This window comes from Myotis nattereri (assembly GCF_964212035.1).
Source record: "Myotis nattereri genome assembly, chromosome: 16".
NCBI lineage: Eukaryota > Metazoa > Chordata > Mammalia > Chiroptera > Vespertilionidae > Myotis > Myotis nattereri.
Genome location: NC_138091.1, coordinates 31,262,501 through 31,386,974, shown reverse-complemented (window position 1 = coordinate 31,386,974; position 124,474 = coordinate 31,262,501). Strand labels below are relative to the sequence as shown.

Sequence of the window (124,474 nt, the reverse complement as noted above, 5' to 3'; positions counted from 1 at the left end):
CAGAGACAGCCAGAACAAAGACTGAATAAGAGCTCAAAAAGGATAGGGAGATTCTCCAGGGAAAGGGACCAGCAAATACACACAGTGGCATAGAGACACAGGTCATGCTTGGAGAGTCAAGTCCTGGGACTTTACTGCAGGGTCTTGGCTTTATCCTGTAGAACCAGCATAGGTGTAAAAGGCAGACATACCAAACTGTGTTTGCAGGTGATTTGGGGAGCAGGAGAAACGGTATATGGAACAAAAGGAACATGGAGACCTAGGTCAGTTAGAGCCAGGAAAGGAGAAATGATCATGGCCTAGAAGAAAGCAGCAGAAGATGACAGGTATGAGGATTAGTTTAGAGGTATAGTAAGTGCTTTGCAGAGCAGGGTGAGCTCTCATTAGAGGTAGGTAACAGACTTATTGAGAACGCTTGTATTGAATGCCTACCATGCCAACAAATTTTATTCTGTATGGAGAAATTCTAAGTCTTCTTAAAACCTCCAATCCTTCATTGATATGGTGAATTACACCTTAATTTGGATTTGTGCTTAATTGTAAATGCTTTACCAACTCTTATTGGTTGTATCTACGTATCTAAATGTTTTCTGGCAAAAGCAGAACATACAGCTCCCCGAGTGAGCCCGATGATCAGCAGAGGCGGGAAACACTGCTCTAGGACTTTGCATCTCAGAGCACAGTCTGTGGACCAGAAGCATCGAGCATAACCAGGAAACCTGCTGGAAATATAGTATCTCAGTCCCTCTCCAGACCTGCTGTACTGCAAGCTGCATAACAAGCCTCCAAGAAGATTTACAAGCACGTTTGTGAAGGTGCTAGGAAAAGTGCTTCTCTAAATGATAGGGGTGGGCAGGTCACCTCCAGAAAGTCCCTCATCTTTAATGATAAACCTTCCTGCTAATATTTGAAGATGAAGCAATGAGACTGGAAAATACAAAGCAAACCTAAGCAGCAGCCTGGGCTCAGAAGGCTTGCATTATACCCTCCAGGTGGAAAGCTTCAATAATGCTGTCTAACAGCTTAAGATTCAAATGAGAAACCTCACTAGATACTTCTCTTGCATCACCTAATTTTCAACTGCCTGGTTTGGAATATATTACCATCTTAAAGATTTAAAGAACTCAAGGTTATACAGTTAAGGGAATGGAACTCAGGTTCTACTCCACATTAAATCCAGGATCCACTAATTAATGGATCTGTGGGGATAAGACATTTTATGGGCCAAGAAAAGGGGAAGTTTGTACTGCTCTTAAAATTTTATGACCATACTCTATGACCCCCAAATTCCCACACCTGGAATCTTTTCTTTAAAAAAAAAAAAAATTTAAAAATAACTCTGCATAGGCAGAAGTCTATATATAAGAATATTCACCGAAGTATCATTTGAAACAAAACTCATAGAAATAACTGCTAAATATACTGTAGAATCTAGGGACAAATCATTGCTAGAGAAGGAAGCTGACTTTATGTACTGACTTGGAAAAACTGCTGTGATGCCAAAAATAAAAGCTGTAGACCACCATGTGCGCATGAGGTCTGTGTCCATATAATCATCCCATGAAAAAAACTGGGATCCTACTGAAAATGGATAGTCTTCCTTCTTTTTTTTTTTTTTTTTTTAAATATATTTTATTGATTTTTTTACAGAGAAGGGAGAGGGATAGAGAGAAACACCGATGAAAGAGAAACATCGATCAGCTGCCTCCTGCACACCCCCTACTGGGGATGTGCCTGCAACCAAGGTACATGCCCTTGACTGGAATCGAACCTGGGACCCTTCGGTCCACAGGCCCATGCTCTATCCACTGAGCCAAACCGGTTAGGGCTCTCTTTTTTTTTTTTTTTAATAATATATTTTATTGATTTTTTACAGAGAGGAAGGGAGAGGGATAGAGAGTTAGAAACATCGATCAGCTGCCTCCTGCACACTCCCCACTGGGGATGTGCCCGCAACCAAGGCACATGCCCCTGACCGGAATAGAACCTGGGACCCCTAAGTCCGCAGGCTGACGCTCAATCCACTGAGCCAAACCGGTCAGGGCAATCTTCCTTCTTTTTGAGAAGAGAGTTTTTTTATAATTTCTTTCTCAGTGGTTCTCCAATTTGGCTGCCCATTAGCACCACTTGGGATGCTTTTAAAATCCCAAGATGGCACCCAAATCAATTAAATCAGAATCTCTGAGGGAAAGATGCAGGCACCAACTTTGTTAACTGAGGTGACTCCAATGTGCAGTCAAGTTGGAAAATAACTGTTTTGTAACAACTTGCACACACCCAAAAAAGTGTTAGATTATGGGATATTTGCTTTGTGTCCAACATTGTTCATATAAAAATAAATAACATTTGAGAAGGAAAAGAGGCTATGGGGGAAGAGTGCTCTCAGGAAAAAAATAGTATACAGGAGACATAGCCTACTGTCAGGAAATTAAGTCCCACCCAACAGGTCACATGCAACAGGAAGTGGGGCTGGGGTCTGAACTCAGGTTTTCTTCTTGTCAGTAAATTTAAATATCTGATTCCTTATTAACTAGACAATCCTATTTCAGCAGGGTGTATAGTTATGAGTCCCATAGTATTCTAGCAATTCTCTGATCTCAAGAAAAAGATTAAATGGAAAGGGGGAGACAAGACATAGGATTCTTTTTCTTCCTAACAACCCATAGGTGGCAGTCTCCCATTTTACACAGGCAGGACCCAAGGCCATAAACTCAAATTGGGGGTGTGGTGTGTGTAAGGGGGGTAGTTGTTATACAAGACATAAACTGCCTCTCAAAACACTGGGATACCCACACCACACACACACACACACACACACACACACACACACACACACACACACACACACACATTGGAACTAAAAGTTGAACCAAGGGGTCCAGCAGTTGATCCCACCCCACCACTGGAGATTGAAGAAACTGGCTGTAAGGCATACATACATTACAGCCTGGCTTTGGTCCTGAATCCTAGGAGATCCATACCACATCCCAGACCCTGGCCTGCCATGTCACTGACTTTCCCCAACTTCACATGTTCTGCTCCCAGTCCTAGTTCATACTCAACACAGACCCAGCGGCCTGGGGCCACTATACATACTTCCTGCCTGCTGCTCTGTAGCTCACAGAGGCACCGCTACCACTCACCCACCTAATCCTCCCTGCCCAGCTTGTTCCCAGAGACTGAGGCTCTAAACCCCCAGACCTACCATCTACAGCCCCCCTGCAAACAGGCAGCTGTAGCTACTCTGCTAATTACAGCTTAGGAAACTTTCTATACCATTTCCAAGCCAGACACCCCTGTTGTTGTGCCAGGAGGGACTCCTAGAAAGCATTTAATACCGCTACCCTAGTGGCATGTTGCCCAACCCACAGATGCCTGACGAGGTCCTACCTGGGTCCCCAGTGCCCACCATTCACATGCTGGACTAGAGCTGAGAGACCTTCCCTCTGCTGAGGAGCCAGAAGCCAGTGGCCACTATTCTTTCAGGCAAAGCCCTCCTCTCCACAACTGCCTCTAGGGACAGAAACTGCCTTGGAGTGGAACTGAAGTGCTCCGGGCACTTGAGATAAGAGGTAAGAGGTCCAAGAGGGGGTGAAATGGTTTATTTTTCCCTTGCCACCAGGGGATGGTGGTTACATATGAGCTTCTCCACCAAACACAGAGCCAAGAGCCCCTGGAATAAGCAGCCCATACCACCCAAAGGTGATGTGAGAGCTTAGCTGGGTTTCACTGAAGGCACCTCACAGGGAGCTCCTGGTGACTGAAGCCCCACTTCCCGCCCGTCAAATAAAGTCCCTCACTTCCTTAGCCCTCAGTTCCTAGAGTCCTACACTAGCCAAGCTCACCTCACTCGGACAGACTTCTGTGAATTGGTAAGGTGCCACTTTCCCTGATTTATGTGAACGCAGAGCCCTGGACTTGTGGCGCAGGATGTACCAACCTTTCCTGAATTCTCAGAGCGAGCTGCCCCATGTGCACGCACACGTTTCAGCCTAACAAGGCTCTCTGGTACCTTCCTTCCCAAACAGACTCTTGAGTTGCTCTCTCTGCCCTCTCGCTTTTTTAAACGTGTACCTCTCAAAAACGTAAGTGGCATTTAATAGTGAGGGAGGATCTAAAAGCCTTCACACTCGCAAGTAAACTGAATGAAGGAGGCTGCTTCCCTCCCCCACTCCAGAGGCCCAGGCCTCTCAGGCAGGATTGCACCTCCCACCCACCCCCGCCCCCCACCCCCATCAGGGAAAAGGATGCAGAGCCCCGGCTTAGGGTTGATGGGGAGGAGACTTGGCTAGTTTGAATCTGTTGGAATGAAATAGCTGCCTGCTTATTTTTAGCAGGTCCATTTACCCGTAAATAGATGCACGCTGGCTAGCTGCCCAGTGGTCACACAGAGCTGAGGACAGGCACGTGTGTCACAGCCCCATAAGACCTTAGTGCCCACCTACTCACTCCAGGTTCTGAAAGGATTCCTTCTTTCTCCCAGAGGAACCTGCAGCTTCTCAAAACAGCTTACCTCTGGAGAAGTAATTGCTTCACTCCCAACCCCGAAGACCAGCTGGGGCATTGCAATCTAGGGCCTTCTGCTAAACAAGAAAACAAATCTCTGGGAATGGTACAAAGAGTGTTGGTCCCAGTGAGTCAGCCTATTTGTCTGCAGTTTTTGTGGAAAAAGAGCTGCATGTAATTAATCAATGAGAAAGTCCATCATAAAAATAAGAGCCTAGGTGCCAAGAGTCTCATAAGTCCAGTCTGGGCTTGGGCCTGGTCAGTGAAGTTACATCCACTCTGTGTTCTGAATGAACTTTTACACAGGGGTGGGCAAAGGCAGGCTTACATGGAAAATAATACAATAATAAACAAATAATAATACAAGAATAAGCTCTGTGTTTTACATACAAGTGTAAACCTGCTTTTGTCAACCCCTCTGGTTGAAATTTGAACATTTCTTCCATTATTTCAGGGTTATGTGTTCACCAACAGAAGGAAGCTCAAGACACTCCATCTCCTGAGAACTTCTTGCCAAGGGGGGTAGGCACTTTTCCCCTGGAAGGGGGTCTTCTAAGGACAGGGAATGATCCAGAACCTAAAGCCCAGCACTTGCTGCCATTACACTGGGAGAGTAACACCAGGCTGTGGACCAGGCCAAGGATCCTCCATCCCCCACCCCCCAACCCTAATACCATGCCCCTCACTTGCAACCCTCAAGTTTGCTGGAGAAAGACAAGAGTGCCTTTTGGGTTGCATTAACCCAATTTCTCATCAGGTTGAGGATATGCACATACATTCACATGTGTTTAAGTTTCAGCAAGAAAAAGCTTCTGTCCACCAGAAGCTCACAATCCAGATGGAAGAGCCAGTGTCTCGCTCACACATACACACATATCAGCACCACGCTGAGCCCGGTTTCAGAAACAGGCAAAGAGGACCCAAGGAAGGTTGTCTCAAAGGCCAGAATTCCCTTAGGTTGCAATGGTAGGTTAATGACATCAATTAAGGTTCTAAACCCAATGTATCTTTGGGAGTGAGAGCAGAACAAGTCCTGGGAGGAGAGGCTGAAGAGCTGGCCAGGGGCCAGACGAAGGGAGTCTGACCTTTACTGTCAACGCAATGGGCAGTTGCGACATGGCCAAAGCAGAGCAGGTCACAAGAGGCAAAGGCCTGGATAATCCCCAAGTGGCAACTGAAGTCCAATATTGGCAGCCACTTAGTCACAGGGAGCTACTGAGCACTTGAAATGTGACCAGTGTGACTGAGGAACTGAATTTTAAATTATATTTAGTGACAATTTACTTTAAATAGCTATATATGACTGGTGCTACCTAGTGGACAGCACAGTGCTAGAGGATGTTCCCAGAAGACCTGAAGGAAACACAAGAGCTGCATAAATGCTGAGAAAGCTAGTGCCTACCTTGCTGGGCAATGTTTGGTCCTGCCGCTGAGGGTGGGGAACGATGGCAAGCTGGGTCACTCACCCTCAGCAGCATGGCTGGGGGCCCAGGAATCAGAGTGCTGGAGCCATGCCTCAGTTGTGTTGGTCTCAGCCCAGTCTCGGTGTTCACAGGGTTGTTACCTTCATCCTTAGGGTGCGTGAGTGAGCTGTGATTCATGTTGGCGCCCTAAAGATTCCAAATTAGCTCACAGTGGGGCTGTGAGGTCCTCCTGCCCAGGGCTGTTCCCCACACCCTTCATTGTGATGGCCCCAGAGTAGCCCGGTCAGCCACCCTCCCGGTTCTGGATCACAGAACACTCCACAGCCTGTTCTCCAAAAGTCTGGAGGCTTCACACAACAATGTCCGGATGGGCAGGCCTACTCAATAAAGCCCTTTCCAACCAAAATGGAAACCAGAGCCTGGTACCAAGAATTCCAAGTAAGTAGAGTCAAAAGTGAAAAATCCCATCTCTGAACATAGTCTCCAATTAAGAGCTCTTCCTCCTCCAGTTCAATTAAAAATTAAACTCCCAGTTTGGAAAGGTTGGTTAAAGAGGAAACCACACAAAGGTGAACTACCCAGCCTCTCTCATTCTCTGCTGACCACTCATGGCAGGTCCAGTCTCATTAGGCTTCAAATGATAAAGGGAAAAAAATCGGCACCTCCTACAAAGGTCTTTCCATTACTTCATTTGGGGACTAGGCAAATGGTTTAAGATTTTTTTACTATGGTGATAAAGCAGGTGCCACCAGTGTTCTGGGTACACAGAGTTCCTGCCCATGACCACAGAGCACTACACAAGACTACCCAAAAGGTATGACATTCTGATCAGACAATAAGCTTATCTAAAAGCTAATAAAGATGACATGTGACTTCAAAAGGAATCAGAAAAGATGGTGTGAGGCAAAAACCTTTCATAGCACCATCTCAGGGGACAAAGCAAAGAGGTAGACACTGCTTTTACAAATGGCAAACAGTGCCCTATAACCAACTCAGGGATCACATAAAGGCATAAGGAATTTCTATTCACCAAATATGTAATGGTACCTACAGGGTACAAAGCACAGTGGGACACAGAAATGAGTCAAACAAACACACTACTTTCGAGGCACAAACACCAATGACTTCTCTGGTAGGCCTATTACTGCCACTGACCAACTGACAAGTTTGGTCCAAGAGTCAGGCAAGTGTCCTGGTCAGGGTGGGGAACAAACATGAACCAGGCTGCCAGTTTCTCCAGATTAGGATGTTCTAATAATGCCCTGGGGTGGGAAATGGGAGGGTAGCAGCTCAAATGGAAGGCAAGGGAGATTTGGTTGGCCCATTCAATATGCAGACTTTCATTCAATACCCATTTTCACCACTACCTGCTGCCCAAATCCACATCCCTTCTCATTTAAACTACTCCATAAAATAAAGCCAGATCTACTGGCATGCCAGAAGGGTTATGAGGACCTAGTTATTCTTGCCAACTTTCTAGCAACCCTCCTGTCTCTGGCCACACCTCAACCCAAGCCTACAAAGGGGTTTGTCCTTGTGTATGAACCAGCACATTTTCTCAGCAAGCTACTAGAAGACAGGCTCCACAAAAACAAGGGAGTAAATCAAGAAAAGCTAATAAAGATGACACGTAACTTCAAAAGGAATCAGAAAAGGGAGGGGTAGGCACAGATCCAGGAAGCAACACAAGAGAAAGGGAGAAGGAATTTCCAGGATGAAGGGGAAGCAGAGCCAGGGACAGGGGTACATCCCAGGAGCAATATGGAACGCTAGTACCTGGTATGTTTAAGCAAATGAGAGGAGCTTGACAGCAATGGCTAGGGCTCAGGGAAGAGTCAGAGAACTAATGCGAGAGACACAGAAAACAAAGCTAAACAAAGTAAGTTAGGAGAGGAAAGGGAAGAGGATGGCAAGAAAGGAAACATGGAAAACTAAGAACTTTTCAGCTACTGTATAAGCAGTATTTATATCATAACAATGCATACTACCTCTATACTGAGGATGAAGGAAGAAAAAATGCATAGCAGCACAATTCACCATAGCTAAGGTCTGGAAACAGCCCAAGTGCCCATCAGTAGATGAATGGATTAGAAAACTGTGGTACATCTACACGATGGAATACTATGCTGCTGTAAAAAAGAAGGAACTCTTACCATTTGCAACGGCATGGATGGAACTGGAGAGCATTATGCTAAGTGAAATAAGCCAGTCAATGAAGGAAAAATACCACATGATCTCACTCATTCATGGATAATAGAGACCACTATAAACTTTTGAACAATAATAGATACAGAGGCAGAGCTGCCTCAAACAGATTGTCAAACTGCAGTGGAAAGGCCGGGGAGGGTTGGGGGGCAGGAGGGAGGTGGGTAAGAGATCAACCAAAGGACTTGTATGCATGCATATAAACATAACCAATGGACATAAGACACTGGGGGGTAGGGGAGGCCAGGGGATTATCAAGGGCGGGGGGGGGGGGGGGGGGGAGGACACATATGTAATACCCTTTGTAATACTTTAAGCAATAAAAAAAAAAGAAAAAATGTAGGAATGAGCCAAGTCCTTACCTTTCAGAGTAGAAAAGCAAATCAGATAAATAAAAAGGAAGAAAAGATGGAAAGGAAGGGAGAAGTATACTATATAGAAATACAGCGATAGGGAGGACAGCTAGATGAAAGCAGCTGCCTCTAGAAGAGAACAGGACAGGAGGGAGAGCACTCAGGGCAAATGGCTGTTCTTTCAAACCTGTGAATAGTCAAAAGTCAAAACTTCCTACAAGCAATATTTTCATAGAAAATTAATATATTCTTAAGTATTAAGTAGCAATGGGTGTTCTATTACCATACAGCTTTTATGTTTCTTTAACCATCATAATAAATATGTATGTCATCTCATCTATGTATAAATTTATAATGCTTTACTTCCCATAATAACTGATGCTAATTTTGCTTCAGAGACACCCTCCCCCCCACAACTGCCCTGCTGACAACAGTAATAATCACAAAGAGAATATGCTTATTAATAGACCCTTCGGAGCGAGGCATCTGGTTCCCACACCATTGAGGCCTAGCCAGCATCAGGTAACAGGACCCCGTGGGCCTGCCTAGTCATTTCATAAAGATCTGTATACCCAATGTGAGCCAGGTTCTGCTGAAGATGCTAGAGCCCTCAGGAAGCAAAGGTGGAGGGAGGAGTAGGTAGGGAGTCACATTTCAGATCGCAAGATACTACAAAGATGCAGCAAGCAAATGTAATAAACCTGCAGCCTCTCAACCGCTTCTGAGAACTGAGCCCTAGGCATCCCTTGTACATGATGAATTAACTATACTCCTGGGCATCCAGTACTGTACTAGTTGGGAGAGTTGAGAAACAGTCACTCGGCCATCTTCCGTGTTCTGCGGTTTAGACGAAGAACCAAGGTGGAGAAAAGCTGGATAAAGTGCATGTGGGAGAGGGGAAGCTTTAGACAGAACAGTTAGGGAATGCCCCTCCAAAGAGGTGGCAGCAGAGCTGGAACAGTAAGCGGCAGCCATGCCAAGGTCTGGGAGGACAGGGAAAGGAGAGGGGAAGAAAGTTCCAGGCAGGGAGAACACGTGCCAAAGCCCTAAAGCAGGAACAAGCTTGGCTGACTCAAGAGGCAGCAAGAAAGGGAGGTGAAGATGAGGTTGGAGGGCTGCTGCCAGAGAAACTGCTCCCCAGCCTCACTGGGCAGGCGCAGTGCTGAAGGTCAAGAACCCAGAGGAACAGGTTCTTCCCTCTTCCTCCAGAGAGGGAAACCAACTTGCCCCAACAGCCAAGGGGCTATAGTTTCTAGACTAATGATCAGAGGCTGATTCCAAATCTATGCCAGAAACAAGGTGCCTCTGTGGCTGGTAGCACAGCCGGTGCACACTGTGTAGTAAACAGGTCCACTTTTTACAGCAAATACGTTTGTATGAAGCCCTGGGGTCACACCACTTACTAGCCTGGTGGATGGGAGCAGGGACACACATACACTCACACACACACACACACACACACACACACACACACACACACTCCCAGCCCCACATAAGTCCTTGCCACTTCTTTGAAATACACTTCGCAAAAACAACCTCGCTCTCCAGCCAACATAAACCATAGGCAACAGAAGGGGCCTTATATGGTTTGAAGCTTTCTTAATCAGAAACAGATAGATGGGCTGGAGTTGGCAGCTCCATGTTAGGGAAAAGGAGGAGCCAAAAAAACAGGGCGGGGAAAGAAAGGACAGCAGTGTGGAGCAGAACTCATTTGTCAAACTCCTTTTTCATATCTCATCAGCCTCTTCTAACTGGCTCCCTGTAAGAATTCCTCCTGAGAGACATTTGCTTCCTCTCATGCTCTTATTTTGGTTACACCAGTACTCAAGCTGCCAGCACATCCATAGTTTTACAGAATTTTTTAGTGTCTGTTTGCTGGCCGGCCCTTAAGTTGGGTGACTTCCCATGAAAATAGGTTGATTTCCTTAGAAATTGGCTGCTGGGCAACAAGTGGTGTCATTCCCCTGGACAGCAGTCCTGAGTTCCCCCGCTCACTGGGCTGCCTTGGTCACATGCCTGCCTGGCCCAGGAGGCAGGGTTGGGCCCCAGCCACAGATCCAAAATAGAAAAGGCAGCCCCAGGGATCTCTTAAGCCTACCTCTCCCCCACCACCACCAACACCAACACCCCATAATAGTTTCTAGGGTGGCTCTATTCTCCTTCCTCCAGATTAGAAAGCAGCAGGACTCAGGACCTGCTCTGTACACTGAAGCCACATGCACTTGGCCCTCCTAAAGGATACCAGCTGCCCAAAATAGCACGACAGCACAGGCTTGGCCAGGTGGGCCTCAGCAAAGTCAAAGGACAAAGCAAGGAGGTTTTTCTCAGCACAGCCTTTTCTCACCAGAGACAGAACTCAAGGCACATCAGACTGCAGGCCTCCTTCCAAGGCAGCTCAGGGCAAGTCCCTCCTGCTCCTTTCTCCTTGGAGGGCAGGAAGAAGGGGCAAGAAGATTTACAGAAGTCTGGACTGGCCTTCAGATCTGCTGTCCGGGGCCAAGGTTGGAGGAGAGGGGGGTGGGAATGGCAATGGAGAATGGGGCTGAGGGTTGGGCTTGAACAAATCCTGCTGCCTCCTCCAACAGGACCAAGCTACCGCCAGGTAACAGCCTGTTGAGGGCCAGGGGATGGTCTCCTGACCTCCATGTGAGGTCTGAGAGGCCACATTATTATTAGTCAGAGAATGATGAGTGACTTCAAGATTGTCTTCTCAACCAGAGAACGGAGCTAAACCAAAGTCTTCAGAGCATTTTTCAGGCCTTCAGGCACAGCTACTGTCTACAAGGCTTTCTTAGTCACAGTCATCATTTGTGCAGCTCAAAGGCACCGGATGGTTGCATAATTTTGATAAAACATGGCTTTGGAAAGGAAAAGCATTAAAGAGTAGGATCCTGAACATCGGTTTCCTGACAAATGAAAATGTCCTATAAAATGGGATACAAATATCTCCATCATGGGGCTGAAATGACTCAAAACACCTAACAGTCTGACTCAGCCTGTGGGACAAATAATTGTAATCTTTTAAAAATCCAGTTGTTTTCTGGATGAGACTGGAGGGTTAATGGGGCAGTAAATAAAAAACAGCCTCTAAACATGGAGCTAGAGATACAGAACCCTGATCCAAGTCCAAAGCCAGCCTAGCCCTGCATCCTGGGATCAGAATACCTTCCTCATATACAAAGTAGAAATATGTAACCTAACAGGGTTGAGAAACAATAAGAAGGGAATAGTTCAGAAAAAAAAAACCCTATGATGCCAGGTATACAGTAAGTGCTCAATAAGTGTCTATAATGCATCTTATGCTGTCTGGCTCCAAGAAAAGAGTCTCTCGCATTATATAACAAAGGTCAGTCTATCAGGGTTCAAACTAAGTATGCCCAGGATGAGAGAATGGGGCATCTGGAAATAAAGCCCACTCCCCAGAACTGGCCCCACACCAACACTTCAGGATCCCTACTCTACCGCAGCTCTCCCCACACCTTTTGTAAAAACAAGACTCCTAACACTGACATGGACTGGAGAGATGGAATGAAAATAACATTAGTTTGTAAGGTATCTGCAAACTATTTAGCAAAGGACCCACACTGGGATCCTGCAGGAAGTATTCAGGTGGGTGAAGGACAAATAGGTCAGCTGACATCTGAAGACAGGCCTTAGAGACCCAGCAAAGACCGTTATGATAATAAGCAGGCTCTCAAACCAAAATGGCTTTCCAACGGCTTAGCATTTGGCTCTTTGCTTCATACATTCCCAGGTCCCTCACTACGCTCCTCAAACTGTTTCATAATTGATCACTGCCCTCCAAACTGGCAGATCACAACTTCTCAATGTGCCATGGAGAGAGCTAATAAATAATTTGTCACTAAAGTCGCTTGTTTTGTGGATTATGAAAGATGAAGCCCAAGTATATAATGCTTTAGCTTTTAGAGTTGGACAAAGAACTAAAACCAGTGCTGTCCAATAGAAAGTTCTGGGATGATGAAAATGTTCTAGACCTACATTGTCCAATACTGCAGCCCCTGGCCACATGAGGCTACTGAACACTTGAAATCTGACTAATATCACTAAGAAACTAATTGTTAAATTTTATTTTATGCTTAAATTTAACTATTTACACATGACTAGCTAATACCCTAAAGACAAGGCAGCTCTAGACCCTCTCCCTTAAGGATCAATTTAGATGAAACTAGAAAGGGTGTAAAATATAAATATAAAGATATTTAGCACAGTAGTACCTTAGAGTTAAGAGACCTTAAAATGCACCTAAAACTGGATTGGGTTAGGGTTTTTTTTAAGTCTTTGACTTGTACTATCCACTAAAGCAAGCATCCTAGCCCAAAACCATTCCTCCCCATAAACAACCCTGCAGGCCACTCTATTCTTCCAGGAGTCCCCAGGCACTTCAGTCTAACAAGGTTTCAAGGAACATAATCTGAATGCCTTTGATGTTGACCAATCCTGCCTAGAACCAGGTTTCACCCCTGAAAGCTGTACCAAGCCTTCACCCCTCAAATCCAGGGCTCTTGCCAGCTAAGCCTAGTGGTGAAACAAGCCTTATCAGCCTGCAGCACTGTATACCTTTACTTCCAGAACTCACCTGGGCCCCCCACTTTGTTCCTAAGTGCATGGGCCTCAGTGGCACCTGGTTAAGTGAAGTCAGCCAACCAGTAGTACCAGATGGGGATAGAATGTTTACTATCAACTGTTGCAAACTATCAAACCGAATTGTAGAAACATCCAAATGGCGGGGACCTGGACAAAACAAAGACCATATAGTAGGAAGAAAGAAAAGTTAAGGAATAGGACATCTTGAAGATTGCTTATTGCTAAAAGCCAGTCCTCAGAAGGCCGAATGATAGACACACTCCTTCACTCTAACAATCTGCTTAGAAAGCAACAGAAAGATTAGGAGTAACGCCCATGGATTTGACTATGCCTTGGTTCTTCTCACAAAGCCCTCTAAGGGCCTAGCTTAAGTCCAAACCCACACTATCAGTTTCTCTACACCTCAATTTGTATTTCAATTGACCACTGAAACAATACCTCCAGCTTCACCCACCTCACTTGTATTCAGAGGTATGACGATGAAAGGAATAGGGAGGTGTTTGCTCACAACTCGCCCAGAACAGTAGCTATCAAGGAAAAGGCATCCTCTAAATTTTAGTTCCCACATCTCCAGCCAGACTCTGTCCAACTCAAAACACTGTCATTGACCATGTTTTCCACTATCTAGGTTTAAAATTAGGTACCAAGGCCAGCAGGTTTGCTCAATGGAATGTCACATATGATGGATACTTAACTGTTAAATGATCATAAAAGTGAAACCTGAGTGAGGTATGAACAGAAAGGGATGTGGAAGAAGCAGAACTTGCCCTAGGAAGCAAAGATTAGGATTAAAATGCATCCCATATAGACAAGCAACTCAAACAGTATGACATGGTTTAAATGGTGAAGCAGCCTGAACTTCAAGTAGGGGAAAGACAGGTAGTTTAATCTAATTGCTTTGCCTATGCACTCTACCCAGCTTGAAAAGCCTCCACTCACACCTTAAATGGGACAAGAGGTGATAGGATTCAGCACCTCCCAGAGCAGAGGAATACTCCTCAGAATGGCAAGCTGAAGGTATTAACTTGTATGCAAAACTGTCGACTTCCCCACAGTAGCGCAACAGACCAAGCTGCAGAGAAACCATTCCATTCTAGACTCACAGGGAAGATTAGGAAGGAGTTGCCTGGGGAGAGTGGGCTGGAAGGCACCAGCTCACCAGACACAAGGGGTGCCCACTCCTCAAAGCCCTGAAATGAGCACTCAATCAAGTCATATTTGTTGCAGGCTAGAGCCAGGAGGCTGGCAGGCAATGTGGGGAAACCAATTTGTTTTCCTTTTCCTTCCAACCAAGTTTCCAGGCCAGAAGCCGGGGGACGGTACTTTTAATAAAATTCAAATCACTCAAGTGATTCAAGAGAAAATGTCAGTCTCAGAGATTCTTTTTAAAAAAATATATATTTTATTGATTTTTTTACAGAGAGGAAGGGAGAGGGATAGAGAGTTAGAAACATCAATGAGAGAGAAACATCGATCAGCTGCCTCTTGCACACCCCCCACCTGGGATGTGCCCACAGCCAAGGTACATGCCCTTGACTGGAATTGAACCTGGGACCCTTCAGTCCGCAGGCTGACGCTCCATCCACTGAGCCAAACCGGTCAGGGCTCAGAGATTCTTTAAGAGGGAATAAAAACAAGGCCTGAGAACCCATCATGCACAGTGCAGGGTTTCACAAATATTTCAACTTGTCTTTAGGGTGAGGAAACACTGTAAAGGCCAAAACTAGCCTTCACCCAAAAAACGATGGATAGGGCACAGGTCCCAAGCCCACCAATAATTTGGGTTACCAGGTAGAACAAAACAAATTGCTTTAAAATATTGATGCTCAGCAACCTTACACTGGGGACACATCCACTTGGCACCTGAGCAGGCCACTTACAACAGACTCTCTCACTGGCACCCTGCAGTGTCCACGTGTCAATGTATTTCCTAGATACAGCTGGGAGGAGGAACTGATAGTCACAAGACTCCAGCAAGACACAAATCCATTAGACGTGCCTCACTCACATGCTTGAATGGGATCAGTTACCTGAAAATTCTAGGCCATCATCTAACAATACTCATGACAATAGAGCCCATTTAATTCAGGTTGGCACTGAAGCTTCAGTGATTTGCATACCTGTAGGATCCAGAGGCCCTCAACGGGCCAAGTGACAGCTTAATCTACAAATACACACAGGAATCACTACCCAGAACCCACAAAACTAGTTAAGAGGTGAAAGAGGAAAGATTCAACACAAGTCAGAAAGTTCCCAAAGCATAACCTCACGTGCTTCCAGTGCTGAGAAAGTCTTAAGTAAGCAGGTAACCCACTTGAAAGCCAAGAAAAGAGGAATCTGATATATGGCCATACATGCATGCTGCCCTTCTCTTCGTTTCAAAGATGCTCTGTACCTTTAAGAGCAAAGAAGATGGGGTGGTGCTTATTAAAGTCCAAGTTTTGCTTTCTAAATACTTTTTTAATTTTGGAAGCATTTAGTTACCAGAGCACGCTAAGGTTACTGTTTGCCAGAATTAATGGCTTATTGTGAACAATGTTACTTCATCAGTAATTGCGACAAAGATTGGGGGGAGGGGGTAACAGCAAACCAATGAACAGATAGGACTGCACCGTATCCAGCAGCCCAGATTTCCCTGCAGTCGATAAATTTAAACACCAAGCAGCCTGAACTTCGAGTAGAGGAAAGACAGTGAGTGTCATCTAATTGCTTTGCCCATGCACTCTACCCGGCTTGAGAGGCCACCACTCACACCTGGAATGAAGTGCACCGGGTTTGTGTTAGCGGCGGCCAACCTGGGCATCACCGCTGGACAGGAAAATCGCCAAAGGCCCAGGGCTTACTCGCAGTCCGGGGTCGGGGGATCGGTGCCGCACCGCCCACCACCAACAGCTCAGCTCCCTTCATCCCCGTGCCTCCCTGCGGGGGGGGGGGGGGGGGGGAATGGAAGGAAGTGTACCCTAGAGCACAAAAGAGCTGAACAGGAGAAAGGTCGCACCGAGAGGTTTAAGACAAGGGCCTCTCCAAGCACATTGAGACCGGGATCCGCGAAACTCGCTCGGTCCCTCCAAACCGCGGGCGGGAAGGTTGCGGGGTGCCAGCGGACACGTGACGTATGCGCCGCGGGGCAAGAAGTCGGCCGGCACACCAGGCAGGACCCGGCGGCCTCCGGCCCTCCGGACACCCTTTAAGGTGTTGCAAATGCTAATCCTCTAGAGGGACACCAAGCTTTGGACTTCAGGACCCTAACTCTGTTCTAACGGTCCCTCCGCCCAAAACAGGGATCCAATCACCACCGGTCGACCCTAGCCCATCCTCCCGGTTCAGCAAACAGAACCCCTTCCCCGGCTCCCCACACTCAGCTCCCAGCGGCTGGAGTACCTGCTCAGGGTGGCCAACGCCGGGCCTGGGAGGAGAGCAACCCAGAACCAAGCAAAAGGGCCCAGAAGTTGGATGAGGTTCCTGAAGTGACCAATGCAACTCCAACCCCTCAGGAGGGCGAAAGGGGTGCCCGCGGGCCTTGGGGCACCTCTTCGCCCTTGCGAGCACCTGGCCCTGCCCACAGCCCGCTCTGCCACCGCCTCTCCCGGCGCAGACTGGGTACACACGACCTTTGAAAAGTAAACGCGTGTGAGTTAGGCGACCTTGGGTGGGACGCGCTCTGTCTCCCAGGAAAGTGTGCGCGTTCGGGGAAAGTTAAGCCGCAGAGCGGTGGCCCGGGCATCGCGTCCTCACCCCCGCCCCCGAGGATAGGGACGCGCGTGGGGGGCACCGCGCGGCTACAGAGCGCCGCCCCAACCACGCACACGCGATCTGTCAGCAGGAGCCGACGGGCAGACAACCCAGACCGGGGAGATGAGGGGGCGCACAGGCGACAGGAGGTAAAGAAGGGCCTGCTTGACAGCAGGCTGCGGGCCGGAGCCTCTCCGTCCGCACTCAGGGTCCGGGGCCTCCGGCAAGCAGGGCACCTGGACGCGCATCGCACTCCGCACCTGCACCCCAGGTTCCCCATCACCCCGACGGCGTCGTCCTCCCGCCCCGGTGGGTGGTCCCCGGAACAGCCGCCCTCATCGGCTCCAACTTACCAGCTCCTCGGCCACCGTCGGGATACAGAGCCCTCGCCCGCCGCCGCCCCCCGACCCCCGCCTCAGCCCTGAGGCCCGGCCCCACAGAGCTGCGCTCCGGCCGCTCCCCCACGTGCTCGCCCAGGCCGTTGGAACACAGAGACATTAAATACTGAGGACGCGCAGCGACGTGCCCGCGGCGCAACGCAAGGCCCCGCCCCCCGCCCTCCAGTCCCAGCTCTGGCCCCGCTCACCTGCGCGTGCGCGCCGCGGGCCACTCCGGCCTGCGCCTCTCCCAGCTGCGCCAGAGGGGGCGCGGTCTGGAATGCTCCGCCAACATCCCGCGGCCGCCACCCGCTGCCGGGACTTGCTCGAGCTCTCGCGAGATTATCTGTAATCGCGGCTGGGCTCGGGAAGCGGGCCCGGCTGTAACCTTAGGAACCCCGAGAGGCTTCGAAGCTCTGCTTCGAAATCCCAGAGCGGATTCTCCTGAAAGGAACACTCAATGGCCTCTGAGCAGTCTGGAGAGGTCAGTTAGACCATCTACTTGCCTGCCTCGGCACCGAGAGCCCCCCTTGGAAACAGTGAGGGGCTGAGCTCCCCGTGCTTCCCAGTAGCCATCATTCCCTTGTAATACATCATCAGGTGAACATTAATAATTGCTCAATTGCGTAAAGGGAGTACCTGGTACCACTGTAATGCAACTTTCTTGCCCATTTTCAAAACTTGATAACGTCGAAGTGAGGCAAACACTTTCCTCTCAGTGGGTTTGGGTTTTGGAATACTTTCTGCCAAGAAATAGTCACCGGGAGTCACCAACTCCTCCAGGAAACTTGAAGAGATAAATTGCCCCTGACAAATCCACAGGGTGGGGTTCTGCTGGCCAGGCCTGCTCTTAGTCCTAAGAATAGGGACTTTAAGTGAACATTTATTGAATAAAATATAAAAATAAAAGAGATCATGCTAAAAAAGAACCACTGCCGAAACCGGTTTGGCTCAGTGGATAGAGCGTCGGCCTGCGGACTGAAAGGTCCCAGGTTCGATTCCGGTCAAGGGCATGTACCTGGGTTGCGGGCACTTCCCCAGTGGCGGATGTGCAGGAGGCAGCTGATCGATGTTTCTCTCTCATCGATGTTTCTAACTCTCTGTCTCTCTCCTCTCTGTAAAAAATCAATAAAATATATTTTTTTAAAAAGAGAGAGAGAGAGAGAGAGAGAGAGAGAGAAAGAACCACTACTTGGGAGAAATGCTTAATCTTCACTCGTGATTAAATGCAAATTTAAAAGACAATGAGATATCATTTATTGCGTTTTAAGTATAAATTCTTAAGTATATATAAGTATATATCCCAAGTGTAGGGTGTAATTAGTGCCATAAAGGAAACAAATAGGAAACTGAAATAGAAAAATAGCAAGAGGAAACCTATTTTAGGTCCTGTGTTTTGAAATGGCCTTTGGTGAAATTTAAACCTACTGGATGAGAAGAAGCTGGCCTTGCAAATTGTACATGGGAATAAAGGGTTGGGGAGTGTGTTTCAGCAGAGGCAACAACACAGGCAAAAGCAGGAAACAACTTCTGGTAAACTGACATCAGTGTGAATGATATATAGTCAGGTGGGAAGAGTGCTGGGAAAGGGGGTTGGGGAGATGGAGGAGGGTTTGGGGGGATGGCAAGGGAACTGAGCCATCTTATAAACCGTTTATCCCAAAACCCATCTTAGTAAAGCTTGGATTTTACCCTATTCTGCTCAGTCCCAAAGCCAAGCATGCTTCTACCTCAGGGCCTTTGCATTTGCTATTCCCTCCAATGAGAATATTCTGCAGAGCTCACTCCCTCACCTCTTTCAAGTCCTTTGCTCAAAGATCACCTGCACAGACTCCGTGAAACCTTCTTCCCTCAACTCCCTATTTAAAATTGGAAACACACACACAAGTTCCTGTCCTTCGCATCTTCTTTATTTTTTCTTTATAGCACTTAGCTCTATCTACATACTGTATACTTCATTTATTTCATGACAGTAGGCATTATTGAGGGCATGGCACACACAGGGCACTCAGTAAAAAATATATTTAGTGAATAAATGGGAAGACATTCAAGAAGGCTTAGTAAAGACTGGCACAATATAATTTCTGTTTTTAAAAGGGATCTGTCGCTACTGTGGAAAGAAGGAACTAGAGGAAGACCAGTGTAACAAGCAGGGGGAACAGTTGGGAAGCTGCTGCAGTGGTCCGGGTAAGAAATGATGCTGGCCTGAGCTAAGAGTCATGGCAGTGGGCATGAAGAGACTGCTTTGGATTCAAAATATAGTTTGGAAATAGTAGCAGCAAGACTCGCTCGTGTTGTTGGAGGTAAGGAAAAGGGAACAATGCTTCCTCTGGCTTGAGTTACTGTGTGAAATGGGAAGCAGTTTATTGAGATGGGCGAGACCGTGGCAGGGAATCATTAGTTTCATTTGGGACCCATTAAAATTGGTACTGTTTTGTGACATCCAAGTGCAAGTAGTAATTAAGTTGGATGTGCAAGACGAGCTCAGAGAAGTGGTCTGGATGGGAAGTATAAATATGTATTGAAAATCATGTAAAAAGTGGATTTTTTTTTAAAGCCAATGTCCTGATGGTGGTGGAGGTAAGAAATGTCTAAAGAAGAAACTGAGAAGAAGATGTCTATTTGTGAGGGGGCAGGGGGAGAGGCAGGTAAAGTCCTAGAAGACTTGGTAGGAAAAAATGGGGAGAGAGAGGTAGAAGAAAGAGGGAGATGAGGCAAGAATATGATTATGAGAAGGAGGGACAGAAAACGGGACAAATGAGATCAATATGTCAGTCATATCTTATGTATGAGGAGATGGGCAAAGCCTGCCAGGATAAATGGAATGAGGGGACAGCGGAGATGTGGAATACTAGGTAAAGTACAAGACACAGATCAGATCAGCCGGTATGGCTCAGTGGTTGAACATCCACCCATGAACCAGGAGGTCACAGTTCAATTCCCGGTCAGGGCACATGCCCAGGTTGTGGGCTCTATCCCCAGTAGGGGCGTGCAGGAGGCAGCCAATTGATGATTCTCTCTCATCATTGATGTTTCTATCTTTCCCTCTCTTCCTCTCTCTGAAATCAATAACAACATGTTTTTTTAAAGTTTAAAACAACTGATCCTTTAAAAAAAAATAAGACACAACTCAAAGGGGAAAAGGTGAGAACACAGAGTTAACTGTATTCACAATTATTCAAAGGTCTAGCTGAGGAGGTGGTCACAAAGTCAGGGCAGTTCAGAGGTCACAGGGGGACCTTAGTATAAGATTAGAAGGTGGAGGAATGAGAAGGAAAGTGAGAATGGAAGGTAAGCCTAAGAACTTGGCCTTGACGAAAGTAAAATTACATTATTAGACTTAAACTGTAACATCAGCTAAAAGTGGGTAAAGGTCTACTTAAGGCAGGGATTTTAACCTAGGATGCATAAAACAGTAGTGCCCATCTAAGGGAGAAGGTACCCAATTCTATCTAATCAAGTAAGTGCCCTCTCTGATGAGTGGAAATGATCACATCAGAACCTGACACTATTATTCCTCTAAATCCTATAACTCACAGCGTCATTCTGACTCTTTACCTGCCAAGCAACTTTCTGATAATTCTCTCCAAAAAGAGAGGCTGTGATTGACCTATGGAAGGCACTGGTCCACCTGACAGGTTGATTTTTATGTAACTGGCCTTTCTGTTTTCTACATCTTGAACATCTTGTGAATGTTTTTCATTTGAGTGAACTTTCAGTTCTAAGACTCAAACATGAGGAAATCTCTGAACCTGTCAGGAAGCTGAGGGAGGGTTTGATATAGGATCCTGAAGGAATTTCATGGAAACATCATCTTGGGCGGCTCTTTAAAAAAGTTGTCTTCTCTTGGCAGCCCCTTCAACTTCAGGGGTACATACTTGAGAAATGTCCTATCTTTCCTACCAGAAGCATCTATAGAAAGAACTTTTCTTTAGTGATGACAGACATGAACTGCCTTTACTCCTTCTGCTTACCTGAATAAACAAATGAAACGAAACCCTTCTCTCTCTACCCCCCTCTCTGTTCCCTAAACTGAAGAGGCATTTGGTTCTGGCCCAGGAACATGGGTGTCTGCAGGGAAGAATAAATGATCTACTCATAGAAAAGTCAATGGAAAGAGTTGGGGAATAACAACACTAATGGGTAATACTTGATAAGCAGTTAATGCCCAGCACTGTGCAAAGTACTTCATCCTAATCCTTCACCAACCTCAAAAACTAGATACCCTTGTTATGCTGTATTCCTATTTTATAGTGCTTAGTTACACAGCAGTAGAGGCAAGAGTTTAGCCCAAGAAATCATGGATTAACCAACTTACCATTTTGCTGCTGGAGGCAGACCTAGAGATCCAGGAAGCAGTGTTATATAGGAACATGTATGCTATAGACTGAATTGTGTCTCTATAAAAAAAAAAAAAAGATGTGTTGATCCCCCATACCTGAGAACATGACCTTATTTAAACACAGGGTTGTTGCAGATGTAATTAGTGCAGTTGATGTCATACTGGAGTAGACTAGCCCCCTATACAATATGACTGATGTCCTCATAAGAAGATGGCCATGGGAATACAAGGAAACACAGAGAACACCACATGATGGCCAAGGATTGGCATTATGTATATATAAGGGGTCCAGTGCATGAATTTGTGCACCTTGAAAGGAACTGTGGGGGTACGAGAGGCCAGGGGATTGTCAAGGGCCGGGAAAAAAAAGGACACATATGTAATACCCTTTGTAATACTTTAAGCAATAAAAAATAAATAAATAAATAAAAATTATAAACAGAATAAAATATCATAAAAAAAAAGAAAGGAACTGTGGGCCACGAGGCTGCGGTGGGCCACGAGGGGGGGTGGGCGTCTTGGCCCATCCTCTGCACACCCACCCGGCCCCTCCCGCCTCGGCCCCTGGTCCCTTCTGTCAGCCCCGCTCCAGCCCATACGCCCACAGCACCGGCCCTGCGCTCACACCCACTGACGTTGCGGAGTGATTGGGCCAGCACCAGCAGTGGGTGCCAGCGGCGGCTGCTGCCCTGATCACCCCTCAGGAGCAGGGGGAGGTGGAGAAGCCCTCAGGGGCGATCAGGTCCAGCAGCTGCTGCTTGCACCCACTGACTGCGCCGAACCGTCAGGGCCAGTGCTAGGCACCGGCAGCGGTTTGAACAGGGCCAGTGCTGGCAGCAAGTGTGAGTGCTGGGTGGGAACACGGTGCACGGGAGCAAAGAATTTTCAGTAACCACCAGAGGCTCTCCCCGATGACAGTGACCGGCGCCTCCCCTTGGTCTGGCACCCCCGCTCACCTGCTCCACCATCCCACTACAGCCAACACCCACCATGTCCTGTGCTCTGCCACCTGCTGCCAACGCCCGCCATGTTCTGTGTGCGTGTCCCCCGGTGGTCAGCACATATCATAGCAACTGGTTGTTTGGTGGTTGGTTGTTCCACTGTTCTGTCTATTTGCATATTAGGGTTTTATATATATAGATATGCCAAGAAACACCAAAGATTGCCAGCAAACCACCAAAAGCCAGGAAGAGGCAAGGAAGGATTCCCCTCAGGTCTCAGAGGAGCAGGGCCCTGCTGACATCTTGTGCTAATTTGTTATAGCAGCCCTAAGAAACTGATACAGAACCCTTCTCTCTTGAACCCATAGAAGCCAGGTGGTAAACAGAAATGAAAAGTCATTCAGCAGGTGATCAAAGGGGACTGTCCCCTTCCTGCCCTCTGGACCCAAGATGTCATGGCTCCACCAGGCAGAGGCCCTATGGCTTTGGTGAAGGGCCTCAAATAGGCACTCCCCAGGCTCTGGCACCATCACCACCATATATTTCTTGGGAATTTTCAAGCTATATAGTATATTTAAGATCTGAATTCCAGTTCTGCTCAGTGGGTGCTTGTGGGGGTATGGCTGCCATTTCCCAGAGCCCCCTCCACTCTTCCCAGCTTCTTCCAATGGCAGTTCAGTTTGGAAGTGGAGCCTAAGAAAGTCTGCAAACTACTTCAGGCCGGGTGACTGAAATTCTACCCAAAACCAGTGTAGATCCTTCAACTATAGCCAAGCTCATGCATGTAGAGAAACAATGAAATAATCAGAGATTGTTACCTTCCTCATTTTGTTCTGTGGGAGATATCTCCTGGTCCAACAGTTGGGAAACTCCCAGGAGGCCACTTGACCATGCTGGATGCTTGGCTATGGATGATTGAATTGTTTGGACTCTATAAGAAAACTGCAGTGAGCCCTCTCTGGCAGGATTTATAATTTGCTGTGCAGTGTTTATCTTGTTAGTTTGCATATGTTTCAGTGCATCATTGTAGGCGAGGTGGCCTGAAACAGCAAGATCTAGAAGTCTCAGATTACTGCAAGGAGATAGTAACTTCCCTGGGGATGGGGCTCAGATACTGCACTCAAATTTTCCATTTTCCCCAACCTCTACACATCCCTGCCGTCTCTCTGGAACCATTTTCTTGTTCTATCCATTGTAAAACATGGCACATTTCTTAGTGCTCTCTTTCTTCTTATGATGAGGCACTCCAGTTTCCCACAGGCCTGCCACTGCTCATAGTGGTATTGGGCAAATTGGGCAAGAGGCAGATAGCATTCTGTGCCCGGCTTCATGGTGAGCAGAGTGCAGTAGCACAGTCTAGATTTCAGTCCCTCCTTGCCCTTGGGCTGGATGTCCTTGAACAAGACATGACCTGCACAACCCTCCATGACATTCCTGCAATTCAGAGTTTGTCCTAACAGAGCTGGTGCTGCTATGGCACAATCAGCCACCCAGGCCTCTGGGGGTTTTGTGCACCACGCTGCACTGGCTTCATTCATTTAATTGCTGCCAAAGCCTAGAGTCTTGCCTTGCTTGGCACAGGTACTTAAAAAAACACTTGTAACCTCAAGTCACTTTACCTAGCCTCTCCGTTTCCCTGTCTGTAAAATGAAGATAGTAATAGGACCTATTCATGGGGTGTGGAGATTAAATGAAATAATCCATATAAAGTATTCTACCCAGGGCTGAGCTCAAGAAATAAAAGCTATATTCTATTTCAAGGGCTTTTATGAATCCATCAAGAGCAAGTCAAGATTCATTCAACCAATATGTATTAGCAACTCTTGTGTGCCAGGCCTTGTTACTGTGGTTACCAAAGTGAATACTCCCAATCTCTTAGGAAAGGCAGATGCGAACACAGGTAAAGGCCATGTGCAGCGGGGTCAGTGCTGTGACAGAGGTGAGTACAGAGAAGGGATGAGAAGTGATAAATGTCAGTGAGTTTCATTCTGCTTGTGTTAGGGAAGCTTGAGTGTATAACTCACTGGTACTCTTTCTGCATTTGACATTCACCAAAATAAAATGTCTTGCTCCAGTGATATATTATTGCACAGCAAAACACCCCCACTCTGAAAATGGCTTAACACGCTCACTGGTTACTAGCTCATCAGGATGTTTTGTTTCAGCTCCATATATTGTTGGCTGGGTGATTTGACTGAGATTGGAGGATCCAAGATGGTGTCGCATGTCTAATGCCTTAGCTTCAATGGTAGGAACAGCTGGGCTGGTTAGGCATTTATTCCTTCTTCTTGTGGCCTCTCCAGCAAGGAAGCTGGACCTCTCTACATGGGCCCAGACCTAGGCTGCATGACTCAGGTTGCATTCTATTGGTCAAAAGAAGTCACCGGATCAGCCCAGATTCAAGGGAAGCAGGCTCCATCCACTTCCAGGTGGCGGAAGAGGCAGAGGGTTGTGGACATGGTTAACCTACTTCATCTGTTCTATCAGATTTCATTTATAGCCAATTTATGACTTAGAAGGCATCCAAATGGTGAGATTCTGTGGCTGCTTCAGATATCAATGATGTGAAAATGCAGTGTGGTGTATATATAGCAGTGGTCAAACATAGGGTTCAAACCCTTATTTCAGTACTAACTTGCTATATAATCCTTGGGCAAGTAATTCAACCTCTCTCCCCACCCTTTCCTCATCTGTAAAATGAGGGGCAGTAAGATCTAACTTGCCAGGGTTATTTTGAGAATTAGAATGCAAGGACTGCGCTGGCTCATGGTAGGTGAGATATTTGAGCAGTGCCGTAACACTGCTGTTGATATCAGGTTTCTCCCCTTTCTTCTTAGGACTGGTATATGTGGACACGTTGCTTCCACCTGTCATGGGAGCATCCAAAAGACTTTTAGTATTGCCAGCCCTTCCCTGAAAACCTCAGCAGTTATACCATGGACTTGGGGCTTGGCTTTGTGAATTTGTTCAAGCGTTTGGAAAGTAATTTAGTAATTATTAACAAGAGTCATAAAAAACGTTCATATCCTTTGACCCAGATTTCCAGAAATAAAAACCAGATTTTCAGAAAATTATCCCAATGGAATTGATTCAAAAGAAAAGCAAAATCCATACACATCAAGTCCTTCATTGCCATTTTCTCTAGAACAACTAAAAATAGTGAAACAGCTTAAATGTCCAATTGTATGGAAATGGTTAGCTAAATTACGATACAAATAAATACTTGCTGGAATATTATATAATTCCTAAAATGACAATTATTATCACTATAGGATAGCATGGAAAAATTTTTAAATAAAATGCTCAGTGACAAATTCAGAATTCAAAGATTTCTTTACATGGACACAGACTAGAGCCAGAGATGGAAAAACAACATTTGTTAGTGTTTGGGAAGTGGTTTTGGAATTAATTTATTTTCTTTTTTAAAAAAATATATTTTATTGATTTTTTTACAGAGAAGAAGGGAGAGGGATAGAGAGCTAGAAACATCAGTGAGAGAGAAACATCGACCAGCTGCCTCCTGCACACCTCCTACTGGGGATGTGCCCGCAACCAAGGTATATGCCCTTGACCGGAATCGAACCTGGGACCCTTCACTCCGCAGGCTGATGCTCTATCCACTGAGCCAAACTGGTTTGGCTGGAATTAATTTATTTTCTCTAAAAATATTCTTTGTTATTTTAAATCAAAATCAGGAGAAATATTTAGGTGAGACCATATGGGAAAATTGTTTATTAAAAAAGAAAAGCTACATACGCCTGAAACCTATAGATTTTATTAACCAATGTCACCTCAATAAATCCAATTAAAAATTATAAAAATAACAAAGAAAGGCCACAACATAAATGCCAGAGAATAAATTACAGAGCTTTTAAGAGTACATATGTTTGGCCCAGCCAGCGTGGCTCAGTGGTTGAGTGTCGACCTATGAACCGGCAGGTCACAGTTTGATTCCTGGTCAGGGCACATGCCAGGGTTGCAGGCTCAATCCCCAGTAGGGGACATGTAGGAGGCAGCCGATCAATGATACTCTCTCATCATTGATGTTTCTATCTCTTTTTCCCTCTCCCTTGCTCCCTTTAAAATTAATAAAAACATATTTAAAAAAAAAGAATACATGCACTTAAGCTTCTCCCTGGAGGTTCTAATTCAGAGAGTCCCAGATAGGGCCCAATTATTTATAGTTTTTGATAGCTCCGCAAATTATTTTCATGTACACCAGGATGAGACCCACTGAGATAGACACTCATTATCCTTTCAAATGACCCAGTAAATACTCTGTCTGATCAGAAATAGCAATACAAGGAAAATGTACATAATTAGAATGTTTTTCCTCCAATAAAATGTGTTCCTACTGGTAGGCCTTTTCCATTTCCATGTATTTAGTTGTACTCTGGTAAATGTGTAGCCGGTGTACATAATCCAGAACACAGAATAGACAGCTCTCGGTAAACATGTGTGGTTCTGTGAACGTAAGGGAAAAACATGGCATAAGAGCTGGTGGGCTGGGGTTTAACAGGAAGAATAATAGGAGCAGAAAAAAAATCTCATCTCCATATCAGTCAAAAGGTATTGACAAAATTTCAAGGACGATCTCCCACTGTGACCAGCTGTGGTCCTTTCCCGAGGACAGAAGTACTGAGTAATCTCATGAGATTTAACATGCATATTTTTCGTTCTTTTTGAATGCTGGCATTAATTGTAGGGAGTTATTGTTAAAGATTGAAGACTAGAAACAGAAAAAGCCAAATACAGCTTGTTCTACCCAGCTTAGCTTCCATAGACTATAATGAGTCAGTAGTTTCTTTGAGAAAACCCTGGAATTAACCAGTTTTCATGAGGAGTATGTTTCCTGAAACCATCATTTCCCAAAGTGTGCTTTTGTAAAAAGTAGTTTCTCCTCAGAAGACTGGAAGGTATTGCTTGAAAAAGAGTTCCATGATGTCAAATCACTATATTGTACACCTAAAATTTATATCACTAATATAGCCCAGCCAGTGTGGCTCGGTGAGTAACAATCAACCTATGAACCAAGAGGTCACTGGTTTGATTCCTGGTCAAGGCACATACCTGGGTTGCAGGCTCAGTCCCCAATAGGGAGCATGCAGGAGACAGCCGATCAATGATTCTCTCTCATCATTGATGTTTCTATCTCTCTCTCCCTCTCCCTTCCTCTCTGAAATCAATAAAAATATGTCTTTTTTAAATAAATAAAATGGAACTCTCCCTTGATGACCAGTTTTTGTGTCATACTCAGCTGCTTACATTTCTTTTCTTTTTGTTAGAGTCTAGCACATCTGAGTTCAACATTCAGTTATATTTCATTTCTGAACTGAATTTCTCTTCCACTGAATAACAGCATCAGCAGCTTTCTTTTCCAAAGGAAAAAAACACGATGGTTATTGTTATTTTTTAAATCACCTAAGAAAAGGTTCTGCATGCCCAACCATGAGCAAAGAACCACAGTCATGGTGAGAGGGAATATTGGTCATTCATTGAACTAGTCCCCACACACTCAGATGTTTAAGGTGTTTGTCCTGGCAAAATGACAAGTGACTGCATGTCACGGATCTTCAGAGTCACTCAGAAGTATTTTAAGTGGTGATTGGGGCACTGACAATGCCAAGGTTGATAATTTACTACCTGTTCTGTTGCTATCCTTTAGCCACCGCTTGTCCCTCATGCCTTCTATTTTACTAAACAACTGCTTACCATCCTTGCCTTGCTCCACAGCTTCCGTGTGCTGCCTCCCAGCACCCACACTTGTGGGCTGCCTTTCCAGGGCATACCCTGAGTGGGTGTGTCAAGTTCCAGGTCCCCACCCCATCCAGTACTCCTTGTGTCTTCAATACTCTGTGCCAGGTTAGAATGACCGCATTATCAATAATGCATTGAGCATTGGATGTACTGACTCATGGAAGCAATTTTAAATACCTCTGCTTGCTCCAGGGAACTACACCAGGAGAAAATAAAGGCATCTGGGAGATATCTTGCATCATTAAATTATCTCAGATGAGCCATCCTAAACTCTAACAAGTTGAGCAAGATTTTCATTGACCACCTGATGGCCATCAAATTAAGCTGTGGTTCAAATGTTTGATTCAATGGCACTTTCATGCTCGCTTCAACTCATTGGACCCCTTGCCTAATCATCCTGTAGAGTGCATTTAAGTTGGTTTTAGAGAAGCGGGAGCAGCACGCTTTTATTGTTCTTGGTGATTACGGGTTTTATCATCTTTCCTCTGAGGATATATTTTGACCATATCTCTGACTTATTGTGTGCTGAGTCCCTGGTTGGGAGCCCACTGTTCCACTGTAATAGTATTCCTTTGAGAAAATGAAATATATATATATATATATATATATATATATATATATATATATATATCTTTCATTCAATAAATGTCTTAACTTTTAAATGATCCACTCTACCACTGAGGACATCATGAGAGTTCTGCCTCTGATTTGTGCACTGAGGTGTGTGTGTGTGTGTGTGTGTGTGTGTGTGTGTGTGTGTTTTGCAGAAAGTGAAGGACGAGGTGTGTGGAACAGATATGATCCTTGGAAGAGAAGGTCCGTTCTAGGACTTATAACTGTGACAAGTTCCCTAAATGACAATAAAAGGGAAGGATCCTGCTGGTTGGGATGACTTTGAGCCAGGATTTCCCCCAAAGACTCAACACCTTCAGCTCCCCCTAGTTTTCCTCCTGTGGAAACTTCTTCTTTTATTCCCCCTCCAATTACAGTGTACCTTCAATAGTATTTTGTATTAGTTTCAAGTGTACAGCATAGGGGTTGGACAGTCACATATTTTACAAAGTAATTCTCCCTATATTTCATCAATTCATTCTTGCTCTTACTCTGGACAAAATGGAGCCATTCCTTCTTTTCATGACCCTACTTTGACTAGAGGCCTCAGCATCTTTCCCTTGAAGGCTCAGGCTCTCCTAGGCACCCGTGATAGGCCAAATAATGCCCCCCCAAATGTTTACATCTTAATTCTCAGAACCTTGACTGTGCTACCTTACACAGTCATTAAGTGAAGGATCCTGAGATGAGGGGATTAATGAAATACTGGAGTCTCTGTATGAGACCAGCATAATCACAAGGGTCCTTAGGAGAGGGATGCAGCAGGGGTAGAGTCAGGGAAGGAGACTTGAGCCAAGGAATGTGGGCAGCCTCTAGGAGCTAGAAAAGGCAAGGTAACAGTTTCTCCAGAAAGAAGGCAGCCTGACCAATATCTTAGCCCAGAAAAATCCATTTTGGATTTCTCACCTTCAGAACTGTAAGAGAATAAGTTTGTGTGGTCTTATGCCACTAAATTTAGGGTGGCTTGTTACAGCAGCAAAAGGAAACTGACACAGTACTCAGGGCAGGCATCGACGGGAAGATAGAGCCATCTGTGCAAATGAGGGACCTTAAAGCTGAGCTTCATTAGCCTAATGGGAAATCTGCCTCTGCATTCTCTCCCAATCTCTCCTGGAGTGGCTCCTTTCTTTAGTATGCCAGGAATCCCACTCTCCAGGGATCTCTCACTGGTTCCTCAAACAGCATCCAAATTGGCCACCACTGCCCTTAACCCAAGCAGAAGGGGCCCAGGCCTTGAGCGTTGGAGGACCGCACACATCATGAACACAACAGATAAGTGTATCAAGAAATGTAAGGATGCCCATCAGTTGGGATTTGGCCCCCAGTGCTGGCACAGCACAGTCTATACACCCAAGAATTTGCTTGGTTACATTTTTAGTCCTATGTCCTTGAAACAGAAAGGGACTGAGACCAAATGCCATGAACATCTGTAGGTTGTGCTGCTGCTAACATGGAGCTAGACACAGCTTCAGAGTGTGAGGAGGAGGAAGCACTTAAGAATAAAAGACAAACCAATTAACATGTCAAATCCTTCCTCTCAGATGGCATGAATAGACTCTTGTATAACAAGGTATTACCCAGCAGTACATGGTTCTGCTGTTCGCAACCGTTGCAAGTGACAGCCAAAAATATTTTGTGACATTAAATAATTCATATTACTCTTAAATTTGTGTATCTGCAGGTATAGATGCAATAATCATGAAACATTATATGAATTGGCAACTGAATGGACAAATACAGTGGCAACTAGATGCATACCAAAGGCTAGAATTATGAATTTTAATTAAAAATGTAATAAGATGTGGGTTTCCCAAAAATGTAGATATAAATGTCAACTTTATTCAAATAATTTTGAAAATGAGTACAAGTCAAAATCATCACAGAGATAGAAAATTCAAAAGTGGAGCTCAGAGAAGAAATAGAAAGCAGTCTGCTTACATTTCAGAAAACTGGAAACAATGAAAGTGAGCAGATTTCTGCTGAGCATGACCCACATAAAATTTGCAGACAGGACTTTCAAATTATTTAATAAAGATTTCATCATTAATCCAATGAAAATGAACAAAAAAAGTCTTCCAACCCACAATTTGAGAACCTCAGATAAAACCCCTGACACTTCATATTCTTCAAGAAACAAAGACCTAATTATTGATTAAAACAATGAGGACCATAAAAAAAAAGAATTATTTATAACAAAGTTATGACTCAGAAAGCCAAATGCAATTCTGGCCTGTCCGTTAACATCTGAAGAAAATTGCATGTATAACGGTTGCCACTGAATGTGAAAACTGAAAAGCTCTGAGGGCACGATGCTTATTGGATTGTGATCCTGAAAAGTGGCTGTCCCGTCCTCCTGACAGTGTAACCAGGTCCCCAGAAAATGCAATCCAACTCAAGTTAATGATCACAGTTTTTCCATGGCACAAGCATGGCAGAAAATTTAATATTTAATTTACAGCAAAATGATTTTAGATGGAGAAAGAAATTGTAGAAATAGCTTTTGTACGTTTTTATATCCTAAGTCCAAAGACATATATTTTGTTACTGCTGTGACAGTTTTACGATGAATCCTTAAGATTAGTTTTAGTCAATTAAGATATTTGTGTCTGAAAACCCTTCTGTTCTTGACTGAAGTGAAACATCTGTGGCTCAGTGGTTGGGCATTGACCTATGAACCAAGAAGTCGTGGTTTGACTCCTGATCAGGACACATGCCTGGGTTGCAGGCTTGATCCCCAGTGTGGGGTGTGCAGGAGGCAGCCGATCAATGTTTCTCTCTCATCATTAATATTTCTATCTATCTTCCTTCCTCTCTGAAGTCAATAAAAATATATTTGAAAAATAAAATAAAGTGAAACATCGAGTGCACACAAAAAAATTCACATGCTACTACTAGAATTCATTTTAAAAAGACTGAATAAGCAGCAAAACAATAGTATTGAAAAGAGGCAAACAGTGTTCTTATATGATGTATGGTGTCCTTATAAAATAATATTAGTGTGCAATTTTTAAAATATATGTATTTTTTATTGATTTCAGAGAGGAAGGGAAAGGGAGAGAGAGAGAGATTTGAAACAGCAATGATGAGAGAGAATCATTGATAGGCTGTCTGCTGCACGCCCCCAACTGGGGATCAAGCTCGCAACCCATGGCCAGAATTTAACTCTGGACTCTTTAGTCCCCAGGCTGATGCTCTATCCACTGTGCAGTTTTTTTAAAATATATTTTTTATTATTATTTCAAAGAGGGAGAGGGAGAGAGAGATCATTGATTGGCTGCCTCCTGCACGCCCCCGACTGGGGATCCAGCCCACAACCTGGGCATGTGCCCTTGACTGGAATCGAACCTGGGACCCTTCAGTCCGCTGGCCGACGCTCTACCCACTGAGCAAAACCAGCTAAGGCAGTGGTTCTCAACCTTCCTAATGCTGAGACCCTTTAATACAGTTCCTCATGTTGTGGTGACCCCCAACCATAAAATTATTTTTGTTGCTACTTTATAACTGTAATTTTGCTACTGTTATGAATTGTCATGTAAATATCTGATATGCAGGATGTATTTTTATTGTTACAAATTAAACATAATTAAAGCATAGTGATTAATCACAAAAACAATATGTAATTATATATGTGTTTTCCGAAGGTCTTAGGCGACCCCTGTGAAAGGGTCGTTCGACCCCCAAAGGGGTTGCGACCCACAGGTTGAGAACCCCTGAGCTAGGACATGATCAAACATAATGATGCATTTGTTCTAAGCTCCTGTGTCCCCTGTGATGCTGGCATATCCAGCCACTGGTGGAAGTTACAGTCAAGGCCTCTGTGTCCAGTACCTGTATTTCCATACTTACAGTTTGGCTCACACATCTTGCCTCTCTCCGTAGGGGACCATTGCTGGTCCACAGCCACTTGGGAGCACCCTCGAGTTAAGCGCCACCTGTTCTTCCTCCTGCAGTTCTGAGCCAGGGAGTTCAGTCGGAACCTTTCACTTTCACATCCAGCCCGAGCCAGGGAACTGGGTGTGTCCCTCAGACACTTGGCGGGAAAGCTGGTTCCCAACCGTTAAGAAGCAATTAACACGGAGGCCACCCCTGTGGGGAGAGGCGGGGCGCTTTCTAACAGCATAGCATCCCAGCCTCCACCAAGCAATGCCTGGCCAGATCAGCGGTGGTTGTAAGTGTGGCTGGATCAGTATTTCGAAGTTCTGCTTCACCAAATTTCCGGAGGGCTTCTTGCACACCCCACCCTTTGCGACTATGAGTCAGCCTCCCTTGGAACCAGAAAACAGGTGGCAAATACAGGCGTATTACATGCAAAAATGCAGCTGGACTAAACAAAGAAAGATTGAAAGGACATTTACATGGTAATATGATCCTATGCTTTTTACTTTTTTAGGACTTCAGTTTTGTTCATTAACGTGCAATGAGAACTTAGAGTCAGAGGAAATACAAATGTAAAATCCTAGATGGTAACCATTTTCTTCCAGTCATTCATAGTTATCTCACCCAAATCTCAAAGCAATGAATTTTTTTTAAGCAAATCTCCCCTATTGAAAAATTCCAAAACATCTAATTTGGAATTTTTTTCTTTTTTCTCTTATTGTCTTATATGCCTTACCTTTTGAAAAATAATTTAAATATATATTTTTATTTATTTCAGAGAAGAGAGAGGGAGAGAGAGATAGAAACATCAATGATGAGAGAAAATCATTGATTGGCTGCCTCCTGCACGCCCCCGACTGGGGATCCAGCCCACAACCCGGACATGTGCCCTTGACCAGAATCGAACCTGGGGACCCTTCAGTCCGCAGGCTGGTGCTCTATCCACTGAGCAAAATGGGCCAGGGCTGAAAAACTTTTTATTATGGAGAAATTTAAACATAGATAGTTCAAAGAGCAGATGGTCAGTGTAATGAACTTTATGCATATGCATCACCTGCCATACCAACCAGGATCCTGTGGCTAACCCTGTCTAATCCACATGCTCATCCACTTCTCCTTCCATATTTTAGTTGTTTAGTACTTTTATTAAGGTAAACCTTTATTATGGTAAAATTTATGTACCTAAGCTGGATTCATTTTAACATACAACTTGATGAGATGTTTACCATACAACAGATATAAAACACCTTGAAACCATCGCCATTATCAAAATACAGAACATTTCTATCACTCCAAATTGCCTTGCGTCCCTTTGCAGTCCATCCCTTCCTCTGCTTCCAATCCCAGGCAACCATGATCTGCCTTTTGTTGTTGTTGTTGTTAATCCTCACCCAAGGATATTTTGTCCATTGATTTTTTTAAAAAAATATTTTTTTATTGATTTCAGAGAGGAAGGGAGAGAGAGATAGAAACATCAATGATGAGAGAGAATCATTGATTGGCTGCCTCCACTGGCGATCGAGCCCACGACCTGGGCATGTGCCCTTACTGGGAACCAAACCCTGACCTCCTGGTTCATAGGTGGACGCTCAACTACAGAGCCATGCCAGTTGGGCCATTGATTTTTTTTATTTCTATTTTTTAGACACAGTGGAAGAGAGGGAAGAGGGGGAAGTGGGGGAAGAGAAAGAGAGAGAGAGAGAGAGAGAGAAACATCAATATGAGAGAGACACATCATTTGGTTGCCTCCTGAATGCACCCCGACCAGATATGTGCCCTTGACTGGGAATCAAATCCAAAAACCTTTGTTGGTGCATGGGCTGATTCTCTACCACCGAGCCACACCGGCCAGGCGTGATCTGCCTTTTTTCCGACAGTATGTATTCCCTCCTGATACTATGTTGAAGCAAATGTCAGATAGCTTATATTATCTATAAATATTTTAGTATACATCTCTAAGAGATAAAACCCCCTTTTAAAAAGAATGATAATGCTATTATGATACAGTGTAATCAACAGTAATTCCTTAATAGAAATTATCTGGTGCAGAGCAGGTGCACAGCCTGCACACTAGGCAGGCGTCCCCAAAGGCTGTTGAAAGGGAGAGAAGTGGAGACGGTGAGCAGATCAAACAAGCTTATCAGCTGCTAGCTGCTCAGGAGCAGCCTGCCCAACCCCATTGTGTCCTTTGCTACAAGCTGAGTACCCTCGCCAAGGTTGCCAAATTTAGGAAATAAAAATACAGGGCACCAGCACTGAAGGAGTACCTTCTCCACACCAGGGAAGCCTCACCCACCTGAAGCCAAGATGTCCAGTAAGCAAGCCAAGGCCAAGATCACCAAGAAGCAGCTACAGCGGGCCACATCCAGTGTCTCTGCGATGTGGCCCAGTCCCAGGTCCAGGAGTTTAAGGAGGCCTGCAACATGATCGCCCAGAACCAAGATGGCTTCATTGACAAGGAGGACTTGCATGACATGCTGGCCTCCCAGGGAAAGAACCCCACAGATGAGGTAGAACCCCACAGGAGGGCATGATGAGCGAGGTCCCTGGGCCCATCAACTTCACCATGTTCCTGACGGTGTTTGGGGAGAAGCTGAATGGCATGAACCCCAAGGATGTGACCCACAATGCCTTTGCCTGCTTCGACGAAGAGGCCTCAGGTTTTACCCATGAGGACCATCTTCGGGAGCTGCTCACCACCATGGGTGACCGCTTCACAGACGAGGAAGTGGACGAGATGTACCATGAGGCACCCATTGACAAGAAAGGCAACTTCAACTACCTGGAGTTCACCCGCATCCTCAAACACGGTGCCAAGGACAAAGACCACTAGGCCTCCCAAGGCCCCCATGTCCAGCCCCTGTCCCAGTCACCTGCTCCACACACATACACAGTCTGCACCTGCTCATGCCCATGGGTCCCAATCAGGGGAGCCTCCCTCTGAGGGGTTAGGGCCCAGCTCCCAGTGGAGGAAACAGGCCCAGAGAGAGCAGTGCCAGGCAAGAATCACACAGCCACTGTGAGGCAGGTGTGCCCACTGTGACCCTCCAAGAAAGGATCATCTAGGGAGCTGGGCATTTCCAGCTGGTCTGGCTTTGCAGAACCCAAGCTACAAGTCTAAGTCCCCTCTGCCTTTTTTTTTTTTTTTTTTTTTATTGCTTAAAGTATTACAAAGAGTATTACATATGTCTCCTTTTTTCCCCCCCCGCCCTTGACAATCCCCTGGCCTCCCCTACCTCCCCTTTGCTTTTTTGATAGGTTCTGAAAGGAAGTAGGAGGAAGCCTAATTAATCCAAGGAACCCAGGAGTGAGCTTTTCCTGGCACTTTGATACGAAGTTGTTCTTTAGGTTAAAAGATCTCAGTGACTGTTGTGACAGTGTGAATCAGGTTTCATTCTTCAGCCACCCTTTCGGGAATAGGAAAAACAAAAGCCAACTTGCTCAGACACGTTGTATCAAATTTCAACACGATCTCACCAAGCACTGTCCTCCTCAGAGTTTATTTTGGGTGTAACACACCTTAAGAATATGGTGATGAGCCAGGATGCAAACCCAACTGTTTGGGGGATTTGCGGGAGGCAAAAAGACCTCATGCTCCTTGTGTCTCTGAGAAAAAGGATCTCTTTAGCCTGCTGTCCCAGGTGCCTGCACCTGGCAAATAGCATCCCATTGGATACAGTTGTTTTCATTGAAATTGTATTTATTGTGAGATATGTCATACATACAGAGGAGTAAAAGACACCCCACAATTTTTAAAATTTTTTTTAATACATTTGTGGTTTTTAAATATATATATATATATATATATATATATATATATATATATCCTATCTAATAATAGACAAACATGGTAATTGACCATACCTTCGCTATGCCTCCCATTGGCTAATCAGCACAATATGCAAATTAACCACCAACAAAGATGGCGGTTAATTTGCATATGTAGGCTTCAAGCGGCAGAGGGAAGACTGAAGGTGAGCCAGAGCAGCGAAGACGGAAGACTGAAGGCAGCTCCGGCCGGAGCGAAGGCCTGGGTCCCAGGTGCTGGAGGAAAACCTGTGCTGGCAGCCAGGAGAAGGGAAGGCCTATTGCATGAATCTCTTCATGCAACAGGCCTCTAAGATATATATATATGTATATATAATTATTATTATTGATTTCAGAGAGGAAGGAAGAGGGAGAGATAGAAACATCCATGATGAGAGAAAATCATGGATTGGCTGCCTCCTGCACGCCCCCCATTGGAGACCCAGCCCACAACCCAGGCATCTGCCCTTGACTGGAATCGAACCTGGGACCTTTCAGTTCGCAGGCTGATGCTCTATCCACTGAGCCAAACCGGCTAGGGTCCCTGTGTACAGTTTAATGCATCATTATAAATTGGATACCCCATAACCAGCAACCACGTCTAGACCACTCAGTCACGCATAAGCCTCTGTGGACCCCCCCACCTCCATCACATCTCCCTCCTCCTCCAGATATGGTCACTATCCTGACTTGTAGAAATCATTTCCTTGCCTTTCTCTTTATTGTTACTGCTACCTGGGCACCGCCAAGCAAGCCTCTGTTTTTAAACTTCATATACATGAAATTATATTGTGTGTGTTCTTTGCGACTTGCTCCTTCCTCACAGTGGTTCTCAGACTAGCAATGTGTCCAGGCTTGTGGATTCAGGAGTATGCTGTCTTCACGAAAATGACTGGCCTTGAAGCCACACGGACCTGCTTTGGCCTCCTAGCTCAACCCCAAAGGCTGTCAGCTAACTGTGTCACTTGTCCTTTCCTCCTTTGCAGAATTGAAACAAATGGTACTTCTGGACATGAGCACTTCAAGAGCAGGAGAGTACTTCATTTGTCATTCTGTTCTCTGCAGCTCGGAGGGCTGGTCCCCGATGAACCTTGGGTGAATAAAGGAGTTGTGGTGAGATGATGCGTGTAAGGACCTGCTAGTACAATACCTGATTCAGAGCGAGTGAAGCTAAAATCTTTATTGTTATCAGTGATGTTTGTTTGAATAGGCACCCACAGAAACTGTGAGATAACAAATGTTCGTTGTTTTAAGCTGGTGCATTTGGGGACAATTTGTTACACAGCAGTGGATAAGTAACACACTGTCTCTTCTGGGATGAAAAGCATGCTGGCAGTTTTCAGAGCGTGTGGCAGGTGAGAAGATGCACTGTTCAGATCCCCTTTAAGAATGGGCTCCTGCCCTAACCGGTTTGGCTCAGTGGATAGAGCCTCGGCTTGCTGACTGAAGGGTCGCAGGTTCGATTCCCGTCAAGGGCATGTACCTTGGTTGTGGACACATCCCCAGTAGGGGGTGTGCAGGAGGCAGCTGATCGATGTTTCTCTCTCATGGATGTTTCTAACTCTCTATCCCTTTCCCTTCCTCTCTGTAAAAAATCAATACAAATATATTTTTTAAAAAAAGAAAAAAAAAAGAATGGGCTTCTGCCCAAATACAAGGAACACAATTAACTGACAGCCTTTCAAGCCCAGCTTTCAAGATGCAATCATGCTCTTCCCGGAGTGCTCTCCCCAGCCAATGGGTGAGCTGAGGTAGTGCGGCAAGGATCTACCCATTTCTGCCCAACACATGTCCCCTCTCATGGGTGGTCTTTGCTTCACGGCTCCATGTTGGGCTGGCAGAGACTTGGACAGGTCTGCATTGGAGGCTTATGTGTCCATGAGTATCACTCCCCAATAAACCTTTCCATTCTCAACCCCATCTTAACCTGTGCTTCCCAGATAACCCCTGCTGTAACCAAGGACCACACCTGCTTCATAGAAACCCAAGCTTCCTCATCGGCCCAGACATATACAGACTCTGCCCTTTGCTAGCTCTGTGACCCTGGGCAAGGTACTCAACCCCTCTGAGCCTTTTTCTCTCACATGTAAGATGGGTGATAAAAAATGTGGGGCTCAAATGGGATATTTATAGAGTGTGTAACAGAATGCACAGTATATAGTAAGTGCTAGAAAAAAAGGTAACTATTGTCTAGCCACAGATTACATACCAACTAGTGGCTTTACATTGTCCATAAAGTTTTATTGGAAATTAGTTCAATATATTGTCTGTTGTATCTATAGTAGACCTTTGACATTCATGAGGATTATATCCTGTTATCTTTATAAAACCCCAAACTACCAAGTGCCACCATAGCACATACTGTCACCCATAAAAAAAAAAATACAACTCGAAATTCTACATGACTCTTTTAGACCCTTAACAGTTCTATAAATAAGGAGTTAACAAAAAGAAAAAGGAGTTAAAACTTTATAAAGCTGTCAAGTTATGCCAAAGCAACTTGGTGAACTGTTCCTCTTGTTTGCATTATACTTTATCACATCAGAGGGCCGAGCCGCCTCTGAGTGCCACCCTTTTAATAAACCCAGACATCTGAAATGTAACCTGTCAAAACCTGTTCCTCGCACAGTCTGCCTCACTTTGGGAAGTAATTCCAAGCCAGAAAACGGGAAGCCATCCATGACACCTCCCTCTGTCTTAGTCCCCACTGCCAATCCAATGTCATGTTTTATCTATTTGTTCTCCCTTCAAAAAAATACCCTAAATCCACCCACTTTCCATCTCCACCAGCACCACCCAGTCTTTTCTCTTCCAAAAGCCTCCTAATTGGCTTCCTTTTCTTTTTTAGTGATTGATTGGTGAAAGAGAGAGAGAGAGAGAGAGAGAGAGAGAGAGAGAGAGACATCAATTTGTTGTTCCACTTATTTATGCATTCATTGATTGATTCTTGTATGTGCCCTGATACCCTGACCGAAAATCAAACCTGCAACCTTGGTGTATTGGGATGACACTCTAACCAACTGAGCTACCCGGCCAGGGCTGGCTTCCTCTTGCAGTGAGAATAAAGACCAAACTTCTTGTCAAGGCTCTGCATGAGCTAGCCCTGCCCACTGTACAATCTCACCTCCACTTCCCAAACACTCCCTCCCATTTCAAGCTCTCTCTTGTCTTAGAACCCTCCCCGGGGCCCTTTCTGTGTTTAGAACTCTCGTCGCCAACTCTTTGCGTTGCAGGCTTCTTTGCCTCCTTAAGGTCTGAGCCTGAACGTCACCTGCTAACTGCTGTCTAAATTAGGTTCGATCCCTCACAGCCTCCTCCAGTCCCTCTCAGCCACAGCACCCAGTCATTTCCTTTGTTGCATGCATCTCTGTTTGTCAGGACATATTTATTTGTCTTGTAAAGGTTTCCCTCAGTTTCTCTGAATGCAGGGATCTTGTCTCTTTTGTGCATTTAGTGCCAAGCCCTGTGCTGGCCACAGTACAGGCTTGGTGAGTATCTGGTGGATGAATTTTCTAGCTATCACTTTTATTTTTAACAATTATTTTCCCCCTATTTCTACCTTGTCATTGTAGAAACGATTAGAAAGTACAGATTAAAAAAATAAAACATGCCCAGCCAATGTAGCTCAGTTGGTTAGGCATCGTCTGGTGCACAAAAGGTTGCAGGTTTGAGTCCCAGTTAGGGCACATGCCTGGGTTGTGGGCTCCATCCCTGGTGGGGAATGTACAGGACACAGCTCAGTATTCTGTTCTCACATTAACGTTTTTCTCTTTTTCTCTCTCTCCCTTCATCTCTCTCTTTTAAAAAATAAATTTAAAAAAATCTTAAAAAAAATAAAGTGCCACCCCAGCCGGGCTGTACTATCTCCTGTGTCCAACAGTAGTGAAGATTTCAAAGCAGAGCTGAGTGAGGAAATCACAATCCATAACCCCCAGAAAACGACAATTCCATTTTAGTCTTCATTGCTTCTTTCCAGCCAGCCCCCCCATTTGTTAGTCACCCCCCCCTTTGGCCTTTCCCCCGCATTCCTCACCTGGAGTGGCAGGTGGTGGCCCAAAGAGGACTTCCCTCTTCTCTGGGTCTTTTCCTCTCACTCCCCACTCACCCCTGGGCACACACCAATTGCTCTTGGAGTCTTGCCCAGGTTAGCCACCCTCTTTTCTTATCCAGCTCTATCTTTGCTGCCTCCCTTCAGCCCAGGTGTCTTGTTAAAGATTTTTTTTTCCAAATCAGTGCCACCCTCCCCTTGCTTGGAATCCTGGTTGATATATGAGCTCCCTCTACCAACGCACCCCATCCTGGAAACTCCTTAGAAAAAGGACAATGGAAAAGTCTAGCTAGAGCTGTGGTGCCCATGGGGGTGAGGGGGTGGGGAGGGTTCGGCGGCCTTTGCCTGCACTGGCCTTTCCCCCACTTCCTCCCCTTCTCAAGGTCACTGGTTTCAAAGGTCTCCGCAAGTCTGTCCCGAGTTCCTATTTTTCCTTCTGTGGGTTTCTAGCTCCTGAACAGCAAAAGGGATTTGTCTCTGGCGAAGGTTGCCAAAGGTGGGGGCTGGAATCTCTGAGAAAGCAATTACCTTGAAGAGCCTTCCCTGGAGAACAGGCTCTTTCTCTTCCAAATGAGAAAATTCTCACTTCGTGCCAATTAGTCCAGAGGGCACTTGGAACTTTACCAGCTGAAATGCTAAAGACTCTTAAAGGGAAAGTGAGCAAGGAACAAGGGCAGACTTCTGGGGGCTGTGGCAGCAGATAGGTGGCTTTTAAAGGAAAAAGCACAAGGCAGTAATGAGCTGGTGCCCTGGTGGAACACACTGGGACACACTGTCAAAACCCACCACCAATGAGAGTTAAATATACAGCATATAAGCATAACCAATGGACGCAAGATACTGGGGGTCGGGGAGGCCGGGGGAAGGTCAATGGGGATAAAAAGGAGACATATGTACTACCCTCTGTAATACTTTAAGCCAGGGGTCCTCAAACTACGGCCCGCGGGCCACATGCAAATACAAATATTGTATTTGTTCCCGTTTTGTTTTTTTACTTCAAAATAAGATATGTGCAGCGTGCATAGGAATTTGTTCATAGTTTTTTTTTAAAACTATAGTCCGGCCCTCCAACGGTCTGAGGGACAATGAACTGGCCCCCTGTTTAAAAAGTTTGAGGACTCCTGCTTTAAGCAATAAAATAAAATGTTAAAAAAGAAAAGAAAAGAAAGTTAAATATACAGAACTCCCCCCCCCCCCCCGCCCCCTGCCCCAAGGAGTGTAGATTTCATTGTCAAGTTCTACTACAACCATCTCATTTACCCTGGAGATGAAATAACTATTCTGAAACGCACTTGTAACTGTTCTAAAAAAGACTTACCTCAGAAACCTACTAACATCCATATGTAAATGGCTAATTTATAAGATTAGTTATGTATCGTACTGATAGAACGGCTGAGGATGGTTGGGTGTTTCTTTGTAATCCCATTGGCTTTGGACTGCACTACAGGATTTCTTTTGAGACAGGTCTGCTGCCTCTGTTTGGCTTTGCCTAAAACAACACTCCCCTTTGCTTTGCCCAGGTGAACAACTGGAGAAGACCAGAGGTGTGCAGACTGGAAGGAGGAAGCTTGCTCAGGTTAACATCTTGCCATGTGTAAGCACAAATTGTGGGTGGCCCTCTCCAGCTTCCTTGAGGATGGCTGTGCACGCTCCTGAAGCTTCAGTCCCCAGTGAGTTAGGGGGATGGTGGGGGCGGGGGGGCGGGGGGAGACTTGCAGAAACTGGCCAGGCCCATGGTTTGGCAGAGAAGACAGTGAGAAGGCAAATCTGGTCCCGGGAGAGTTCGATACACCAAAGGACATCAAACTAAACTATGTCATTGATGATGATATTTACTTCTGGAGAAAGTCACCTGGAATTAGCTGTTTGCTTTTGAGTCTGGCCCTGATTTTGACTGCTGACAAATTCTAATGCCAGGATCGCAGGCAAACATCACAGCAACATATCGCACTCCCTTTGCTGCCCTCCGAAATAGCCACTGTTTGAGGAACAACATAAAACCTGATTTTCCAGCCCTAACATATTCTAGATCTGAGCCCCAAAGTGCCCGTGTTTTTACCAGACTTGATTTACTGTAACCAAAGTCTATTCTAACAGTACTTTCTTTTGACTGGGCACTTTGTTTTTCCTTTTTAGATTGGCATTTTTATTTTATTTTTTAAAATATATTTTTATTGATTTCAGAGAGTACGGGAAAGGGAAAGAGAAACATCAATGATGAGAATCATTGATTGCCTGCCTCCTACATGCCTCCTACTGGGGATCGAGCCTGCAACCCAGGCTTGTGCCCTTGACCAGAATCGAACCCAGGACCCTTCAGTCCGCAGGCTGATGCTCTATCCACTGAGCCAAACCAGCTAGGACAGCATTTTTATTTTAAAATATTTTCTCAGTGGTTTCTTACTCAGGGCTTGACTTGAGCTTTAGCAAATTAAAAAAATCTGGTTATTCTTCTAGGAGCACAGTTAAGTGTTTTCCCAGAGAGATGCCAAATGCCACTTTATTTTTGGTTGCACGTTTCTCAAGAGGGTCTTTTCATCGTTCTTGGAGTAGGGCTGGTAATCTCGGGAAACAAGGTAAGCTGGGAGACCTTTACCCGCCCCAGCTCCTCCTTTTCCTTTCCGCCCGAGGCAACTAAACTGGACGCTGGTGTCATGAATCCTGGAGTTTTACTTGGAGTCTCTTGCTGCTGACACTGAAGTTTTCTTTGGTGTTAGGATCAGGAATACTCAGGAAGCCAAGCCTAAGGATATGGTCTCAGGGTACGTTTGAAATGCTTTCTCCAACGGCAGTAATTCTCCTGGGTTTATGAAAAGGAGCGAAACAATGCCATTCCTAGTTTCTAAAAACCACGTTGTATTTAGTTAGAATTCGGTTTGTCTGTACGTGGTCGAAACCCAAACCACCAGTGGCTTAAGACAGAAGTTGGTCTTGAGATGGTGGAAAACTGGTGGCTCCACTCTTAATGTTCTCAGGGACCATGGCTTCTTCTAGCTTCTCTCCTCAACACTTCTATACTTAGATCCTTATGGTCTTTACCCTTAACAGTGGCATTACATTCTAGCCAGTAAAACGGAATAAAATAGGGGAAGGGGGGAATGAGGGGAAAGGTATCCATTGGAGGTGTCTAGTTGCTGCCAGGGGAAGACATCTGCTTGTATCCCATTGTTTAGAACTTAATCACATGCTCATACTTAGCTACAAGGGAGGCTGGGAAATGTAGTTCTTTTCCCCTAGATGGCTATGTGCCCAGTTAAAAACTTTATTTCTAGCCCTGGCTCGGTAGCTCAGCTGGTTAGAGCATTGTCACAATACCCCAGTCTTGTGGGTTCAATCCCCGGTCAGGGCACATGCAAGAATCTACCAATGAATGCATAAATAAGTGTAACAACAAATATGTTTCTCTCTCTAAAAATCAATAAATAAAAATTTCTCCAGACCTAGCTGGTTTGGCTCAGTGGATAGAGCATTGGCCTGCGGACTAAAGGGTCAGGGGTTCAATTTCGGTCAAGGGCATATGCCCGGGTTGCAGGCTCCATCTCCAGTGGGAGGAAACAGCCAATCAGTGATTCTCTTCGTATCATTGATGTGTGTGTGTTTTTTCTCTCTCCCTCTACCTTCCTCTCTGAAATCAATAAAAATATTTTTTTAAAAATTTTTCTCTAAAAAGAATTAGAGAGCAACCTTGTTTGGGGCCCAGCAGGGGGGTCCCTTTGCTCCACCAACCTTCAGTAGTGCTGTATTAAAACCTCCCTTTCAATCCTGTCGAAGTCCAGTCTTATTGATCCTCTTTTCTAAAGATTTCCACCCTGCTGGGATCAGTTCCTTGGCCCTCCCGCTTCCCTCTTCTCATTCTCTTGTTAATTAATCTCATGTTTTATTAGAATCTGTAAAACCCATGAGGGGAAGCTGAGACAGCAACTTCAGTATGCTTCTGGGATTATTGCTGATTTTGCAGCATTAAGATTACATTGGGTACCCATGAAAAAGGGGTCACCCAAGTAACAGGCATATTCAGCAGGTGAATATCCCGGTCATCATAAAGCCAGTCCCACACAGCTTATGTACAGAGCATATCAGCTGCTTCGTGTGAGGTGTTTACCCGGCACTTACAGGGCGAGTCAGACAGTCCCCTTTGCAGAGTAAACAGACCTTACAGTGGCTTTCATCCAGTCCACCAGGCTGGCTGTTTCCTCGGGAATAACATGCATTGTGTCTGGGTCTTATACAGCTATTAAAGAAATAATTCAACTGAATACATTTAAAGATCTGATTGGCTTTATTGAATGATCCATGAATCTCAAGTAGCATCCATCTAGCAAGTAGAGAGAGACGCACTCTAGAGCAGCGGTTCTCAACCTGTGGGTCGCGACCCTCCTCCTCTCCCTCCTCCTCCCCCTCCTCTCTCCTTTCTTCTCTCTTCTCTCTCTCTCTCTCTCTCTCTCTGACCCTTCAGTCCACAGGCCAACACTCTATCCACTGAGCCAAACCAATCTGCGCTCTTCTCCTCTCCTCTTTTTCCCTAGAAGGAAAGGAGAAAGGCAAAGGGTTTGGAATCTGTACCAAAAGGAGGTATAAAGAACTCTACTTGGACACAGAGCAGTTCAAGTAAGACCCCAGAGGCTTGAAATAGTGTACAACTTGGGGAATTATGATGTCTTCCAACCATAAAGTGAAAGAAAGTCTGAAAGGAGATGAGGTTGGAGAAAAGGGTCCCAAGCTGTCCTCACATGGAAGTCATTACAAGGCCTCTCTTTCCCACACTCCCTCTTCACTCCCTTTCTCCCTTTCACCAGGTTCACCTATTTGCTTTAAAATAACCCCTCAATTGAAAATTGAAAACAATTCAGGCCTTAGTCAGGATTTTCACCTTTATCCTGAGAACAATAGGAAACCATTTGGCAGACTTAATTAAATGAGTGGTCAGAGCAGGTTTTCTTTTTAAGTTTATTCTCGTTGCTGCATTGAGAATGGTCTGAGAAGAAATGGACAAGAAAGGTTTGGACAGAGCAGTCAGGTGGTGATAGGTAAGAGAGATCATGGTGAACTGAAGTGGTGGGAGCAATAAGATAGAAGGAGTATTGGGCAGGTGTGGACAGTATTTCTAAGGTAGAATTGATAGGTCTTGCTGATGGGTTGAAAGATCTTTTACCCGCTCTGCATCCACCCGCTTGGTCATTTAATTTTGAAGTGTCCTCTGCCTCTGTCTCTGGACTTGACCATGTGCCTGGCTTTGGGTAATAGAATGAAGCAGAAGTGCAAGTATGGTGCTTCTAAGTCTACAACTCAAGAGGCCTTGCTTTTTCTTGTGTTTCTGTCATCTCCATGAGGACATTCCTGAGGTAGCCTACTGGCATGGAACAGATACGTGGCAGAGACTTGAAGTGCCCAGTCAGCCCAGTTGAGACTCGATAGGGGAATGCAGGGATCTTATCAGGCAGATTACCTCAGCTTCCTTTAGGGAAAGTTACAGGCTGACCACTAAGATTACTATCCTGAAGAAGGTGGAATCTGCAATTAGGTAACCATTGAGTTTAGGGTCAGTGTCATGGGCTTCAGCACAAGTGACTCCATTTGGGGCCTGTGGTTTTCTCTTTAACAGCCATCTGTGATTGTCCAATAGTGAGTTGTGGGTCCTACATCAACCCAACTATGCCCTTCCACTCTGTAGCACCCAAAACCAAAGACACTGCCCCTAGGTTAGTCACTTTCACAATCCATTTTAGTAAAGGGCTCATCCCTTTACTAAATTAGATGATAAAAGGATGAGGTTAAATTTTTGGTTAATATTTATTAAAATGCATTCATATCAAAGTAAGAAAGAAATGCTCGTAATTATTGCAGTCTCCTTTCTACAACTGGTCTCAAGGTCACACCTAGCATGTATAACTACCATCATCCACTACTTTTTCCGTATTTCTTTTGCCCTCAGCAAGCACCGCAGTGGGTTATAGTTCCTTGCGACGTAGAATGACCCAAACCTTTTGTGAAGTGTCTGGGAAATTAGCAGTTTAAGTTGGGGTGTCATTTTCTATTGACCTTAATCAGCGGATATGGGAGTACTAAAGTGGTGCCCCAAAGGATCTCTTGCATTTGCCCTCCTTACTCCAATTGAGTAGTAGCAACCCAATTTTTCCTTGATAGTCAGGCTCAATCACCCAGCCAGTGCTTTGTTGATTCAATGCCCAGAGGCCAGATGGCAGCTTCAAGTTCCAATTCAAGGCAATCTTTGTTGTCTCCCCTGGTGAAAGCATTTCTCCCTTTGTAACTAAGACCTCTAGACCAGCAGAGGCTGAAGCTGCAGGGATGGGAAGCAAACATTTGACTACTGGATCCCTAGGGTTAATAGGGAGAGAAATTACTTTGTTATCCCTTGATTCCTGGACTCCCAAATCCAGGCTTTAGGAGAAACATGATGCTGACTTAGAGCGTGTACCCACGCCCTGGAGGACACTGCCCAGCCCTGCAAGGTGTCACTGCCTAGCTGGCACTGCGACTGAATCTTCAGAAAATCATTCCATCATCTGTCAAAGCAGTTACTTCATGATGATGGGGAACGTGGTAAGACCAGGGAGCTCCAAGAGCATGAGCCCATGGCTGTATCTCATTGGCTATGCATACCATGATGGTGGATGAGCCATTCTGTAAGGCCACAGATGGTCGTTTTAGCAGAAGCGTTGAGGTCAGGGAAGACAAATCCCTGTCCAGAGCAAGTGCCAATTCCAGTAAGAACTTGCTGCCCCTCCCATAATGAAAGTGGTCCAATGTAATCAACCTAACGCCAGGTAGCTGGCGGAGCCCTTCGGGCAATGGTGCCATATTAGGGGCTCAGTGTTGTCTCTCCCGTTGGCAGATGGGGCACTTGACAGTAGTTTCAGCCAGGTCAGTCTTGGTGAGCACGAGTCCATGTTGCTGAGCCCATGCATAACCCCCATCACTGTCACCCTGGCCACTTTGTACATGAGTCCAGAGGAGCTGCGGGGAAGGAGACTGCCTGATGGCTACAGAGGGGGTCATCTTCCTCTGCCCTTTGGTGAGCGTTCAAATAGAACACAAGTATCTTCAGACTCTGCCATTCAGAATGGTGTTTTCTTATACCTCTTCCTTATACCTTTTGACTTTCCAGTCGTGTTCTTTCCCAGTCCAGCTACCGAGCTGAACCATGATTTGGTGCAGACTCTTTCTTCTGGCCATCTCTCCTCTCAGGCAAATGAACAAACAGGTGCATTGCTCCAAGTTCTGTCCACTGGGAGGATTTCCCCTCACCGCCAGCATTCAGGGCTGTCCCAGAGAGCGGCTTTAGTGCTACAGCTGTCCACTTGCAGATGCTGCATGCTGCTCATGCGGAACTCTCTGTAAACCAAGCCCAAGGCTCTTCTTCCTCAGTCAGCTGATCATAGGGAATTCCTATGAAGCCACGGGTGTGAGTTGAGAGGATGCAATGTAGCAGGAAGAGGGGCCTTGGGCAAGTCTGGGAATTGGTTACAGGATCTTAGGGCAAGAGATTAACCTTCTCAGGAAGGGATGGAAGGGCTGCCTCTTGGGGAAAGGAAGTTTGAGGTCCCTCGCTCCATTGGGATGTGCCCCTAAGACCCATCCTAATCTTCAAATTTGCATTCCTTCCCAACCAATACCCTACCTATTAACAAAAGAGCCCCTTTGAGGTTGGGAACTCCATTTGTGTCGCAAATCAATACCAGAAGGACTCACAAGACTCAGTAACTAGTTATACTCATAGCCAACGTGGTTTCCGGCAAAAGATACCCAGCAGCAGCAGCATGGGTGAGTCCGCGGGATCCAACCCAAGCCTCTCATGCTCTTCTTGTCCAAGGGCACACAGGATGCTCTTTCCCACAGTGAACCATAGGGCAAGTGTCCTGCGCCTCTGCCTCAGGGAGCTTGTTTTAGTCTCAGATCTGAAGGGGCGGCTCAAGGAGGTATAAGTTGCTTCCCCCACGTTCTATAGGAACAACGTGGTTTGGTTTTCAAAATCTCAGCCCCACAACTATAGGAGGCAGTGTTCCTTCCAGGGCATCATAGAAATTATTAGATTCCTTATGCAGACCTCAAGCCACAAATGAAAACTTCAAAGTCCCAAAGGCATTGCCTTAACTTTAAAGAAATGCTGGGATCCTTTGACCAAACAATTATGCTTTTAGGGATTTACCGTAAGAACATAGTAAGGATGTGCATAAAAATGTAACTGTCAGGGTGAATCACCAGAAGCACTCTTTATAATAGCAACAACCTAAAAACTGCTTATAAGAAACAACTGGGCATTTGGTACAGAAATTACGGTACATCCGTAGAATGGAATTCTCAGCAGCCATTAAAAATGTTAGAGAATAACATTTATTGACATGAAAAGACATTTATGACATTCTGATTTGTGAACCAAGTAGACAGTAAACTAATGATTCAATTTTTGCGAAAAAATATATGTATATATAGCAAAAAAAATACTGTCAAGGATATACACTAGAGTGTGTATCCCAAGGAAGAGAGTATATGGGTGTTCATTTTGTTCTTTGTTTGCCTGAATTCCCCACTCTACTTTTTAAAAATATAAATTGCACAGCTTGCTTTTATAAGAAGCAAAAGTTAACGTAGTTTAACACCTTCATTTTGATTAAAACAAATCCATTTAAAAAATCTTAAGGTTTTTTCCAGAAGCAGAAATGACTTCCAAGCTGCCACAGAGGCAGTGAGTTTGTTCTCTGCAGAAGTTGGCAGGAACCTTCACAATCACAGCCCAAGTCAGAGTCGAGGGAACAATGGTGCTCCCACACCTTTGGGGTGCTTGCTTCAGCTCCTGTGCCCCAAGGCCAAGCAGCTCACCTGCAGCCCAGTCCATCCTACTCTTGCCCAGTCACCAGCTTCATCATCTTCAGAGCTGTGTCCCCTTGGTCAGAAGGCACCTAGAACCAAGCAGTATCAGAGTTAGCGCACCGGTTCTATTTTTGGGGCCGGGTTTTGGGGTGACATCCTGAGACCCAGCTCCTGGGAAAGCGCCTGCTCTGTGACAGCAACCTGGGAGGATAGCTGCACCTGGGTGCACCCCTTAACAAGAGAGTCGTTTCTGTGAAAGGACCACTGTGCCTGATGAAAGCTCTTCTGGGCCGCAGTCTGTTAGGTGGCAGGTGCCCGAAGTCTGTGCGCTTAGGAAAGAACTTTCTCCATGTGAGACTGAGCTGTTGACTGGGAATAGAGTAGAAACATGGCCCCAGAGGGAAGCGAAAAGCAAAACCGATACAAACAAGCAAACGAGACCCTTTGTGTGCGTGGTATACCCGTTTTTATATGATATTCAACTTTGTTTTGTTTTTCCCTTAGAGTTTTTAATAATTCCTGTAAAAAAAAAAATCTCCTTCCCGTCCTGGCCAGTATGACTCGGTTGGGCATCATCCCGTGCACTGGAAGGTTGCCAGTTTGATTCCTAGTCAGGGCGCATACCCAGGTTTCTGGCATGTAGAAGGCAGGTAGGAGGCAGCTGATAGATGTTTCACTCTCATATTGATGTTTCTCTCTCTCCCAATCTCCCTCTCTAAAAATCAATTTAAAAAAATTTTTTTAAAATCTCCTTCCCACACACTATCAAAAGGGGGAGGGGGAGGGGAGGGGGAGGGGCAGAGGCCTGGGGTAGAGAATAAATGGCTCCACAATTCTCTATGCCACATCACTGTCCCCGACAATCCTGCCAAGCAAGGCCATACTGGCAGAGCGGGGCTTACCAAAATGACATTTAATTCAACTAAAGGGGAAGTGGTTGGGGGACGACTTAATAACAGTCTCCAAGAGCTATTTTAAGGCTGCCCCCAACTGATCTCTCATTCTTTTTGTTCCAAACCAAGAGGAAATGGGTCTGAGCTCCAACTCAGAGCAAGCCTGTGGTTAGCTCCCCACCCCCCCCCCGCCCCCGCACCTGCCTCTGTGGGGACCCCTCTCTTAATAGTGTTGTTCTCTAAGACACAATGTGTGCTCAACACTGAAGGTACGCAGGTCCTCAGGGCCATTAACAAAATACCCTCTTAATCCTGCCCAGCTGCCTAAATTCTCGCTTCAGATGGTTTCTTCCTTCTGGTTTCTTAAGGAAGTTGTTTCTTTCCCTCTCTCCCTGCTGGCTTTAGAGCCTGCCATTCACTACAAAGGATTACACACATCAGTACACCCAAACCGTTCCTTACATGTCAGTCCTTTACCTGAGTTCCCCGCAGCATCGGACATCACTGGCTCCTCTCTGCTTTGAGGATGCCACATGTCCCCGGTCCCCCTCCTACTTTTCTGGCTGCTTCTTTCTCAAGTCTCATTTGTGGCTCCTTCTTTTGCCTCCTATCTCTTTTTCTTTTTAATTTTTTAAAAACTTATTTTTTAATTTGAGAGAGAGAGAGAGACATTGATTTCTTGTCCCACTTATTTATACATTCATTGGTTGATTCTTGCATGTGCCCTGACCGGGGATCGAACCCACAACCTTGATGTATCGGGACAATGCTGTTACCAACTGAGCTGAGCTACCCGGCCAGGGCCTTGCCTCTTATCTCTGAAGTACTGGTGCACCCAGGGCCCTGCCCCTTGCCTTTTCCATATTTGATCCCCAAATCTCTGTCTTCAAGGACCAACATTTGACTCCAGATGCACATGTATATGGTTTATATATTCAGTTGCCCTATGGGCACCCCACCTGGCTGTTCTACAGGCAGTTACCAAGTCCTGTCCATTCCCCCTTAAATTCCTCCATGTCTCCCTTCTGGGTGACCAGAAAAGCCTCCTAGAGTGGTGAGCTTCCTCAGTCTTGTCCCATGCCCTCTGCTGCTGGGATGATATTTTGTAGACAAACCTAGTAATTTCATGCCTTTGCTTAGAACCCCTCAATGGCATCCCATCGCTTTCAGCTAAGGTCTGAGGTCCTTGCCGGAGTGCGTAGTCTCCCTCCCCTGTCTCATCTCTGCCCAGTGTCCCTCCCGAGGCCTCGGCTGTCTGAAGGCTCCTCTGGACACGCTGCTCTCCTTGCTCCCACATTCTCCTTTGCCTCGCTAACTCCTGCCCATTGTTTAGGGACCAGTCTCCCAGGACCCCCAAGCCTGGGCTGGGCCCCCTTCCCTGGGCCAACCCCCGTCTTAGCATTTCACCCCACGTCATGAGGGTCTCTGCCTGCCGGACCCGCATGCCCGTGAGCTCCATGAGCGCGGAGGTGGTGCGCCATCCATGTTCCAGTGCCTGGCACAGTGACACGCCAATGTTTGTTCAGTGAATAAAGGAAACCAAAGAGAAACTTTAGTTTCTCTGAGAACGTTCAGCATTTTCACTTCCAGGAAGTTCTTGAGAGGAAACTAAAGGTCAGAGAGGTTAAGAATACGTTGTCTGTGCAAACACCATATAATTCACTTATGTGTGGAAAATAAAGAACAAAATAAACAAACAAAACGGAAACAGACTCAGAGACAGAGAGCAGATTGGTAGTTGCCAGAGGGGAGGGGGTCAGGAGACAGGGGAAGAGGTGAAGGGACTAAGAAGTAAAAATGGGTAGTTACAGAATAGTCACGGGGATGTGAAGTACAGCACAGGGAATATAGCCAATAATATAGTAATAACTGCATGGAGCCAGGTGAGTAACTGGAAATTTCGGGGGTGGGGAGGGGGGTGGGGGGAGGGGGAATAGTTTATGAAGTCTATGATTGTCTAACCACTATGCTAAACACCTGAAACCAATACAAAATATAATATTGAAAGTAAACTGTAATTGGAAAAAAGAAAAAAGACTACGGCGTCTGTGGTCAATTGTGTAAATAAATACAGTATTGTGAGACCGAGTGTACCAGATACCCCAGCTCCCTTCCTCCATATCAGGCTTTCTCAACCTTGACACCACTGACACTGGGCTGCACAGGGGTGTCCTGTGCATGGTGGGCTGTTGACCAGGGTCCTGACTTCTACCCACCAGGTACCAGCAGCAACCTCCCCCTAACTATGCCAACCAAAAATGTCTCCAGTCACTGCCAAAGTCTCTGGGGACAAAACGGACCCCAGGTGGGGGCCAGTAATGTCCCTAAGGAGTAGCCTGTGGGAAGGGGTCTTTGCCACCCCCCCCACCCCAATCTCTTAATACCTCTTCAGCAATCCAGGTAAACATACTATGTGTTTGCTGTGCCAACACAAGACCAGTCCCCTCAGCCCATTTTCCAGACACTTCTCTATGGAGATTCTGTCCTGAGCACAATGGAGCCAAGAGGGGAGGGCAGGCCAGAGGGCACCTGAATGTCCCTCTCAACCAACACCTGACAGGAAACCACCATCCTGGGAAGAAGAGAGACTCTGTGTTTACGTGGCCAGACCAAAGCACAGCGTGAGGGAAGCCCCTGGCCTTCTGCTTCCTGGGATTCCTCCCTTTGGCTCCTTGGCCGGGGTGTGCATGCCTGTGCACGTGTGCATGTGTGTGTAGTGGATTCGGCCCTCCACCATCTCCTTCAGCGCACAGAAAGCCACTCTACCAACTTACAACCCGAGGGAAGATAGCAGGCTCGGTTTGCAAATGCAGAAGTGTGATAGCCCCCCTGCCCATCTCAGCAGGCAAGGCCTCTTCCAAACTGAGATCCTGGAGCCCCTGGAGCCAAAGCTGCTGGCAGACACTCCCCTACTGTGCACCACGCACTGGCACCCAGCTTTACCGAGCACCACTTCCTGAAAATGTCAAGGAAAGACAATGACTCCCTTCTTCCTCTAGGACAAGTTGTTCCTTCAGGACAAACTGTTAAGAGGAAAGTAGCATAGATTCATTTAAACTAAAGAGTAAGGGACAGCCCAGCCAGCATGGCTCAGTGGTTGAGCATCGACCTATGAACCAGGAGGTCACAGTTCGATTCCTGGTGAGGGCACGCGCCTAGGTTTCTGGCTCAATCCCCAGTAGGGGGCATGCAGAAGGCAACCGATCAATGATTCTCTCTCATCATTGATGTTTCTCTCTCTCTCTCCCTTCCTCTCTGAAATCAATAAGAATATATATATATTTTTAAGAAGAGTAAGGGACAGAGAGCCCAGTTTAACTCTCTCAGGAAGATTTGCTCCTTTAAATGAAAATTTCTAGGCTTCAATGAATGAAGCGCTTAAGGCAGAATTTTGTTACAGACCTTGAAACACTTTCAAGCCCAAAGTGCTTCGTGTAAGACCAACGCGTGTAGGCAGTGCACCTAGGCATAATCAGCTGCCCATGGCGTCCCTCTCAGAAGGATTTAGATCTGGAACAAAAGCAGCCTCTCTCTCACCATGTGTCCAGCTTTGAGAATCCAGTAGAAAGCCAGGTTCTTGTGGCTCTTGACAAAAGCAGACGTCTCGGAAGATGTAGGGTCATTGTACAGGGGCTTCCACTTCAGCTGATTGAACTTGGACAGTTCCGTCCACTTCAGTTTCCTTACCCAGGCCTCCTGACCTGATGAGAGGGACAGAGAAGGGCCTGGCATTAACTGTGGGGCAGAGTAGAAAGAAATCTAGGTCCTAGTCCCACCCCAGCCTGCATTGTCAACTTCCCTATTCCTGTAATCCCTACCTCCCCCTGTAATCTAGTCTTACCCTATATAAGCAGCTGGCTTATGGGGGGCTGCAGAGCTGATTTTTGTGAATGACCTGCAGCTCTCCCATACTGCCGGCAGTATTGGAATAAACCCTCATATATAATTAAAAACAAACAACCTAGTTCGTGTAACTTGGCTTTTCCCAAAGCATAATAATGTGCATAAAACTCACCCTTGTAAAATGCAAATCAAAACCACAATGAGCCTGGCTGGCTTGGCTCAGTGGTTGAATGTCCACCTATGGACCAGGAGATCACGGTTGGATTCCCAGTCAGGGCACATGCCCGGATTGCAGGCTCAATCCCCAGTGTGGGGCATGCAGGAGGCAGCCTATTGATGGTTCTGTCTTGTCATTGATATCTCTCTCTCTCCCTCTCCCTTCCTCTCTGAAATCAATAAAAATATATTTAAAAAACACACACAATGAAATACCATGTCACAGCTGTTAGAATGGATAGCATCAAAAAGACAAGTAATAACAGGTGTTGGAGAGGTTGTGGAGAAAAAGGAACCCGCATTCATTGCTGGTGGTGATGTAAACTGGTACAGCCACCATGGGAAACCATATGGAAGGCTCTCAAAAAATCAAGAATAGAGCTACCATATCACCCAGCAACCCCTCTTCTGGGCATCTACCTGAAAAGTTTGAAAACATTTATTCATAAAGATATATGCACCCCCATGTGCATTGCAGCATTATTGATGATGGCCAAGACAGGGGAACAACCTAAGCATACTTTAGTAGAGGACTGAATAAAGAAGATGTGGTACAGATATACAACGGAATACTCAGCCATAACAAAAGAGGAAATACTGTCATTTGTGACAACATGGATGGATCTTGAGAATATCATGCTAATGAAAATAAGTCAGATGGGAAAAGTCAAGAACCATATGATTTCACTCGTATACGGGACATAAAACTAAAATCAACAAACAAACAAACAAAAATTCATAGACACAGACCACAGTATGGTGATTATCAGAAGGAAAGGGGGTGGGGGGAGGTAGAAAAGGGTGAAGGGGGGGATAAATGGTAACAGAAGCAGACTTGACTTTGGGTGGTGAACATACCATGAAATAGACAGATGGTGTATTATAGAAGTGTACACTTGAAATCTATATAATCCTATTAAGCAATGTCATCCCAATAAATTTAATAAATTGCTTTTAAAAGGGGAAAAAACCCTTCCCCTTCTAAAAATGCAAGTTCTGACTCAGTAGGTCTGGGTGGGGCCTGAGAGTCTGCATTTTTAGCAAGCTCCCATGATACCCAGGCCTATGGGGAAACCCAGCAGCTGGGGAGCCCGACCAGTTTCCGCCTCTCACTCTCCCACTGCCGTATGCTCTGGAGGGAGGCCATCTGGGACTGGGAGGTGGTAGCTGTCAGGGGGACTGAGAAGTCTCGGGTTAGAAATGTGGGAAGAATTGTAGAACCTCTTCATGTTGTCCTTAGCGCCCTTGGCTTACAAGTCACAGAAAGATTCAGTCCTGCTGACGCTAAGAAACACACCACACCCAGCAGACCCCACGTCTGGCTGGCCTGCTGGTTCGGAGCACCTGCCCCCGTGCTTCTCCTGGCCCTGCTGACCCCAGAAGTGGGCATGCGCTGACAGCCAGTGTGACAGTGGCTCTGTAAAGACCACTTCCCCCGGGTCCTCGTTTTACAGAGTCCTTAGGGTTCAGTCTTAAATCACCCTGCAAGGTTTTCCCTCAATGAAATAGTCCATCTGTCCAGTGGTCAGAAAAATGTCTTCTTTTTTATTTTTGTGGTGGGGGTAGGTGTTGTTTTTTCGTTAACTGCACTGAAGGGCCTCAACAGTTGGATGGACCTACACTTCTCTGAGGGATCACAGCCTCAGGTGGCTCCACCCTCTTCCAAGAATCAAGGTCAGGGGTGGATGGGTAAATGGGAAATGGCCTTCTTCCTAGGCTCAATGTCACCAGCCCCAAGACGGATGTGCCTGAGGCCAGTTCCCTTCCAGCTCAACCCCAGACACAGCCTCCACGTGCCACTCGGAGTGGGTTCTTACCCATGGTGTCCACGATGAGATCGAGCTGTCCGTTATACACCGTCACGTTGACCCCAGCTTCCAGCAACTCGTCCACCACGCTGATGGCTGGCTTCATGAAGTCCTCCTCCATGTTCAGGAAAACGTTGTTAGCCTGGCCTGCACATGAGGAAGGAGAAAGAGGGAGCAGCTTGGAATCCACCAGAATAAGAGGTACCTTCCAGCCCAGAGCATTCTGGGCCCTGGCACCCAAATGTAAGCCTGGTGTAGCACCCAAAAGACTGAACACACAGATGCTTCACCCACAGGGACCAACCAGCCTGGGTCTCCATGCCCTGAGCTGGTTGTGCAGAAGGCAAGCATAAACAGCACATGCTCTGCTCTCTCAAGTGTGGTGATGACAGTGATGGCATTTTTGTTTGTTTGTTTATTAATCCTCAACTCAAGGATATTTATTCCATTGATTTTCAGAGAGAGTGGGAGGGAGGGGGAAAGACAGAGAGAGAGACACACTGATTGGTTGCCTCCTGCATAGGTCCTGACCAGTGCCGGGGATGCAGCCTGCAATCGAGGTACATGCCCTTGACTGGAATCGACCCTGGGACCCTTCAGTCCATGGACTGACGCTCTAACCACTGAGAAAACCGATTAGGGCCAAGTTCTAAGTTTTGAACAAGTGAGGCTACCCTAGTGATAAACCAGATCAGACCCAGACCAATTTAGAGTTCGCCCTCAGTAAGCCTGTGGAGGAATAGTCCCAGGCAAGAGGAGAAGGTGACCACGTGGCGGGCGAGTCCCCGGCAGGAGGAGCTGGTCAGTACAGATTCCCAGTGGACTCCTGACCACCACCAACTCCACCATCATCATAATACCGAACAATAACAATAGTGTATGCATTTATTTTTATTTGCTAGTTACTGTACTTTATAAGCAACATCTCATTTCCTCTTTTTCACTACCCTGGGAGGTAAGGTCTCTTAACTTGTACAAAGGTTAAAGAAAATGAGGCTCAGAGAGGCTACAACACATGTCCGAGTCGAAACAGCTGGTCAATGGCAAACTGAGATAGGAAAGCAGGCCTGGCTGACTCCAGAGCATGTAGGCTTAAACACAAACTGGAACTCAAGACACTGGGGGTATTGGCCAAGGTCACTCTGTCCTTTCCAAACCTACATAGACACACCCAGAGCCAAAGAGAGTTTGGCTGAAAAAAAGTAGTCACTAGGCCCGTCCACCCAACCCACCCTTCCACCAGAGAAGCAGGGGCTGGAAAACACCGCCGTAAATGAAGATAAAATGAAGGTCTTGGGCTGCACACATGTGCTCACAGGAGCCTGAGCTGGACCTGGCCCTGTGGCTGCTCATGTTTTCTTCTCGACGCCACAATAGCTCCCCACAGCTGTCCTCATCCCTTGTAGCACTGACACCACATTCTTCTTATTTGATCACATTAACTTTTTTCATTTCTAGAAAACTCTGAGGAGGAGATGACACCAGGTCTAGGATGAGCCTTCAGCTCTCTGCAGGTGGGGAGGATGGCCCGTGTCCCCAGAGTCTCAGCAGCTGTCACAGGGCCGCCCTAGAAAACCTCCCGACCATCACTTTGGGGGATCAACGAAACTCTCCCCAGCATGGAGTGTTTCCCCTCCAGGAGCCTGGGCATTCCACTGGCTTCCGGCCTTTCCACAGGACTAACCGGGTCCTTACCCAAGATTTCCACCTGGCCTGGTCTCTGAGGACCCCAACATTTCCTCACTATGGCCTTCAGGCCAGAAGGCGGTAAACGCTTGGACCACATCCCGCACCAGGAGGAGCCCGGCCAGAGAACTGGTCAAACCTGTCCAAAAGGACCTTTGTCTAGAAGTCACACCTGTAACCAACTGTGACCTCAGGCATGGCTTTTCTATATCTCAGCTTGCTATTATGGAAAACTTCAAACTGATAGCGTACTCACACCTGGTTTCAACAATCACCTCGTAACCAACCACGGCATTTCTCTCCCAACCAACCTCTGACTTTGAACCAAATCTGGCATGTCACTTACTGTCTTTTTTTGCTCCTCTACAAAATGTGGACAATAACACTGTTCTACCTGCAACATATGATCGTCACCACTAACAAAACCCATTCTACCAATTAAGGCCTTTGAATTTGCACCTTTCTTCACCTCCTCCCCAACTCCACAAGTGGCACTTAATTAGGTCGCAAGAGTTACCTCCCCAGGAGCAATCCTTGGGAATAATTTTGAGCTTCGTTCTGATGGGCCCGTTCATGAGCTGGTTTAAGTCGTCGCGATTCAGGTGTCTCACGTGACGTTGGTAAAGCTGAACTGAAACAGACGTACACAGTGAGTCAAAGGAGTGAAAATGAGACCAGGAGGACTTTTCCAAGCTGCTGTGCGAAGAGGGAGGCTTTGGGCGGGGAAATGAAAAGTGTCACCTTGATTCACCCCAGATGGAGGAAGAAAACAGAAACACATTGAAACTGGAGAGGATTTATCAGTGTTGGTTCCTGCATTTCAAGTACTTTGGGGCCGCGGAGAGTAGCCAGCATGGCCAAAAGAAACCAGCGAGCAGTGGCATCTAGAGGACCCCTGCGGCCTTGATCCGCCCCTAAAGGAGGAGGATGCCACATGTGGCACCCACCGTGATGCTGGGGCAGCTGAAAGACAGCTCAACCCAGCCTGCAGGAGGTCTGGCATCGTCATCCAGGGTGCAGAAGCTGGTTTCCAAACTTCAAACATACTACGTGAAAGAAGCCAGATGTTCCACAGATGACCTATTGCATGAAGCCATTTCTACAAGATGCCCTGAAAAGGCAAGTCTAGACGAACAGAGAGCAGAGGAGTGGCTGCCTGGTGCTGAATCAGCGGCACACAGACATGTGGGATCTTTCTGGGAAACGGTCTGGAACTGGATTGTGGTGAGGATTGCACAACTCTGTGAGTGCACTAAAAGCCACAGCATATAGACTCAAAAGGGGTGAATTTTATGGCATGTGAATTATATACTAATGAAGCTTTATAGTCCGGTGACAGATGGTTACTAGACTTACTGTGGTGATCACTTTCTACACTTTCTAAGGTGTACAGATGTTGAATCACTGTGTTGTACACCTGAAACCAATATAACAGTGTGGGCCAACTATCATTTAAAATAAATAAATGAATAAGTAAATGGGTGGGAAGGGATCAACCAAAGAACTTGTATGCAAATATGCATAACCCAAGGACACAGATAATAGGGTGGTGGAGGCCTGGGGTGGGGGGTGGGGGTTGAGGGCGGGCTAGAAGAGGTCAATAGAGGGAAAAAGGGGACATATATGATACCTTCAAAAATAAAAATTTAATTTAAAAAATAAAAATAAAATAAATGAATAAAATAAAGCTTTGAAAAGAAATTGGACAAAGGAGGCAAGAACATACAATGGAGCCAAGATAATCTCTTCAATAAATGGTGTTGGGAAAATTGGACGGATATATGCAAGAAAATGAAACTAGACCACCAACTTACACCATACACAAAAATAAACTCAAAATGGATAAAGGACTTAAATGCACGACAGGAAACCATAAAAATTCTAGAAGAATCCAAAGGCAACAAAATCTCAGACATATGCCGAAGCAATTTCTTCACTGATACAGCTCCTAGGGCACTTGAAACTAAAGAGAAAATGAACAAATGGGACTACATCAAAATAAAAAGCTTCTGCACAGCAAAAGAAACCATCAACAAAACAACGAGAAAACCCACTGTGTGGGAAAACATATTTGCCAATGTCATATCTGATAAGGGCCTAATCTCCAAAATTTATAGGGAACTCATACAACTTAACAAAAGGAAGATAAACAATCCAATCAAAAAATGGGCAAAGGACCTAAATAGACACCTTTCAAAAGAGGACATTCAGAAAGCCAAGAGACATATGAAAACATGCTCAAAGTCACTAATCATCCGAGAGATGCAAATCAAAACAACAATGAGGTACCATCTCACACCTGTCAGACTGGCTATCATCAACAAATCAACAAACGACAAGTGCTGGAGAGGATGTGGAGAAAAAGGAACACTTGTGCACTGCTGGTGGGAATGCAGACTGGTGCAGCCACTATGGAAGACAGTATGGAGTTTCCTTAAAAAACTGAAAATGGAACTCCCATTTGACCCTGTGATTCCACTTCTGGGAATATATCCCAAGAAACCAGAAACACCAATCAGAAAGGATATATGCACCCCTATGTTCATAGCAGCACAATTCACCATAGCTAAGATGTGGAAACAGCCCAAGTGCCCATCAGTAGCTGAATGGATTAGAAAACTGTGGTACATCTACACGATGGAATACTATGCTGCTGTAAAAAGGAAGGAACTCTTGCCATTTGCAACGTCATGAATGGAACTGGAGAGCATTATGCTAAGTGAAATAAGCCAGTCAATGAAGGAAAAATACCACATGATCTCACTCATTCATGGATAATAGAGACCATTATAAACTTTTGAACAATAATAGATACAGAGGCAGAGCTGCCTCAAACAGATTGTCAAACTGCAGCGGGAAGGCCGGGGAGGGTTGGGGGGCAGGAGGTAGGGGGGTAAGAGATCAACTAAAGGACTTGTATGCATGCATATAAGCATAACCAATGGACATAAGACACTGGGGGATAGGGGAGGCTAGGGGACTGTCTAGGGCGGGGGGATAAAATGGACACATATGTAATACCCTTTGTAATACTTTAAGCAATAAAAAAAAAATTGGTTTCATTTCACACAGAGGATGAGACAGGGTCCAGCAACTTCCAGGTTCACTCACCTAGGTGGCTCTGGGTGAATTCTAGGCTTGAGCTCGTGGTGAACATGGGAGCAGTTTTAGTTAGGATGTTATAGAAGTTCACCCCGTCCGTGTTCTGAAATATACAAGTATATTTGGCTGTTTGCTGTCTTTATTTCTCCATTATCAACGTTGCAGAACAGAAAGGCACCTGGCCCTCCATCCTATCCAAGGCCAGATTTCTCTTTGTAAATCTGCCAGAAAGAAATGCAGCTCTCGGCAGGCTCAGTCAGCCCAGCCTGTGGGGCACGGGGTGGGGGTGGGGGGGGGGGGAGCAGCTCATAGGAGCCGAGCAAAGATGCCGCAGGAGAAAAACCACGAGCCGTGTGTTAATGCACAGGCAGCAGCAGCTGACTTTTGGAGCGGCTCAGGATAGACCTCCCAATCCTCCCACACCAACCAAGGGCCCTTCAGTCATGGGAAAGAAACCCCCGAGCGTGTGCCGTTACCTGTTCAACGACCATTTCTGCTTTTCCCCACAGCTGGGTGGCCTCCTTGTAGAGCCCCTTATTCACGGCATCCAGGACTTGCTCTGCCACCTGAGACACCTCTGCCAGGCCTTGGTCATCGAGAAGAGACTGCAAGGCAAAGGGACGGCACAGGAGCCCACTTTGCTTAGAAACACAGACCGGGCTTTGCTACAGTTAGGGCTGGGTAACAGAAGGAGTGGGGAGGAGGAAGGGGAGTTTACATCCGAAAGTGTCCAAGTCACATCTTTTTTATGGAAAAAATACAACAAAATGTTAACAGAGTCTAGATCAGGGGTGGGCAAACTTTTTGACTCGAGGGCCACAATGGGTTCTTAAACTGGACCGGAGGGCCGGAACAAAAGCATGGATGGAGTGTTTGTGTGAACTAATATAAATTCAAAGTAAACATCATTACATAAAAGGGTACGGTCTTTTTTTTTTTTTTTTTAGTTTTATTCATTTCAAACGGGCCGGATCCGGCCCGCGGGCCGTAGTTTGCCCACGGCTGGTCTAGATGGTGGGTATATGGGTGTTCATAGTGATCTTTTCACTTTCCTGCATATTTGAACATATAAAAAATATGTCTTTATTGATTTCAGAGAGGAAAAGAGAGGGAGAGATAGAAAACATCAATGATGAGAGAGAATCATTGATCCGCTGCCTTCTGCATGCCCCCTACTGGGAATCGAGCCCAAAACCTGAGCTCATGCCCTTGACTGGAATGGAACCATGGAACCTTCAGTCCGCAGGTCGAGGCTCTATCCACTGAGCCAAACCAGGTAGGGCTGAACATTTTTATAATAAAGAGCTGAGGGGATTTAAAAAGCTGTGTTTCTTGTCCCTGAAGAAACGGGATAACTGTGCTGATGTTTCTTTAAATTTGTCCCCAAGGCTAGCGATAGCTTAAGGTCTCCAATTTGATATGGGCTGCAAGTCCCTAAGGAGCAGTGTCGACAAAGCACTCAGCTAGCTTTGTCTTTCCTGAGGACAGAACCAGAAGAGGTCTGCTGGGCTGCTGACGACGGAGGGTGCAGAGGTGAGGCCCCACCTACTTACCATGCTGTACAGGTAAGGTCCCCAGGAGAGCACCGAATCTAAAGGAAACCACACGTAACAAAGTAAGTCGGTCATGGCTCCATCCTTCCCAAGAAAAACCTAACCAGCCTCCTTTCCAAAGCTGAAGGAGCCAGAAGAAGGGAACCAGTGGCTTTACATCCCAGGGCCCCTTCGCGCACCAGGGCCCATGCAGGAGAGGAGCTATGTCTCCGTGGCTGGGAGGAAGGTGGAGGGTGTGGGGGCCTGTGTTGACTCGGTGCTAATGGCTCATTCATTTGGCCTGATACTGGGCCCAGTGAGTGAGTCAGCCAGAGATGGCACCCCCACAGGCAGGCTGTTTATGCAGCAGAGGCTCTTATCTGCAGACTTCAAAGCCATTTGACAGCTTAAAATATTTCCCCCGCCCTCACATTTCTGCTCTGCTTCCTGGTTGCTCCTCCAATATGGGGACACTAGCTTCTGCCAAGTTGCTAATTAAGGAAGAAGACTAATGATTTCATAATTCCAGTGTCTGTGGCTATACTGCCAATCAATTCATCTCCGTCCCACAAATATATGGAGAGCTGACAAAGGGCCTCAAGCCAGTAAGGAGCTTTATAAGATATAAACATGAGTAAGACTTCAAAGAGAACAGGGGGGCTTGATTTAGACAAGTTCACTATTACCATGATGCTAGGTTAGGCCAGTGCCATTGAAACATGTGCCAGCCAACGAAGTATCAAGGATCACACATTTTAAAGTACATTTAAATATGTCACTCCTTTGCTTGAAAGCCTTCTGTGGTACCTTAAGGCCAAGCATCTCAACTCAAAGTATGTTTCAAATAACCTCAGTTCTACAGAATTTTAATCTAGGTATTACAAGAAAACATTCTTTGGTGAAATAGCTTTGGGGTTATGCAAAATATAACACATTTCTTTAATGTACGACTTCACAGAGCCTTTGATGTGCTTGTGAAACTGAAGGAGGCGGAGCCCGTGTTTAACACTTCCAAAACCTATTTGACCACAGAGTCCTTTGTATAGCACCTCATCGGACTGGTATTCTTGAGTACACACACCCTGAGAAATGCAGGCATACCGGGCCCTCCTGAACCTACCTACCCAATGACCTCTCCAGTCAACCTTTAAGCTAGTGCCCTAGTTTCCTGAAATGCAAAATTGTCTGTAGTTTTCCAATGCATCACATGCCCTGCTTAATCTAGACCAAGAACTGACAAATTTTTTCTCTAAAAGTACAAATAGTAAATATTCGTGGCTTTGCAGGTCGCTGTTGCAATTACTCAACTTTGTTGTTGCAGCCTCCAAACAGTATGTAAATAAATGGGCGTGACTGTCCCAATAAAAAACTTATCCACCAAAGCAGGGTGGCAAGGCAGACGTGACTTGTAGGTCATAGTCTGCTGACCTCTGGTGCAGACCTGAGATGTCCAAGAGGATTTTCTGCAATAATGGAAATGCTCTGTGTCTGGGTGGTGCAATACAATAGTCACCAGCCACACGTGACTACTGGGCACTGGAAATGTATATAGTGCAACTGAACAATTAAGAATTTTATTGTAGCCCCGCTGGTATGGCTCAGTGGTTGAGCATTGACCTATGAACCAGGAGATCACGGTTTGATTCTCAGTCAGGGCACATGCAGGAGGCAGCCGACCGATCATTCTCTCCCATCACTGATGTTTCTATCTCTCTCTCCCTCTCCCTTCATCTCTGAAATCAATAAAAAAAAGAAAAAGAATTTCATTGTATTTTAATTAATTTAAATTTAAATAGTCACAAATAGTTCTATGGCTCCAATACTGAACTGAGGACATGGAACACATCTGTATGTCTTTCCCAGCACCTGACACAATACCTACTACCCAGCAGGCCAGTAGTAATTGTTCATGAAATTAACAGGACTTCTCCCTCAAAAGGGCAGTACTTCTGGGATGAAGGGGTGATACTTAAAGTGGTCTGGAAGGAGGGACTAAGATCTGGACAGGAAGAGTCAAAGGGGGGGGTCATGGCAAGGTGAAAAGATTTTGGACAAGATGAAAAGCACTTGTAAGGCCATGAGGTTCAACTTATAGGTCTACTGGAGGAAACGTAGTATAATGGTTAAGTGCATGGATTCCAGTGGCTGCTGCCTGGATTTGAGTCCTGGCTTTAGCTGTGTGACTCTAGAAAAATTGCTTAACCTCTCTGAGTTTCATCATCTCTAAAATCAGGATAATAACAGCATCGATCCCATGGAGCTGTTGAAAGGATTAAAGGAAGTTAACACATGCAAAGTGCTTCGTGTTGTGAAACTGATGAGACCCCAGGAGGAAGTGTGGGAGCCAGTGCTGTAATTTTGAGTGAGGCATCTGGCAAGAACCCTGCTAGACTCTTGTGCTTCTGATCAAGGCATCCGCTGCTTCCTGTTGTCCTAGGAAGTCCATCCAGGAAGGACAAACAAGTAGCAGCCCTCCTCTCAATGATGACTCTGATCTCGGTTATGCCATTATTCCCTGGAGATGCCAAGAATGAGGGAAGATATAACCATTCCAAGTCCTGAATCCATTAGGGACATGGCTCTGTAAACGCATTTACTCCCATGTAACGACCACCTCAGTCAAGAGATGGAGCACAAACAGCCTAGAAAGGTCCCTCATGTCCCTGTCTAGCTTATTCCCCTCCCTCCTCCACGGGCAACTCTCTTCAGATTCCTAACTTTATAATTTGGTTTTGCCTGTGAAAAGTCAGCTTTTGTTAGGTTAGAGCGGTAGTTCTCAACCAGGGGTAATTCTGTCCCCCTGGGGACATTTGATAATGTCTGGAAATATTTTTGATTGTCATACTGGAGTGGAAACACCGGCATCCAAAGGGCAGAGATGGTCCTACACTGCACAGCACCGCTCCCCACAAAGAATTCTTTGACCCAACTGTCAACAGGGCTGATTCTGAATCCTATGTTAGAGTGAGCCCACTCGGGTAACTATTTTAAATATGTTTTTATTGATTTCAGAGAGAGGGAGGGAGAAGGAGAGAGAGAGAGAAACATCAATGATGAGAGAGACTCACTGAGCGGCTGCCTCCTGCATGCCCCCCACTAGGGGAGCGAGCCCACAGCCTGGGTATGTGTCCTGACCGGGAATCAAACCATGACCTGGTTTATTGTTCGACACTCAAACACAGAGCCACACCGGCCAGGCAAGGTGACTATTTTAGATGTCTGAAGTCACACCCCGGAAGTCTGCAACATAAATAACTTTTATCTGTACTCCCAACAAGGATGCTGATGCTCAAGTTATGAAACTATGCACCTGAGTTGCAGCACCTGATGCTAATCTTGTCTCATCAACATGAGCAACAGAGGAGGTGTTCACCGCAATGCTCATGCTCACATCAGGGGACAAGATGACAAGACTTGGGTTTGACTCCTGACCATGCCATTCTGTGTGTCAGAGAGCAAATTCCATTACCCCTCGGGGCCTTTAGAACAAACATGTCAAACTCAAAGGCTGACACGGGCCAAATAAACAAGGTTTAAGTTTATGTGGGCCACAAAAAAACAAAAGCTTCAATTTTCATAGAAACGTAGGTTTATTTTGAAAAGTATAGTATAAAAAAAAGAACAAGAGCCCTAACCGGTTTGGCTCAGTGGATACAGCGTCGGCCTGCGGACTGAAGGGTCCCAGGTTCGATTCCTGTCAAGGGCATGTACCTTGGTTGCGGGCACTTCCCCAGTAGGAGATGTGCAGGAGGCAGCTGATCGATGTTTCTCTCTCATCGATGTTTCTAACTCTCTATCTCTCTCCCTTCCTCTCTGTAAAAAACCAATAAATATATTTTCATATGTAATACCCTTTGTAATACTTTAAGCAATAAAAAAAAAACCAATAAATATATTTTTTTAAAAAAAGAACAAGAGCAATGATAAAAATTAAAGTTTTCTTCTTGACACTTGGCATCTCTTCTCTGCTACTATCTTTCCTACTTTGGAGGAAATCTTGTTCGCAGTGATTGCTTTCAAAACTGACCCAAGGTGAGTGTCAGTAATTCTGGGTCTGACAGGAGACTCATTTCCTTTCATAACTGTAAATAACTGCTCACACCGTTATATTGGCTGGGCCACAAAAATATTCGTTATGGGCCGCATGTGGCCCGCGGGCCGCGGGTTTGACATGCTCGCTTTAGAATGTCTCCGACTGTAAAATTTGATTCTTTTGTTATAAGAATCAAATAAGAGGATGAAGTTCAGTCCATAGCAGCCCACGGTGGATGCTGTGTAAATGAGTTCTCCCCCCCAAATTTCTTGGATGGCCCTGGGGCACACACATTCTGTGTTCACTTCTCCAAGGACTCAGAAAAATGCCATTGCCTTGTTCTTTTTTCTGGATAACACAGCCCCAAGGTCCAGGGAAGGGTGGGGAAAGGAAGTAAGGAAATGTCTACAAATTCCATACTTACCTACAGGGGAGATCCAGGAGTCGCCCAAAGCAACCCCAGAAAAGTTGCACTTGATGGTCCCTTGCTGAATGGCCTGAAAGAGAAGGAGCCAAGAAACATCCTTGCCAAAGGGACTCAACAGGAGGGAGCCCCGTCTTCACACACTGCCTTCCGAGCCCAGAAAACTTCTGCCCACCTTTCCAGGAGTCCCCAGGTCTCCGAAGACCTGATACCCTCGAGAGAACCAGAGTAACTCCTTCCTGACACCTTTTGCAAAATGAGTGGGAACTGTTGAGTTTCTCTCTACTCGTTTCACAAGGGTGTGGGCAGGGTGTGTGTGGGGTCTGGCACATCCCCTATATTTTTAGGAGGGACACTGCCCCAAGGCCCAATTTCTCAGAGGGCTCCTTGGGAATAGTCCTCACTGCCCACGCTGCAGTCACTGAAGGGCTGGGAGGCCTCCTCAGGGTGTCCCCAAGGGTGGGAGGAGGCCTTAGGACTAGGAGCTCATACTCCTCTTCCCTACCCTCCTTTTTTCACTTAACAGTAATACAGTAGCAGGAAATTGGAAACAATCTGCATATATTAGGATAGGCTAAATGAATTATGACTATTTCCATGGTACATGATGCAATTTAAAAAACAACAACAAAGCCCTGGCTGGTGCTCAGTGGTTAGAGCATTGGCCCGAGGACCAGAGGGTCTCGGGTTCAGTTCCCAGTCAAGGGCATGTACTTAGGTTGCAGGTTCCCCAGCCCTTGTTGGGGCGAATGCAGGAGGCAACTAATCAATGTTTCTCTCTCACATCAATGTTTCTCTCTCTCTGTCTCTCTCTCCCCCTCCTCCCTCCCTTCCATTCTCTCTAGAAATCAATGGAAAAAATATCCTTGGGGGAGGATAAAAACAAATAAACAAACAAAACAAAAAATAAGGAGTTCTTTATAAACTGATATGAAAACATCTCTAAGCTATATTGTTGAATTAAAAAGAGACATAGTATAGTGTATAGTAAGTACTACAATTTGTATAAAAACAGGAAAAAAGAATATCTGTGAATTAGCTTTTTTTTTTTTAAAATATATTTTATTGATTTTTTACAGAGAGGAAGGGAGAGAAATAGAAAGACAGAAACATTGATGAGAGAGAAACATCGATCAGCTGCCTCCTGCACATCTCCCACTGGGGATGTGCCTGCAACCCAGGTACATGCCCCCGACCGGAATCGAACCCGGGACCTCTCAGTCTGCAGGCCGACGCTCCATCCACTGAGCCAAACCGGTTTCGGCTGAATTAGCTTTTATAGGCATGACATACCTCTGGAAAGGTATAGAAGAAACAGAGGTTGCCTTAGAGGCGGGGGACAGAGGCAAGGGAGAGAATTGTTACGTTATCCCTTGTATAGTTTTGGAATTTTGAATTATGTGACTGCACAAGCTATTCAGATATCTAAAATAAGAAAACAATGAATAGCCTGACTTTGAACATTGGTCATGAAAGTGAAGGAATTAGGCATTTTTCTGGCTTTTCCAGAAGGAACTTATTTCAAGTTACCTAACTAGTCCCTGATGATGAGGGCAAGTTCCACTTCCTGGAGGAATAGAAGCTAATAGAAGTGAACAGAACAACAGGAGAAAAACATCATTTGGAAACTCCTAGGGAAATTATTGACCTACGTGAGAATTAAAAATAGACATTAAAACAGCCCGTTTCTGGGTGAAACCAAGACGACAAAGTCATCTTCCTCGTTACCTTATGAAGTTCTAGAGCAATGCCAGCAGCCATTTTTCCTCCATAGGACTCTGAGAAAATGTAGAACGGGATCGTCTGGCAAGAAAAGGAATCGACAAAGAACTAAACATCCTGAATATCTTCTTATTCACATGAATTCATTTCACATTTCGACTGCACGTCATGGCCTGACAAGTCCGCTTTGCGTAGTCCCCCCCGCCCCCCCCCCCCGATATCTGGTTCCTACGTCTGCTCAGAATACGGGCCCAGGGTCGCTCCTTCAAGCTCAACACCGCCTTGAGCGAGGACAGAAACAAAAGCCCACAACCCCACCTGGGGCGTAGAAAGGTTTCCCTGGAACCAGCCGGGCGCTGCGCTCTCGGGGACGGGGATGCTGGTGGACGCAGTGTCCCTACTGCTAGCCCCTTGCTCAGCTGTTCCTGAGGCTTTGCTCACCTGGAACTCCGGGCGGCAACTGAAGAAGGACTCCAGGAGAACCATCATGTCCGATGCCACCATGGCCAGGTCTTTGGCATACATGCCGTCCTTGTCCACATAACTGAACCCAGTGCCCACGGGGTTGTCCACAAACAGGAGACTGGCAGACTGCAGCTGCGTGCCACAGAGGAAAAGCAAATGTTCCAGTCAGGCAGGCAGGCACCAATTATCTTTTTTGTTGTTGTTAATCCTCACCCGAGGATATTTTTCCATTGGGAGGGAGGGGGAGAGACAGAAACATGGATGTGAGAGAGACACATGGATTGGCTGCCTCCTGCATGCGCCCCAACCAGGGCTGGGGATGGAGCAGGGGTGGGCAAACTTTTTGACTCGAGGGCCACAATGGGTTCTTAAACTGGCCCGGAGGGCCGGAACAAAAGCATGGATGGAGTGTTTGTGTGAACTAATATAAATTCAAAGTAAACATCATTACATAAAAGGGTACAGTCTTTTTTTTCAATAGTTTTATTCATTTCAAACGGGCCGGATCGCCCGCGGGCTGTAGTTTGCCCACGGCTGGGATGGAGTCTGCAACTGAGGTATGTGCCCCTGACCAGAATCGAACCTGGGACCCTTCACTCTGAGGGATGATGCTCTATCCACTGAGCCAAATTGGCTAGGGCACTGATTATCTTTTGATCATCTTGTATGAGCTCATCAAAAACACGAGCGAGGATATGAGTGTGCTTCTGATGCTGCTGCTAAAAGGGATTTTAAAAAATAAGGGACAGGAACATAGACTACTGTGGCAAAGCAAAGGAGAGGCAAGAAGGAAAGATTAGCATATACCTGGGATCAGAGCATCTAAGCCAGGGGTTCTCAACCTGTGGGTCGCAACCCCTTTGGGAGTCGAACGACCCTTTCACTGGGGTCGCCTAAGACCATCAGAAAACACATATATAATTACATATTGTTTTTGTGATTAATCACTATGCTTTATGTTCAATTTGTAACAATGAAATTGGGGGTCACCACAACATGAGGAACTGTATTAAAGGGTCGCAGCATTAAGAAGGTTGAGAACCACTGATCTAAGCTGTCACTTTTCACACGATACAAACATTCTAAACGTAATACATTAGTGCAGGGGGAATCAAGCAGTGAGTCTGAGCAGTAGCTGACAATACATCCAAGGTCTGAAGACCACACATCTGTTTTCTTCAAGACAGAGCCAACTTCCACATTGGCCTCGAGTCCCTGTATACTACGAGCAGAGAGCTTATTCTAATGTCCACTCTAAAGGGGCTTAGAGAGCCCTGGCCGGTTTGGCTCAGTGGATAGAGCGTCAGCCTGCGGACTGAAGGGTCCAGGTTCGATTCCGGTCAAGAGCATGTACCTTGGTTGCAGGTACATCCCCAGTAGGGGGTGTGCAGGAGGCAGCTGATCGATGTTTCTCTTTCATTGATGTTTCTAACTCTGTCCCTCTCCCTTCCTCTCTGCAAAAAATCAATAAAATATATTTAAAAAATAAAATAAAATAAAAAATAAAGAGGCTTAGCGATACAGAATTTTACATCCGGAAGGATCCTTAGTGATGACACAGTCCAGCCATGTCCTTTACTCGTCAGGAAATGAAAGCGCAGAAAGGGCCCAGAACTTGTCCCAGGTCAGCACTTGGACAGCATCAGGACTGAGATCCAGGTCTCCTCATTCCTCATTCAGGCTCTCTGCCCCAATCATGCTACCCTCTTAGTTCTGGGAGGCTTGGGGAGGACAAGCCAGTGAGGCCCTCTGCTACTGCAAGTGGAAGTGGAATTTCAGTTGGAAGTGAGTACAGGATGTTCCAGGCTGTGGGAACAGCATGTGCAAAGACCCTAAGGCAAGAGTAAGTAAAAGGAAGGCCAGTGTGGAGACAAACAAGAGAGTCAAAGGACTCAGAGGGAATATTAAAGAAGAGGGATCCTGCATTGAGTCTTAAAGAATAGTAGATGTGAATATGGTGAGCTAGGTTGTGAATGGGTGGCCACAGGACTAAAGTCCAAGCCAAGGAAACTGCCCATGCAGGGGCCTGAAGGTAGAGTACATGTAGACAGATGCTGGGAGATGCGGCTGGAGATAGCAGAAGCCAGCTTATGCCTCCCAAGTCAGTGTCTATAGCTCAGAACTTTTGCCCCAGAACTCTTTTGCCTCTTGCCTCTTAGATGTCTCCATGTGACTGAATGTCACATATTCAACCTTCTATGTGACATTAGAGGATGGGGCTGCTGAAGAACACACAGAAGAGAAAGTAACCAAGGACAGTGTGCTGGGAGATCGCAACACCTAAGAATGGCACCTGCAACAGTGCTGCAAAGGAGTCCAATGAAGACGAATGGCAAGAAGGACCTAGTGGCCTTGGAACTGGGAAGCCAGCACACCCTGGGGGACAACGGCTATCGCGGAGTGAGGGGGACACACTGCCGGGGGTTAGGGCAGTGCTTCCCAAACTTGTCGTGGCCACAGGGGAAATAATACAGGCACCACATCCGAGCGTCAACATGCTGGGCTCCCTAGGACCCACACTTCCCCCTCTGCCCCCAGCTCTGAGGGTCAGTCAGCATTGCAGCATCTGGGTGGTAAGCTCTGGGTAAAGAACAGCAAAGACAAACAATTCTTGTAAGAAAGGAGGGTAGCTGGTGGCACTTGTGGGGTCAGGAGAATTTGTATTTCGGCCGGGAAAGACCTCCAGTTTGGAAGACAGACTGGCGAGAACATGAAGAAATAGAAAGATGCTAAGTGAGCTCAGCAGGGACGAGCCAAACTCGTTGTGCTGAGATGGGCAGGAGGAGAGCCAGAGGGGCAGGAAGGGAGGTACACTCATTGGCCAGGACAGGAAGTAGCTGGTTATGTGTGAGGGCCTGTTTTCCTGGGGAGGCAGAGAGGCAGGTTGGCTCCCGATGAGGGAGAACGGCTGGAGCAGGAGCCCCGAGGAAGGTGGGGAACATGGGCAGCCAGTGGTATCGGGAAAGGAGCAGAGCAGAAGCCCAGAGCAGGGCGTGGCCGGGCCCTGAGCTAAGCCCACAGCTGGGCAGCGGCCCCACCCTGACAACAGTGTGGCTTTGCCCTCCAGTTTTTGGCAGCCTGGGGGCAGGGGCCGAGGGTAGGAGCTGAGCAGGGAGACAGTGGGACTGACCCAAGGTTGAGTGTGGAGAGGTTGCAGAGGAAGAAGGGTAAGGGAGCCAGGGGGTGGGGGTGGGGTGCTGACCTGAGAGGGGTCAGGGGAGGAAGTGCAGCCGGGAATGAAGATAGGGTGGGAGACAGAGACCATCAAAAGGGCAGAGGACAGGGTCCTTGAAGTCTTGAAGAAGTCAAGAGACGGGGTGGAGGAGAGGAGACGGGGAAAAGGAGGGGAGCTGGTGGCCAGAGGGTGGGACCCCGAGTCAGACTGCAGAGACAGCCAAAGTGTGGGTAGTGACAGGGTCCAGGTGTCCGCTGGAGTGGCTTCTGTGGGCAAGTGGAGAGAAAGGTCACGAAGGCAAGAGAGCTGGGAGGTGGGGGTGGGGGTGGGGGTGGGGGCAGTACTGCTAAACTTGTGACCCCGCCCAGCCCGGGGTGAGCCCGGGGTGATTCCGGGGTGAGGCCAGGCCAAGTGCACAGTACCCAGGAAGTTTTTCGTGGTTTGAGATCAGAGTCAAGGGGCCCGATTTCCTCAAAGTTTCCAAAGCCAGTGCTGGATCCGCCCGGACCACCCTGTGGGAGAGAAAAGAGGCCAACGTTAATCCTGAGGAAATGTTAGTAAAATCGTAATCATGACAATGATGACCACACTCACTATGAACGATTTATGATGTAGCGATGGCTGCGCCAACCCTGCCCGAAGGCACAATTTACCCGGCGAGCCAGGGACTCCTTGCACTAACTGGGCCCAGGGAACGGCTGACATCTTTCTGAAAGGGGCACACCCGGGGCATGCAGGAGGCAGCCGGTCAATGATTCTCTCTCATCATTCGTGTTTCCATCTCTCTCCCTCTCCCTTCCTCTCTGAAATCAATAAAAATCTATTTTAAAAGGTACAGACCTGGGCCAAGAGCCCCCACAAGGAACTTTCCTACCTCTGATTCCCCAAACTTGAATTCTGGCCAGCCATGGACTCACTGACTTTCAGGCACCTTCTCTGGCTGACCCCTCAAAGATGAGCAATAAGGCCCAGGAAGGGGACATGGCAATTAGGGGCTCTACCAGGACTGGACTCTGGGACTTGTGTCCCTCGAATAAAAGAGTACTGCCCACCCCCACCCTCCCACGCTGTTTTTTTAAAAATATATTTTATTGATTTTTTACAGAGAGGAAGGGAGAGGGATAGAGAGTTAGAAACATCGATGAGAGAGAAACACCGATCAGCTACCTCCTGCACACCCTACTGGGGATGTGCCCACAACCAAGGTACATGCCCTTGACCGGAATCGAACCTGGGACCTTTCAGTCCGCAGGCCGACGCTCCATCCACTGAGCCAAACCGGTTAGGGCTCCCACGCTGCTTTTGATGCTCTTTGTGGCTACAGGAGATGACCACCCTGGCCAAGGACAGAGGAAAGCTGGCTGGAGGACACTTCTGCTCTATTTGAGAACATCTGACTACCAAATCTTTGTCTGCAGCTTTGGGGTGGGGCGCTGTGGTGGCCAGGGACACTCCAGAGGCTCTGAAATACGGTAAATGTGTCAGTGAGCCAAGTGACATGCGGAACGGAACAGCTCACTACTCCACTCAGACGACGTGACCTGGATTCTCAAAGACCTGCCCAGAGCAGTCAGCACACATTGCCTCAGCAGGTGGCCAAAATAGATCTTTTCATCTGAATTAGTAATTATTTGTTCTTTAATCATAATCTTTTTCCTCTCCCTTGGGCCTCTGAGGAAATGAAGAGAAGATTAGCTAGCCAGTTGACATCCCTCCAATAGCATCTCAGTTCCCGAGGTCATTCTAACCAAAGGTCATGAGAGGAGTTAGCTTGAAATGCAGGCAAATAGGGTAGGGGTCCAGTGGGAAACAAAGGCAGGTAGAACACAGACAGGGGCAGACACGGCAGTTCAAGCAAGCCCAGTAACAGAAACCAGCCATGCTGGAAAATAGAATGAAATGCTTTTGAATACAGAGCGAAAGTCATGGGAAACCAAGGGAGGGCCTGCAATAAACAAGGTATATGTACACATAGAAACAGAGAAAGTTCAGGTTCGTTGCTGGGCAAGAAAAATGAGGAAATCAATCTAGTGACATAACAGATATGAAGCAGGCTTGTAGCACCCATATACTCCTAGAATGACTTGCTTCACTGGCAACCCATTCTTTGGGCCCCCTCCACATTGGGAAGACTGAATCTGCTTGTAACAAATTTTCCACACTTTTATTTAAATCTTCTGGACCGAGTAGCTCATTCTTCGGCGTCGCAAGACATGACGCAGGGAAAACACCTTGGCCCACCGTTCCGGTTACTAGTCACAAACTGGACCATGGACCATGAAGAGAAATCAGGTGCCAGCAAAGGCTCCCTGCGCCAGGAGCGCCTGCCCTGTCTGAAAAGGGACCACTGCCACTCCACTTGGGACAGGGAGTTCAGGCCCGAGCCGCCACAACTCCTGATTTCTACATGCTGGCAGGTTAATCACATAAAACAAGGACCCTGCTCTACAGTCAACCACAAGGAAGGTTTGCACCTTCTCCACTCGGGTGTTTTTCAAATCTTATTCAAGAAACCCTAGAAAGTGCCTGAGGGCAGCGCGTGACCAAGGGGAGGTCCAGTGGGTGGGACTCAGCCCCGGCTCCACCCCAGCCTCAGCACTTCTGCTTTTGCTCCCATGTAAGCTTTCACTCGGGGATGGAAAAGCTCTGCTAATTAATGGAAAGTTGTAACAAATACCCGATTAGACAGCAAAGCCCAGAAAAGGGAAGTGCCTTGCCTGCCATAGCTCTAAGCAGCAGGAAGGCATCGGGTACCCAGGTCCCAGGAATGGCAGGCCTGGGCTTGTCCGCTGCTGGGCTCTCCCCAACGACCTGCCACCCGGGGTGGGCAGAAGTTCCCGGGCTACACGTATGGGTGCGTCTGCGGCATTTTCATATCTGCACCCTTGGCTGAGCCTCCCCTCCAGCTCTTCAAAGGAACTGCTTTGATAATCCTGAGGGAATGGCCCCTCCTGGCAAACCGCTCATCTTTGCTCTATCTCACCAGAAGGTCCGCATGGACCTGCGGCACTGGGAGGCTGCTTATGATCACTGACATTTTTGCAAGAAGTGACATTTGCATCCTACGCAAGTGAGTACCAGGGTGCCCTCTTTAGTGGTGAGCGACCTGGAGCCCCAGCTGGGCCAGGCCTACAGTTTCCAGAGCCTGAGCAAGACCATGCTCCTCAACGCCTCCCTGGAGATGGGTCTTCCAGGTGGGTGCGGACCATCTCTGGACAGATATTTTAGGAATGCAAGGAAGAATCCTCTGCCTGCCCCCAAATGCCTCTTCACCAGTTCCAGGCCTTCCACCCTGCAGGCAAAGCTCAAGATCAGAACGCAGACACATCTAGGGAGAAGGAGAAGGCCCGACGTTTAATACTACGATACAAGAGGTGAAGCGCTTTCAAAAGATGAGTTTTTCTGGGGATAAGAAGTTAGGGGCTGGGAAAGGATTGGGAAACAGAGATGGGAAGAGCCGGTCAGGGTACCTCAGCCTTTGCTTTGGAATTGTTCAAAACACTTTCTATCAGTATATAGTCAAATTTGTCTTCCGAAGCTTGTGGTAAAGGTTTCTGCCACTGCCTGGGCTCAAACAAACAAACATGGTAATAGAACCCCTCACTCTCTGATTTACCCTCCTTGGTATACCACTGCCTTGGCCTACGTCAGAAGGATGCCGAACTCCCAAGCCTAGGGGACACCTGGCTGGCTGCTGGACCAGGCCTTGATCACTGGCTGAGCTGTTAGCCCTTAAGAGCAAGCAACATGTTAAGTGGGGGAAACTTGGCCTCAAACCTGGCCAGGCAGCGAAGCCACTTTTACCTGAAGCCACATAACCAGGGGCAGTTCGGTGAAGTTCTTGCAGGGGTTGGTGGCATAATAGAGCCACCAGAACATGTGGGCATCCTTCCGGACAGTCACATAATCCCATACTTCTTTGCCTTCGTCTGGGGGCAGGTCGACGATGGCTCCTGAAACAGAAGCACAATTTGATTTTCCTGAAGGATGTCTAATGTCTGGATAAAATCCAAGTCCAGTAAAGGTGGCCATGCCAGACTAGAGGAGATAGCTTGATTTATATTTTAGGCAATGTACTCACTCCAATATATTATGAAAATAAGGGGAAAAAACATCAGTTATGAAAAAAACACATCAAGTCCTAGCCAGGTAATTCAGTTGGTTAGATAATTCAGTTGTTGTCACCCAATAATACATCAATGTTGCAGGTTCAATCCCTGGTCAGGGCACATAACAAGAATCAACCAATGGCCATAACCGGTTTGGCTCAGTGGATAGAGCATCGGCCTGCGGACTGAGGGGTCCCAGGTTCGATTTCAGTCAAGGGCATGTACCTTGGTTGCGGGCACATCCCCAGTAGGGGATGTGCAGGAGGCAGCTGATTAATGTTTCTCTCTCATCGATGTTTCTAACTCTCTATCCCTCTCCCTTCCTCACTGTAAAAAATCAATAAAATATATAATAATAATAATAATAATAAAAGAATCAACCAATGAATGCATATATAAGGAGGAAAAGGCTGACTTAGGGATTACCCTTGGGGACTAGAATTTTCTACCTTTCACTTCTTCCTTTCTTAAATTTCAAGCCTCTGCAGCAAGTAAAAGAACAAAAAACTAGTCTTGAGAAGAGAAGGGAATAGATGAGGAGACAATGCTGTTTGTAACTGATAAAGCTAGAGATTAAGAAAACCAAAAAGTGTCTTGAGGAGAAAAACTGCTAGATATGTCTATAAGAGTCTGTATACAAATAACACAAGAATGCGGTCTCCTTGAAAATGATAGATAAGGCTCTGGTCCCTTTTGACCTATGCCCTGATACTCCTCTCTACCCTGAGAGTTACCAGTTAAAATTTGGGGCTCAACATACTTGACATTTCCCAGACACAAACTGAAGGACATACGATCCCCATTTTACAAAAAAGGAAAAACAGTTGTTAAGCAACTTGCCTAAGGTCACAAGGCAAGTTTGTGTGGCCAGTAGAATTCTGTTGATTCAGACCAGGAAATATTTTGCTAGGGGGGGGTGGGGGGGGGGAGGGGACTGAAAATCTATTTGCAAGTCACCCTTTAAACACGAATTTGTTTTTGCCAAAAAGGACCCTGATGAGGGGAGACATTATTTTGTCCGTTCTGATCAAGTAAAGGGGGAAAAGGCCTTCTCTCAACGAAACGGCCCATTCGGGGTAGGATTTTTCAGTCTTTTTAAACAGCCAGTGACGGCAGGAGGACGGAGATGGCGTTAAGATTGTGGAAACCTCATTGATCTCCAAATCATACATTTTCCACAACTGTTTCTACCTAGGGAAGAAGGGAGTACCAGACCACTCAGAGCCAAAAAGAAAAAAAAGGGGGGGGGGGTCGCTAGAAAAGCACTTTCAATTAGAAAACAAACCGACAGAAAGTCGACAGAGGTTCAAAGGCACAGGGGAAAAGAGATTTGCTTTAAAAAGCACCAACGTACTAGCAGACTCTCATCCCTGGAGAGAGAAGAAGGCACCGGTCACTGATACATCTTTTGCCCGAACCTACCAGTACTCGGGCCCAGAAGCAGCAGCAGTGGCAGGAACAGGAGACAGATCCGCGGTGCCAGCTCCATGATGAATACCGCGCTGCAGCATCAGCAATAGGCTGGACCTGGTGCCCCATCACGTGACGGCGGCAGGCGGAGCCTGGACTGGACCTGGGAGGGGCGGGGCTTAGGGAGGGGCGGGGCCTGGGCGGATCTGGGGGCGGGGCGGGCCTGAGCGATGAGGCGACTGGCAGTGTTCGGGGCGCCCTCTGCCGGACGGGACAACCCTTGCCACGGTTCTGGGTGGCATGTTCCGTTGGCCCCTCACATGGTTCTTTGCCGTTTTGGGGGACAGAGCGGAGAGGAAGAGGCGTTTAATGCATTTGGCTTCAGTTGTGCGGCAGAACTGAGTCGCTACAGAAAAATACCCATGAAGACCGTCCTTCCCGCCCTGCCTATCTCTTCTTTCCCCAACAAAAGTCCTGGCATTTCAAAAACTGCTGCGTCTGCCCCAAATCAGATGAAGCTTCGACCTGCTGGTCCTTGAAAACTGTGGGATTCCATTTTCAGAGATTTTTTTTTAATTTTTTTTTTTTTATTGCTTAAAGTATTACAAAGAGTATTACATATGTCTCCTCCCCCCCCCCCCCCCCCCCGCCCTTGACAATCCCCTGGCCTCCCCTAACCCCCAGTGTCTTATGTCCATTGGTTATGCTTATATGCATGCATACAAGTCCTTTGGTTGATCTCTTACCCGCCCCCCTCCTGCTCTCCCACCCTCCCCGGCCTTCCCGCTGTAGTTTGACAGTCTGTTCGAGGCAGCTCTGCCTCTGTATCTATTTTTGTTCATAAGTTTATAATGGTCTTTATTATCCAGAAATGAGTGACATCATGTGGTATTTTTCCTTCATTGACTGGCTTATTTCACTTAGCATAATGCTCTCCAGTTCCATCCATGCTGTTGCAAATGGTAAGAGTTCCTTCTTTTTTATAGCAGCATAGTATTCCATTGTGTAGATGTACCACAGTTTTCTAATCCATTCATCTACAGATGGGCACTTAGGCTGTTTCCAGATCTTAGCTATGGTGAATTGTGCTGCTATGAACATTTTCAGAGATTTTTAAAAATTATTTTTCTTATGAAGTTACGTATATTATAGACATTTTGGAAAGTTGAGAAAAAAAATGTTAGATCCTACATAACCATTGTTGACATCTGGGATATTTTTTTTTCTCTAGTCTTTTATGTCACCTTTTAAAATACAATAATAAAAGGTATTTATTTTCTCTTGATCATTTGTCATCAGCATTATTCTGTGTTGTTAACATCATCTTCACAACAGTTAATTTATTTATTTTAGAACAAATAAGATTTAGTGCAGTATATTCTGCTAACCCAGAAGCACTGTTGACGTGGCTTTGGGTAGAGAAACACATGTAAAACTGCTTACATTGAATTTCAAAACAAACAAAACAAAACTTATCTGTTTTGGTTGAGAACAATAGGAGTCCAAAAAGATCTTTGATTCCTGGAGCTTCAAATTGAAGAAAGGGCTGGATGCTGTTCTTCAGCTACTTCATCATCCAAGTTGCTTCCATTTGAAGAACTCAGAAAACACTGCATTCCATATTGTATCCTTTTTGAGAATTCTATGAAACTTAGGTTTGACATCATAGCATAAGTGTATATAGAGTAGTATACAGAGTAGCTAAAACCCGTAAAAGGGAAACCACCGCTACACAAAACCTGTGTCCAGTGCCCAAGGTGAGGGCTTCAAAGGGTATCATTTCCTTTCCTGTTGCTTGGTTCGCTCCAGCAATTACTGCACTTCTCAGGATTCCAGCAGCAATTGGTCCCACGATGCTCATCAACAGGAAGTTTACAGACATGAACCTACCATATTTGTGATGCCCAGGGGTGAGGAGGGCCAGTAATCCAGCGGGGAATATGAAAGAAGAGAGAGGATGCCAGTGCCCATGGTACCACCCATAGCACATCTCCGGGGAAGGAGCAGAAAGGAGAGTAGGGGCACAGTGTTCCTTTGCCGATGGAGCCGGAGCTTCAGGCTGAGGATCTGCTGCAGGAGCCCAGCTGGCCCCCACCACTGCTGCCCCCCCCCCCCCGTGTTCTGCCCTCCTTCACAGCAGTCATTTTAAAGAGGGTACTGGCGGTTTCGGAAGGGGAAAAGAGAAAAAGAGTGTTAGAGATGTTTTCGTGTGTGTGTCTAATGGTCATGTTTATCTTAGGGTGTACTGAACAACTCACCCACTGAGCTAGGAAACAAGAATATGCAGGGGCCGTATGATGGTCAGGTTATACTTCTAAATACTGGTTCAAAAGTGCACGATGAAAAACATAAAACAGAAAAACAAAGTACACGTGACAAGGCGTCTCCCTGTCCTGTTCCCCTCCCTGTCCTTCCCCTCTGCCCCTCATAAATGGACAGATGTTTTTCTCTGAAGCTCTGGGAAGTGGCAGAGTCCTGCCGGTGAAGGGAGAGGGCACTGACTGAGCTTTGGGCCAGAGAAAAGAAATAGGGAACCATCTTAACATGGGTGGTCCTTTACTGGTCCAGGACCTTGGGGAAGGTACTTAATCTTTCTGAACTTTTAATCTTCAAAATGGGAATAATAATAATAATTCATATCTTTGTCATGAAAACTAGAATGGAATGGAATCGAATGATGTAAAATTTCTGATTACAGGTTAATAAGAGGGCTTATTTTTATGTTTTAATGTGGATGGTGGTAGGAATTAAACTGCTAAGGTATTCAAATTCCATTTTTAATAGTGATTAATTTTTTAATGTTAATATTTACAATACATTAGGAACAACATCTTTACGACATCTATGATGAAAAGTTTGTCAACTAAATGTATTTGGGAGTTTTTAAAAATTCTTTGCGTAGACTAGCTAAGATCTTAGAAGACAACTGCTGAGAATTGCTTTACCAGAGCGTTTACACGGAAAGTGGCCTAAATTCACACTCTACATTGTACTCGGTAGGAAAGGATAAGGGGATTTTATTCATTGGTCCTCTTAGCCTCCTCTGAACGGAATTCAATCAACCCCGCTCGGCGCTGCCATTCACGAAGACTGTAATAGCCACCTGCCACCCATAGGTGGCGCACGGCGAGCGGCTCCAGGGGGCGGGCCGCCCGGGCCCGCCTCCCGGGAGCGCTGTGGCGTGTCTCGGCTTCCGTAGAGCATCGTGCAAGATGGCAGCCTCCGAGACTGTTAGGCTACGGCTTCGATTTGATTACCCGCCGCCAGCCACCCCGCTCTGCATGGACTTCTGGCTTCTGGTCGACTTGAACAGATGCCGGGTAGTCACGGATCTCATTAGTCTCATCCGCCAGCGCTTCGGCTTCAGTTCCGGGGCCCTCCTCAGCCTCTACTTGGAGGGGGGGCTCTTGCCCCACGGCGAGAGCGCGCGCCTGGTCCGAGACAACGATTGCCTCAGGTGCGCGCGCAGCGGGCGTGGGGGGCGTGGGGGGCTGCGGGGGGGGGGGGCGGGCGGGTCGCCAGGGACGCGCCCGTGCAGGTCCAGGGGTGCCGCAGGCTTCTGCAGACGTCGCGTGGATGGGGCTGAGGGGTGGGCTTGGGGATGGGGCTGAGGGGTGGGCATGGGGATGGGGATGGGGATGGGGCTGAGGGGTGGGCATGGGGATGGGCATGGGGATGGGGTGAGACCCTGAAGCTGCGCGCTCACGACCCGCAGAGCTTCCGATTCGTCGGGGAGGAGGTTGGGAAATGCGCCTGGTAACGGGCATCCTTCCCGACGCGCCGGGTGCGGGTGGTTAGTGCCGCAAGCCGGGGAGAGCCCTGATGTCGGCACGGCCAGGGCCCGAGGTCCTTTCCGCCGGGCTCTCGCTGGCGCCCTTCTGTTCAGCCGGGCACCGCGTTCCGTGCGCCTGGTGCGGACCTGCCGAGGCCGCCACCCCCGGGCGGCTCAGGTGCGGGAGAGCCGAACAGAGGGGGGTACAGCCACGTTCTCTCCTCCCGCGCAGCCTGTCCGGACGCAGTGCCCCCGCGATGGCCCCCGAGACTCCCGATGGGGGTCGTTCTGGGTGGCGCCGGGTGTTTTGTGGCTCACTTACCTAGGTGTGTGGGACCTTCTGGGGTGTGAATTGGGAAACAGACGTTTTCAGTAGGCCTTTGGAAATTTAAAAAAGAAAAGAAAAGATACGGAGTATGGAGGAGCCATTGTTGGGCTGTGAGCCGCCCACGTGCGGTTGATTGGTCTCGATAAAACGGTAAGGCATCGTCATTTCAATTCGGATTCCTGCCTTGGACTAATTTGTTCAGGGCTTCTTTAAAAATATATATGTTTCTATTGATTTTGAGAGAGAGAGGAAGGGAGAAGGAGAGAGAAATAGAAACATCATCGATGGGCTGCCTCCTGCATGTCCCCTCCTGGGGAGGAAGCCTGCAGCCTGGGCATGTGCCCTGACCGGGAGTCAGAGGTGACCTCACTGTTCGTGGGTCGCCGCTCAACCACCGAGCCACACCCCCCGGGCTGTTTAGCTCTTTCTAATGACAATTTGAAATAGTCCAAATTAAAAAAAAAAAAAGAAAAGTCCTTTTTCCTTTTTATTCGCTGCGGAATAGATTCCCTTTTCCTTGTCTTCAGGGACTATTGAAACAGTATTAGAATTGAGGGGACTGCATCCTCTCCTGTTGAGTTTTTTTCTGAGGCCCTGCTCCTTGGCTTGCAGATGTCTCCCTTGTGTTTTCACATTCCTTCTCTGTGTACAGACATGTCTCTTTCCTTAAAAAAAAAAAAAAAATTGAGAGAGAAGAGTGAGGAAGAGAAAGACAGAGATGGATTGCTGTTCCACTTATTTGTGCATTCATTGGCTGAGTCTCGTATGTGCCCTGACCGGGGATCAAACTGCAACCCAGGCACACTGGGATGACACGCTAACCAACTGAGCCACCCGGCCAGGGTCTGCACATCATTCTTTTTAAATGCCACCTGGTGTTCCTTTGTGTGACCATATCAATCTACCAAACCGGCCCTTAGTAATGGACATTTTAGGTTGTTCTATTAGTTTGGGCTTCTATAATGAAAACTAGAGGCCCGGTGCACAAAAATTTGTGCACTCGGGGGGAAGGGGGGTCCCTCAGCCTGGCCTGTGCCCTCTGCAGTCTGGGATCCCTCGGGAGATAACGACCTGCTGGCTTAGGCCTGCTCCCAGGTGGCAGAGGGCAGGCCCAATCCCTAGGTGCAGCCCCTGGTCGGGCTCAGAGCAGGGCCAATTGGGGAGTTGGGGCGCCGCCCCCTGTCATGCACAGAGCAGGGTGGATTGGGAGGTTGCAATGCCACCCTCAGTCAACCTCAGGGTAGGGACAATTGGGGGGTTGGGGCACCGCCCCCTGTCACACTCAAGGCAGGGTAGATGGGGAGGTTGCAGCGCTGCCCCCTGTCACACACACAGCAGGGCCCATCAGGGGGGTTGGGGAGCTCCCCCTTGTTATGCACAGAGCAGGGCCCATCAGGGGGTTGAGGAGCTCCCCCCTGTCACTCACAGAGTAGGGCGGATCAGGGGGTTGGGGCGCCGCCACTGTCACACTCAGGGCAGGGCCGATGGGGAGGTTATGGCTCTACCCTGTCACACACAGAGCAGGGCCCTTGGACGGGGCGGGGGGGGGGGGGGGGTTGGGGCGCTGCACCCTGTCACACACAGAGCAGGGCCAATCAGCGGGTTGGGGAGCCCCCCCCCCCCCCCCGTATCAGGCACAGAGCAGGGCTGATCAGGAGGTTGGAGCGCCTTCCCCTGTCACGAACAGAGCAGGGCGGATAGGGAGGTTGTGGCCCCGCCCCCTGTCACACACAGAGCTGCAGGGCAATCAGGGGGTTTGGGCACTGCCCTCTGTCACGCTGATCCCAGTGCCGGGCGGCCTCTCGGTTCCGCTGATCTCAGTGCTGGGAGGCCTCGCGGCTCTGCTGATCCAGGTGCTGGGAGGCATATTACCCTTTTACTATATAGGATAGAGGCCTGGTGCATGGGTGGGGCTGGCTGGTTGCCCTGAAGGGTGTCTTGGATCAGGGTGGGGGTCCCCACTGGGGTGCCTGGCCAGCCTGGGTGAGGGGATGATGGCTGTTTGCAGCTGGTCACACACCCTTCAGGGTGGGGGTCCCCACTGGGGTGCCTGGCCAGTCTGGGTGTGGGGCTGAGGGCTGTTTTCAGGCTGGCGGGTGACGGAAGCTCCCAACTGCTCCTTTTTTTCTTTTTTATTCTGGGCCAGCTTTAGCTCTGAGGCTCCAGCTCTTAGGCCTCTGCTGCTGAAAGCACGTATTTGGTTTGTTTCGGTTCTATAATCGAAACAATGTATAACTCCAGCTCTGAGATCCCAGCTCGCTGAAAGCAGGTTTCTGGGGTTTTGTTTAGCTTCTGTATTTGTTACAATGTTTCAAACTGCAGGCTCAGAGGCCAGCAAGGCAGGCGGGGAACGTTGGTTTCCTCCGTCAATGAAGCAAGCAAGCCTCATGTTCGCTTCCAGCTGCCTGGCTGCCGGCTGCCATCTTGGCTGGCAGTTAATTTGCATATCGCCCTGATTAGCCAATGGGAAGGTAGCGGTCGTACACTAATTACCATGTTTCTATTTTATTAGATAGGATATCATAATCTGGGTAGCTTATAAACAGAAATTTCTTTCTTACAATTCTAGAGGCCAGAAGTCCAAGGTCAAGGTGCCAACAGATTTGGTGAAGGCTTGCTTTCCGGTTCATAGATGGCACCTTCTCCCAGTGTCCTCATTTGGTGGAAGTGGACAAGGGGGCTCTGTGGGCTCTGTTTTTTAAGGGCACTAATCATATTCATGAGGGCTCCACCCTCATACCCCAAGCATCTCCCTGAAGCCCCACCTCCTAATGTCATCATAGCAGGGGTTACGATTTCAATATATGAATTTTGGGGGGACACAAACATTCAGACCATAGTAGGTTTCTGTTTTTCACTGTTATATGCTGCTGTGAATATTCTTGTGTGTCTCTGTGTACTTGGGCAATAATTCAGTAGGATACATTCCTGGAAGAGGTCCTCTTTGATCAAATTGGCCTCTGGAAAAGTTGTACAGGTCTATATGTATGCCAATAATACATGAGTTGCTTTTGCTCAATATTGTGTGAAAGGTAAGAGAGCAGAGTGACAAAGAGCTCAGGGTCTGGATTCAGAACCCTGCATTCGAATCTTCGCTCTCCAACTCCTTCACTGTGTGCCCTTGGTCAAGTAGCTCTGGGCAGTGACAATGCAGCCCGCTACAGGCAGCAGCCAGACAGGAAGGAGGCTTCGGGGAACAGATGGGACCCAAAGAGGGTGCAGGTCTATTCTTTCACCCTCATTGAATTTCACCTCCTTTTGATAGGACATGGCATTAAAAACCCACCAACTCCTGTTCTCAGAGGGCTGAAACTTTCATTGTATTAATAAAAATTAGAGCAAACACTGAGCCCCGCACTGTTCTAGATACATATCTATCATTGAGTACTATAATTATTATCACTATCTCCATTTTCACAGATGAAAAAGGTTGAGGTGATATTTTAAAACAATGTAGCAGAAGGATTTCAACTAGACAATCACTTTGGCCTTGGCAGGGAGTGAGTGGGGGTGTTATATTTCATATATATGTTTTATTTTATTCGTTTAAATATATTTTATTGATTTTTCACAGAGAGGAATGGAGAGGGATAGAGAATTAGAAACATCGATGAGAGAGAAATATCGATCAGCTGCCTCCTGCACACTCCCCACTGGGTATGTGCCCTTAACCAAGGTACATGCCCTTGACCGGAATCGAACCTGGGACCCTTGAGTCCGCAGGCCGACGCTTTATCCACTGTGCCAAACCAGTTAGGGCCATATATATATTTTAAATGTTTTTATTTCAGGGAGAGGGATGCGAGGGAGAGAGAGAGAAACATCGATGATGAGAGAAACATGGATGGCTGCCTCCTTCAAGTCTCCTACTGGGGACTGAACATGTGCAACCTGGACATGTGCCTTGACAAGGAATCGAACCAGCCACCTCCATGTGCATGGGACGACATTCAACCAACTGAGCCCAACAAAGGCTGGGCTATATTTTTTTATGAGAGAATCCTAGAAATGAAATTGCAGATTTAAAGGGAATACCTTGCATTTTGATGATACTACCCAGTTTGCCCTGCAAAGAGCTTGAATGAACAGTGGAGGGTCTGTTTTAAAAATTTCTTGGACTCAAATCTCTCCCATTGCTAACTACGCAGGTAATTCACTTCTCTTTGTAAAAGGACAGCTACATTTGTTGTCTGATCCAGGTGGAGAAACGAAGGACATTGCCAGGGAAAGTCTACACCCTAAAGGAATGGTAACAGACCCAGGTGAACCATTTTATTCTCTGGATAGCATTACGTCTCGCAGTTTGATTATGTCCCATACTGAAATTACTCTCTTCAGGAATAGCAGGTAGTGAGGCTGCAGCAATCACAGTCATACCTTCATGCCACATGTGTGCAGATCCATTGTCTTTAGAGCAGGCGAGATGATGCCAAGGGCTGCTTTTGAAAGCACCAGAAAGTGGCAAGCTCCTCTGAAAGGCAGGGGTCCTGCATATACAATATGCAGCCCCTGCGGTGTTCCAGTGATTTTAAGAAACCACCAGCACAGAAAGTCTTACAGCCATTTTCAACGTTGATGGAAAATTTGGTTCTAGTTGGTTGTCCCAGAACTGAAACTTGAATCAAAACAAATTGATCAAGAATAACAAGGAACTGCCCTGGCCAATTTGGCTCAGTGGATAGAGCGTTGGCCTGCAGACTGAAAGGTCCCAGGTTCGATTCTGGTCAAGGGCATGTACCTTGGTTGCGGGCACATCCCCAGTAGGAGGTGTGCAGGAGGCAGCTGATCGATGTTTCTCTCTCATCAATGTTTCTAATTCTCTATCCCTCTCCCTTCCACTCTGTAAAAAAATCATTAAGAAAAAAGAACAAAAAAAGAATAGCAAGGAACAATCTGACATTCCAGAAGTTCGCCAGTAGTTTTTAAAGTCACAGGTTGCCAAGCTAGCTTTTGCCACATTGAGGAATACTTCCTTGCTGCTTCATGCTGATGTCCACAGCTGGGAACAGAGGGTAAAGTGTTTTTGTAATTCAAATCCCTGACCTTTCAGAGTTTTATTTCTCTCTTTATTTTATTCCTGATATCAGTAGATTTTATTTTACCTTGACTTGTATGTGTCTATGTATTCGGTTATACTGAAGAAATTAAGGATGTTTTTCAACTACCACATTGAATGATAACTCCACAGGATTACTATATCTTAAAAAATTTAAAGAGCATTTATAATATGTCTTCTTATTCACCAAATGTACTTTATTTTTTATATATATAATTTTTATTTCTTGAAGTATTACAAAGAGTATTACATATGTCTCTTCCCCCCCCCCCCTCCCCGCCTTGACATTCCCCCGGCCCCTACCCCCTAGTGTCTTGTGTCCATTGGTTAATCTTTTATGCATGCATATAAGTCCTTCGGTTGATCTCTTAATCCCCCCCCCAAACCCTCCCCAGGCTTCCCACTGTAGTTTGACAGTCTGTTCAGTGTTGCTCTGCCTCTGCATCTACCCCTGTTCATCAGTCTATACTGGTCCCCAATATCTGTCCCAAGCTCACTGGAGCAGTCCCTCACCGCGGCCGTCTCGGCCTCACCGGGACTATTTCAACCTCACTGGGCCATCCCTACCTCACCGGGGCCGTTTCAACCTCACCGGTCACCAAATGTACTTTATGTTCAAATATGATTGTTACCATCTTTCCCTGGTTACTAAAAAAAAAAAAAGAAATATATAGCTAGATGTAAATGTATTGAAAGTATGTGTGGTTTTTTTAAAAATATATTTTATTGATTTTTTACAGAGAGGAAGGGAGAGGGATAGAGTGAGAAACATCAATGAGAGAGAAACATCGATCAGCTGCTTCCTGCATCCCCCCCCTCCCCCCCCAGGGATGTGCCTGCAACCAAGGTACATGCCCTTGACCGGAATCGAACCTGGGACCTTTCAGTCCGCAGGCCAACACTTTATCCACTGAGCCAAACCAGTTAGGGCGAAAGTATGTGTGTTTTTAGTAGGCCTTTTGAGTACCCACTATGCGCTTGACATTGGGGACACTCAGTTTTCCATCATTTGGCACACATACTAGAATTAGCTGTTTCCAGTTTAATGGAGGAACAGAATTTCTTTCCTATAGTGAAATAATTTTAGATGACGTGTGTATTAAGGTTCTCCAGAGAAACAGAAACAATAGGAGATGATACAGACATGGATACATAGATATAGATATGAGATTTAGTATAAGGAATTGGCTTGTGAGATTTTGGAGGCTGAGTGGTCCCAAGATCTGAAGTCGGCAAGCTGGAGACCTAGGAAAACTAATGATATCTAGGTCAAGTTCAAAGGCTTGAGAACCAGGAGAGTTAGTGGTTAGTGTAAGTTCTAGTCCTAATTGGAGTCCTAAGGCAGGAGAAGACCCATGTTCCAGCTCAAAGATGCTTAGGCAGAGAGAGCGAATTCTCCCTTGCTCAGCCTCTTATTCTATTCAGGCCTTCAGTGGATTGGGTGAGGCCCATTTTGGGAAAGGCAATCTGCTTTACTCAGTCTCCTGATTCAGATGTTAATCTCATCCGGAAACACCCTCACAGATACACCCAGAACATTGTTAACCACATATTTGGGCACCCCATGGCCCAGTCAAGTTGACACAATTAGTAATCACAAAATGTCATGGAATTTTATGATGACTGTCACTAGCCAAGAGAACAGATTGTTCAGTATTTTCCTAAATTTAAGTAAAATATAAATATCTGATTTTTTTTTTAAAAAAGTAGCCCACATTTAAAAACTAAATTGGACATTTGGCATTATCACTGTTTGGGATTGGCAGCATAGTAGAGTGGAAAAATTGTGAAGTTAGACAAACCAAGGTTTGAATCCCATTTCTCTTGCTTATTAGCTTTGGTTCTTGGGCAAGTTACTTGTCAGAACTGTAATTTTGTGATTTGTTTGAAAATCAAAGAAACCTACTTCATGGTGGTGTTTAGAAAAAATGTATATAAAATGTTTGGGACACAGTAAATAGTCAATAAATAAAAGTAGTCGTTTGAAAGTTGATCATAAGTGATGCCATATAAACCATTTTGCCAAAAAGAGTCTTTGTCCTTTAGCGATTTGATGATTTTTCATTAACTGATGGCGGTGACAGTTTGCAGTCATCTCAGTATGTATAACAGCGTCCTGGAGACATAGTTACTCACTAGTTTTCTCTCTCTTGTTCTTTTGATAGAGTTAAATTAGAAGAACGAGAAGTCACTGAGAATCCTGTAGTAGTCAGTAATGGTGATAGTACTCATTTCTTACCTAGAAAAGCAAAGAAGCGGTCATTTAAGTTGGAGGAGGATGAAGAAACTGATTACAGAAATTCAAAGAAGCATTGGAAGAGGCGAGAGAACAACAACGAGAACACTTCGGATCCAGAACCAAAAGCTGTCACAGATCAGCGTGGGAGGGGAAGAAACAAGAGGAAACACAAAGCCACACTTGATGTAGTAGATGAGGATGACAAAGAGACCAAAAGAAAATCACCAAAGAAGAAGGAGAAACGTGCATATAGAAAACAGACGAAGAATCCCAAGTCTTCTAAAGCACAGACAGTGAAAGAGTGGACTGTCCAGAAGTGTAATCCTCCCAAAGGTTCTGCTCGAAACAGCCTTGTTAAAGCCAAGAGGAAAGGTGGCGTGGACGTCGATGCAAACGATAGTCCCAGTTCCTCCTCAGAGTCTGAGTCTTGTCATGATTCAGCCAGCGAACATTTGAGCAATGTCATCTTGGAGGTCAGAAAGTCCTCAGAGAAAGTGTCAACTGCATTATCAAAGGAAGGGCCCTCTATAAACACAACTGCAAACAAAGTAGCTACAAAAATTGCCTTTAACTCTGCCCCCATCGAGGACAAGACAACCAGAACCTCAGACTCCAGTTCAGACTCCAGTTCAGATTCAGATGACCAAAGTGAGGCGTCAAAGAGTTCCCTGGAGAAGACTGCGGGGCCCTTAAAGCCAGTAGGTCTGTTTGCAGGCAGAGGTCGTCCAGGTCTGGGGCCTTCATCACAGACTCTAAATGCTACTGGATGGAGGAACTCTGACTCAAATGGTGGCAGGCAGACTCCTCCTGGTCCTCCCAACGTGACTCTCCCTACCAGTTTGGGAAGAGGTTGGGGTAGAGGAGAGGACCTTCTTTCTTGGAAGGGAGTTAGGGGTCGGGGCACGCGGGGGAGAGGTCGAGGACGAGGACTTGCTGTTCCCCTTGTTTTAAATAGAGACGCTGAATATGAGAAGCAGCAGCATTTAAATGAAACAGTAACAAACTCATCTACTATTATCCAGGCAAGTAGTCTTTATTGTGAGTTTACCACTTCCCCTTTCCCCACAGAGTGTGTCTGGAGTTGATGTCATCGGTTCACATTTTCTCACCAGTAACAGAGTCACATAACTAATAAGTACTGTTTTTCAGAATCCAGTACGGACACCCAAGAAGGACTACAGTCTGTTACCACTGTTAGCAGCTGCCCCCCAAATTGGAGAAAAGATTGCATTTAAGGTATGTTTTAAAACAACAATTACAACAAAAAGATTATTCTCCCTCCAAGAAAAATTACTTATTAGAGTATATACGTAAATAAACAGACATCTATATACATACGCATACATATGTGTACACATGTATGTATATGTGTGTATATATGTATTCACACATGCACGCACACACACACCCTTCCTGCCCAGATCACATCTTTCATGTTCTCATGCCTAGTGTGTAATAGGTGCCAGTAATTGTTTTCTAAATGAATAAAAATGGCTTAGGCTAGAATATAGCAAGTGCTCAATAAAAGAAAGCTACACATATTACCCCTTTCCCCCAACCACTGGGACCCCTGTTTTGCTACAGATTTGTGGTCAGGCTGTGTGTTTTCTCAGAGATAGGGACTACGGGACTTATGTACTAGTATTTATGAACTTTTTCTTTCTTTTTTTAGCTTTTGGAACTAACACCTGATTATTCTCCTGATGTCTCTGACTACAAGGTAAGACTTTTTATTTAAAAACTAGAGGCCCAGTGCACGAATTCGTGCACCAGTGGGGTCCCTCAGCCTGGCCTGTGATATCAGGCCGAAACCAGCTCTCTGACATCCCCCGAGGGGTCCCGGATTGCAAGAGGGCGCAGACTAGGCTGAGGGACCCCACCGGTGCACCATCGGGGCCGGGGAGGGACTGTGGGAGGGTTCCAGGGCATGTCTGGCCCATCTCACTCAGTCCCGATCAGCTAGACCTCAGCAGCAAGCTAACCTACCAGTCGGAGCGTCTGTCCCCTGGTGGTCAGTGTACGTCATAGTGAGCGGTTGAGCCGCCTTAGCATATCATTAGCATATTATGCTTTGGTTAAATGGACGACCAGACACTTAGCATATTATGCTTTTATTATATAGGATAATTGTCAATATATTAAAGAAGCTGAAGTCATATTTAATATTGCTGGTATGGATAATGCAGATTTTTTTGAGTAAACAGTGCCGTAAAGTAAAAAATAAAAACATTACTGAACTGTAAACTTTTTAATAACATCACTGTGAAGTCTCCTAGTGTTGTTTTCCTTACACTTGGGAAGAATATAGATTGAGAATAACGAATTTAATTATTTTTATTCAATTTTTAAAAATTACCTTAGACACACAGACTTATTTGAGTACTCTTCCCTCATATCCTAAACTTTGAAAGAAAATAATAAATAGCTCTTAGCCAGAAAATTGTGTGGTTTTCATCATAGGAATATATTTTACATATTTGTGAATTACTGGAAGGAAATGTAAACAGATCTGTCTTGGGCAAATCAAAATGTTTTGTCACCCTACATAAGTAACTAATTTAATTCTGTGATATATGAGGAAATGGGAATAAATATAGAATCGATACATTTCATAACTCTACACACTGTGATTCTATATGTTATTAAAATTCACATTAAGTGGATGTTAGTCATCATCATAGTTATTATCTTGGAAAGCTATTTACTTACTTTATTTCCTAGTAGTTTTAGAACTTTTTTGAAATTGCTTTCAAAACCATTTGAGGCAGAAAATTAGTCCCACTTTTTTGCATTGACCACAAGTTCTGTTACCTGCTTGATCGCCGGCTTCCTGCACGTTCCCTGACCGGCTAGGGATGGAACCTATAACCGAGGTACTGCCCTTGACTAGGAATTGAACCCGAGACCCTTCAGTTCGCCAGCTGATGCTCCAGCCACTGAGCCAAACCGACCAAGGCAGATCGCTGGCTTATTTATTAAGCTTGCCTTCAAAACTCAAATCTCCCTGCTACTTTATTTTTTTTATATATATTTTTTAATTCTCACTGGAGAATATTTTTGAGAGAGAGAGAGAGTGAAAGGGAGGGGGGACTGAGAGAGAGAGAAACTTCAATATGAGAGAGACACATCAACTGGTTGCTTCCTGCACGTTCCCTGACTGGCTGGGGATGGAACCTGTAACCGAGGTACTGCCCTTGACTGGGAATTTATTAAGCTTGCCTTCAAAACTCAAATCTCTCTGCCGCATTTGTACCCATGGGATTTGAATTTATGGAGGTGGCTGAGTGATCCAATGCTATTGAAAGAGGAACTTATTACATTTCCCAAGAGGAAGGGCAATGCCACACCCTGCCGTGACGTGACGCAGAGGAAATCACCTGGGTGTAGTCAGGAGGCAGAAGCAGGAGTGAGGAGAGAGCCTTTACTGGGGTCTCCTGGGGATAGACAGGCAGGGTGCAGGAAACAATCTAGGATTGGCTCATTTCAATAAGGAGCAGGCTTTGGTCTGTAGGGACTATTCCTCGTGTGGTACCTGACTCTGGGGTGATTAAGATTAGGGAAAATAGTGGCTTGGTGTGAGGGAGTATCATTTACCCTACATGCTGATTTAACAAATTTTTTTTTATTGAGATAAAATTCACATAACATAAAATCCACAGTTTAAACCAGTGGTCCGCAGACCACTGGTGGTCTGTGAGGTCCGAAAGGTTGGCAACTGCTGGTTTAAACCATTTTAAAGTGTACAATTCAGTGGTTCTAATATATTCGTAATGTTTTGTGTATTGATTTTTGACTTCAACTTTTATTTTTGAAAGGAAGGAAAAATATTGAGCCACAATCCAGAGACCCAGCAAGTAGATATAGAAATCCTTTCATCCACACCTGGTGAGTCTAGAAAAGAATTTGAAAATGTAGGCTTTTCATATCTCATTGGTTTCTAAGTAGCTGTGCACACGGGAGCTGCTGTCTTCATTGGCCCCATGATTAACTGGCGCTCTCCACCACCTCTGTCAGCACAGAACAGCCCAGGCCTGAGCCCCACTGGTGGAGTAGAGTGTCCGCTAAGAGTTATTGGATTTTTTTCCCCAAAGCTTTTAGGCAAGTTGTTCTTATTACTGCCATTTATGTAATTTCATAAAAATTACATAAACCGATGAAAATTGATTTCATAAAGAATCTACACTAATAAAAGAGAAAGATGCAAATTGACCATACCTTCATGACACCCACCAGCCAATCAGGAGTGAGTATGCAAATTAACCCAACAAAGATGGCAGGTTAATTTGCATACGCAGGCACAGAGCGGCCGGGGGAGGGGCGGGACACGTATGTCGTCGCCATAGCGACAACACAGGCATTCCGCCCTACCCCAGCCACTTGGGGCCTCTGGGCAGCATAGGAAGGCGGAAAGGCGGCTCCAGGCCGAAGCGAAGGTGGTGCCAGCAGCCAGGGGAAGGAAAGCCCATTCTTGCACGAATCTTCGTGCATTGGACCTCTAGTTCTATTTTTATAAAACCTAAGTTGAATGCTGACATAGAAGTGTGGCTAAAAAACTTGCCATTAAGTTTTGTGTGGGTGGGTAAGCTTTATAAGAGATTGGGAGGAATTTAAAAATCTGGGAAGCTTTTGCACTTAAATTGCCTTGCTAGTTTTTTGCATTCTTGCTTCACTTTAAAAAAACCCAAAACTGGAAATTATGTAAATTTCAGGCATACATTAAGGATATGATTTATAAAAGAAAGCTCTAGTTGGTGGGCTCATAAGATCTGTTCAGCTCTATTTCAGAAGATTGGCAAATGAACACATTTGTGTTGTTAAATCAAAATAAAGTATCTAAAATATTTGTGTATACACAGTCCACACATTATTCTGCCTTATCCCTGATTCACCCTGTTCATTATTGGTTCTGAAATCCTGGAATGAGAGGGCTTTTACTGTATATGGCTTAACTTGTGTTATGTTGTAGGGCCCCTGGCCAGAGACCAGGGAAGATCCCCTTTTCTTTAGCAGACCCTAAAGCAATTAGTTTCTGTTTGTGTTTAAAGAAGGTAGTAATGTAATCAAAACTCCAGTACACAGAAGTTAGTCAAAAGGCTTTTGTTAATCCTCACCCGAGGACATTTTTTCCATTGCTTTTCAGAGAGAGTGGGAGGGAAGGATGGAGGGAGGGGGAGAAAGAGAGAGGAGAGAGAAAGAGAGTAATATCTGTGTGAGAGAGACACATTGATTCGTTGCTTCCTGCGTGCTCCCTGACTGGGGCCGGGGATCAAACCTGCAACCCAGCCCTGCCGGTGTTTCTCAGTGGTTGAGCGTCGACCTATGAACCAGGAGGTCACAGTTCGATTCCTGGTTAGGGCACATGCCCAGGTTGTGGGTTCAGTCCCCAGTAGGGGACATGCAAGGAGGCAGCCAATCAATGATTCTCTCTCATCATTGATGTTTCTGTCTGTCTGTCTCTCTCCCTTTCTCTCTGAAATCAATAATAAAAACAAGCAAAAAAACACCCTGTAACCCAGGTATGTGTCCTGGACCGGGCATTGAACCTATGACTCTTAGGTGTGCAGGCTGACAGTCTAACCACTGAGCAACACCAGCCAGAGCCAAAAAGGGTTTTTCAACAAAGTCTCTTCAGGCTATTAAGTAAATGATTAGATGTAACCTGGTTTCCCAGCTTTATTCTGATAAGGTTTCATTTGAAGAAATCCCCCTTCTTAGGAATGGTGGACAAAGAAATTTGTCCATGGTCAAATTCCATGGGCAAGGCTGGGTCACTGCTGGTCAGGTGATTGACAGTGATAACATCTAATTAGAACTTTTTTTCTGGGCAGCAAGGAATGGCTTTATCTGTTTTCCAATAGAAATACTCATAGTCCTTGTTTTGCATGGTTCAGTTACCCTGGTGTAGTTAACACCACCAGTCCCTCAGTGACATTGAGTATATTAATGAGAATAATTGCATAAGGTGCTGCCAGCTCTTCAGTCCACAAGTCACTACATAATAACAGATGCCCATCATGACCGGTGACCAACCACTTCTTTCAGTCTTGGTTATCGGTCACTGTGCTTCTGTTACTCATTTTCCACAGACACAGCAAGGTGTGTGCCTTTGCTGCTCCCTTGTCCCTCAGTGATAAACCCACATGACACTTACAAAATGGGTAGTTGAAATAGGGAGTTGGTCAACAAAGATGAAAGCATAACAAAGAAGCAAACAGTGACATCCAAATCAAGTTTGAGTGAGAGTATAGAAGAAATAGCTAACCATAGGAATGGTGATGCTGCGGTTTATATGAACTTCTTGACATAAATGAGGAGGGTATTGGTGATGAAAGAGATGAAGGTGTCCCAGAAGTGATATTGGCCAAAAATTTCCCAAGCTCTCAGAGCCATTTCATGACATTAAAAGCTCAAGGAATAAAGTATTGAAAGCTGATCCAAACTTAGAAGTGAGTATGACAGTTCCGCAAGTAATAGAAAAGATTCTGTCATTGTTGCCTGACAAGAAGATAAGTACTCTTCAAACTACCCTTGGTAAGAGTCTTACAAAGAAGCTGTGTGCTGCAATTCTCAGTGTTTCTAGTGTTTTAAATTATAATATGCTCCATAAATATTAGTATTACTTCTTTTCATTTCCTTATATAGTAAAGATTTTAATGTTTTGACAGAATTTTTTAAAGATTGTGAAACAATCATCATTTTCCCTGTGAAAGTCCACGGCCAGCATGGCTTTCCGGGTTCAAAGGCTTGGAGGTAGAGCAGAGGTACAAATGACACACAAGACGAAATATTAATTTTGATACCAAGGGAAACCAGAGGAAAACTCAACCATAGCAGTCAAGTTCTCACTGAGTCTCCGTTCCCAGCTGCTTTTATTTACTAGAATACACAATTGCCTTTTAGGAATGCAAACGGACATATCAATGGTAATATTTAGTAAACAGTAAGATTGTCAGGTTTTGGGGGAGTTTGCTTTAGGCCATTGAGTCAGCAGCAAGTAATAAAATGTAAATATTCACCCTATGAATATCAAAAGGAGTACCAGCTAGCCTTCTGCCAGACTCCTCACATTTATATTAATTACTGTTGATCTTGGTTTCCAGCATTTCCCCATTGATTATTTTATTGTTTTTTGTGATTTCAGCCTACACAGTCATTTTTAGGGTCCCACACTACCATGCAAAGTGAGGACTGCTATATTACTAAGTAGTAAGCATGTGTAATTTCTGAGGACATAGCAAGATAGAAGTATTTAGCAGAATTCAGATTACCTTCCCTTGTTGAAACATATCAGTTACTTTTTGGGATTATCTTGTGGTTGTACATTCTCTTCTGGGAGTACGAGCGATAGGGTGTCAAGCTCGTTTCTTTTTGATGAAGGAAATATCGTCCCTGAAGAAAGGCCAAGAAGCTCCCGTCTGCTGGTGCAGGCTTTTCTCAGGGTCTCCTGTCACGGAGCACTCCAGCTCGCATGTGCATAGCCAGCCTCCACGTCAATGCAGTTTGTTTGTGATGGCTTTTCTAATGATGTAAATTGCCTGTCGAAGAACGTTTTCACTACTGGGAAGTGACTTATTACCTCTCTCCCTACCATCTAGTTTCACCCATAAAAGAACCTGGGAAATTTGATTTAGTTTATCACAACGAAAATGGATCTGAGGTTGTGGAGTATGCTGTGACACAGGAGAGAAAGGTAGGCATGCTTCTCTTCTTGGGATTGCTGAGTTATCCATTCTCTCTTGACTGATTACTGGTGGTCTGTCTGGAAGACTTTGCAGCTTGCCGAACTGCCTATATTAAAATCACGAAGGTGCCCGGCTAGTGTGGCTCAGCGGCTGAGCATGGACCAGGAAGTCAGAGTTTGATTCCCAGTCAGGCCACATGCTCAGGTTGCAGGCTTGATCCCCAGTGTGGGGCGTGCAGAAGGCAGCCAATCGATGATTCTCATAATTAATGTTTCTATCTCTCCCTTCCCTTCCTCTCTCTGAAATCAATGAAAACATTTTTAAAAATTAAAAAAATAAAATCATAAAGGATCTGGGTCTTGAGGATGTCTGTCCTGCCTACAAGGTGGCATATCAATGCCAAGTGTCCAGTTAGGGCGTCATCTTGGACCTTAAAGAGCCTCTATGACAAGATGCACAGAGTCTAGATTTGCATAGTCCTCTCTATGTATGAAAGCCTAAGCAACTTAACAACTGGAATGATCGGTTGACCAGTCGCTATGACACGCACTGGCCACCAGGGAGCAGATGCTCAATGCAGGAGCTGCCCCCTGGTGGTCAGTGTGCTCCCACAGCCAACCTCTCCCTCCCCCGCCTGCCAACCTCCCACAATCCCTCCCCCGTGCCAGACGGCCCCCCTGATAGGCCTTGATCACCAGCCAGGCTGAGTGACCTCACCCATGCACGAATTCGTGCACTGGGCCTCTAGTAGTATGTAAGGTTATATAAGGATTTCAATACAAAAGACTAGCATATCATAAAAGTCTCTTATAGGTTCAGAAAAGTGCATATAAATATAGCTGGAATGATTTTCACACATGAACATACTCATGTAACCGGCACCGAGATCAAGAACATTAGCAGTCCCCTCTGGAAATCTCCATCAAGTCTCCTTGGAGTCACTGCTACCTTTCAGACATTGCCTAAAAACAGCAAGTTTGGTTTTGAAGAATGACATAAAATGATGGTTCTGTCTTTTGACTTTGTTTAAACCCTTAAATTGCCATTTTAGGAAGTATATGTTTTTAGAACTTTTTAGGCAGCCAGACTAGTTGCTGGCAATGGATGGTTCATTAGGTTTTGCTAGCATTAAAGGAAATAGAATTTATATATAAGATGTTTATATTTTAAACTAGAGGCTTGATGCATGAAAATTTGTGCAAGAATAGGCCTTCTTTCCCTGGCTGCCGGCACCGGCTTCCCTTCTCCAGCCTCGGCAGACACCCTGGACCTGGGCTTCCCTCCCTCCGGCCAGCCACAGTTACCTGGGACGGTGGGCGGCTTCTCCCAGCCCGGGCCTGGCTTTGTCAGGAAGGACGTCCGGAAGACATCCAATCTATCCAGTCAAATTAGCATATTACTCTTTTATTAGTATAGACTAGAGACCTGGTGCACAAAAATTTGTGCACTTGGGGGGGTCCCTCAGCCCGGCCTGTGCCCTCTCGCAGTCTGGGACCCCTCAGGGGATGACCACCTGCTGGCTTAGGCCCGCTCCCCAGGGGATTGGGCCTAAGCTGGCAGTCAGACATCCCTCTGGCAGCCCTAGAGCTCTCAGGGGATGTCCACTTGCCAGCGGGGAGCAGGCCTAAGCTGCAGTTGGACATCAGCGCCGCTGAGGAGGCGGGAGAGGCTCCCACCACCACCGCTGTACTGGCAGCCGTCAGCCTGGCTTGTGGCTGAGCAGAGCTCCCCTTGTGGGAGCGCACTGACCACCAGGGGGAAGCTCCTGCATTGAGCGTCTGCCCCCTGGTCATCAGTGTGTGTCATAGTGACTAGTCATTCCCAGTCGTTCTGCTGTTAGGGTCAATTTGCATATTACCCTTTTATTATATAGGATAGAGGCCTGGTGCATGGGTGGGGGCCGGCTGGTTTGCCCTGAAGGGTGTCCCGGATCAGGGTGGGGGTCCTGCTGGGGTGCCTGGCCAGCCAGGGTGAGGGGCTGAGGGCTGTTTTCAGACTGGCCACACCCCCTTCAGAGTGGGGGTCCCCGCTGGAGTGGCTGGCCAGCCTGGGTGAGGGGCTGAGGGCCATTTTCAGGCTGGCCACACCCCCTTCAGGGAGAGGGGTCCTGCTGGGGTGCCTGGCCAGCTTGGGTGAGTGGCTGATGGCTGTTTGCAGGCTGGCCACACCCCCTGCAGGGTGGGGGTCCCCGCTGGAGTGCCTGGCCAAACTGGGTGAGGGGCTGATGGCTGTTTGAAGGCTGGCCAGGGCCCCCAGCCACCCAAGCTCCCAGTGGAGGCTGTCTGGAAGCAGGTATCTGGGATTTATTTATCTTCTATATTTGCAACTTTGTTGCCTTGAGCGGAGGCTTCAGCCGGCCAGGGCAGGCAGGAAGCTTGGCTTCCTCCATCGCCGGGGCAACCAAGCCTCCTGCTTGCTCCAGCTCCTTGGCTGCCGGGCGCTATCTTGGTTAGGTTAATTTGCATATAGTTGCTCTGATTGGCTGGTGGGTGTGGCTCGGGGCGCAGCGGAGTTGCAGTCTATTTGCATGTTTCTCTTTTAGCAGATTAGATGTTACAGATATTGCCCTATAAGTTTCAGTATTATAAACTATTTATCTGACACATAGAAACTCTAGCCAGACTCTGCTTTGATTTGTCTCTGAGATAGATGATACTCTTAGAAATTTATTCCAAAAACACATTTTTGGGGTCTGTGGTAGGATCATCAGATTTGGCCCAGTCTTCTGTACTTCCTTATTTGCAATATCCTCAGCCCCATTTTTTTGGGTTGAAATGTATTCTTGGAAACTGTGTCGGAAAGTTAAGCCTTTGCAGTGGTTCTCAACCTTCCTGACGCAGCGACCCTTTAATACAGTTCCTCATGTTGTGGTGACCCCCAGTTTCATTGTTACAAATTGAACATAATTAAAGCATAGTGATTAATCACAAAAACAATATGTAATTATATATGTGTTTTCCGATGGTCTTAGGCGACCCCTGTGAAAGGGTCATTCGACCCCCCAAAGGGGTCGCGACCCATGGGTTGAGAACCGCTGCTTTAGAGACTTGCTTCTCCATGCCTTTTCAGAGGTCTAAAGCAGAGCCAGTAATTACCTTTTTTGGACACTAGATGGCTCTCATCATTCATTCACATGGCCAAGTGCTCCAATTTGCTTTCTCTTAAATGAAATACCTACTATTTTTGGCAGCATAGCAGAACTACAGAGCTGCACAAAACAGCATCAGCAGTCTATTGATAACTCTTTTGAGTCACATCTGCTTCCCATGAGGTCTGTGGCTGCCTGTCCCCAGAACCTTTAGGGCAAATCCTCGTGACCCTTTGTAACCAGCTACCCCTCACTCCGTGCCATCCCCCACAATCCCTGCTCTAAATCAAAGAAGAATGAAATGTGCTTAATGTGAAATTTAGCTGCATTTGAGGTAAACAAGTTTTTATGCACTAATTAAACTCAGTTTATCAGTACTCAAATTATTCCAGGACTTCAACCATTCTGCACAAATGGAAATTTACTTGACTGATGTTTTTAGCTGACTAGAACCTATATGACCTCATAATGAAATCTCTAAACTGAATATTTTGTATTTTCCTTCAGATCACTGTTTTTTGGAGACAGTTGATTGATCCAAGACTGATTGTTGAATCTTCGAGTAACAACACATCAAGCACAGAGCTTGCCTAAGACCTCTCCACCTTGTGGTGTATAAATGTCTTGTTTGTGAAAGTGACTATAACCTGAACTTTTAAAAAAAAGATTTGAAATTTGTATGCAGTTTTCTGCATAGGACAGAATATCTACCTCATCATTGAAAATAACATGAGTGTGTTGCTTTCTAGTCTTTTTTTTTTCAGGTTTAATTTTAGTAACAAATTTTTAAAAAATGACATTCCCTGTAGGCATTGTTACATACCAGTATGTATTGTTTCTTCTCTTTTTTATTTTATTTTTTGACCATCAAGTAGCCATTGTCAGAAGCAGTTTATAATATCAAGTATAAGAAAGTGCTGCACATCTTGTCTCAGTAAGTTTTATTAAGTAACGTTTTAAAACATGAACGCATGTTACTTGACCTAATTTTTTACATTTGAGTTGTTCTATTAAATGTGGAACCTCTTACAAATTTCAAGTATTTTATCCTTGTAATTGTCAAGAATTAACAAGTAGTTGGGTTTGTTGCAAGCAGTGAGTTAAGAAATCCTTTCACATTTTTCTCAACTTTAAAGTGGAGGGTTCCTAGAGCCCCATCTAGAGCAGGAAAATCAGACCTGCTGTTTGTGCCTGGAGAAGAGCTCCTGTGTCAGCTGGGTGAGAGGATTTACTCTGGGATCAGACCAGGAACGTGTTATCTTGCTGCCAGATCCCGGCACCTGGCTGCATGTGCTGGAGTGAGGATCTTGAACAGAAACTTCCTTTCCTATTGCTGTTCCACACAAAGCTAAAAATGACTAAATATCTACTGTGAAAATTGCTTTCTTTTCATGAAAGATCAGATCCCTCCTTCAGCTTTGCAGATTTTTAAATAAAACCATATTGAACTAAATGTCCATGCTGAGTCATCACATCTAGTTGGGTATTGCAAATCTCGCCTTGTTTGTTTTTTACAACAATGCAAGAGGTTAACTTTAACCTGGAACAAGAAGGGTTGCCTTGAGTGAAGAGTCCGGTGTTGCAAAGTTTGGTCAAACAGCGTCTGCTATATCTGGGAGCTATCCGACCAGTGAAGCTGCTGTCCAGTTTTAATATGTATGGCATTGATGTGCATCAAAGTGTGGTTACTGATTTATGATAAGTGTTACTCCAGAATGATGGGATCTTGGCACTGGGGTTCTTGTGTTGCATACTTTCCAGAGTTTGGGAAACAAGATTACTAGTAAATGCCAAAAGGTACATGAACAAATGCCCTGGTTGCCGGCTCGATCCCCAGTGTGGGGTGTGCAGGAGACAGCCAATCGATGATTCTCTCTCATTGATGTTTCTCTCTCTCCCTCTTCCTCCCTCTCTGAAATCAATAAAAATGTATTTGATAATAATAATGCATGTGAAGCATTTAGCACAGGACCTGGCATGTAGTAAGTGCTTGATGAGATCTTATCATTTATTTATCTTCCTATTATGTGACTTGCCCAACATCCTACTCCAAATTTTTGGCAGAACTTGCATCCCCTTAATTTATTTTCATCTGTTAGAAATTACTAACGTCATATTTAGTATTAGAGCTGCTGTGTTTAGACTTTTTAAAATTGTATTTATTTTTTTTTAATTCTTTACTGTTTAAAGTATTACATATAGTATTACATGTCTCCTTTTTCCCTCATTGACCTCTCCCTGCCTCCCCCCCTTGCCCCCCCCCCCCCCCCCCCGCCAGACTTTCTTTAATTGTATCTTTAGGTAGGAAGAAGTCAGCTCCTAATTCTCATTAGTCATGCTTTTATTCTAGAAGGCTTGAAGGTTCAGTATAGTTTTTACCCCAGGGCTCTGGCCATGACCCCCACTTTGAAAGAGGTTATATTAAGATAGTGACTCAGGTGTTTTGTTTTTCAATTAACAGGAGGGAAAAATTCCAAAATGAACTGATAAGGGAGTAAAGGAAAATAAATACAATGAAATCCCAGAGAAAAGCATGTGGGGTGTAATGGGATTGGTGATTGGCCCTGTCCTCTGAAGGACACTCTACAGACACTTTGTTAACTTTGCAGTGATGCAGCCCCACTTGTTAAATGACTGGATTTGGGGGCACCATTTATAGCAGCAGTTCCCAACCCTTTGGACCTCACGGACCACCGTGGTTCTTGGACCACTGGTTGGCGACCGCTGATCTATAGGGTTTTGGTAGGGTTTTACTACATGAAATGTGGCTATAAGGTAATGTCTGATTTAAAAACAAAACATGCCTTGGCCAGGTAGCTCAGTTGGTTAGAGCGTTGTCCTAATGAGCCAAGGTTGTAGGTTCAATCCCTGGTCAGGGCACCTACAAGAATCAACCAATGAATGCTTGAATAAATGGAACAGCAGATCGATGTCTATCTGTCTGTCTCTCTCAAATCAGTTGTTTTTTTTAATGAGTAAAACATTGAAAGGAGTCAATCTAGAATTTTAGATTCTTTGAAATTATCCATTGAAATGAAGATAAAATAAAGACATTTTGAGATAAAAGCTGAAAGAATTCATTGTCAGAAGGCCTGCACTACAGGTTATGCTACAGTAAACTTGTATCCATAGGAAGGAATGAAGAGTACTGGGAATGGTAAATATGTGGAGGATATATCTCTTTTTATACACAACTATATTTTCTTTGAGGTAAATTTTTTAAAAAAAATATATTTTATTGATTTTTTACAGAGAGAAAGGGAGAGAGATAGAGAGTTAGAAACATTGATGAGAGAGAAACATCAATCAGCTGCCTCCTGCACACCTCCTACTAGGGATGTGCCGCAACCAAGGTACATGCCCTTGACCGGAATCGAACCTGGGACCCTTCAGTATGCAGGCTGACGCTCTATCCACTGAGCCAAACCAGTTAGGGCTCTTTGAGGTAACTTTAAAGCAAATGTAATTATATATAGTAATACTGTTAAAAGGTAAACTAAGGCATATACATTTTTGAAGAGTTTATGTAAGCAAACTGATTGAAATCAGCCAGTGCAAAATCAGAAGTGGTTGGGGGGCTCTGTTAGCAGGAGCGAGAGGAAAGTCTTTTATTATTGGGGCCAAGTGCAGGTGGAGGGTGTCAATGGGGGAACAAAAGGGATGTCTAACACTTCTAACAATAAAGGTAAATTTTTTAAAAAGGAAGTTTTATTATTGAATTGGCTATAGTGGAAGCAGTTTTCCTATTTAGGAAAGCCGAGTGCTGTTGTTTAGTTTTGCTTTCCTAACCTCGAGGTGTTTATAGGAAGTGATTCTGGCTTAGGTTTTGGCTTGCTCACGTCAGAGTCACCTCAGTCTGCTAACTTCCTTGTTTAATGATTTTCATAATAGTATGGGGTTTATTATGTATGTATAGGTAAAATATATGAAAACAATAGCAAATGAGATGGTGTATAAAATTTTAATGTAATAAGATTCTCATGAATCATTAATGCAATATTAATTCTAAATAGACTGTGATAAGCTTAGGATGTATATTGTAATCCCTAGCACTACTAGAAATATAATAAAAAGAAGCATACATAGCCTGGCCGGCAGTGGCTTAGTGATTGAGCATGAACCTATGACCCAAGAGGTCATGGTTCGATTCCCTGTCAGGGCACATGCCTGGGTTACAGGCTCAATCTCCAGTAGGAGGCGTGCAGGAGGTAGCGGATCAATGGTTCTCTCTCATCATTGATGCCTCTATCTCTCCCATTCCCTCTCTGAAATAAATAAAAATATATTTTTAAAAAAGAAGTATAGATAAAAGGCCAATAACTGGAAATAAAAAAGGAAATGTATAATATATTTGATTAATCTAAAAGAAGGTTAAAAAGAGGAATATAGGAACAAAAACAGTTTTAAATGCGTATATTAGAAAAGAACAAAGTTTAACAGTAATGATCTAATATTCCAACAATAAGCTTGAAAAAGAAGAGCAAATTAAACCAAAAGTAAATGGAAGGAAATAATAGGTAATAGAAGAAATCAACAACAAAAAAAGCAGACAAATGACAGAAAATTAAGGACAAAAGCTGGTTCTTTGAAAAAAATAATAAAAATAATCTATTAGGTGGATTAATCAGGAGAAAAATAAAATACAAATTACCTATATCAGGAATTTAAAGGTGTTATTGCTGCAGATTCTACTGACATTGAAAGAGTAATATGTTGAAATCTAAAAAACAAACAAAACAGAAACATTCATATGTACAGCAGACAAACTAATGGTTGCCAGATGGGCAGAGGTAGTGAGATGGGTGAAAAAGTGAAGAAGATTAAGAAGTTCAAAAGCCAATTATAAAATGAGTCATAGGGATATAATGTAAGAAGGAAATATAGTCAATAATTAACAACTGTGTGAGGGGACAGATGGCTACTAGATTTATGGTGGTGATCACTTCATAAGGTATATAAATGTCTAATCACTATGCTGTATACCTGAAACTAAAATAATATTGTATATCAACTATAATTTAAAAGCAAATTTTAAAAAATTATTACAGGAAGAAAAGAAAGATTTCAGGTTGATGAATTCTTAGTTTCTACCATGAAATTTATTAATAATGTCTTTTTTGGTTCTTTTTACAAATTTAATAATATGATAAAGGTTATCCTGGGTAAAAAAAAAAAAAAGAAAAGAAAGCAAAAATGGTAGAGTAAGGACCTCTGAAAATTTTGCCTCCATAAAAGAAAACTAACAAAAATTGTCAGAATCAACTTTTTTGTAACTGTGAAAATTAGCGAAGACCTTGCAACAAATCAGGGAACGCTTATTCAAGAAAAGTGGCTGAATTTTGGTAAGAACAGCAAGCTGTGGTGTTTCAACTTTCCTTATTTCATCACTCCAACCCCAGCTCTATGGTAGTCTTGAAAACCAACAGTCTGCAAACAACTCCAAGACCTTAGAAAACACTGGGAAACATACTGGTTTCTAGGCATTTAAGGAAATCTCTATCTGGTCATTAGTTGCTCACTAGGCTAAGGGAGCAGAGACTCTATTAGCAATGTATGACAAAGAATACAGATTTCATGGAATTAAGTCAGAAAGTCTCTAAACAAAAACAACTAACAGCCACAACAACAAACCCTGGGAACGGGGGAATCTGGTGTCCACAGTGCCACATTGTATTTTATTTTTTTATGGGGATTGAGTCCGCAACCCAAGCATGTACCCTGACCAGGAATCAAACCGTGACCTCCTGGTTCATAGGTCGATGCTCAACCACTGAGCCACACCAACAGAGCCACATTGTATTATTTTAAATATCAGGTTTTGAACAACAAATTATGATATAGAAACAAGAAAGAATGACCCATATGAGAAAAAGGAAATCAACAGAAATTGTCCTGAGGAAGTACAGGTATTGGATTTACACAGACAAAAACTTTAAATCAGTTATTTTAAATATGTTCAAAGAGCTTTAGGAAACTATGTCTAAGGAAAGTAGGAGAATGATGTCTCTCTAAATAGAGACTATCAATACAAAGATAGAAATTATTTTTTTTAAAGAACCAAATATAAATTCTGGAGTTGAAGTGTACAGTAACTGAAACAAAACAGTCACAAGAGGAACTCAGCAGCAGATTTGAGCAGGCAGAAGAAAGAATCTGGCTAGAGGTCAATTGAGATGACCCAGTCTGTGAAACAGAAAGGGGGAAAAAAAATAAATTTTTTTAAAAAAGAAAAAAATGAACAGAGCCTCAGAGACATGTGGGACACCAACAAGCATACCAACATCACAGAGTTCCTACAGGAGAGAGGAGAGAGGGAGGGCAGAAAGAATATTTGAAGAAATAACAAAGGAATAAAAATAATGAGAAGGCAATAATGGAGAGAGAAGAACAGAAAAGATGTAAGGCAAAAATATATAGCAAATGGCAGATGTAAATCCTTATCAGTAATTTAATGTAAACATGCCAATTAAAAGGCAGAGATCGGGAGAATGCATTAAAAACAGGATCTGACTATATGCTGTCTATAAGAGCCACACTTAAGATGCAAAGCCACAAATGAGCTGGAAATAAAAGGATGGAGCCGTGGCTGGTGTGGCTCAGTTTGTTGGGCGTGGTCCCACACACCAAACGTTTGCCAGTTTGATTCTGGTCAGGGCACATGCCCAGGTTGAGGACTCGATCCAGTAGGGAGTGTGCAGGAAGCAGCCGATCGATGTTTTACTCTCTCTCTCTCTCTCTCTCTCTCTCTCTCTCTTTCTCTCTCTCTCTCTCTCTCTCTCTCTCTCTCTCTCTCTCTCTCTCTCCCCCCTTCTCTCTTTTTCTCTCTCTCAAAATATCTTGAGAAAATAAAAGGATGGGAAAAGAGATGCCATGCAAGCAGTACCCAATAAGAAGATAGACCACATTCAGGTAATAAAACAAGTCTTCATAAATTTTAAAAGGTTGAATAATACAAAGCATATGCTTTAACCACAGTGGGATGAATTTAGCCTACCAGGTCTTAGTAAATATCTACAGTGTGGAATTTGAAAAACCTAAGATATTTGCCTCCCAGTAATTTTTACTGTCTAATCAGCCCTTCTAAGCATCTGGGAAACAAAAATCCGCAAGCATTCTTTTTGTTGTTGTTAATCCTCACCCAAGGATATTTTTCCCATTGATTTTTAGAGAGAGTGGAAGGGAAGGGGAAAGACAGAGAGAAACATCAATGTGAGAGAGACACATCACTTGGTTGCTTCCCCCATCCACCTTGACCTGGGCAGGGAATCAAACCTGCAATCGAGGTACTTGCCCTTGACCGGAATTGAACCTGCGACCCTCCAGTCCACAGGCCGATGCTCTAACCACTGAGAAAAACTGACGGGGGCCATTTTTTAAACAATACATTGTAATGTTAACATAAAAAAAACACATTGAAACCTGTAAAGAATTTTTGTGGGTTTATTTGAGCCAAACTGTCAACATATGCCGGGAAGCAGAACCTCAACGAATTGAGAATGCTCCGGAGAATGGCGGGGTTACATTTGTATTTATACATTTCAATCAAAGGAGGAACATAGGTGGGTTACATGAATTCACTGGTGATAGATTAAGGAGGAGGGAGAAGCAAAGCAGGAAAACCCCTGGGATAGGATAAAAAGCAAAATGATGGACACATACTTAGGTGGGTGCAGGAACAATTAACATGATGATGAAGGAATTTGTGGTGTCTGTCCTGGGGCCCAGCACATTTGGTTGTGCCCCAGGGGCTCCAGATAAAGGGAAGTCACAAGTTACCCAGACATTTCAAGGGTATGTTATCATAGATGCAAAAAGACAGATAGGCTCAGTTACGGTAAAGGTTGACCTCATCAGTGAAGATACTGGCCTAGGACGGAACTGCCCACCATAACTGCTTTTAGTCAAAGTTTAATTTCAGTCCATCCTCTGTGGTTACTTTAGGTCTCTGAGTCTGCAAGACCGCCATGCAGGCCTCCCCTGAGCTTGTCAGGTCAGCATGTGGCCCCTTTCGTCCACAATAATGCTTAGAATTTTAATAAAGAAGATACATTTAAAAATTCATAACATGCAGAAATAGACACAAAATGGAATACCATAACTCACATTTCATCAGCTTTTAACTTAACTTGATTTTAACTTTTGCAAAATTATAATCCCTGGGGCCTTAAGTGCTTTTTAAAATTAAACAAAATGTGTATGTGTACACACTGTCAGGTCATGCAGAACACTTGTCAAGAAAAATTATGACCCAGAGTTTAACTTTACTCAGAGCTTCCTTGGTTTATAGTTGAACAGGTTGATAAAACTCTATGAAGTCTTAGCATTTTTAGCCTCCAGTGCTTGGAATAACCCATATTTTTAGCTTGTGCATCTATCTTATCTAAGTAGGGCTAAAGTTAATGCAACAGGTAATCTTCTGTGGACTCCGCTTCGTTTTGCATGCCATTCAAGCCAACAAGATATCGTTGAGTGCCCTGGCTGGGTGGCCTGGTTAATTGGAGTGTCATCCCGTACACCAAGAGGTTGCGAGTTCGATTGCCGGTTAGGCCACATACCTAGGTTGCAGATACGGTCCCGGGTCAGGACAAGTAAGGGAGGCAACTGATCGATGTTTCTCTCTCTCTGCCTTCCTCTCTCTAAACAAACAAACAAACACCCCAAAACAAAAACCCAACCAGAACCTATCCTTGGGTGACGATTTTTTTTTGAAAAAAGGATATTGTTGAGCTTCTTGTTAAATCTGGAGCCATGATGGATGCAGTTTCAATCAACAGCTCAACTCCTTTAAGTAGAACCATTGAGAGCTGAAGATTGGATACCGTCAAATAATTGATATCGGTGCTAAATTCCAGCTGCTCTGGATGTGGTTTATCTGAGATCTGGAGTCTGGAAGCCACAATGGCAGAGCCAGTCAGGAAGAGGGCGCTGTGGCGGGAGAGGCTCACCTAGCGGTGGGCTTCGAAGACTTGAGATGCCCTTTGAGAAGAACAGAGGAAGCTCAAGCATGGGAAGCTGCGTTCAAGACCTGGTGGTGGGGGCTGGAGGAGCAGGCCGCCAGGAAGGTCAGGCTGCAAACTGATGGACAAGAGATGTCCAAGTGGAATTTCCTCTTTCCACAAACATTCTGGCATGAGTCAGCAGGCCGCCTCACCCACGAGAGCTAGGTCATAGGGATTTTATGCTATTTATTTCCTGGAAACTGCTCCATCCGCCCCCTGGGAGAGAGCATTTCATAGAAAATGCTTGCCTTCTGGAGTCAGACAGTCTGAATGCCGGTGTCCACGGTCTCGGTAAGTTATTTGGTGTCCCTACGCCTCAGTTTTTTCATCTGTAATGAGATGACTATACCTGCCTCAGAGATGTGTGAGAATTAAATGAGGTGCCATGTACATAAATCTTAATTTCCTACACACCGCATCTTCTGTCTTCCCCCTCCCTGTGCAAACAACAACAGTGTAATATGAAAAAGAACAGGTGGGCTCAAGGGGCCGAGGTGGAAGAGATGTAGGGGAGCTAGGAATTACAATGTTGAGTAAGCAATCCTGAGCTAGAATCCCAGTCCTATTTTATATAAAATTCATGACCCTCACCTGTAAAACGGATATAAGAACTTCTGTCTTGTAGGGTTTAGAAAGTCTAGAAGAGATTGTAAGGATTTTAGAAACTAACATATGTGACTTTCCTACCACACAGTGTGTGCCCCATAAGTGGTATCTATTATTTTAGCAGTAGTCTATGACATTGACCTTTTTCTTATTTTTGCTGCCCACCCTGTCTCCAATGCGAATTCTAGCTAACTCCTCTTTAAACACGGTCTTTCTCTTTGCCCCCCATCCCCTCTCTGGAACACTTCTTGCCTCCTGTACACCCACTTTTCCTACTCCCTGGCCAGAAGGGAAGAACGGAGCTAGAAGAATGGAACTAAATCTAAGCAAACAATTTTGAAAAAAAATGTTTAAGTTCCAACATTACTGTTATCTGAGTATATGTGAGAGAAAAACCTTTGTTAAACTGGGATGTCTCCAAACCCTAGTTAAGTAGAACTGGAAGTTAAAAAAAAAAATCATGTTAATCGCGGTGGTATGGAAAGAAATCACCCAGTTTTAAGCATGAGTGTGTGACTATGGGCTCCAGCCTTCAGGGACCCAACGACGAAATGCAGAGCGCAGGACCAGGGAAGAGGAAGGAAGGATTAAAAAAAAAAAAGAAAAAAAAGGAAAAGGGGCAGTCGTTTAACTTCCTAGAGTTATTTTTTCAAGTCCGGTCCTAATAAGCCCCCCTCGCTCGCGCAGCGCTGGGGACGTCGCGGGTCCAGGTAGGTTTTTGTAGGAAAGAACTCGTGGCGAGCGCGCTCCTGCAGAAGCCGGACTAGATCTGGGCTGGGCTCCCGCGCCCCGGGGTCTCCACCCGACGCCTCGGTTTCTCCATCCGCGGAGTGGCCGTACGGGCAACCGGAAGCCCCGAGCCCCCGCTAGTTCCCATCGGACCGCAGCGACCCCTGGCTCCCCCCGCCCCCCGGGTCCCCGAGTGCCGGCCCCGCCCCCGCGCCCGCTCCCCCCGCCCCCGCGCCCGCTCCCCCCGCCCCCGCCCCCGCCCCCGCGCCCCACGTGACTTCTCGAAAGGCCGCGGGCCCGCCTTCCTGCTCCTCAGTTTCGTTTCCTGGGCTGCCTCGGGGAGATCGGAGATCGTGCAGCAGTCCCCGTCCCTGCACGACTAGCCGGTCCCCCGAGGAGCGCCATGGCGGACCTGTCCCTGGCCGAAGAGCTGACGTGCTCCATCTGCCTGGAGCTCTTCAAGGTGCCGGTCACCACCCCGTGCGGCCACAACTTCTGCGGGTCGTGCCTGGACGAGACGTGGACCATCCAGGGCGCGCCGTTCCAGTGTCCGCAATGCCGCACCGCGTACCCGGCGCGGCCGCAGCTCCGCAAGAACACGGTGCTGTGCACGGTGGTGGAGCAGTTCGCGCAGGCCGAGCTGGCCCGCGCCACGGCGCCCGACGACTGGACGCCGCCCTCCCGCGCCGCGGCCCCCAGCCCCACCGGCCAGGTGGCCTGCGACCACTGCCTGAAGGCGGCCGCCGTCAAGACGTGCCTCGTGTGCATGGCCTCCTTCTGCCAGGAGCACCTGCGGCCGCACCTCGACAGCCCGGCCTTCCGGGACCACCCGTTGCAGCCGCCCGTCCAGGACCTTTTGCGCCGCAAGTGCCCTCAGCACAACCGGCTCCGCGACTTCTTCTGCCCCGAGCACAGCGAGTGCATCTGCCATATCTGCCTGGTGGAGCACAAGTCCTGCTCGCCTGTGCCCCTGAGCCAGGCCAGCGCAGACCTGGAGGTAGGGGGCGCGGCGCGAGGCGCAGACGGGCAGCCTGGGCCAGCTGGGTGGTGCAGAGGGCGCCTCCGTGGGCATCTCCGCCTACGCTGGATCACCTGAGTGGGGGCATGGGCTTTGCTGAGCCTGAGATCTGGGGCAGAAGACACGGGTGATGTTGCTTGCCTTAAGCCTAGTAGTTAGTACTTGTCTGATGGTGTTAATAGAGGGTTTTGAACCCTCAAATAGGAACCCGGGAGGTTCCCTCTGTTCCCTCATTAAATCCTGGCAACACCCAGGAGGTGGGTATAATTTGTACCATTTTTCAGGAGAGCAGGTGGAGTTCCGCAGAAGCTAATTTAGCCTGAGTAACGGAGTAAGTGGCCCACCAACAGTTTGCCCGCCCTCCTCGGGTACCAGCCTCAGAACCAAGTCTACAGAGTCCAGGGCATGGGACTCTCCTGGAGGGTGGAGGTCATATGAGCAAGAGTCATTGAGGAGCTGGAGAGTCCCACTGACTAGGGAGGATCCCTGCGAGTGGGAGGGCTTGGATAGGACCCGACCGACCTGCGGGAGAGCCAGCGATCTTGCAACAGAGTGCCCTCCGTTCTGGCTGTGTGACTGTGAGACAGGGTTTGGCCCCTGGGCCTGAGTCCTCCTCAGTGAAGTGAGGAGGTGGGACCAGGTTGACTTCTAAGGGGCTTTCCAGGTCTGTGATGATTTTCGTGGCTTCGGGGGGCCCAGAACCTCCGCCTGTGTCAGAGGATGAAAAGGTGTAACCAGCCCTAACCGGTTTGGTTCAGTGGATAGAGCCTCGGCCTGCGGACTGCAGGGTCCCAGGTTCAATTCCAGTCAAAGGCACGTGCTTTGGTTTCGGGCTCAATCCCCAGTAGGGGGTGTGCAGGAGGCAGCTGACCCATGTTTCTAACTCTATCCCTTTCCCTTCCTCTCTGTAAAAAAATCAATAAAATATATTTAAAAAATAAAAAGGTGTAACCAATCCACCATTTGTTATATCAGTCTAAGCTCCAAAGCGTGCCTTGATGTCCTTTCATTCTCCCAGCACTGTCACGGGGAACAGGGACTGTCTTCGTGTTGTCAAAGCAGACCTGAGCCTTGGGGAGGTTTGTGGCGGCACCAGGTCCTGGGTGCAGGCCTTGCTTTTCTCTGGCCACAGCCCCTCCCCGACCTGGCCTGCTCCTCCCTTTCTGAGCTGGGTTCTCAGAAGTCAGACCTCCAGGCCTTGTGGGGGAAGTTGACCTTTGAGGTGCAACCGTCTGAGGCCCAGCCACCTGGATCTTCTCTGTTCGTCATAGGAGCCTGCTCTGCCCCTATCAGCTGTGGGTAAGGGCAAGTCGCTGCAGTTCTCTGCTCAATGGGATTGGCTGCATTCCCCTGGCTGGGAGGCTGCCGAGAGAGGAGCTGTTGGGAAGTGCTTTGTGGGCGGGGTGGGAGTGGCTGGTTGACAGGGCTCCAGCCAGAGCTGGATGTTGAGACCTGGGTTTGAATTCTGGCTGCTTCCTAGCTGGGAATTGGCAAAAGGGGATAATGGTAGTACTCATCTCAGAAGGTTATCGGGAGGATTAAATGAAGCGGCCTATAAACAGCGTTTTCCAGTGAATGCTCGTTTCTGTCACTCCACCCAGGGAGGAGGAGAGCTTGCTGGGCAGAGTGCCAGGTTGCCCAGATCTGTGCCTCGGGAGGGTGCCTGGGCCTGTCCTGAAGACTGGGGCAGCCTGCCTCCTGCCCAAGGGCCCTTCTAGAAGTTCTTATCCATGGAGGCAGAAGGCAAGTAGGGGCAGGAGGGCCCTTCTTAGCCTGCCCCTGACTCATATCTCTCTCAACCTCCAGGGCCCAGAGCTGGAGTCTGCACCCAGTTTGTTTGAATGCCATACACGTTTTGATTTTTTAAAAAAATATATTTATATTGATTTTTAGAGAGAGAGAGGAAGCAAGAGGGATAGAGAGATAGAAACATCAATGAGAGAGGAACATCATGGATCAGCTGCCTCCTATGGCACCCCTACTGGGGATTAAGCCCGAAACCCAAGCACGTCCCTTTGACTGGAATTGAACTGGGGACCCTTCAGTCCGCAGGCCTAGGCTCTATCCACTGAGCCAAACCAGCTAGGGCACGTTTTGCTTTTTGATTCTTGTAACAGGCCTGCCCCACCACCTCCCCCTTCCTCATTGTCCTGGCCGAGTCCTTTAACCACTCTCCTTTCCAGGCCTGCTGCTCTGCTCATTGCTGGAGGCAGAGCCAGCCTCAGTCGGGCAGTGCCGCAGCCTCGGGCGGCTGGCTTATCGTCACTCAAGCCCTGGTACCTCCCACGTGGAGGACCCAAGTCCCCAGGCTATGAGGGATCCTTAGAACTTCCTTCAATTAGGGAATTGTGGCTATTAGAGTCCGTGGACAGCTTTCCTTTTGTCTGGAGCCCTGTGGGCCCCTTCCCACCATCAGGGGACTATTAAGTCTGTTTGGTTAATGGTGGATAAAACCTTTCAAAATACAGAATTTGGGAGTTCACTATTAAGCGTGGCTCTGCCTCTCAGAGGCCAAACGGTTGGAGGCCCCTCTCCCCCGGGTCTAGAGGTTTCTTCTAGCTCTGAGCCCTGCTAGGCGTGGCCTGTGGGGGCATGGCCTTCAGCCTTTGGCCCAGTTTGTCTTGGCCACTCTGAGAGGCCAGCTCAAAGGGCATTGTCACAGAGGTCGAGTCTGAAACATCATTAGTGACGCGGGCTTTCGGGGTCGAGTTAGTGTGGCCTTGGACTCTGCTTCTGCTCTTTCATTCAAGGTCAGGTTCAGCCCTGAATATCTCTAGTGGCGTGGGAGAGGCAGGAAAGAGGAAGGGTGGGTCAGAGTATGTTGAACCAGCTAATTAGGGGAAGTAAAATGTGTTTTTTTCCCCCTAGAAATTCTGTGTGCTCCGTTTGGACGCATGTCTAATTGTAACACTAGGATCTCGTAACACCAGTTAATAGCGACGTAACGTCAGTCAGGCCACCTAATTACTCTGTGCTTCAGTGGCCTCCTCTGTAGAGGGCAGGTAACCCCAACTTCACGGTTTTGCCCGTAGCTTCAACACAGGCAAAGCGCTAGAGCAACGCCTGGCTTGCAGCAGCCACGTAATGAACACTCCCTGTGATTCTGACGGTGGTGGTGGCTATTTTCCTCTCCATTTCTATGCCCCAACATTTCACCTGAGCAGGGAGGTAGGGACTAAGTAAGATATTATGAAAATTTATAGAAATAGTAAGAGGCCATGGATGATATTATCTTCATGTGTAATGTATCTTTGTTTCTGCAGGTGGCTAGGGGCCTAGCAGTTCTGAATCACCTTAGTTCAATGTCTGGGACTTGAGCTGACGGTGGGCTGGTCCATTGCTGGTTTATTCTTCATTCTTAGGGTGTGGCCCTTGGAGGTCCCCGCCTGTGGGGCTGACCGAGTGAGCTCTGGACTCTGATTTGTCCCCCTGCCTCCCTGAGCTGACAGGCGCTCGAAGCTGTCTTCTGGAATTGGCAGGTGGCTCTGGGAAAACAAGCCCAGACGCCAGGCTTATCTCTCCGGGTTTCTTTCTCCTGGATCTTGGCTCTGAAACCCTTCCCTGCCTGCTTTTCTGGTTGCTTGTGGTGGGGAGGGCTGCTCGGAATGACCTCGTCTGCCATGACTGAAGCAGCTGTCCCAGCTCGCTGTCTCCTCTTTGTGAGCTTGATCACCTTGCTTGCCTTAGTTTCATCACCTGTGAAATGGGTGCTGGTGGAAAAGCGCATCATCATACAAGCTGACATGTAGCTTATCCCAGGGGTCCTCAAACGACGGCCCGCGGGCCACATGCAAATACAAGTATTGTATTTGTTCCCGTTTTGTTTTTTTACTTCAAAATAAGATATGTGCAGTGTGCATAGGAATTTGTTCATAGTTTTTTTTAAAACTATAGTCCGGCCCTCCAACGGTCTGAGGGACAGTGAACTGGCCCCCTGTTTAAAAAGTTTGAGGACCCCTGGTCTATACCTTACTGAGTGGGCTGAGGACTTCTGTTGTTTCTGGGTGGTTCACGTTACTCCTACTAGCCCTGTGAGGTGGGAACAGCTGTGTCTCATTAGTGGCCAAGGAGACGGAGGTGAGAGGCAATTGGACAGCTGGGGACTGGGACTGGAACCCTGGTCTGTCTGGCTCCAAATCCTGTATTTACAGCACGGTCTCCCTAAGAGGATGAAGGGAGGTAGTGGATATGAGAATGCTGAAAATGGCTACCAGCAGGCAAGACTTGGGGTGGCGGGAACACCACCTGTGGGATAGGCTCGGGGGATGGCTCGGTGTTGGGTGCCCGTGGGGGCTGGGCCCAGGTGTACTCTCACCCTGTTTTGTTTTCCCCACAGGACAAGCTGAAGTATAAACTGACAGTCATGTACGGTCAGATCAACGGTGCCGCGAGGGCGCTGGAGGATGTGAGAGCCAGGCAGAAGGATGTGCGGGTGAGTGGCAGGGCTCTCCACCACCAGCCCTGGCCCTGGGCCTCCCTCCGCCTCCAGGCAGGACAGGCTCAGCTGGCATCTCTACGAGGCTCATGGTGGGTTCATTCACAGTGTCAGAATTAAACGTCAACCTTGTAAAACATGCCAGAAGCTATGTGCCCAGGAGAGAGCCTTCATAGACCCAAACAAAAGACTAGCTACATGCCCAGCGTTGGGGGAATCATTAAAAATGAGTGTTGAGCCCTGACCAGTATGCTCAATGGTTAGAGCGTCAGCCCACGCACCTGGTTGGTTGAAGCTGAGTCACCATTCCATCTCTGTCCTAGCCTGCCAGAAGGGCAACAAGTAAGAAGAGTGTTGCGTATATCACTTCCGCTCATGTATATCACTTCTGCTCATACTGAATTAGAAACAGCTTAGTCACGTGACCAAGCCTCACCGCAGGGAGGCTGGGAAATGTAGTCCCTCGCTTCGCAGCCATGTGCCCTCCTGATACTCCAGGGGTGCTCTCTTCCTGAGAATGAGCACTGGGGGCCATTCACAGTCACATTGGAGATGGCAGGGTAAGGGTTTGGGTAGTAAAGAAATAACTGAATTTCAGTCTCCCTGTACATTGCCCATCTCATGTCCATTTCTGTTTTCATGTTGATTCTGGGCTAGAGCACTGCTGTGCAATAGAAATAAAACGTGAGCCTTATCTGTAACGTCAGATTAATTAATTAATTTTGGTAATACATTTTATTTAACTTAAAACATCCAAAAAGTGATTTTTTCAACACAGAGTCAGTGAACTGTATTAGTGAGCGACTTTGCAGTCCCTTTTTTGTACTCCGTCTTTGAAAGCCAGTGTGCGTGTCACACAGCACATCTTAATTGGGACGAGGCACCTTTCACGTGCTCTGTAGACACACCCAGCAAGTGGCTATGGAATTGGGCAGTCCGTTCCTGAGGGTGATATTCTCTAGAAATTTTCTAGAGCAGCTTCATACCCTCTCTCTAAAACAGAAAAATTACCCACAAACTGCTTCCCAGCTTAAGAAAGGAAAATGGCCCTCACCATTTTGGCTCAGTGGATAGAGCGTCAGCCTGCGGACTGAAGGGTCCCAGGTTCGATTCCGGTCAAGAACATGTACCTTGGTTGCGGGCACATCCCTAGTAGGAGGTGTGCAGGAGGCAGCTGATCGATGTTTCTCTCTCATCGATGTTTCTAACTCTCTATCCCTCTCCCTTCCTCTCTGTAAAAAAATCAATAAAATATATTTTTTTAAAAAAAGAAAGAAAAATGTCACCAATGCAGCTGAAGCCCTCACTCTACTATATAAAAAGCCTTCCCTTTTTATTTCCCCCTTCCTCTCTTCCAGAAGCAACCACTATCCTGAATTTATTTCCATGAATTTCTTTATACTGTTTTATGTTTGTGTGCCTCCCTTTGGCAATAAATGCTCCCATCCTGTTTGTATCTAAGCTTTCTGTAAAGGCATCAGTACTGTGTGTCTTTTTCTACAAGCTGTTTTTCCCTCATGGAACTTATCCGTGCATCGCCCCAGTTCATTAATTCTCATTGCTGTTTAATCTTCCATCCAGTGAGTGCGCAGCCTGCATATTCAGTCTCCTGTTTCCAGGGCTCTGCTAATTCGGACAGTGCTGCTTGTGAGTGTTCTCATGCACATCTGTGGGGATTTTCCTGGAGTACATTCCTTGAGTTGAGTTGTTGGGTCACAGGGTCCGAGCGCCTTCAGATGCACTAGACATTGCCAGATTGCTCTCCAAAGTGATTCTGCCCCTGTGTGCTCCACACCTCACCAGTGCTTGGTCCCGCGGGCTTAGCTTTGTCAGCCTGATGGATGTGTTCTTGTCTTGGCATCTTAGGAGGCTGCTCAAAGGAAGATAGAACAGCTTAGACAAGACTACTTGGAAATGAAGGCGCTCATTGACGCCTCCGAGGCCAGCTCCACGCGGAAGATAAAGGAGGAGGAGAAGAGGGTCAGCAGCAAGTTCGACAACATTTACCAGATCCTCCTCAAGAAGAAGGCGGAGATGCAGACCGTAAAGGAGGAGATTGAAGCTGCCCTGACCAAGGGGGGCGAGTTTGAGTTTCTGGAGGTGGGTCTTGATGAGGACATTGTTGAACACTCTTCCTGCCCAGCCTGACGATGTTGATTGTGGGGCAGCGGGGCCTCTAGGAGTGGGGTCTGTGAGAGGTCATTGAAAGCGTCCCTGACACCCAGGCTGTATTCGTTTTACATGCTGTGGGACGACTCACCACAAACACAGGGGCTTAGATCACACATGGACTGTGTCACACTTTCTGTGGCTCAGGAGTCTGGGCGTGGCTTAGGGGGCTGTCTTCTGAGGGTCTCTCACAGGCTGCTTTCTGAGTGTGGGCGGGGCTGCATTCCTTGGTGGTTGGTAAGTCCAGTTCCTTGTGGTGCGGGACCAAGGTCCCCCTTTCTTGCTGGCTGTGCACGCTCCATTCCTAGAAGCTGCCGCAATTCCTTGCCACATGGCCCTCTTCCAACTTGGCAGCTTACTTGAAAGCTAACGGGAAATTCTCCCTCTAGGAAGGCCCGGCCCCCCTTTTCAGGCCTTTCACCGAGTAAGCCTGGCCCATCCAGGAGACTCATCTTTTTGATGAACTCAAAATCAACAGATTTGGGCCCTGGCTGGTGTGGCTCAGTTGGTTGAACATCGATTGTCCCGTGCACCAAAAAGTTGCCAGTTCGATTCCTAGTCAGGGCACATGCCCGGTTGCCTGTTCGATCCCCAGTAAAGGGGGCGAGGGGGCTCATGCAGGAGGCTGCTGATCAATGTTTCTCTCTCACATCGATGTTTCTCTCCCTCTCCAAAATCAATTAAAAAACATACTTTTAAAAAATGACCTCTGAAAAATTTTTTCACATTCACTGCCCTGCTTGTTCTCAAGGGAGGTGATTATATAGGATGTGTAACCTTGGGAAGGGGTGGGACTCCTAGGGGCCATCTTGGAATATTGCCTATTGCATGCACCTCGCTCTCTTCCCTAATCCCTCCTCCACATGGTCCCTGGAAGTGTCTTTTTTTTTTTTTTTAATCCACTTTTATTGATTTCAGAGAGGAAAGGAGAGGAAGAGTGAGATAGAAACATCAGTGATGAGAGAGAATCACTGATCAGCTGCCTCCTGCATGCCCCACACTGGGGATTGAGTCCGCAGCCGGGAATCCAACCGTGGTTTATAGGTCGACAGTCAACTTCTGAGCCATGCCGGCCAGGCTGGAAGCGTCCTTATAAAGCACAGAGCTCTCCGCCCTTTCTGACTTCATGTTCCTTAGCACGGCCCCCAGGCCCTTGATGACCGGGCCCTGCCTTTGCCAGCAGCCTCATGTCTTGCTGCCCACCCCCAGCCCATGCTCCGTGCTGTGACCACAGCAGAGCACTCGCCGTTCCTCCTGGCACTGGATCGTGTCCCAGGGTCTCCAGTTTCCTCCGTCCTCCCTCCCTGGACCCCATTGTTTTGCCATTACTGACAATCAGAGCGTGCCCCCCCCCCCCCCCCCCGGCCTCTGCCGAAGCTCTTGACGTTGTGCTAGATGTGTTTTCCTGTCTGTCTAGGCTTTTGGCTCCGTTCAGTGTGGCCCATCCTTTACGGCCACCTTTCTTCTTCCTGGCATGTCCAGCCCTTGCAGAATGCCTGGCATGCAGTGGGTGTTCTGGTGAGCCCGCTGATCGGGTGACGTGCTCTGACCCCTCCAAGGCCCAGATTCCTTGTTCAGGTCCGGGGGAGGCTACAGGAGTGACTGGTCCACCTTAGGCTGGAGGGTGTTAGCTTCTTCTCATTCCAGTGTGTTGGAGTAGCTGCCTCGAGCTCTCTGAGAAGGGTTCTGAATCCACATTTGGGCCTCTTCATACCCTGTGACCTGCCTCTTGTCTCAAAGTTCGGGACAGCCCGGAAGACCCTTCCTTTTCATCGGAGGTGCCCTAGCTGAGTCCTGCGCGCTGGAGACCTCCCTGTCCAGCCCAGAACCTGTGTGCACAGCTGGTCCGGAGTCTCCGTGCTGCCTCAGCCACAGCTGGAGGAGTGGAGGGAGCGTTTTCCGTGGTGCTCAGGGGACCTGGGTCCCAGCTTTGTCCCTGCCACTAATTGTGACCAGGGTTCCTGTCGGGTCACTTGTGATTTCTAGACGTCAGTTTCCCCATCTGTCAGGGGAGCAACCTCTGAGGGTCCTTCCAGTTCCAGATCACTGTCTTAAAAGTGGCACTTCAATGCCCAGCGACCTCAGGCCTATAATTGGGAAGGCGGGGTGGGTGGGGTGGGCGCAGGGCAGCTCCTCCGGGCTTCTGGAGGCTGAGCCCAGGCCCTGGCTTCCTGGAGCCACCTGCACTGACCCCCTGGCTTGTTCCAGAAAGCGGCACAACTGCAGGCGGTCTCAACGAAGCCAGTCTACGTCCCCAAGGTGGAGCTGAATCACGAGCTGATAAAGGGCGTCTACCAGAGCACCTTGGACCTCAAAACCGAGCTGAAGCGGTGCCTCAAGAAGCCCGAGGAGCTCCCCACCTCAGGTAACCATCCGCACCTCCCCACGGACCCCACTGAGACCCCTGACTCTGGATGGGTCCCCTCAGCAGTTTGGGGTGCAAGAGAGGACCGTGATCCCGAGCATTGGGACTTAGTTTCAGGGGTCCTGCCACGAAGACTCCCAGTACCTCCTCATGGAGGGCTCGGCCCCATGGAGGAGCGTAAAGCTGTGGACGAATTGTCCCCCTGCTACCTCAGTGGTCCCTGGTCTGGGGGAGGGAGGGGTGGAAACCCAGAGGGAAGGAGCTGCAGGCACCTCCGTGTCATCACCATGAGCAAGGGCCTCCTCCCGCTGTGCGCTGGAAGACGCTGAAGCTGGGCCGGTGCACAGGTCACAGAGCGGGTGCTGGTGGAAAGACTGGACCCCAGCTACATTTTAAGCCAGAGAAAAGAGGGAACGCCCCAGATTGGTCCTCCTAGGACCTGGCTTCTAGCTCTTGGAAAGGCTGGACGGCGAGCGTGGATGGGATGTGGGGGTGGCTGCCTTTGTAAACCCGCCCGCCTGTGGCAAAGCTGGCTCCCGGGGTGTTTTGGAGGAGCCCCATCAATGAGCACCTTCTTCGTTGACACAGGGGAGCCTCCAGAGCATGCCACAGCGCCCACGCCAAAACCCACACGCCCTGTGAAGAAGGTCCCGAGTAAGTAACCCCGCATCCCCGAGGCAGCAGCATGGCTGTGGCTGGCGGGGCGGGCTGAGACAGTCACAGGTGCCGCTGCTCCTTGCAGATGGGCACAGCCCCTCATCAATCACTGCAGAGCCTGCGTGCCGGGAGGGGCTGTGTGTGCTGTCTGAGCCGTGAGCGTTAGATATTCGAGCTGCCTGGAGCAGGAGGTCTGGAGTGGGGCCCGAGAATGTGCATTTTCTGTGGGTTCCCGGTGATGCTGCTGGTTGGGACAACACTTGGAGAACCGCTGTTTTCGCTAAGTCAGTTTCCATAGGCACACGCTCCAGCTAGCTCTTAAGGACTATTGCGGTACTTGGCCAGCACGTGGCTTTTGCTGACTCTGTTTTTGTTTTTTGCACTTTTCCTTTTATGGAGATATAATTTACGTCCAGTAAAATGAACAGATCTTAAATACAGTTAGGTAAATTTTGACCAATGCATTCGTGTGTGGGACTGTTATTACCCACATCAAGATAAAGTATTTCCATTACCCCAGAAAATTCCATCATGCTCCTTCCACACCAGTCACCATGGAGCTATTTGCCTGTTGACCCCTTACCTTTGTCAAGTTAAAACATCCTAGCTTTATCAGTATGGGGCACATTTATGCAAATGAGTGTTATTATGGTCTTGGGAAAGCATCATTGTGTTGTGCTTTACAATGTCTTCATTCTGGAATTTTTTCTTTTTTTCCAGAAGAAGAAAAGAAACCCAAGAAAGTTCGTAAGTTACGCATTTCTGCTCTGTTTGTTTCTTGAGACTGGCTGAGTGCAGCACTAAATGCCTACCTGCCTCATCGGGATTCTGTGATGGGGCCCAGTTCTAGGATTATATTCTGTAATAGCAGGTTGGAGGTGAGGACAAGTGAGCGTAGCCCGTCTGGACTCACCTGTGTTGCCCTGGCTGTCCAGGTGTGCGTCTGTGCAAGTGACTGTTTTTTTTAAAGTTTTAAAAAATATTTATTTTTATTGACTTCAGAGAGGAAGGGAGAGGGAGAGAGAGAGACATCAATGATGAAAGAGAATCATCAATCAGTTACCTCTTGCACGCCCTGACATGTGCCTGCAACCCGGGCATGTGCCCTGACCGGGAATTGAACTATGACCTCCTGGTTCATAGGTGGACGCTCAACCACTGAGCCACACTGGCCGGGCAGAAGTGACTCCTGAAAATCAGCTTAGAAGGGAGTAGAGGCCATCAGGTCGCTGTGTCATGTCCCCAACATTTGTTCCTCCTTCCTCATCCCCAGCCGCTGCTGCTGCCTCACCCAACAAGCTTCCCACCTTTGGGTCCTCGGAGCCGCTAGGGGATTTAAAACAAGCTCTCTCTGAGGGTGAGTTACTGTGGACGAGGGGCAGCGGGAGGTCTACTCTGAATTTGTTCTGAAAATGGCTCTCCGTTTCCTCGCCCAGCTGCAGCCAAACCCACCCCCGCGCAGCCAAACTCGGTGTCTCTCAAGGCCAAGATGCTGGAGAACTTCTTAGCCAAGTCCAGACCTGAGCTCCTGGCGTGTGAGTAGCATCTGCAGCCAGTGGCTGTTGCCGAAACCCACCGGTCCCACTGCCAGCTCTCTCCTCTGGTTTTCCCTTTGGCTCCCTGCCGTTCCAAAGCCTTGCCACGCACCATAACTTCTCCCTCTCCCACCCAGCTTCTGTGTCACAGAGAAGAGAGGCGCTCAGAAGGGGCCTCCCTCATCCACTCATTGCAGTCTCACTTGACTCCATACCCTCCCTCTCCTTTCTCTGTTCACTTCCTCAAGGCCAGTTCCTCGGCCAGGACTCTGGCTCTTCCCCCTTTTGCTCTCTCTGGAACTGTGTGTTCTCAGTTAGGCCTCCGTTATGGATGAATGGGTGGATGGATGAGTGGATGGATGGATTGATGGATGGATGGACGGATAGATAGATGGATGTATGGAAGGAGGAGGGACAGACGGATGGATAGATGGACGGGTGGATGCATGGATGGATACAATAGTAAGTAGATGGATAGATGGGTAGGTGGATGGATGGAGGAATGGGTAAAACAAATGAGTAATACTCCCAGTTGAGAAAAGGTTTAAAAGTGAGAGCGCTTGGGCTCCTTGTAATTGATTGCTTGGGGTGGTGCTTTCGTAGATGCTGTTAAGGTCATCCTGGACTACAACACTGCCTACAGCAAGGTGGCTCTCTCGGAGAACTACACTGTGGCCTCTGTGGCCGAAACACACCAGACCTACCGGCCACATCCCCAGCGGTTCACATACTGTTCTCAGGTGCTGGGCTTGCACTGCTACAAGAAAGGGATCCACTACTGGGAGGTGGAGCTGCAGAAGAACAACTTCTGTGGGATGGGCATCTGCTACGGCAGCATGGCGCGGCAGGGCCCTGAGAGCCGGCTCGGCCGCAACAGCGCCTCCTGGTGCGTGGAGTGGTTCAACACCAAGATCTCCGCCTGGCACAACAATGTGGAGAAAATCCTGCCCACCACCAAGGCCACGCGGGTTGGCGTGCTTCTCAACTGCGACCACGGCTTCGTCATTTTCTTTGCTGTTGCTCTTGACAAGATCCACGTGATGTATAAGTACAAGGAGGACTTTACTGAAGCTCTGTACCCGGCCTTCTGGGTGTTCTCTGCAGGTGCCACGCTCTCCATCTGCTCTGCCTAGTAGGCAGGCCCTGGACACTGGCCGACTGCCCAGGGAGCGCCCAGGACTCTAGTGAAAAGGCTGCAGGGGGCTCTTGGAGATCTTCCCTGACAGTCCCAGGGGTTGCCAGGATGGGAGGGGAGTTGATGGAAGGTAAGAGGGTGGGGAGATGGGATAAGGGAGGAATTTGGCCAGGGAAAGGCGTGGGGGTGATTGTGTTGTGGGCAAGGAAGCATTTCTACGTCCTGTTGCCCCTCAAGGCAGGATCGCCCCCCCGCTCCTCCCCTGCTTCTGGTAGATCCCCAGGCTGCTGGGTGGCTGGACAGGGCTTTGGGGATAAAGTCATCAGTGCCCCTTTCCTGTTGGAGAACATCTGTGGCCACTGCAGTCCTTTCTTGGACCCCTTGGTGGATGCCCTCATGTTGTCTTCCCATCTCCGTGTCTGGATTACTCTTCAGGGCTATTCAACTCTATAGAGCAGCGACTTTCAACCTTTTTCATCTCATGGCACATAAGCTAATTACTAAAACTGTGGCACACCAACAAATATATTTTTTGCCAATCTGACAAAAAAAGAAAGATATAATTTTGACTCATTCACACTGAACAGTTATTGTTGTGTTGGCTGTTGTCATTTTCTAATTTGACAATCTAAGGGAAAAGAGGTCCGTGCCGCTGACTAAATAGTCAGGTGTTGCCATGTTTTAAAAATTCTTGTGGCTCACCAGTGTGCTGCAGCACACCTGTTGAAAATCGCTGCAGTAGATTGAAAAAAAAAAAAATTCCAAGTCTTTGAATTGCGATATTATTCACCCTCCCTTCCTGCCAGTACCCACGTGTGAGGACTGGGGG

General features: G+C 46.5%; 3 protein-coding genes and 2 pseudogenes across 8 annotated transcripts; 3 read left to right on the top strand and 2 right to left on the bottom strand.

Annotated features, from left to right (window-relative positions):
- Positions 1–35,037: 35,037 nt before the first annotated feature.
- Positions 35,038–35,563, top strand: LOC308531842 (myosin regulatory light chain 2, smooth muscle major isoform-like; annotated as a pseudogene). Its single transcript has one exon. The product of its transcript is annotated as a myosin regulatory light chain 2, smooth muscle major isoform-like (transcript).
- Positions 35,564–37,264: 1,701 nt separating this feature from the next.
- SCPEP1 (serine carboxypeptidase 1) lies at positions 37,265–77,934 on the bottom strand. 4 transcript variants are annotated; one of them, XM_081110720.1, is made up of 14 exons: positions 77,845–77,928; positions 76,118–76,266; positions 72,736–72,825; positions 69,115–69,270; positions 68,680–68,754; positions 66,952–67,024; positions 62,516–62,553; positions 61,439–61,567; positions 60,972–61,065; positions 58,378–58,491; positions 56,184–56,321; positions 53,845–54,008; positions 49,424–49,503; positions 37,265–37,627 (listed from the first exon to the last, which is right to left on the bottom strand). In XM_081110720.1, exons 1-13 carry the CDS (start codon positions 77,909–77,911, stop codon positions 49,441–49,443), a joined length of 1,350 nt encoding a protein of 449 aa, XP_080966846.1. In that variant the 5' UTR covers positions 77,912–77,928; the 3' UTR covers positions 37,265–37,627; positions 49,424–49,440. The 4 variants fall into 4 exon arrangements, with proteins under 4 accessions (XP_080966846.1, XP_080966845.1, XP_080966847.1 ...); XM_081110719.1 differs by lacking the exon at positions 37,265–37,627 and adding an exon at positions 44,843–45,107; XM_081110721.1 differs by lacking the exon at positions 37,265–37,627 and having other exon boundaries at positions 48,920–49,503; positions 77,777–77,934.
- A 1,561-nt stretch (positions 77,935–79,495) lies between these two features.
- On the bottom strand, positions 79,496–79,976 carry LOC308531841 (transmembrane protein 170A-like; annotated as a pseudogene). The gene has a single exon. The product of its transcript is annotated as a transmembrane protein 170A-like (transcript).
- Positions 79,977–81,026: 1,050 nt separating this feature from the next.
- COIL (coilin) lies at positions 81,027–101,454 on the top strand. Its single transcript, XM_081110576.1, has 7 exons — positions 81,027–81,289; positions 89,154–90,249; positions 90,377–90,463; positions 90,900–90,947; positions 93,043–93,112; positions 96,823–96,917; positions 100,505–101,454. Exons 1-7 carry the CDS (start codon positions 81,045–81,047, stop codon positions 100,589–100,591), a joined length of 1,728 nt encoding a protein of 575 aa, XP_080966702.1. The 5' UTR covers positions 81,027–81,044; the 3' UTR covers positions 100,592–101,454.
- Positions 101,455–110,664: 9,210 nt separating this feature from the next.
- TRIM25 (tripartite motif containing 25) lies at positions 110,665–124,391 on the top strand. The gene is made up of 9 exons (XM_081109161.1): positions 110,665–111,328; positions 115,686–115,781; positions 117,651–117,884; positions 120,162–120,318; positions 120,907–120,972; positions 121,696–121,722; positions 122,249–122,332; positions 122,412–122,510; positions 123,114–124,391. The coding sequence occupies exons 1-9, from the start codon at positions 110,735–110,737 to the stop codon at positions 123,641–123,643; spliced, it is 1,887 nt and encodes a 628-aa protein (XP_080965287.1). The 5' UTR covers positions 110,665–110,734; the 3' UTR covers positions 123,644–124,391.
- The last annotated feature ends 83 nt before the right edge of the window (positions 124,392–124,474 follow it).

Coding starts and splice junctions, on each gene's coding strand:
- COIL (XM_081110576.1), top strand. CDS start 81,045: ATGGCAGCCTCCGAGACTGTTAGGCTACGGCTTCGATTTGATTACCCG. Junction 90,250..90,376: donor ACTCATCTACTATTATCCAG/GCAAGTAGTCTT, acceptor ACTGTTTTTCAG/AATCCAGTACGGACACCCAA. Junction 93,113..96,822: donor AATCCTTTCATCCACACCTG/GTGAGTCTAGAA, acceptor CCTACCATCTAG/TTTCACCCATAAAAGAACCT.
- SCPEP1 (XM_081110720.1), bottom strand. CDS start 77,911: ATGGAGCTGGCACCGCGGATCTGTCTCCTGTTCCTGCCACTGCTGCTG. Junction 76,267..77,844: donor GCTTCTGGGCCCGAGTACTG/GTAGGTTCGGGC, acceptor CTTCTGTTTCAG/GAGCCATCGTCGACCTGCCC. Junction 62,554..66,951: donor CTCCTGGATCTCCCCTGTAG/GTAAGTATGGAA, acceptor GGTTTCCTTTAG/ATTCGGTGCTCTCCTGGGGA.
- TRIM25 (XM_081109161.1), top strand. CDS start 110,735: ATGGCGGACCTGTCCCTGGCCGAAGAGCTGACGTGCTCCATCTGCCTG. Junction 120,319..120,906: donor CGAGGAGCTCCCCACCTCAG/GTAACCATCCGC, acceptor TCGTTGACACAG/GGGAGCCTCCAGAGCATGCC. Junction 122,333..122,411: donor AAAACAAGCTCTCTCTGAGG/GTGAGTTACTGT, acceptor TTCCTCGCCCAG/CTGCAGCCAAACCCACCCCC.